The sequence below is a fragment of the Budorcas taxicolor genome, chromosome 1 (assembly GCF_023091745.1).
Source record: "Budorcas taxicolor isolate Tak-1 chromosome 1, Takin1.1, whole genome shotgun sequence".
NCBI classification, from domain to species: domain Eukaryota; kingdom Metazoa; phylum Chordata; class Mammalia; order Artiodactyla; family Bovidae; genus Budorcas; species Budorcas taxicolor.
Genome location: NC_068910.1, coordinates 17472988 through 17617166, shown reverse-complemented (window position 1 = coordinate 17617166; position 144179 = coordinate 17472988). Strand labels below are relative to the sequence as shown.

General features: G+C 44.4%; 5 protein-coding genes across 10 annotated transcripts in view; 1 reads left to right on the top strand and 4 right to left on the bottom strand.

Annotated features, from left to right (window-relative positions):
- The window catches only part of KCTD6 (potassium channel tetramerization domain containing 6), a 7601-nt gene extending 5807 nt beyond the window's left edge, over positions 1-1794 (bottom strand). Inside the window, exon 1 of the mRNA XM_052642097.1 lies at positions 1365-1794. The gene's annotated coding sequence lies outside the window, so the exon portion shown is untranslated. The remainder of the gene's footprint in view (positions 1-1364) is intronic.
- A 40557-nt stretch (positions 1795-42351) lies between these two features.
- On the top strand, positions 42352-47770 carry PDHB (pyruvate dehydrogenase E1 subunit beta). Its single transcript, XM_052637432.1, has 10 exons — positions 42352-42446; positions 42532-42585; positions 44172-44279; positions 44362-44424; positions 44528-44563; positions 44724-45009; positions 45419-45529; positions 45877-45968; positions 46821-46962; positions 47242-47770. The coding sequence occupies exons 1-10, from the start codon at positions 42405-42407 to the stop codon at positions 47385-47387; spliced, it is 1080 nt and encodes a 359-aa protein (XP_052493392.1). The 5' UTR covers positions 42352-42404; the 3' UTR covers positions 47388-47770.
- Positions 47771-48145: 375 nt separating this feature from the next.
- Positions 48146-131157, bottom strand: PXK (PX domain containing serine/threonine kinase like). Of its 5 annotated transcripts, none has more exons than XM_052642138.1 (18): positions 130996-131157; positions 103691-103741; positions 101667-101714; positions 94747-94933; positions 83803-83880; positions 83226-83299; positions 82587-82661; positions 79628-79732; positions 78531-78632; positions 77016-77177; positions 76510-76627; positions 74544-74622; positions 72095-72143; positions 67756-67833; positions 67132-67218; positions 66622-66691; positions 63462-63524; positions 48146-49411 (listed from the first exon to the last, which is right to left on the bottom strand). In XM_052642138.1, the coding sequence occupies exons 1-18, from the start codon at positions 131095-131097 to the stop codon at positions 49203-49205; spliced, it is 1737 nt and encodes a 578-aa protein (XP_052498098.1). In that variant the 5' UTR covers positions 131098-131157; the 3' UTR covers positions 48146-49202. The 5 variants fall into 5 exon arrangements, with proteins under 5 accessions (XP_052498098.1, XP_052498106.1, XP_052498113.1 ...); XM_052642146.1 differs by having other exon boundaries at positions 63462-63521; XM_052642166.1 differs by lacking the exon at positions 48146-49411 and adding an exon at positions 59455-59657 and having other exon boundaries at positions 63462-63521.
- Positions 131158-134891: 3734 nt separating this feature from the next.
- Positions 134892-137969, bottom strand: HTD2 (hydroxyacyl-thioester dehydratase type 2). Its single transcript, XM_052650265.1, has one exon. The coding sequence runs from the start codon at positions 137967-137969 to the stop codon at positions 137463-137465; it is 507 nt and encodes a 168-aa protein (XP_052506225.1). The 3' UTR covers positions 134892-137462.
- Positions 137969-143974, bottom strand: RPP14 (ribonuclease P/MRP subunit p14). 2 transcript variants are annotated; one of them, XM_052650362.1, is made up of 6 exons: positions 143599-143974; positions 141359-141476; positions 141137-141221; positions 139111-139187; positions 138590-138668; positions 137969-138145 (listed from the first exon to the last, which is right to left on the bottom strand). In XM_052650362.1, exons 2-6 carry the CDS (start codon positions 141433-141435, stop codon positions 138089-138091), a joined length of 375 nt encoding a protein of 124 aa, XP_052506322.1. In that variant the 5' UTR covers positions 141436-141476; positions 143599-143974; the 3' UTR covers positions 137969-138088. The 2 variants fall into 2 exon arrangements, with proteins under 2 accessions (XP_052506322.1, XP_052506330.1); XM_052650370.1 differs by lacking the exon at positions 143599-143974 and adding an exon at positions 143469-143577.
- Between the last annotated feature and the right edge of the window lie 205 nt (positions 143975-144179).

Sequence of the window (144179 nt, the reverse complement as noted above, 5' to 3'; positions counted from 1 at the left end):
AAGGACATTCCCGGTCAACCAGTAGCTGGATAATCAACCTCTGAACTGATGACTGTTAGGACCATCTTAGAGACAATGCAGATAAATGAAATAAAACACAGTGCAAAAGAATTTCCAGAATAGCTTCAGTCTCTTCTACTAAGTCATTTTCCAGAGCTGCTAACAATTAGAAATGATTCATTTGCTTTTCATCTTCTCTCCCTTCTGGCACTCAGCAGTGGAGGACTTAATGAGAAATTGAAGGACCACAAGACAGACAGCAGAAGGAAGCTCTTGAAATGGGCATCAAATGTGCCTGTCTTATTTGAGAAACACACACCTAATATTTCAGAAAAATGGACAGGAATGGACATCATGAAGGTACCAATGAAAAACATCTTTCCTTTATAGTGACTTGCCTTACTAAAAATTGTTTTAAACAACAATACTGCTGCTGCTAAGTCACTTCAGTCGTGTCCAACTCTGTGTGACCCCACAGACGTCAGCCCACCAGGCTCCCCCGTCCCTGGGATGCTCCAGGCAAAAACACTGGACTGGGTTGCCATTTCCTTCTCCAATGCATGAAAGTGAAAAGTGAAAGGGAAGTCGCTCAGTTGTGTCCGACTCTTCATGACCCCATGGGCTGCAGCCCACCAGGCTCCTCCATCCATGGGATTTTCCAGGCTAGAGTACTGGAGTGGGGTGCCATCGCCTTCTCTGAATGCCACCAAACCCAAAAATTCAAACAGACTTCTGACCCTATAAAATCAAGTTCACGTGAAAAGATCTGACCTTTGGTGCAAATAAAATACATGTGGTAACAACCAGCAGACTGTTCCCAAAGGAAGTAAAGCAGTTCTGAAAATTCACCCAGATGCAGCTTCAAAGGTTAATTATGACTAATATATAAATTCTGACAGTGTAATGTTAGCAGATAATTATGTTAAGGAAAACACAAACTCAAGAATTTATGAAAGCCTTAAAAAAAAACCTGTTTACAATTTTCTACATTAGCAAATGTGAAAAACACACAATTCAACAAGTGAATGACTTGAAGAATAACGTAAGAACCCCTGAAACTCATTTTCCTCACCACAGCAGAACTCAATTACAGGCTTCGTGGTTATGATGAACTAATTTAACACACATATTCTGGGCTTATCATTTCTGCTACAGACTAAGAATTCTCTGGAATAAAACTCCCGCTCCTATCCTACATAATAACTTATACATTGCAATACACACCTCCAAACTTGAATAAATAATAAACACATAACTATTTCCTTCCCTAAGTTTCCAGGTAGCCCTTTTAAAATGCCTTTCTACTGAAATCTTTGTAGCTGGCATTCAGAAGAGACAACTCAACAAATTCCATCTATACATACCTTCAAAATCACCTTTGTGCTGAATTTCTCTGTTCTTGAAATGTGGGAGTTTTTCAAAGTGAAATACTTTTTATAGTAACTAGTTCATCAACTAAAGGAGTCTTTGGGGTTAACATTCACATACAGGCTGGTTTAAGTAGCCAGGCACAGAAGGAGAATGTGATTATGGTGTTAGGTTACGCTTGACCATAACCAATACACAAATAGACCGTTTCATCCAAAACCTAATCCTTTTTTCTCTCTGCCCTCTCCATGTGGTCTACAAAAAAGGCGCTCTAGGTTGAAAAGTGACTTTTCCTACTGAAGAGCTACCACAAATAGTCACAAAACCATACCATCCCTCTTACCTTAATTTCTGTAAGATAAAACAGAATAATACCACATTCCCAAAAGGAACAGTACCACTTAAGCACAACACAGAGGCAACACCTGGCCTACAGGGTGACAGATGGGGGCCTGGGGTTTGAGGTCATAGACAGGTCAGAGCAGGAGAGAGAGAAAAGGCCACAGGTGAGGATCCTTAAGCCAGCTTGGCTTCATGACTAATTATAAGACCCAGAGTAAATCATTCTGTATTGGGAACACATGTAAGAATTAAAGATTTTAAAATTAAAAAAAAATAATAATAAAAAAAAAAATAAAACTTACTTGCAACTTTAAAAAAAAAAATAAATAAATAAATCATTCTGTATTGCCCACCTGCTTCTTGGAGAAAAAATAAGTGAGATTATGAATCGAAAATTTATGGGTAAACAGGCAAATGTGAAATACTACTGGCAGTAGCATCCTTAAAATTTCTGTGGCGAATTGAGAAACCTGAGTGTGGACACAAGTAATTCAGAGCGTGGGCATGGAGACCGGGCAAGTATGGAAGAGGAGGGCACTTAATTTGCTTCCAGTCTCCCTCATCCCGTCCTCCTTTTCCTGGAGCCCCACAAGGGAGAACCACAGGTAAAGCGGAGCATCTGGCTTTCAGAGAGACCACCAGATGTCTGACCTCTTCATCACAGAAGGAAGGAACTCTAAAGCATGACTCAGGATTATGTCCAAGGTAAAGCCAAATCCAAATAAGTATTTGGATTCCATTTTAAATAGACTCCAAATATCGCAATCCAAGACACGTTCAGTGATTCACAGATTCACTCTAAAATTTCTTCATGTAGTAATGCTTTAAACTGTGACAAATTAAAATTTAAATGACATGAACCTTAGAAACAGCATCTATGGTGGTCCTCACCACTCAATTCTTAATATTTATGATGTTATGCAAAATGAAGTACTAGTATGGTCTGACCAAAGAGCAAGTTGTCTCAACCTACCAACCATACAGGTTAAAAAAGAGATTTTCCTTTTCCTAGCTACACATCTGTCTTTTTCGAAAACATCTCAGTCCTGGGCTCAGTCCTGTGCTAAACGCTGTCCCCTCGCTTCTCTCCTCTCTTGGAATCGTTCATATACTCAGGCGTTTGTGACAGCAAAGAAAATGCACATACCACGGGGAAACGGTAAGACACGCTCAGGCTACCCCAAACGCTCTTGGCCAAACCAAGTTACCTCAGGTCTCGGGGCACTCAAACCTCTTCTATCACAAAGCCCTAAAACTGGAAGTAGCCAACTTGTTCTAGAACTGGTATAGTTGCAGAAACATGATAACTTCAGCACAATATCCAAAAAGGATCTCTGCTTCGTTTCTGGAGTCCCACCCCTCAGACAGCCTCCACCACTGACAGCCCAGGCCGGCAGGTGCTTCAGGGGCTCCTCACCACCACGGCCATTTATCACCTCTGACGTCCAGCATTAAGAATGCCCTGGGCACACACAAATCTGGGCGTTAAGAACTCAGCTGCGGTCAATCCCTCTTTGGGGCAGAAAAATCCCCTACGGCAGGGTTCAGCAGTCCTGCCGGGGGCTTTAAAATAAGGAAAACTGTAGCCAATAAGCACCACCCACAATCAATCATCTTCCAGCAAACCTTGAGGTGCTCCCGTCCCGGCTTCACTGCTGCCCACGGGCAGAGTCCCCCACCCCGACCCGGGCCCCGGGCGTGGGACGGGAGACACTTGGGGCCCGGGCATGGGGCGCGCACCCGAGCCCTACACCCGGGTCCGCCGAACCCGCAAGTCCCAGCGGGGCAGGCCCCGGATCCTCCGCCCAGGGCCGGCCTCTGGTCGCGGGCAGCCCGCGGCGGGCTCGTGCCAGCTCCGGAGCGCGCCGCCTGGACTCCCCGAGGTCCCCTGAGCGCGGCCCCGCCACCGCCCGGGTTCCCCTCAACCCCGCTGCCGGGCCGCTCCGCGCGGTCTTCGGCTAGAGCCCGGCCCTCCCGAGCCCCGGGCCTCCGCGTCGTGGGCCCGCCCCTACTCACTGCGCTGCGGCGGCGGTGGCTGCCGGGCCGGGAGACGCCGGCGGCCGGAGAGCGCGAGCGCGAGGACGAGCGAGCCCGCGCCCGGCGGCGGCGGCGGCGGCGGCGGCAGAAGGGACGACTGAGCCCGCGCCCGGAGTTGCGGCTCCTGCCGCCCGGCGCGGGCGGCGCCTTTCCAGCGGAGACGCGGCGCCACAGGCGCGGGCGCCCCCTAACGGCGTCGCGGGCTAGTGACCGAAGGGCCACGCGGCCGGAGAAACTCAAACCAGGCGTAGCCTGGGCGGCTCCTTCCGGCTGGCTCCGCGGCAGCCCTGAAGCCCCGCCCCGACGCCCGATCCCGCCCCCGAGGCTCGGGCCCCAGACCCACGCGCTCCGCCCAGAATTCGCCCGACGTCCCGCCTCCGCCCGCACTGGGGGATCTGCCCAGCCCCCGGCACTTTTCGCTAGGACTCAAACCTAGTTTCTCCGCTCATTTTACGAATACTTAAGGGATCCCAACCAAGTGCCAGGCCTGGCGAGTAAAGCGGTCACCAAGAAGGAGGGGCTTCCTAATGAAAGGAGAAACATTAAAGACCCAAGTAAACAGCCGACAAAAAAATGACAAAAAAAAAGTTATGATTATAAAATGTTGGGAGGTACATGAATTCGATGGAGAATAAGCGGAGGGGGCCTCTGCTGCAGATACGGTCACTATACAAGATCTGGACTCTGGGACTGTGGTCCCAGGACTCCTGGCCTTGCCCTCTGTGGGATTGATAAGGTCACCTCTCCAGTCTTGTGGGCGGAGTAAGGAAAGACAGCCAGCTGGAGAGAAGGGCAGCAGAGAAAACGACCAGTGCAAAGGCTCTGAGGACTGAAGGAGCCAGCCCTAGAGGAAGCTGGCACCAATACGGTCCTCATTTCACCACGAAGGAAGCCAAGGCTGCAAGAGTGGGGAATTACCTAAAGTCTGAGCTAATTGGTTTCCAAACATAGATTCCTTCCAAACAGAACTCACTTCCAGCTAACCAAATCCCCATCCCTTTCCAGGCGGGATCAGGTATAGGGATTTTGCCATTTCTCCTTCACAATAAGCAAGAGAGTTCCAGAGAAACATCTATTTCTGCTTTATTGACTATGCCAAAGTCTTTGTTTGACTGTGTAGATCACAATAAACTGTGGAAAATTCTGAAAGAGATGGGAATACCAGACCACCTGACCTGCCTCTTGAGAAATCTGTATGCAGGTCAGGAAGCAACAGTTAGAACTGGACATGGAACAAACTGGTTCCAAATAGGAAAAGGAGTACAGCAAGGCTGTATATTGTCAACCCTGCTTATTTAACTTCTATGCAGAGTACATCATCCCAGAGAAGGAAATGACAACCCACTCCAGTATTCTTGCCTGGAGAATCCCAGGGACAGAAGAGCCTGGTGAGCTGCCATCTGTGGGGTCGCACAGAGTCGGACACAACTGGAGCGACCTAGCAGCAGCTCCAGAGTACATCATGAGAAACGCTGGGCTGGATGAAGCACAAGCTGGACTCAAGATTGCTGGGAGAAATATCAATAACCTCATATATGCAGATGACACCACCCTTTGGCAGAAAGTGAGGAACTAAAGAGCCTCTTGATGAAAGTGAAAGAGGGGAGTGAAAAAGTTGGCTTAAAGCTCAACATTCAGAAAACTAAGATCCTGGCATCCCGTCCCATCACTTCATGGTAAATAGATAGGGAAACAGTGGAAACCATGACAGACTTTATTTTGCGGGGGGGGGGGGGGGGGGGGGCCTCCAAAATTACTGCAGATGGTGACTGCAGCCATGAAAAGACGCCTACTCCTTGGAAGAAAAGTTATTACCAAACTAGACAGCATATTAAAAAGCAGAGACATTACTTTGCCAACAAAGGTCCGTCTAGTCAAGACTATGGTTTTTCCAGTAGTCATGTATGGATGTGAGAGTTGGACTATGAAGAAAGCTGAGCACCAAAGAATTGATACTTTTGAACTGTAGTGTTGGAGAAAACTCTTGAGAGTCCCTTGGACTAAAAGGAGATCCAAAAAGTCCATCCTAAAGGAGGTCAGTCCTGAGCATCCATTGGAAGGACTGATGTTGAAGCTGAAACTCCAATACTTTGGCCACCTGATGTGAAGAACTCATTGGTAAAGACTCTGATGCTGGGAAAGATTGAAGGCAGAAGGATAAGGGGATGATGGGATGAAATGGTTGGATGGCATCACTGACTCAATGGACATGAGTTTGGGTAGACTCTGGGGAGTTGGTGATGGACAGGGAGGCCTGGTGTGCTGCAGTCCATGGGGTCATAAAGAGCTGGACATGACTAAGCACCTGAACCGAACTGTACTACACTTTACCAGTATAACCACTTGCCTTGGAAACTCACTTGCGCGTCACCATTTCGAGTATGTGACTGCCTCTGGTGTTTATCTGCATGATCATCACAGTTATATCTGATATTTGGTTTTCTCTGAAAAACTCAGTGGGCTTCCCAGGTGGCTCAGTGGTAAAGAATCTGACTGCCAAGCAGGAGATGCGGGTTCCGTCCCTGGGTCAGGAAGACCCCCTGGAGAAAGAAATGGCAACCCACTTCAGTATTCTTGCCTGGAGAATCCCACTGACAGGAGCCTGGCTGGCTAAATAGGTTCCATAAATGGCATATGCTTCATTAATATACCTGAGTGCACCATTATATTCAAAAAGACTAGGTGAGGATACAGGGAAATGTGTGTAAAAATAAGCAGTGCACACAATGGTATACATGGTATAATCCTGATTTTATTTTCAGAAATGTAAATATCCATAGACAAACATTTTGAAGGAAATACATCAAATCATTGATCATAGTTCTAGGCAGTAGGATGGGAATATTAGTGACATTACTTTCAAATGTTCTTCTGAATTTTCTATCTTTCCTAGAGTGCATGGATGCTGAATTTATAATTAGAAAAAAGTTTTTATTTTTTAAGAAAGATAATTCTGATATTACCCAACACTCAGACCTCCAGGATTTGGTGCCAATGAAAATCCAAAACTGCCCTTTGCTTACTGGTATCCCTGAAGGAGTCATTTCCCCTCTCAGGACTTCTATTTCCTCATCTAAAAACTGAGAGGAATTAATTTTTCGGTGGTTGTGTCAATACAATTCCTACATATCTAAAAGTTTTTATTGCTATTGTAACATATTATCAAATTTACATTTTATAACATTGATAGTTACTGAAATGTGGTTCATTTTCTATAATTTTATATTCAGCAACTCTTAGTTCTAATTGAGTTCTAATAAGTTTATATGTGCTCTTGAATTTTCTATGTAAGCAGTTATACAGTCTGCAAGTAATAACATTTAGAATCTTCTTGTCCAGTCTTTATTTCCTTTTCCTTATTTTACTGCACTAAAACCTCCAGCACGAATTTGAATAATGATGAAAGTGGCCATTTCTATCTTGTTCTTGACTGTTTCTAATATGGCACCATTAACTGTGGTGTTTGTTGCAGATTTTTGGTGGATTCCCTTTATCAGAGTACGGGAGTACTATTCTGCTTAATTATGAATGGGTGTTGTATCTTTCTGACCTAGGGATTGAACCTGGGTCTCCCGTATTGCAGGCAGATTCTTTTCCGTCTGAGCCACCAGGGAAGCCCTGTTGAATTTATCAAATGTGAGATTTCCCGCCCAATGTAGTTAATTACAATCATGGCTTTTACTGTGTTAAACCATCCCTGCATTCCTGGAATAAACACACCTTGATAATGTGCTTTTTTTTTTCTTCTTCATATAGTACTGGATTTCATTTGCTAATATTTTATTTGGAGTTTCTGTATCCAGAACGAGATATGCCTACGATTTTTCCTATCATATTTTCTCTTTATCTGTTTTCATTATCAAAGTGACATGAGCCTCATAAAAAAAATTAAGGAGTGGGTGTCTACTCATTAGAGCAGGCTCTGTAAGACAGAGATTTTTCTGTTGTTTGGGTTTTCCAGAGGATTCTCCTATAGGTCTTCTTGATTTGGGGCCTGGGGGTAGAGAGTTTACCCTTGTATCCTGACTCACAGCATTCAACCTGACCTCAGGGCTCACATCTCCACCTGCGGAGCTCTTGTGGGGCCACCAGGAATCTCCTTGTTGCCGAATCTGAAAGATACCCCTCAGATCTCCCTGAAGTGACATCACTGACCACACTCGCCTAGGGACAACCTCTTCCCCAGCCCTGTTCTAGTTTCTTCCTTCGTCTCAGACTCATGAAGATGCTCCTCCTCTTGGTTTACCCACTCCTATGCCCCGGTTTCTGGCCGAGGCTGTACCCTCTTCTCCATCTACCCTCCCTGTGGACTAACTCAGTCACCTCCATGGATGCCATTATTATCTCTAAGCCAAAGCATTCCCAAATCCATATCTCCAGCCCAGGCCTCTCTCCTGAACTCCAGACCTACAAATGCTGCATATGCAAAAGCCCCTGCTATGTGCCAAGCACTATGCTAAGTGCTTTTATCCTCTGTATCAGTTATCTACTTCTTGTTGTTCAGTTCCTCAGTGGTGTCTGACTCCTTGCGACCCCATGAACTGCAGCATGCTAGGCTTCCCTGTCCTTCACTATGTCCCGGAGTCTGCTCAAACTCATTGATTCAGCAATGCCATCCAACTATCTCGTTCTGTCGTCCCCTTCTCTTGCCTTCAATCTTTCCCAGCAAAGGTCCTTTCCAATGAGTCGGCTCTTCGCATCAGGTGGCCAAAGTATTGGAGCTTCAGCTTCAACATTAGTCCTTCCAGTGAATTTTCAGGGTGGCTGCATCATACATTTTCCCAAAATTTAATTTAGGGGCTTAAAACAACAAACTTTCCTTTTTTTTTTTTTCTTTGGTTATACCACTCAGCCTGTGGAATCTTAAGTTTCCAGACCAGGGTCTGAACCCAGGCCAGGGCAGTGAAAGTGCCATGTCCTAACCACTGGACTGCCAGGGAATTCCCAACAAATGTGTTTTTATCTCACAGTTTCTGAAGGTCAAGAATTTGAAAGCGGATTAGGTAGGTAGAAGATCTTGCAGTCTGGATGTCAGGAGGACTGCTGTTGGCTGGGGCACAGACATGTGCTTCTAGCTAACTCATGTAATTTTCATGTGGGATCTAGTTTCCCGACCAGGGTTGGAACCCCAGCTCCCTGCATTGGGAGCGCAGAGTCTTAGCCACCGGAGCACCAGGAAAGTCCTGCGTCTTTTATAGCCTAGCCTTGAAAGTGACACGCCCACCGTCTCTTGGTCTCACAGACCTAGCCTACTGCAGCGTGGGAGGGCACCACACAAGGACCCGAATACCGGGAGACAGCATCATGAGGGGCAATCCTGGAGGCCGCTGCACCGTCATAACCAGAAGGACAACCCACCTCATCCCATGAATGCAGATGAGAAAACGAAGGCCAGGAGAGGTGAAGTCGGAGATCAAGGCCACACGGCCAAGTCCGAGAAAAGAGGTTTGAGCGCCACTTTGCCTGGCTCCCCTTCCGCAGTCCACCACCGGCTCTCTCACCTTCGACATGTACAAACCTGAATGCTCTCGCCTCACCACCCCCAAGCCTCCCAAGTCCCCAGCTTAGCTGGGCAAGTGGCGCCACCGTCCTCCCATCTGTCCAAACCAGCAGCTTTGAGTCACGCCTGCTTCTCCCACCCCCTCACTTCCCAGCACCAGATCACCCAGCCCTGCCAAGTCTTCCTCCTCAGTGCAGCTGGGATCCATCTCGCCTTCCCTTTCTCTCCGTCTCCACTACCATCGCGCGGGGCCAAGCCACCCAACTGTCCGTCCTGGGCATCTGCCGTAGCCCCACCCAGGCCTCCCGTGCGCTCTCTGCCCCCACGCTATCCATCCATCCTCCTCTCCCCAGCGTGAGTCACCTTCAAGAACACAGAGCTGGCCGTGTCACCCTGCCTCCTTTCAGCTTCACTGTCCCTGGCTCCCAGTGCCTTGGGGATCGGGTCCCCATCTCCTCCCTTCCATGTGATCCAGCCCCACTGGTCCAGCCTCTCCCCTCAGCACCTCTTTCCTCTCTTCACCTTCCCGGCCCCTCTGGTATCGGGAATCCACAGCAAACGTTTTCACTTCAGGGCTGCCATCATGTTGTTCCCTTACCTAAAACACTCTTCCTCAGCCCCCAGGGCAAGCCCTTCTCCTCCTCCTTCAGCACGGTGTCATCTCCCCGAAGGTCACCTTTCCTGACCTCCCAGCCCAGCTGACGTCCCCCAGCAGTAACTCCCACAGCGTCAGTCCGTTCCTGTCCACCTCACTGCTTCTCAGCTGAACCGTGAGCTCCCTGAGAGCAGGAGCCGTTTTGTCCGTTTGGTTCACAACAGCACCCGAGGTCTTCGCCGTGTGCCTGGCTGAGCACCTCCTCGACAGCCATGTGACAGTTCAGTGCACTCCCTCCACGCCCTTCCTTCCCCGCAACCCAAACCCCACGCCTCGCCTCTCTGCCCCTGGACGGTGTTTAGCTCCTTAAGCGAAGCACAGTCACCACCTCCTCTTTGCACATGCTGTGCCCGCCACAGGGGTGCCCCTCCCTCCAGTCTCTCTGTTTACTCAGCTAACTCCTGTATATTCATCAGGAACTAGGGCTGCCAGGTTCATCAAAGGAAAACACAGGATGCTCAGTTAAATCTGAATTTCAGATAAACAACGAATAATTGTTTAAGTATGTCACAAATACTGCACTAAATAACAAGCCGTCCTGTATTTTATCTGGGAACTCTAGCAGGAATGAGCACCGGCTCCCCCTTCCTTGGGGAGACCTCCCTGGTCTCACCCCCCACCCCGGCCACCCGTTCCTGGGCTCCGAGATCATCCCCTCTGCTGCTGCCCCCACTGAGCATAAACACTCAGTCTGTTTACGACTGTCGGTTACCCAGTGGAATGTGACTTTGCTGACAGAGCAAGCCATGTCTCAGCCTTCATTCAGGGAGTCTGGCTTCACCTGGGACAGCCCCAGCCACAAGCCCGGGTGGTGAGGTTTACTGAGCGGAGCAATGAAAAAGCACCAAAGAGAAAAGCGCAAACAAGATGGGAAATGGAACCAGCAAATGAAACGTGGCCCCCAGAGCAGCATGAATTTCTTGGATGATAACCACAGCGGGGAGCCCCTGCCACCTTACCCCAACTGTGTCACCAGAGTCCCCCCAGCCTCCTGGGGCCCTAGGATGGGTGGGCCAGGCATATGCAAAAAGAAAAGTCCCCCGAACAGACTGCGGAGCGTTCAAATGGGAGGTCCTGTGGGAACCAGAGAGGGAGTGTATGTCTCAAAGATCCGAGAGAGGCTGAGAATATCCCCTGGGTTGGAAGGTGCCCCCCCAAAAGTTAGGGGATGCTGACCAACTGCTTGGAGAGTCCAAGCAGGTCATCTGGGGGCTAAACCTACATTTGGCCACTTGGGGTGATTCAATTACCCCCCCACAACCCCTCCCAGGATGGAGACAGTCTTTTAGGACCCCAGGAGGTAAGGGATCCTAAAGCAGCTGTGTGAATTATCTGGACCCAAGACTTGGCTGAGGGCTTCCCTGGTGGCTCAGATGGTAAAGAACCTGCCTGCAATGCGGGAGCCCCGGCTTCGATCCCTGGGTTGGGAAGATCCCCTGAAGAAGGGAATGGCAACCCACTCCAGTATTCTTGCCTAGAGAATTCCACGGATGGGAGGAGCATGGTGGGCTACAGTCCATGGGGTCTCAAGGAGTCACACAACTGAGCGATTAACACATTTATGCTTCACTTTTCAAGACTTGGCTAAACTCCTCCCAACCACCCCTCCTGAGGTTTGCTGAAGAGCCGAGCGGATGGCCTGTGGAGAAACCCGCTCCCCTCTGCCTTTCTCGGTCTTGTCTCGTGTGTGTGTGCGTCTCTCCCTTTCTCCCCCTCAGTCCTTGGGCCACTAGTTTCACTGTCTCAGCTTCTCCTGGGGCTGGTAAAGGCTTCCTTAGCCTTTTGCCCACTGGCTGCCTTGACTGGGAAATCCATTTCTAAACAGTCTCCCGGCTCCACCCTGGGGCCTGGCTCCAGTCCCTCCGCACACTTGCCCCAGCCTCTGGGCCACCCTCTTGCAGCCGGCAAGGTTTCCAGCACCTCCCCCACTTCCAGCCATGGAGACGTTTTGGTAAATTTGACAAGAGCGTTTCTCCTTTTTATAAGGTTTCTAATTACCTATTATGTCTAATCTTCTCTTTAATCGGCTTCCAAAACTCAGCTTGGAGCTACAGAACCAGGGGAAGGAATCTGGTTCTCACCAGTGTTGAGAGACAGGCCCTGTGGTCGTCCTTGGATGTCACCAGCCTCTTCACCATTCTGACTCTGTAATTAAAGGGATCAGGAGGTCAGCTTCTGTCTTTAGTCCCTGGAGTGTTTTAGTGGGCCACATGTGAGAAGTTCACGGGCCTTGAGAGTCCTTCTGTGCCAAAAGGGAAGAAAACTGTCTGGACCACGGCACAGCCAGCTGGCACGCAGGAGGCAAGACAACTCCCAATTCTGAGTTCTCACCCTCCCTGACAGCTCAGTGCTCTAAATGCTTGTCAGTAACACATTTCAGGCCTCTGCTGCCCTCCTGCCTGTTGCTAATCCAAACCATTTGCTCGGCATGGGTGTCCTAGTTTAGCAAGAGCCTTATTCACTTAGCAGAGCACACCGCTCTTGTCCCCTCTGTCCAGTCCCTCTCAGGCTGAGTCTCTTCTTCTTAACGCATCCAAGGCCTCTCTTTCCACATGCCCTCCTGCCTGGATGCTCTCCCCCTACCCCTGTGTACTACGGGAACACCCGTGTACCCCGCCCCCAACACCCAAATGCATCGCTTTTATCAAGGAGTCCTGTGGGACTCTGCCTGAACTACAGCTGTATTACCTTTAGAAAGCCCCTGTGTTTTATACAAGGGGCAAATAACAATATTTGTGAAGCTGCCACAGAAAAGGATCTGTTCATGCCCCAGGGGCTTCTGAAACATAAGGTCTATTTAAAAGGCAGGAACATTATTTTAAACCTACTGAGATGTCCTTGGGTTTCATGATGATGGTGGGGGTCCAAAACCTCACTGGCTAATAGTGGATTCATTGTTATCCTGGCAAAAAAAAAAAAAAAAGCACATCATGCAGAGAAGTAACTATAGTAACCGTGTAAAGAGCCATGTTTCAGGGTTCAGAATTCTACACGTGCCACTTATTTCCTGCGCCTGACGTCAGGTTCCGAGAGAGCAGAGCACGCGGGGTGGGACTTCAGCTGACTCACTTGGCCCTGCCACCAGCAGTATGGGTCTGGACCCTCAGCCACAGTTTCTTCCATCATAAAGTCGCATAAAGCAACTCTGGGGCAGGGTTGTTATGACAGTGAAGTGAGGCAATTAAAGTCTGAAAAACTCTGCTAATGCAGAGCCTGGCATAAAGTCGGCACACAATAAATTGGTAGCTCTTATTATAATAACTAATTGCTCTACTGCTGATCTGGAAAGATAAATATAGAATCGAAACTCTGGCAGGCAGCGGGAGAACTGGGCTAAGAGAGGGGGTTACTTTCTGAGACTTGGTCTCTTAAGACATCTATTTATTTTGGTTCCAAGTTGAATATTGTCCATGTTGATAACGGCAGTGGATAATTAAGAAACAATGGCTTCTGCTAACATCCTTATAGCATTTGTGTAACAAGCTAAATATTATCTTTTTATAGCCCTTTATGTATTAAGATAGACCAAATCTGATCCTGTAATGTCACGAGACTAAATTGGCAGGGTAATGTGATTATACAAAATAATAAATAGGAAAGTAATAAATTTTTATCATTTGGAGAGGCATTGTGTCCCCCTCCCCCACCTTGGTTTATTTTGTTTTTTTGTAAATTTTGTAACTGAGATATAACATTCATATATCAAACGTGCATAAAACATAAATGAATGGTTTGGTGAATTTTTCACAAAGTGAACACACCTTGTAACCAACACCCAGAACAAGAAACAGACTACCACCAGGACGCCAGAAACTCCGTCATACACCTTGCTGGTTGATCATTTTTCTTACTTTTCCTCCTTCCTCTTCTCTGAGATACAATTTACAAACCATTCCATGTATCCATTTACAATATACAGTTTGATGAATTCTTCTGAATACATACAGTGTGGGGGGGGGGGGGGGCGCTTCGCAGGTGGCGCTAGTTTAGGTAAAGAATCTGCCTGCCAACGCAGGAGACACAAGACATGTGGATTCGATCCCTGGGTCGGGAAGACCTTCTGGAGGAGGAAACAGCACCCCACTCCAGTGCTCTTGCCTGGAGAATCCCATGGACAGAGGAGCCTCGGGGGCTACAGCCCATGGCGCCACCGAGTTAGACGCGACCGAGCGTACAGAGTGTGCAACGTCACCACCACCCAGCGTTAGAACACTGCCGCCGCCCCCAGAAAGTCCTCTGGTGCCTGTTCAAGCTCAACCTCACTTCCATCTCTAGCCCCCGGCAACCACTGATGCTCTGTCTCTTGCCTCCAATAAAATGTTCATATAGAAGCATACAGAAGCCAACATTCAATGGTGTGTTTGTGTCTGACTGGCTCTTTATCATAAAAGATATAAATATGAATATTGCAAGATTACAGTTTCCCAACTGTGGCACACGGAAGAAGTTCAGGTGTCACCTAGACATTAGTTGATACCTGAATTGTGTTTTTTTCCTAAGATACCGGAAAATAACTAGGACATAAAGCCCTCTGTATCACAGATACTGTTGCTTTGAGCTAGAATAGGTTTTAAAATGTAGCAATTTAAAAAAACATGTTGGTAAGAACATACATAGTGCATGGATAATGTGAAAATTCTAAGGGTGTGTGCAGCAAACGTTGAAGCCAAATAGTGAGCTAGATTGAGAGAAATCATTTGTCTGAGCTCTGAAATTCTCTACAGATCAATCAATATGCAGGCTTTTAAAAATAATGTTTAGAATTTTAGGGCTATTCAGGTGTTTTATTGACCATTTCTCTACTTTTTTATTGAGTGCCTTCTGCATGCCAGATGCTAGATAAATGCTCACTTAGAGATTCTAGTCACACCACTTTTGTACCTACATCATAAATATTTTTTACAGGACTTTGATGGTAAATGGGCTTTCCTGGTGGCTCAGGCAGTATAGAATCTGTCTGCAATTCAGGAGACGTGGGTTTGATTCCTGGGTTTGGAAAATCCCCTGGAGAAGGGAATGGGCAACCCACTCCAGCATTCATGCCTGGAGAATTCCATGGACAGAGGAGCCTGGGAGGCTACAGTCCACGGGGTCACAAATAATCGGACACGGCTGAGCGACTAACACTTTCACTTTCACTCTGATGGTAAACGCAGTGACAACAGGAGTGTGTGGTTATGCACTCTCACAAAGCAGCTCCCCAGGCAGTTCTGGGCTGACACGAGAAAGAACCAGAATTCAGGGAAGGGAGAGAAAGTGTGTTTGAGTGATGAGGCAGTTGGCTCAAGGGAGGGGAAATTTGGACAAGTAGTTTAAAAGAAAGGAAGATGGTTATAGCAAAAGCAGAAGTACAGCAGAAAACAAACATACTCCAGGGTCAAAAGAGTTGACTCTACTGGCAAATGCAGAGTTGAGAAAGGTGAAGAGTTGGCAACAGGACCAGAAGGGCTGATCCGAATGTTGACTACTCTCAAACAGCTATGCACTGGACGCCATGGAAACTAACCAGAGACGCAGTCATAATGTCAGTCCGTTGTGGAAGATACAGAGGCCGGCAGGATGAACTCCGGGGGCCGGTGATGGACAGGGAGGCCTGGCGTGCGTGCCGCGATTCATGGGGTCGCAAAGAGTCGGACACGACTGAGCGACTGAACTGAACTGAACTGAGGATGGCTGGATGGACAGATGGATAATGGATGGCTGGATGGATGACAAAAGGCAGGAAAGGATGGTTGCTCAGATGGATGGTCAGCTGCCACATGTAATATATTCCACGTCCATACCTGTGTTGTTAAGTCCTAAAATTAAAGCTCAGTATTATGTGCTGCCTTGACATCTGATAAAACTGGGAGGCCCTTAAATGGTCTAACCACAAGTCTCCTTATCCATTTTTCTGCACCCATAAGGTCCCCTAGCCAAATAACCTTTCTTGTCGAGGGCATAGGGCACAGTTCCTGCTTAACCCTGAGAAGTGGGCTTCAGTTCCTGCCAGCCCATGGAATTATTCCAAAAAGCCAATCAGATCCTCCTGCAGCAACTAAGTGGCACCTCACCTCTTGTGATGATGCATTCTCGGTTCCCAAGTGTATTCTCACGTGGTCCTGCATGAGTGTGTGGCGTCCTCCTCCCCAAGGCTGAGAGTACCAGTGACTAACCGCCGCTGCCAGTCCCATCTGCCCAGCGGCAAGTGGCGTGTGTTTGGTCATCCCCACAACCACCAGACTAGGAATCCCTCCTCACTAATGGGGAGAATGGGAGGTGATCAAAACAATCCTCCCCCATTTTCCTTTGCTAATGGAACTTGCGTTTCATTCAAGGAGCCATCCTCCCTAACATGACTTATCCCTAGCTCAGAGATAAATCCTAACTGGTTTAATTCCACCTTAGGGGTCTCATTAGACCCTAGCATGTAATTTAGTTCTGCCTGCTGCAATGTAAGGTACATCTGATGGGATGATTGTGGGAAAGGTTTCCTGGTTTCTAAAAGTGAGTGAGTGAGTGAAAGTCATGTCCACTGTTTGCAACCCATGGACCATACAGTCCATGGAATTCTCCAGGCCAGAATATGGGAGTGGGGAGCCTTTCCCTTCTCCAGAGGATCTTCCCAACCCAGGGATCAAACGCAGGTCTCTCGCATTGCAGACGGATTCTTTACCAGCTGAGCCACAAGGGAAGCCCAAGAATACAGGAGTGGGTAGCCTATCCCTTCTCCAGCAGATCTTCCCAACCCAGGGATCCAACTGGGGTCTCCTGCATTGCAGGCAGATTCTTCACCAAATGAGCTATCAGGAAAGCCCTCCTAAGAAGAAGAAACTGGAATAAAAGCCCCCCTGCTCTACCTCTGGATATTGCTGTATCCAGGTAGGATGCCTTTACTTGCTGCTCCAGTTAACCTGTGACCACCAGTAGATACAGCCTACTCGAGAGTAGAATGAGAGAGAGCAGGGAAACCTGGGTCCTTACCAACACCAGTAAGCCACTGATTCAACAGCCACACCTTTGAATGATGTTTTTTCTTACTATTTATGCCAGTCTGGGTCGGCATTTTCTCTTCCTTGCGGCTGAAAACATCCTTTTGGCACATCACCTTTAAGCTATATTGGTTAATGTGAATTCCTTAATCTATCCATCCATGACATTCTTCTTTTTTCTCACTCATGGCATTTGTAAAGAGTTTTCAAAAGGACGTTAAGTTTAATGTCTAAATTGACAGGTTTAATTAATAAAGATAAGAACTAGGAATTCAGTAACTATTATACACACTCATAATATCCTTGACATAGTTTTTATTATTGCTCCTGTTTTATAGAAATTTTGTGGAGACTCAGACAGGTGTATGAGAGCCCAGATCACACAAACAGCAAGTGTCCGAGCGAGGATATAAAGGCCAGTTCTTACTGTCTTGCCAAAACCCTGCAGGGCATCCCATTCTGAGTGAGTCTGGCTGGGACTAGGAAATCCAAATGAAGGAAGAATTGAAGGAACCTCAACAGGCAAAAAAAAAAAAAAAAAAAATTAACAGATCTAGAAGGGTATTTCTTACTTTTTTAGGGAAGACAATGCTGGCAGCAACTTCTCACTGTTTTTGGCCACTTCTGAACCAGTCACAAAAGTATTTCAAGTGCAAAATTGCTTGTGAGATGCACAATCAATCGGGTAACAGGCATTTATGGAGCTCATAACATGGGCCTGGCAGCTAGAGTAACTGCTGGGTGCTGTTTTACAGCCCACTGAGAGGAAGGCTAAACTATACTACAAATTTCATAGAAGTTTTTAAACTCTATCCTAGGCTTACAGGTCTGGCATTACTGCTGAGCATTTTAAGATGCAGCTGAGCACTGCCTACAAATAAGGATTTGGATTTTAGAGTCAGGATGACTGAAATTCAAATCCCAACTCTCTCACTACTGTCTGTGTGACCTTTGGCAAGTTTCTTATCTTCCTGAACCTCAGTGTGCAGATCTGTAAAAAATGGGTATAACCACAGTTCTTAGTTCAAAAGGCAGGTGTGCTGATTAAATTGGATAATGCCAGGGTTCAGAATGTATTCAATGGATGTTAAAAGGAGATTACTTTTTAACATAATTACCCCTTTTTAAAAAGTAGATGCCTATAGTCTCCCATGTAGAAACACAGAGCTGGAGTAAAGGGTGAACTGACTACCAGCCTGGATTATGCCAGACACTGTTAATCCACACCGTCAGTTCTTCCTGTGTTTTCCTTTCTCCCTTCCTCTTACTTGAAAAGGGAACTGATTCTGGGAATGCTGCCTGGAGTCTGCAAGCCTATCAAAGGTGGTGCAACCAGCCCGAGGGACAACCTCAAATATTCCTGGGGCCCCACAATGTCAGGAAAGCAGCAGAGAACCCTGGAGCCAAAGGGGCCACACAGGTGAGAAATGGAATATTTCTTGTCATATCCATAAACAAGGATGTCACAGTCATCTGCGATTTAGGCCCTCCAAATGTGAATTTCCGAGCCCTAAGAGCAACCAGGAAGGAGAAGGATACCTGAGATCCAGCAGCCACCAGGCTGCAGCCACTCCCTATGGTGAACACTGAGGAAAACCGCACAATATTGGCCCCAGATAGCTGACATGCAGCTGAAAGGGATGATTTCAGTGAGCCCAGACACTTGCACCTTCCCACACACAGAGAAGCACCAAATTCCTTAATTTGAGATACCTGGTTTTCTTTAATTCACAAAAATATTTTTGATATTCAGACTACCTGCCCTTTGTTGCAGATTTCTATATAATCCGACATCCCCACCCCTCCCAGCCCCTCCCATGGGTTACTTAACATGCTGTCTCCCAGGCTTGAAGTCCTAAAAATTCCTACTGAATAAAACATAACTCTCAACTTTCAGATCGTGACTACTCATATTTTTAAGTCAACATGGGTGAGGCCAACAGGTCCTGTGACCAACCATGTGACTAATGACCCAGAGCCAGAGTTCTCCCTCTCCCCAACCTTGGTCTCGGTTAAACCCCCAGGACCAAGAGACACTCAGTATGTATGTACTGCCGAGGAGAGGGCGGATGTGCCCAGGACAGACTGCCGTTAGAGGCTTTACACCAGCTTAGCAGGACAGATACCTGCACTCAGAGTGGAGTTCTAGGAAAGCAAGCCTTATTTCTTGCCCACCTGAGTTGCGGGCTGAGATTCATACCAGCTACAGCAAGAATTCAAGAGTTGCTTGTTCTCAACAGACTGAGGTGAATACAAGGTCTACAGAGTCCAGCAAGGAAGCGAAATAAAGGCAAACGTAGCCACCACTACAGGCCTAGCGCCTGGAGAACAGCAGCCCTTTGGTCTGGGATTTTAGGCACAAACACAGAAGCAAATGAGTGAAGGAGGAACAAAGAAACACACCTGGCAGAAAACAGCCAGTACTCATAGCCTTTCACACCCAGCTCTTAATAAATCCAGAGATTTGGGTTTGCAGCTAGGGTTTAGCAATTAAAACCGTGTTGCAACACCTTTCTAGTTTGAAGTGGAGAAAGCACAAGGCCTGTGAATTTGAGGATTTGACACCACAGCATTCTGTGCAAACATCTGACTCACTCTGCCCCTCCAGGGAGGGAAGAAGCCAGCTCAGGTTTCACTGTTAGCCCCCAAATCCCACTGTGAATGTCAGTTCTTTCCCAGAAGCAAACTGAACTACCAAATCTGTTTAAATCAGTGCTGACAACCTAAACCCAAGTTTATGAAGCTGCAGGCCACAGAGGAGGCCCTCTGTTCCAGGACTGCACCATGAGGGGTGAGGAGCCCTAATTCAAATGAACCAGAGCTAGATTTCGCTGTTTTCCTCATTTTAACATTTACATTCTGAGAGCCTAGGGAAATGGATCTTAGAGACACAGAACATTAACCTTTGCTATAGCAAAGTCATGCCTGTCTTCAAACACCTCAAGAAAAAAAAAAAGGTACTCCTTATCTCCATTCTAGCCTCCAGCCTTCTGGAAAGGTCAGAGCATGGGAGGAGTCCTGACAGCAGTGAAATCTCAGTAAACCTTGGGCTTACAGGGATGGCAGCGACCATCTAAGTCCACTGACATTTTATGCATGAGTAAACTCAGGCTGAGGAGAGCTTAGAGTACTTTTGCAAAGTCACACTGCTGGATGGCTGACGAACAGTGACTGGAGTCAATGTTACCTTACTCTGTCTATTTATTTACCATTTCATTTCATTTCAGTCACTCAGTCGTGTCCAACTCTTTGCGACCCCATGAACTGCAGTATGCCAGGCCTCCCTGTCCATCACCAACTCCTGGAGTTCACTCAGACTCACGTCCATCCAGTCAGTGATGCCATTCAGCCATCTCATCCTCTGTCGTCCCCTTCTCCTCCTGCCCCCAATCCCTCCCAGCATCAGTCTTTTCCAATGAGTCAGCTCTTCACATGAGGTGGCCAAAGTACTGAAGTTTCAGCTTTAGCATCATTCCTTCCAAAGAAATCCCAGGGCTGATCTCCTTCAGAATGGATTGATTGGATCTCCCTGCAGTCCAAGGGACTCTCAAGAGTCTTCTCCAACACCACAGTTCAAAAGCATCCATTCTTCGGTGCTCTGCCTTCTTCACAGTGCAACTCTCACATCCATACATGACCACAGGAAAAACCACAGCCTTGACTAGACGGACCTTAGTCGGCAAAGTAATGTCTCTGCTTTTGAATATACTATCTAGGTTGGTCATAACTTTTCTTCCAAGGAGTAAGCATCTTTTAATTTCATGGCTGCAATCACCACCTGCAGTGATTTTGGAGCCCAAAAAATAAAGTCTGACACTGTTTCCACTGTTTCCCCATCTATTTCCCATGAAGTGATGGGACCGGATGCCATGATCTTCGTTTTCTGAATGTTGAGTTTTAAGCCAACTTTTTCACTCTCCTCTTTTACTTTCATCAAGAGGCTTTTTAGTTCCTCTTCACTTTCTGCCATAAGGGTGGTGTCATCTGCATATCTGAGGTTATTGATACATCTCCCGGCAATCTTGATTCCAGCTTGTGTTTCTTCCAGTCCAGCGTTTCTCATGATATTTATTTACCATAATGAACGTCTTTTGGTTACTATTTGGGGGCCTCTGTGGTTGTGTGGGTCACAGATGGGAACAAGGCCCCAGTTTACCATGTGGAAGTCAGAGAGGCCCCATACCCCTCTCTCTCCCCACTTCCTGGAAGCAAGGGTGTAGCCTAAGACTCATCCAAGAGGACACTTCCATTCAGCCCTACCGACAGCAGCCAACCTGCCCACGGCCATCGTGTTGGTTCTGACCTAGGAACAGAGTACTCTGGCCAGAGCTACATGTCCTAGTGACCAGCTTGCTCAGTAACCAGCCGCATAATGAACAGTTTGCCGAAATGTCAAATACTCTTGTCAGTATTCATTCAGCTGTCATCTGCTGCTTCTTTTTTTTTTCTTGCCAACTTTTGGACATCTTTACAAATTTGAAAAATTAATTTCCTCTAAGGGTTTTTTTCCCCTGCTAAATTTTGTATTTCTGATTAACTATTTATGAATGTGTTGCTTTTTACGAACAATGAAAATGTTCTTTATTGTTATGGGAGGCTTTTGATAATATATGAACCTTTGAACACACTGTTAGGGACTTTTTTGCAAGTGTGAATAACAACACTTTTTTCTAAGCTGTATGTTTACAGTAAGAGACTTTTACTGAACTTGACATAAGATATTAAATTCAGAATAATTCTAAGTGTTAAGCACAAAATGGAGTGACCTTGGTCAGCAATTGATCTGACTTTAGCAATGGGATGAAACCAGGATACCTCCTAACAATTAATGGAAATTAATGGCTGACTACAATGAACGAGTTTATACTAGGCCTGATGTGTATACACTGCGTTCATACTCCATTCAGATCCAAATGCAAGTATTGAGTTTAACTACAATAACGAAACAACTAACATTTCTCACCTACATGTCAAAGGCTGGGCTGAACACAGCAGTTTTGTTCTCTTTTAGTTCTGCTCCCTGAGGACAAGGCCTCATCTTTGTTCACCACTGTGTCCTCAGCCAGCCCAGGGGAGATGCCCTCTTACTACCTGCAGGACAACCAAATGGCCCTGTTAGTACTGTTATAATCTATCACCTCAGCTATACAGGGGAGCAAATTCAGGTTCAGTTGTTACTACTTGTCCAAGGACATCAGCAAGGGCAGCATGACCTGGAGCCTGCATTCTTGACACGAGGAAGTGTGTGACCTGACATCTGGACCCTAACAACTGAAGCCTGGAGGGCAGGGGTCAGGGTGGACAGACACATTCATGCTGTTTAGTACTGGGGACCTGGTGAGTAGGGTAAGCACAGAAGCCCCTGGGAGGAGGTGGTTCTGAAATGACTCTAAAAGGTGTCAAAATGACTATTCTCGGAGGTAGAAGATTCCACAATGAGACCAAGCTTCCTAGGGAGCCTTGGGACAGAATACAAGCAGGGGTCAGAGGTCCGGGGTACACCCCAGTGGCCGGTGCAATGTGTTGCGGCTTTCCAACCAAAGGTTAGCTTGATGGTGAGGGAAGAATCATTCTGAAAACCCAGGATGATAAACATGGGGCCTTGTGGACTAACAAAGAGATTAGTCCTGAGCTCTCTTTTCTTCTCCATCTAATGTATATTAATTTTCTCTAGAAATTAAAAATATCTCAGAGTCTCACGTGGCTTTGGCCTCGTGCCGTTGTGCTAACACTAGTCAATAGCATTTTGTATGAAAAGAAAACTGTGGATGGGAATGTGAAATGGTACAGCACTCTGGAAAATAATTTGGCAGCTTCTAAAAAGCTAGGCATACACTTATCCTACAATCCAGCGACTGCAATCCTGGGCATTTATCCCAACGAAACGAAAACTTATGTTCACACAAAAACCTGTGCAAGACTGTTCAGAGTCGCTTGCTCTGTAATAGTCCCAAACTGGAAACAACCAAAACATGTCCTACAATAGGTGAATGATTAAACAAACGGTGGTACATCCTGACCATGGAATTATATTCAACAATAAAAATGAACAAGCTAGTGATACAGGCAATAACTTGGATGGATTTCAAGGGCTTTATGCTAAGTGGGGAAAAAACACAAAATTTCATGCTGCAGGATTCCATTTATATAACATTCTCAAACTGACAAAACTCTTGGGACTTCCCTGGTGGTCCAGAGGCAAGACTCTGCGCTCCTAGTGCCGGGGGCCCAGGTTCAGTCCCTGGTTAGGGAACTCGACCCCACATGCCACAGGTAAGACGTTCCCACATGCCACAACTAAGATCCAGCACAGCCAAATAAATGAACATTTTTATAAATAAATAAAGATTTTAAGTTATGTACTCACTATTATACTACTGTTCATTTTGATACAGATTCAGAGATAATGTGATGAAATCTTTCTCCGTAAGTTACATAACAACCAGACATAGAATAAGGCTAGTATTATTAATTCACAGACACCGTCCAACCCCAGTGTTTTATAGTTCTTTCAGTTTAGTCGCTCAGTCATGTCTGACTCTTTGCAACCCCATGAATCGCAGCACGCCAGGCCTCCCTGTCCATCACCAACTCCCGCAGTTCACTCAAACTCACGTCCATCGAGTCGGTGATGCCATTCAGCCATCTCATCCTCTGTCGTCCCCTTTTCCTCCTGCCCGTGATCCCTCCCAGCATCAGTCTTCTCCAATGAGTCAACTCTTCACATGAGGTGGCCAAAGTACTGGAGTTTCAGCTTTAGCATCATTCCTTCCAAAGAAATCCCAGGGCTGATCTCCTTCAGAATGGACTGGTTGGATCTCCTTGCAGTCCAAGGGACTCTCAAGAGTCTTCTCCAACACCACAGTTCAAAAGCATCAATTCTTCGGCGCTCAGCCTTCTTCACAGTGCAACTCTCACATCCATACATGACTACTGGAAAAACCATAGCCTTGACTAGACGGACCTTAGTCGGCAAAGTAATGTCTCTGCTTTTGAATATACTATCTAGGTTGGTCATAACTTTTCTTCCAAAGAGTAAGCGTCTTTTAATTTCATGGCTGCAGTCACTATCTGCAGTGATTTTGGAGCCCCCAAAAATAAAGTTTGCCACTGTTTCCACTGTTTCCCCATCTATTTCCCATGAAGTGATGGGACCGGATGCCATGATCTTCGTTTTCTGAATGTTGAGCTTTAAGCCAACTTTTTCATTCTCCACTTTCACTTTCGTGTTTTATAAAGGAGGTCTAATGAAGATCCCCTGGAGAAGGGAAAGGCTACCCACTCCAGTATTCTGGCCTGGAGAATTCCACGGACTATACAGTCCACGTGGTCACAAAGAGTGGGACACGACTGAGCAACTTTCACTTCACTTCAATGTATTAAACACAATGGCTTTCCTTTGGTCAAAAGAGAATTTTTTAACTCTAGTCAAGTAATCGACATCAAAATGTCCAGGATGCTATGAAGTGTTTCTTGTGCCTGGAAACGGAGAGTTTTATTCATCCTGTGAAAGTTCATGGTACAGCATGTGGGTGAAGCTTTCTGAGCAACCTTTCCCTTCACTGCTGCAAAACCAAAATGTGGGCTCAGAGTCTGAGCTTTGCTTCCCACAAAAAACGTGGCTAAGGCCAGAGAACAGAAGTTTTTACACTTTTTAGAGGACCCCTTCTTCATGAGTCATGTGGCAGCAGCCCTGAGAAGTCCTTTCGGAACCTGCGGCAGCTTGCTGCTGCCAGTCAAGAGGAGAGGGTGCCCTCTACAGGTGAAACTGGGGAACAAAACAGCCTCCGATCCCCGGGAAAGGGTCTGTGGGAATTCACCTGCATGGCCTTTTCTAGGCAGCACCCTTACAAGCTTCCAAAACCTAATGTCTATCAGTGCAATACCAGACATAATCTAAGCGTGTGTGAACACAGTCATAAAATTCGCATTATCTCTGCAAGGAGAAGCAGGAAACTAGTCGCAGTGCTTGTCTCCTGCGAGGGAAATGTCATAAGAGAGATGGGGATGGGAGAAATTCGCTTTCCCTACCCCCAGATTTGGGATGAAAAAGTTTCAAACATACAGAAAAGTTGAAAGAATAGTATAATAGTACAACAACCATCCTGACCACTTAGATTCCACAACTGTTACCATTTACCGTATTTGTTTTATCTCCACTATTAATTTGCCAGAATTATTCAATTAGAGACTCATAGCAAAAATCTTTATGCCCTTTGAATTCTGTATAGAGTATATCATTGATAAAAATAAATATATTATTAATAACAACCACCTCTGAGAGAAGTTATAAGGGAACACTACATTAAATAAGATATATACAGTATGTAAATACCTGCCACGGTGCCGAGCACAGAGCACCCGCTCAATAAATAAACGCTAACTATAGCCATTCTTGGGCTTCCCTGGTTGCTCAGTGGTGAAGAATCTGCCTGCCAAGCAGGAGACGCGGGTTCAATCTCTGGGTCGGGAAGATCCCCTGGAGAAGGGAATGGCAACCCACTCCAGTATTTTCGCCTGGAAAATCCCAGAGGAGCCTGGCAGGCTACTGTTCGTGGGGTTGCAGAGAGTCAGACACGACTTAGCGAGTGAACAGCAGCAACAGCATAATCATCCTTGTATTTCCCTTCTCTTACTCTTAGATTCCACAGTCAACTCATCGCCTTTGCTCAGCCCAAGGCGAGCAGCACAGACAGGACACGGCTGTCATGGAGCAGGTGACAGGGCTCTAAAAAGCTCAGTGACTCCAACCTGTCCAGGCACCAAGGGCCCCCAGAAGGGCCTGGTGTCTGGGCCTTTTCCCAATGTAGCCTTTTCCCCACTTTTCCAAACTCTCAGCTCCTGAAAGGCTCCTGGAAGGTCCAGAGCAGAGGGTCATCGCACGTTGTAGGAAAGTGACAAAGCCTGGAGGCCACCCTGTTAGAGGCGGGCCGGAGAGCAGGGAGGAGGCAGAGGGCAGCCATGACACCAGACCCTCTGGGCTGCTCTGGGAAAATCCCTCCACGACTGCAGATACTCACCTCTTCCCATAGACCATCTCGTAATGAGTTTCCACTGTTCTCTGATCTCAAAAAAAGTACAATAAATATAAAATACAACTCAGTATGTAGTAAAAAAAAAAAATCTAGATTTCTAAATATGTCAAACAACAAGTAATTCATAATATGCACATATACAATATAATATACATATATTAACATGTTAACATGTATAATAATATACATGTTATCAGATAATATATAAATGAAAATGAAAGTCACTCAGTTGTGTCTGACTCTTTACGACCCCATGAACTGTAACCTGCTAGCCTCCCCATGCATGAAATTCTCCAGGGAAAATACAACTCAGTCTGTGGTAAAAATGAAGTAGAGATTCAATGCTAGCTAGGCCCCTCTTTTTCGCTACACACTTATATGCAATATATGACACATTATGTTCCTTTATTTACATTACATACTGATTGATCGATTTATAGACCTATTGAGCATCTCTGACTATGTGGGTTTTTACCACATACTGAACTATATTTGGCCAGACTAACCCTTTTCCCCACTAGGGGAAATAAGCTGTAGATAAAGCAGCTGAGACAGTACTTGCTCTGCTGACCCTGACCAATATCTCTCTGAGGTCTCAGGCCTACAGATATTCGTGGGCCTGCCAGCTGCCCACGAACCCAGAGACTTCCTCCAGTCCTTGTAGAGAAAGAACTGGGGAACTCGCCTGCCCCTCAGTCCTAAACGGTAGGCACTACTATGTCCACTGCAATAAACTGAATGTATTGCACTCCCCCCAACAAAATGCATACATTGAAATCTCATCCCCAATGTGACATATTTAGAGATGAAATCTTCGGGAGGTGATTCGGTCCCAAAGCAAAGCCCTCATAAATGGGATCAGTGCAATGGCACCCCACTCCAGTACTCCTGCCTGGAAAATCCCATGGACGGAGGAGCCTGGTAGGCTGCAGTCCATGGGGTCGCTGAGGGTCGGACACAACTGAGTGACTTCACTTTCCCTTTTCACTTTCATGCATTGGAGAAGGACATGGCAACCCACTCCTGTGTTCTTGCCTGGAGAATCCCAGGGATGGGGGAGCCTGGTGGGCTGCCGTCTATGGGGTCGCACAGAGTCGGACACTACTGAAGTGACTTAGCAGCAGCAGCAGCAGCCCTTATTTAAAAAAAAAAAGAAGACCCTGGAGAGCTGCCTCATGCCTTCTGCTTTCTGAAGACACTGATAAAATGGACAGCTATGAAGCCAGACACAGGCTCTCACCAGACACCACATCTGCTGACACCCTGATCGAGGACTTGCCAGTCTTCAGAAATTTGAAAAATAATTTCTGTTGTTTATAAGTTACCATGTCTACGTATTTTGTTATAGTGGCCCAAGCAGACTCAAGACACTCATTTGACAGATGAGAGATGATGTACAGACGCCACAAGCAATGAGCTCAAGGTGAATGGCAGCACTGGGATGCCTGCTCCCGCCTGTGGACCTTTAATTCAGATGTCAGTGTAGAAACGTGTACAAACGAGTATCAGCAAAACTGTAGGGGAAAAGCCACTTTCAGATACTCTTTATTGGAATTTACATCTGGAAATCAACACGACAATATTGAACACAATTTAAAATGCACAGATCCAGTAGCTAAGGCTCCTCGCTCGCAATGCAGGGAGCCTGGGTTCAACCCCTGGTCAGGGAACTGGATCCCATGTTCCGCAACTAAGATCTGGTGCAGCCAAGTAAGTAAATAAAATAAATAAATATATCTTCTTTTTTTAAAAAACAGTTAACATATATGCCAAAGTACATGGTAAGGATTCGAGGAAAGATAAAACACATTCTGCCCTAGCTATCATGCTAACTGCAACTACAGACCCTTCCAACATAGAGAGCAATGACCCAAGGATGGTGGAAAGCAAATGGTAGAAGGTGAATCAGAAAAAAGACCAGAATTCAGAAGTCCATAAAACTGGTGAGGAGTTCGGGTTTTCTCCCTTCAGCATTGCCTGGCCTAAATTCAAAGACACCTGCTCAAAACTCAGAAGTTTTCACCGGGTGCAGAAATGAGTTCTAAGAGAAGCCTCTTTCTGATCTTGGGGGGGGCGGGGGGGTGGGGGCATCAGGAGAATATTCCATGTCAATTTTGGTTTTCTTTTTCCTGTGTCCTGCCCTAGCCTGCATGCAATACCTTAGTGCTGGTGGCAGCAGTGGGTGGTCAGATGCTTAACACTCTAAGGGAGGGGAAATCTGTCTCTAAGCAGAGGAGCTGGGATTCCAAGAGCAGGGAGAGAATACCACTGCTGTTTCTCTCCCTGTCCTCCTTGGTCCAGATGCAGAAACAGCAGTAAGCAGCGCACAGCAGAGCAGATGAACTAAAGGCACACTGTTATTGGCGGACTTGTATCCCCATCAAGTTCCTATACTGAAGTCATAACCCTGAGTAGCACAGAATGTCACAGCAGTTGGAGATGGCCTTTAAAGAGGTAATGAAGGTACGATGAGGTCATTAGGGGAGGGCCTAATCCAACATGGTTCATGGCCTAATCCAACATGAACTATGGACGGAGGTTCATGACATTGTACAGGAGACAGGGATCAACACCATCCCCATGGAAAAGAAATGCAAAAAATCAAAATGGCTGTCTGGGGAGGCCTTACAAATAGCTGTGAAAAGAAGAGACGCGAAAAGCAAAGGAGAAAAGGAAAGATATAAGCATCTGAATGCAGAGTTCCAAAGAATAGCAAGAAGAGATAAGAAAGCCTTCCTCAGCAATCAGTGCAAAGAAATAGAGGAAAACAAGAGAATGGGAAAGACTAGGGACCCCTTCAAGAAAATTAGAGATACCAAGGGAACATTTCATGCAAAGATGGGCTCGATAAAGGACAGAGATGGTAGGGGCCTAACAGAAGCAGAAGATATTAAGAAGAGGTGGCAAGAATACACAGAAGAACCGTACAAAAGAGATCTTCATGACCCAGATAATCATGATGGTGTGATCACTCACCTAGAGCCAGACATCCTGGAATGTGAAGTCAAGTGGGCCTTAGAAAACATCACTAAGAACAAAGCTAGTGGAGGTGATGGAATTCCAGTGGAGCTATTTCAAATCCTGAAAGATGATGCTGTGAAAGTGCTGCACTCAATATGCCAGCAAATTTGGAAAACTCAGCAGTGGCCACAAGACTGGAAAAGGTCAGTTTTCATTCCAATCCCAAAGAAAGGCAATGCCAAAGAATGCTCAAACTACTGCACAACTGCACTCATCTCACACGCTAGTAAAGTAATGCTCAAAATTCTCCAAGCCAGGCTTCAGCAATACGCGAACCGTGAACTTCCAGATGTTCAAGCTTGTTTTAGAAAAGGCAGAGGAACCAGAGATCAAATTGCCAACATCCGCTGGATGGTGGAAAAAGCAAGAGAGTTCCAGGAAAACATCTATTTCTGCTTTATTGACTATGCCAAAACCTTTGACTGTGTGGATCACAATAAACTGTGGAAAATTCTGAAAGAGATGAAATACCAGACCACTTGACCTGCCTCTTGAGAAACCTATATGCAGGTTAGGAAGCAACAGTTAGAACTGGACATGGAACAACAGACTGGTTCCAAATAGGAAAAGGAGTCCGTCAAGGCTGTATATTGTCACCCTGCTTATTTAACTTCTATGCAGAGTACATCATGAGAAATACTGGGCTGGAAGAAGCACAAGCTGGAATCAAGATTGCCGCGAGAAATATCAATAACCTCAGATATGCAGATGACACCACCCTTATGGCAGAAAGTGAAGAGGAACTAAAAAGCCTCTTGATGAAAGTGAAAGAGGAGAGTGAAAAAGTTGCCTTAAAGCTCAACATTCAGAAAACAAAGATCATGGCATCCAGTCCCATCACTTCATGGCAAGTAGATGGGGAAAGAGTGGAAACAGTGTCAGACTTTTATTTTTTGGGCTCCAAAATCACTGCAGATGCTGACTGCAGCCATGAAATTAAAGACTCTTACTCCTTGGAAGAAAAGTTATGACCAACCTGAAAGTGAAGTGGCTCAGTCGTGTCCGACTCTTTGCAACCCCGTGGACTGCAGCCTACCAGGCTCTTCTGTCCATGGGATTTTCCAGGCAATAGTATTGGAGTGGATTGCCATTTCCCTCTCCAGGGGATCTTCCCAACCCAGGGATCGAACCCGGGTCTCCCGCATTGTAGACAGATGCTTTATCGTCTGAGCCACCAGGGAAGTCCTATCTAGACAGCATATTGAAAAGCAGAGACATTACTTTGCCAACAAAGGTCCATCTAGTCAAGGTTATGGTTTTTCCAGTGGTCATGTATGGATGTGAGAGTTGGACTGTAAACAAAGCTGAGTGCCGAAGAATGGATGCTTTTGAACTGTGGTGTTGGAGAAGACTCTTGAGAGTCCCTTGGACTGCAAGGAGATCCAACCAGTCCATTCTAAAGGAGATCAGTCCTGGGTGTTCATTGGAAGACTGATGCTGAAGCTGAAACTCCAATACTTTGGCCACCTCATGTGAAGAGTTGACTCATTGGAAAAGACCCTGATGCTGGGAGGGATTTGGGGCAGGAGGAGAAGGGGACGACAGAGGATGAGATGGCTGGATGGCATCACCGACTCGATGCACATGGTTTGGGTAAACTCCAGGAGTTGGTGATGGACAGGGAGGCCTGGCGTGCTGCGATTCATGGGGTCGCAAAGAGTCGGACACAACTGAGCGACTGAACTGAACTGAATCCAACATGACTGGTGTCGTTATAAGAAGAGCGGATTGGGACACAGATGTGGGCATGCACAGAGGAAAGGCTATGGGAGGACAGAACAAGAAGGCAAGGAAAAAGGCTTCAAAGGAAACCGTCCTCGCAGGAAACTTCATCGTGGAATTTCAGCCTCCAGAACTGTGAAAACATCCATTTCCCACATCTTAAGTCACCCAGCTTGTGGTAGTTTGTTATGGAAGCCTGGGGAAACTAGTATAGTTATCTTTCTGGCTGGGGGACTAGGAAGGGAGGGTCAAGGGCATCAGAAGGCCTTGAGCACATTATAGAGATGAGGGAGATCAAGAGAGACATCCTAGAAAGTTATGCATGAGCTCCTGGACTCCCCCTGGAGCTTACGTGTACAGGTTTGACCCTACACAGTATATCCCAAGCCTTGCCAACTGAGCTATGAGGTAACATACAACCAAAGATCCCCAAGTGACCCCTGGGTGGCACACTAATGGGACTGATCCAAATAGCACTGCAAATGCTTTAAAAACTCAGCTGGGGACTTTGCCGGTGGTGCAGTGATCAAGAATCCACCCGCCAGTGCAGAGGACATGGGTTCGATCCCTGGTCTGGGAAGATCCCATTTGCCGCAGGGTAACTAAGCCCTTGGGCCACAACCACTGAGCCTGCACTCACACTCTGCAGCAAGACAAGCCAACGTGACGAGAAGCCTGCGCGCAGCAACCAAAACCCAGTGTGGCCAAAGAAAAGGAAATGATAAACAGTTTTTTTACAAATTTGGAACTTTACAAACTGAGCTGACTTTGGAACCATAGCCCACAGCAGGCAGGTGGAAATCCAAATCATCTGGATTACCTGCAAAAATGTAGAAGATGAATATTCTCTAGCCAGACTGACAAACAAATAAGGAAGAAAGACACAGGTTCCCAATTTCAGGAATGAAAAGGGGGATATCACTACAAACCCTACAGGATATAAAAGTAAATTCTGTGAACAGATCAACACATATAAATTTGGCAACCATCATGAACTGGACTTAGTCCTTGAAAAATAACAGCATCTGACATTTACCCAAGAATAAATTGACAGCCTGAATAACTCCATATTCATTAGAGAAACAGATTTTGTAGTCAAAAGCTCCATGAGAAAAAAGTCTCTGGACGGTTTCAAATATAAATTCTACCAAACATTTAAGGAAGAAATAAAACCAATTCTATACAACCCCCTTCAGAAAACAGAAGAGGAGGGAACACTTCCCAACTCCGTTTGAGGCAGGCCACCATTACACTGATACCAAAATCAGACAATACAAGAAATCTTCCGTAAACATACACATAAAATTCCACAAAAAGCTAGCAAATCAAAACACAGCAATATATATGTGTGTGCATGTGTGTCTTTACATATATCTCACCATGACCCAGTACGGTGTATACCAGTATTGCAACATTGCTGAAATCAACATAATCCACAATGTTAACAAACTAATGAAGAAAAATCAAATGATTATATATTAGTAAATTGATGCAGAGAAAATATTTGACAAAAATGCAATGGCTATTCATGATTAAAGGACTCAGCAACTGAGAAACAGAGGGAACTTCCTTAGCCTGAATAAGCATCCATACAAAAATTTTAAACAAACATCACACTGGTCAAAGAGTGACTGCTTTTCTTCGAATATGGGGAACAAGGTGAAGATGTCCATTCTCACCACTCCTATTCAACATGGGTACTAGAATGGCAGCAAAAAAGGGAAGAAAAAGAAACCAAAGGGAAAATATTAGAAAGATAGAAAAAAAACTGTCTCTTTCACAAACATAATTGTCTAAGCAGACAATCCCATGGAACATACAAAACAAGCTTCTTCTGGAAACAACAAAAGAGTTTAGCAAAGTTGCAGAACATCATGTCCACACCTGAAAATCAACCGCATTTCTACATAGTAGGAGTAAACTACCAAAAACCTAAAAAAATGAAGTTTTTAAAAATCTGTTCATTTTTAGCTGTGCTGGGCCTTCATTGCTGCGTGCAGGATTTCTCTAGTTGTGGCAAGCAGGGGCTACTCTACTCTCGAACTGCAGCCTGGTGGCTTCTCTGGTTGCAGAGCATGGGCTCAACAGCTGTGGCACACGGCCTCAGTTACCCAGAAGCATGTGGCATTTTTCCAGATAGGGGACTGAACCCGCATCCCCTGCATTGGCAGGCAGATTCTCAACCACTGAGCCACCAGGCAAGTCCCTAGGAACGAAAATTATTAAGAATAACATTTACAGTAGCCTAAAAAGGACAGAAATAAAATATGTGTAAGATGTGCATGCTGAAAACTACAAAAGGCTGATTAAAAAAAAATCAAAGACTGAAATAAATAGGATACTAGCTCTTAAAAACGTTCTACAGATTCAACACTATTCCAATAAAAATTCTAAGAAGATTTTTTTTTTGGTAGCTTCAGATAAGCTGATTGGTAAAAAAAACAACTTTGAAAAAGAAATGTTGGAACACTCACATTACTTGATTTTAAAAATTATCTCACAGCAGGAGTAACTAAGTGTAAGACTGAAAGAGGGATAAACACAGAGACCAATGGGACAGGAGAGTCCAACTTCACCACTCAAAACAACGAACTGATATCTGCACAAAGGTGCAAAAGCAATTCAGTGGAGAAGAGATGGTCTTCTTAGCAAAAAATGTTAAACAAGCGGATATTCGTACGTAAGAAACTCTGGAGACTTTCCTGGTGGAACAGTGGATAAGAATCTGCCTGCCAGTGAGGGGCACACAGGTTCAATCCCTGGTCTAGGAAGATTCCACATGCCATGCAGCCACTAAGCCAGAGAGCCACAGCTACTGAAACCTGTGTACCAAGAGCCTGCGCTTATCAACAAGAAAATTCTACCACAAGAGAAGCGCACGCACCGCAACTAGAGAGCAGTCCCCACTCTTCCCAACTAGAAAAAGCCCACACAGCAATGAAGACCCAGTGCAATCAAATATTAAATGATTTAAAAAAAATCTTTAAAAACTCTGGACCTAAACTTCACTGTTGTTCTTGTTCAGCCTCTCAGTCATGTCCACCTCTTTGTGAGCCCATGGACTGCAGCACACCAGGCTTCCCTGTTCTTCACCGTCAAAAATTACCTCAAAATGAACCACAGATCTAAATGGAAAACTGTAAAACTTTAAAAGAAAGCATCAAAGAAGTTTTGCAACCTGGTGTTGGGCAAAGTTCTTAGAGATGACATCAAAACACGATCCATATGAGAAAACTCTGGTAAACTGAATTTCAACAAAATGTAAACCTTTTTTTTCTGAAAGACTGTTGAAAAATGATGAGATATGCCACAGACTAGGAGGATATATTGTTGGTCTTCAGTATCCAGATTCCATACCTGCAGATTCAATCAACAGAGCATTATGTCAGAGGCCCTACTGTTACCAGTCAGGGTCCTCGGACTCTTTAATCAACAGAAATAGATAAGAGGCCAGACAAGGAATTTGGGTAAAGCTTTTTGGGGACTCGGGCCACAACTCAAGGGACTGAGAACAAGTAACTGGTGCTGTTGCTTATCCCCCCTCCTCAAGGGAGAATTATGAGGTGGCTCCTTAAATGGCGTAAAGATAGAGGGGGGTGGTTAAGGGATTCTGCCCACACCCTTGGAGGTACTGTGTGCAGGCATCATGCATGGTACCCTGCTTTCATTCCCGGCACCACAGAAGTGGCAGCTGTCTTTAGTTGCCAAGTTGTATCTGACTCTTTAGCAATCCCATGCACGATAGCCCGCCAGGCCCCTCTGGCCATCGGATTTTCCAGTCAAGAATACAGAAACGGGTTGTGTTTGGGTCTTTTTGTATTTTACTGTTCATATTTTGCCTCAGTTGCACACACATGCAGTTATTTTTAGTTGGTTATAATTTCTGTTCATATTGTCCATGGGTCTCTAGGCAGGAATACTTGAGTGGGTTGCCATTTCCTCCTCCAGTGGAGCACCTTTCCTCAACTTTTCACTATGCCCCATCCATCTTAGGTGGCCCTGCACAGATAACTCATAGCTTCACTGAGTTACACAGTCCCATTCACTACAACAAGGCTGTGACCCATGAAAGGGAAAAGATATGACATTGGAAGATGAGCCCTCCCAGATCAGAAGGTGTCCAGTATGCAAATACTAACAGCTCTAGAAAGAATACAACAGCTCGACCAAAGTGGAAATGATGCTCAGTTGTAGGTGTGTCTGGCTTTCCTGGTGGCTAAGACAGTAAAGAATCTGCCTGCAATGCAGGAGACCCGGGTTCAATCTCTGGGTCAGGAAGAGCCTCTGGAGAAGGCAATCCACTCCAGTATTCTTGCCTGGAGAATACCAGGGACAGAGGAGTCTGGCAGGCTACAGTCCATAGAATCACAAACAGAAGGACACGACTGAACGACTAACACTTCTACTTTCTGGTGGTGAAAGTAAAGTCTGATGCTGTAAAGAACAATATTGCATAGGAACCTGGAATGTTAGGTCCATGAATCAAGGTAAATTGGATGTGGCCAAACAGGAGGTGGCAAGAGTGAACAGTGACATCTTGGGAATCAGTGAACTAATATGGACAAGAATGTTTAAATTTAATTCAGATGACCATTATATCTACTACTGTGGGTAAGGATCCCTTAGCAGAAATGGAGTAGCCCTCACAGTCAACAAGAGAGTCTGAAAGGCAGTATTTGGGTGCAGTTTCAAAAATGACAGAATGATCTCAGTTCATTTACAAGGCAAACCACTCAATGTCACAGTAAACAAACTCTATGCCCCAAACACTGATGTCAAAGAAGCTGAAGTCAAATGGTTCTATGAAGATCTACAAGGCCTAGAACTAACTAGAACTAACACCAAAAGAAAGATGTCCTTTTCATTATAGGGGATTGGAATGCAAAGTAAAAATTCAAGAGATACCTGGAGTAACAGGTAAGTTTGGCCTTGGAGTATAAAAAGAAGCATGGCAAAGGCTAACAGAGTTTTGTCAAGAGAACACACTGGTCATAGCAAACACCCTCTTCCAGCAAAATAAGAAATGACTCTACACGTGGACATCACCAGATGGTCAATACTAAAATCAGACTGATTATATTCTTTGGCCAAAGATGAAGAAGCTCTATAAGGTCAGTAAAAATAAGACCTAGAGCTGACTGTAGCTCAGATCATGAGTTCCTTATTGCAAAATATAGGCTTAAATTGAAGAAAGTAGGGAAAACCACTAGGCTATTCAGGTTTGACCTAAATCAAATCCTTTAACATTATATAGTGGGGAGGTGACAAATAGATTCAAGAGATTAGATCTGGGAGACAGAGTGCCTGAAGAACCATGGACAGAGGTTTGTAATATTGTACAGCAGGCAGTGGCCAAAACCATCCCAAATAAAAAGAAATGCAAGAAGACAAAGTGGTTGTCTGAGGAGACTTTACAAATAGCCGAAGAAAGAAGAGAAACAAAAGGTAAAGGAGAAAGGTAAAAATATATCCAACTGAATGCAGAGTTCCAGAGATTAGCAAGGAGAAATAAGAAAGCCTTCCTAAGTGAACAATACAAAGAAGTACAAGAAGATAATAGAATGGGTAAGACTAGATATCTCTTCAAGAAAACTGGAGATATCAAGGGAACATTCCATGCAAGGATGTGTAAGGTAAATGACAAAAACAGTAAGGATTTAACAGAAGCAGAAAAAGAGATTAAGAAAAGGTGGCAAGAATACACAGAAGAACTATACAAAAAAGTCTTAATAACCTAGAAAACGAAGATGGGGAAACAATGGAAATAGTGAGAGACTTTATTTTTGGGGGTTCCAAAATCACTGCAGATGGTAACTGCAGCCATAAAATTAAAAGATGCTTGCTCCTTGGAAGAAAAGCTATGACCAACCTAGACAGCATATTAAAAAGCAGAGACATTACTTTGCCAACAAAGGTCCATCTACTCAAAGCTGTGGTTTTTCCAGTAGTCATGTATGGATGTGAGAGTTGGACTATAAAGAAAGCTGAGCACCGAAGAATTGATGCTTTTGAACTGCGGTGTTGGAGAAGACTCTGGAGAGTCCCTTGGACTGCAAGGAGATCCAACCAGTCTATCCTAAAGGAAATCAGTCCTGAATATTCATTGGAAGGACTGATGCTGAAACTGAAACTCCAATACTTTGGCCACCTGATGCGAAGAACTGACTCACCAGAAAAGACCCTGATACTAGGAAAGATTGAAGGTGAGAGGAGAAGGGGATGACAGAGGATGAGAAGGCTGGATGGCATCACTGACTCAATGGACATGAGTTAGAGTCAGCTCCAGGAGTTGGTGATGGACAGGGAAGCCTGGCGTGCTGCAGTCCATGGGGTCGCAAAGAGTTCGGACATGACTGAGTGACTGAACTAAACTGAACTGATTGAACCACGATGGTGTTGTCACTCACCTAGACCCAGACATCCTGGAATGTGAAGTCAAGTGGACCTTAGGAAGCATTACTATGAACAAAGCTAGTGGAGATGATGGAATTCCAACTGAGCTATTTAAAATCCTAAAAGATGATGGAGTTAAAGTGCTGCACTCCATATGTCAGCAAATTTGGAAAACGTATCAGTGGCCACAGGACCAGAAAAGGTCGGTTTTCATTTCAATCCCAAAGAAAAACAATGCCAAAAAATGTTCAAACTAGCACACAATTGCACTCATTTCACATGGTAGCAAGGTAACACTCAAAATCCTCCAAGCTAGGCTTCAGTAGAACATCAACGAAGAACTTCCAGATATACAAGCTGGGTTTCAAAGAGGCAAAGGAAACAGAGATCAAATTGCCAACATTCACTGGATCATGGAAAAAGCGAGGGAGTTCCAAAAAAACATCTACTTCTGCTTCACTGACTACACTAAAGTCTTTGACTGTGGGAATAAAAACAAACTGAAAAATTCTTAGAGATGTGAGTACCAGACCACCTTTCCTGCCTCCTGAGAAACTTGTATGTGGGTCAAGAAGCAACAGTTTGAACTGAACATGGAACAATGGACTGGTTCAAAATTATGAAAGGAGTACGTCAAGGCTGTACATTGTCACCCTGCTTATTTAATTTATATGCAGGATACATCATGTGAGATGCTGGATTTTAAAAGGTGTTCAGTATTGTTAAATACAAGGGAAATGCAAATTAAAATCACAAGGGACACCTCTACACATTGATTAGAATGCCTAAATAAAAATTATTGATAATATCAGGTGCTGGGAAGGATCCCAGAGCAACTGTATTTCTCATACATTGCTGGAGGAAACCTAAAATGGTACAGCCACTCCGGAAAAAGTTTGGCAACTTCTTAAAAGTTAAACATACACTTAATAGGCAGTCATACTGCTCGATACCCAAAGAAATGAAAATTTAAGTTCGCATAAAAACCTGTAAACCAATGTTCACAGCAGCTATACTGGAAATAATTAAAAATGAACACAACTCAGAAGTCCTTCAATGGATGAATGGATAAACTGACAAAGCCATACAACTACTCAGCAATAAAAAGGAATGAAATGTTGATACACAGAATTACTTGAATGGGTCCCCAGGGCACTGGGGTGAGTAAGTACAGTCAGTCTCAAAGAATTACATATTGCATGATTCCGTGTAAAAAACATTCCTGAAATAATAAATTAAAGTGGTTAAGAAGAGAACAGTGGAGTTAGGGGTGGGAGAAGGTGTCTACGTGTGTCTACAGAGGGAGTTTCTCTATAGTGATGAAACGATTCTATACTTTGATTGTGCTGGCGGCTACATAAATTTGTACAGATGATAAAATTTTGTACTACTATTCACACACATGCAGACACGTAAGAATGCATATAAAACCTGGTGAAAGCAGATAGAGTGTCTACCTAGCTAGTATTGTACCAATGTTAGTTAGTGTCTAGCTAACTAGTATTGTACCAATGTTAATTCTGGGTTTCAACAACAAGCTATAGTACATAAAATATTTTTGTTGTTGTTCAGTTGCTAAGTCATGTCCAGCTTTTTTGTGACCCCCATGGAGTGTAGCCAGTCAGGCTCCTTTGTCCATGGGATTTCCCAGGCAAGACTGGAGTCGGTTGCCCGGTGGCTCAGCAGTGAAGAAACTGCCTGCAAAGCAGGAGATTCAGGTTCAATCCCTGGGTCAGGAAGATCCCCTGAAGAAGGAAATGCAACCCACTCCATTATTCTTGCCTGGAAAATCCCATGGACCCATGAGCCTGGTGGGACTACAGTCCATGGGGTCACAAAAAAGTCAGACCTGAGTTAGTGACAGAACAATGGCAACAAGCAATAGAAAATATTGCCACTGAGCAAAGCTGGAAGGAAGGCACAGGGAAACTCTTGCACACTCTTCGTATTTTTATACTTCTTGTGGGTCTCAAGATCTCTCAAAAGAAAAAGTTATGAGAATAAAAAGAAGAGTAAAGTATTAAGATTTAACATGAATGAATCAATTTCAGTAACATTTGCTAAGCTAAAGAAGCCAAACACAAGAGCACAAGGTATATAAGAAATATAATTATATATATAAATATAAACGAATATAACTCCATTTGTTTCAAGTTCTGAAACAGGCCAATGGAAATATGATGATGAAATCGGATCAGTGGTTGCCTACTGAATTGAATAGAGAATTACTTAGAAGGAGACATGAGAGAAATTTCTGAGGTGGTAGAAATGTACATTTTAATGTGTTTAAGTTATAGCTAAAAAGATGGAGTGAAAAATCTTTAATAAACCCTGACTGCAATGACCAAAATAATAATAATTGTGGAACCCTGTGGAGATTGCAACTTTGGATGAAGGACTTTCTGATAAGTGACAACCCAAAGATACTGGAGGACAAATGTTCCTGGAACTTTGGAAAGATTTAATTGCAAGACTGAAGTGGCTTACACTTTCCAATCCTTTTCTCTAAAATTCAGTGAGCCTATGAATGTAGATTGGCTTTAAAAAGATTATGGGTTTACACTTTAGCACTTCCAACTTTTGTGCTTTTTACTCCAAAACATAAAATTATGCCTGGCTTTCCCAAACTGGCCATTTACAGAGTTTGAAAGGAATGTATATATACAGATGAAGATATTCAATGTGTCTGAAATGTCTGCAGTCATTATTTTAAAGGAAATTCTCACCTGAGGCCAGCTGAGTCCTCTGGAGTTGCTATTGCCATTCTGACACAAGTGGCCAGGCTAGCTACACAGTCTCAGGATTCCTGGCTTTTTTGGGATTTCTGTGTAAATAATGTCTGTCTACATCACAGTCCGTACTTTTGGTTTCTCTTTAGGCCTTTCTTCCCTTACATTAATACCTCCTTTTGCTTTGTAATTTTAATTCTGAAACCTTTTAGTGCTGGATGGTGGGAGAGGTGAGAGAGGCAAGAGAATTGACTTACATTTTTGTTCTAAGCAGAACCCAGGAACCAGTGAGGGGTGATATCTCAAATTCGAGGCTATTCCCGAGGATGCTGTGTGGCTGCCAGAGAAGTACTGGTTTCCCGTCAAGGACTTGACAAGTAAAAACCGTTGCTTGCCATTGTGCTCTACAACAGTTGAGTTATTAGCCACTGCCACTGCTGACCATCAACATACCCTGAAAGGAATTCAGGACAAAGACTGAAAATGAGGCACTCCAAGCCCTGAGAAAACGAGGCACTCCGAGCTCAACTGGTGGCTCAGAGGTTAAAGCATCTGCCTGCAATGCGGGAGACCTGGGTTCGATCCCTGGGTCGGGAAGATCCCCTGGAGAAGGAAATGGCAACCCACTCCAGTATTCTTGCCTGGAGAACCCCATGAACAGAGAAGCCTGGTGGGCTACAGTCCACGGGGTTGCAAAGAGTTGGACAGGACTGAGCGACTTAACATTCACTTTCACTTAACGTTCACTTTCAAGCTCTGAGAAAACCTGGTAAAACAGGCCTTCAGATAATTTCAGGAGAAAAGCTTATGAACCCAATTTCTTGCATCTCACCATACTTGGAAAAGCACTACAAATCATTAACTAAAATACCTACTCATGACTAGCAGTAACCTTCTACCCAGATGTGTGCCAGACTGCATACCCTTCTCCAAATCACTATGCACTGAGAGCAGTCTCCTGGGGTATAGTCCTCATTAAGTCCCCAGATAAAACGAATCTCACAGCTCTCACGTTGTGTGTTTTATCTCAGTCCACAGATTGAAGGGACTAGGCAATGATGTCAGGAAGACAGAATGTCTTGACTTCACATCTTAGAGACAAATTTTCCATTTTAAAGATGATGAAGCAAAAGCCCAGAGACTAAAAGCCATGCCCAAGCAGCTGTGTCCAAATTTCTCTCTCTAGCACTACCCAGCCTCTAGCTCCAGGCTCCAAACATTCAACCTGAGTATGAGCCAGCTGTGTAAATATAGCTTATTCAGAATACATCCTTATCTCCTACACCTAGTCGCCTCTCTTCTCCTACCCATCCAACAAAAACAAAGAAAACCCAAATCTTCCTCAACTCTTCCCCTTCCCTCATGGCAACCCTATTGATTCCAGTCCCAAACAGATCTCAAACCTGCCACCTGCTCGTCATGCTGAAGCTGTCCTCTATTCCAGTTCTCTCTACCAAAGTCTCCCTGGGGTCTCCCTGCTTCTGCCCTCACCCCTCTCCTCTCACTCAGCAACCAGATTCCTGTGACCTCATCTCTCCCTGCTGCACTGGCTTCTCGGGGCCCTTACAGTAAACCCAGATTCTCAGGTTGCAGACCAGCAGCTCGCAACCCTCATAGAAATTTCTGAAATGTCCTGGATAAGAGTGAGGACTGGGGGAGTCCCCAAAGGTTCTACGTGACCCATTCCCCTCACCCTCAAGTCGAAATGAGACCAATGAGATAAAGCTTCCAGAGGCTTCCCTAGTCAGGTTATGTTCAGTCACTAGGCGTGTCCAACTCTTTGTGACCCCATGGACTGCAGCACGGCAAGCCTCCCTGTCCCTTACCATCTCCCAAAACTTTGCCTAAGTTCATGTCCATTGTATGGGTGATGCCATCCAGCCATCTTATTCTGTGACGCCCTCTTCTCAGGTGATAGGCCCTCTCTAAATGCAGGTTGTTGTAACTCCCTCCCAGGTTGGGACCCCAAATTCCGCTTTACGAAGCAGTGGGGAAAGACTACCTTTTACAGTCAGGAGTCGTAAAGTCAAATTCTGGCTCCTTTAACCAATCCCTACTTCATTCAGTCTACCCATCTGAGAAATAAAGCTAATAATATTAACACTAATTACCTGAGAGGGTTCCTATGAGAATTAAGTGAGCCCTAAAGCACGTAACATAATGCCTGGCACACATGAGAAAGCTAGCTCCAGTTCACATTCTAAGGAACCACAAGACAGTGTTTCCAGGGTAACTTGTCAGACTGTAAATACCCAGTCACCAGATTATGTATAAAGTGCTCCTTCGTACCAAAGCGTTTCTGTGCCTGCAGTTTTCACGGCCTCGAGCTACGCTCATCAGCGTCTGACTTTCGGTCGCCGCGTCCAAAATACCAACACGGAGAGACGCGTTCCGGGTGTGCACCCCGAGCGCCGGCAACCGCCTGCGCTCCCTAGTTGTTTCCCGGCCGCCGCAGACTGGGACCACCCACACGCCCCTCGGCCCGCCCCCTCGGCCCATGACGCACCGCGGGAGGCGGGGCACGCAGGCGTCGTGCCCTGCCATTGGCCCGCGCCGGCGGGGGAGCGGGGTCCGACTCGTCCGCGGCCCTGCTGTGCTGTCATTTGGCAGCGGCTAGAGGACACGGTCAAGATGGCGGTGGTTGCTGTGTTGGTGCGGAGACCCCTTGAGCAGGTAGGCAACGGCTCCCTTGCTATGACCCTGCGCGACCCCTGCCCACTCTGTTCCCCTCTGAGCGTCCTCTCTCTCTCCCTGCCAGGTCTCCGGGCTGCTGAGGAGGCGGTTCCACCGGACCGCGCCGGCTGCACTGCAGGTAACTGGCCCGGACGCTAGTCGGGCCGGGAGGGCCCCCTTGCCCCAGGGCAGAGGCTGGGGTCGCATGTCACCCACGCGAGGCTTAATGGAATCAAATGGCCGATCTGAGAGAACTAGACGTGACACTTCTTCCCTCACCTCCCCTTAAAATTTTTTATTGTGGTAAAATATACATAACAAAATTTACTGTTTTAAACTGGATATTCAGTGGCGCTAAGTGCATTTAGCACGTCTTCCATTCACCACCAGAACTTTATCATCGTCCCAAACAGAAACTGTACCTATTGAACAGTAGCTCTTCCTTAGCCCCTGGTGACCTCTAACCCCTCGGTACTTTTCTGTGGTGATGAATTCATGTATTCTAGGGATGGCCTATTGGAGAAGGAAATGGCCACCCACTCCAGGATTCTTGCCTGGAGAATCCCAGGGACAGAGGAGCCTGATGGGCTGCTGTCGGTGGGGTAGCACAGGGTCAGAAAGGATTGAAGCGACTTAGCAGCAGCAGCAGCAGCAGCAGGGATGGCCTATAAATGGAATCATTTAATATTTTTCCTTATAGGTCTGACTTCTTTCACTTACCAAGTTTTCAAGGTTCATCCATGTTGTAGCATGTGTCAGAATTTCATTCGTTTTTAAGGCTGAATAGTATTCCGTTGTAGGCATATACCACCTTTTCTTACCCACTCACCACTGATGGACACCTGAGTTGTTTCCACCTGTTGGATTTTGAATAATGGTGCTGTGAACATTGATGTGCAATTATCTGAGTCCCCGCTTTCAGTTCTTTGGGGTATAAAATCTAGAAGTTGGAATTGTTGGATTATATGGTAATTCTGTGTTCGAGTTTTTGAGGAATTTCTCTTTCTCATTTCTCTTACTGGAGGATTCTACCAACCTTTATAGTTGAGTAATTCCTAGATCCTGAAGGCAAAGTGTGTGGCAATGTCTGGCGCTTAGTTAGTGCTCATTATGTAGTGTTCCTTAGGCTTCCTTAACTGTTTTCTGCCCCACAGTATACCAAATTTGGAAATAAAATTATCCAGTATACTCTCTACTTAGGAAAGCACCTGTGAACTGGCCTGGCCAGCAAGCAGATTTCTCAAGATTAGGTAGTAATTAAGAAAAAAGGGACTTCCCTGCTTTTCCAGTGGTTAAGAATCCACCGTGCAATGCAGGGGACGTGGGTTCGATCCCTGTTCAGGGAACTAAGATCCCACATGGGAAACTGAGCCTGTGCGCCACTACTGCTGAGCTCTTGGATGGCAGCTGCTGAGCCAGTGAGCCACAATGAAAGATCCTGCGTGACACAATGGGAAGATCCCATATGTGCGACTAAAACCCAGTGCAGCCAATAAATATTAAAAAGGGAAGTGTTTAGTATACTTTTCATTCATGCATCTAGTCATAGACTGGCAATGAGCAATAGAAATGTTACTTTTTAAATTCTTTGAACTTTTAAAGAGAAGCCTGTTCTACTGATGGTTTTTGTCTAGTGTGCTGTGGGCATCCTAGGTCAAGAGAGACTCTCAGTAGTATCCTAAGTAATCTTGTAGTTTATTGACTGCTTTCCCATGCCTGTGACAGGTGACAGTTCGTGAGGCTATAAATCAAGGCATGGATGAGGAGCTGGAAAGAGATGAGAAGGTATTTCTCCTTGGGGAAGAAGTTGCCCAGTACGATGGGGCATATAAGGTAAGTAAAGAAAAAAAAACACGATACAGAATTGAGATGGTCATTTGCCCCCACTTAGAAGTAATGGGGTCATTGCTTATAGGTTAGTCGAGGCCTGTGGAAGAAATACGGAGATAAGAGGATCATAGATACTCCCATATCTGAGGTAAGCCTTCCATCAGGAAGCAGACCTTGGAGGGGCATGTCTGTTAAAGGATACTACTATAATTTTTGTGGATTTTTACTTATATTTGCATTTTACTTTCTAGATGGGTTTTGCTGGAATTGCTGTAGGTGCAGCTATGGTAGGTAGTCTTCTTTGTGAATCTCACCCAAAGAGTTTCTTTTAACAACACCTTTTAAAATCATTGCTTGAGTGTTGGGGGGGGCAAAGTAGTTATTTGCCACTCTAAACTGATGTTTTCCAGTCTTTTCAACATCTTTTCAACATTTTTGATTTGACAGGCTGGGTTACGGCCCATTTGTGAATTCATGACCTTCAATTTCTCTATGCAAGCCATCGACCAGGTCATAAACTCAGCTGCCAAGACGTACTACATGTCAGGGGGCCTTCAGTCTGTGCCCATAGTCTTCAGGGGGCCCAATGGCGCCTCAGCAGGTGTAGCTGCCCAGCACTCACAGTGTTTTGCTGCCTGGTATGGGCATTGCCCAGGCTTAAAGGTGGTCAGCCCCTGGAGTTCAGAGGATGCAAAAGGGCTTATTAAATCAGCCATTCGGGATAACAACCCAGGTCAGTAGAGGGGTGTGTCGTGCATCTCTTTTGAACATTAAAGTACTAAAATGAAATATCTGCATGGAAGGAACCATTAAAGACCTTTAAAGTTAGGTGTAGACATATGTTAGAGATCTACAGATATAGTAAGCATAGGAAAAAACTAGTGTTTTTCTTATCTATGACTATATGGGGGCCAATTAGGTACAAGAGAAATTTACTACACACCTATAACACTGATTTAACCCCAGAGGTAAAATCAGGATTGACCAGACTATAGATGTCTGTATCTAAACCATCCATAAGGCTCCTGGACACTGTGACGCTTCCTAATCAGCACAGTGAAACGTCTCACAGAATGAATGATTGTGTTTCTAGATATTCTTAGTCATGTGGTTACGTTGGTTTAAATATTTATATATTGTAGTGGTGGTGTTGGAGAATGAATTGATGTACGGAGTACCTTTTGAACTTCCTTCAGAAGCTCAGTCAAAAGATTTTCTGATCCCTATTGGAAAAGCCAAAATAGAAAGGCAAGGTAAGCGAAATCAGTATACATTTCAACATTATTAGCACTCTGCTCCTTCTGTTTATGTTGATCAGGCTCGATCTAGAAGTTACTGGCCTTTACTTTGACTAGGAAATTATAGGATAAGTTCAAGTTTAAAGTGTGTTATGCCCTGACTGCTCCATGTATTTGTGCTTTTGTAAATCTGAGCCTAGTGGATTTGTACTTCATTTCCAGGAAGGCTATCACGTTCTCATCTCACTTGAATGAACTTGAGTTTAAGATTTTACTAATGAACAAGAACCACAGCTGGCTACAGAGAAGGACAGTGTGTTTGGTTTCAACCTGACCTCTGATCTGTGACAACTTTGTTTCAGGAACACACGTAACTATAGTTGCTCATTCAAGACCTGTGGGCCACTGCTTAGAAGCTGCAACAGTGCTGTCCAAAGAGGGAATTGAATGTGAGGTAAATGGACATGCACATGTTCTTAAAGAATCAGAAAAATCCCTTTAAAAAGACCCAGAAAGATGAGTTTGAGTTCTGTAACAGGTTATTAGATATGAAATCTTGCTTTGTCACTTAGTTCTGTCTCAGCTTAACGGTGGGAACCTGCTTGGTTTTTAAACACCTAGCTTTTTAACACCTAGTGTCTGGATCTTTTTAGTATCTGGTTTATCAAGTTAAGATCCAGACTTAGAGCTGGAGGTTGGGAGAATGGAAAACTTAGAAGTCATTGAGTCTAACCCTTTGATATCCAGGAGATAACACTTGCTGGTTATGCTTGGGCAAGTTATATATGTGCTTTAATAAATCTCAGTGTCATCAGCCATAAAATGAGGATAATACATTTACTGTCCCATCAGGGTGGTTGTGGAATTATACTTACTGTAGTGTCGGGTACTTGGTAAGCAGTCATGTGTTAGTTACTATTTTGATGAGGAGGAAGTTAAAGCCAAGGGAGGACAAGTGAGTTTTGTAAGTGAACAGAGCTGCTTGTAGTAGAGATAAAGAATTTTAATTAGTTTCCCTTTTGACATAGTCAGATTTCCCTAGACTCAAAGATTGACAGGAAATGCAGGTTTCATCCCTGGATCAGGAAGATCCCCTGGAGTAGCAAATGGCAACCCACTCCAGTATTCTTGCCTGGGAAATCCCACAGACAGAGGAGCCTGGCAGGCTGCAGTCCATGGGGTTGTCAAGACTCAGACACAACTGTGCGACTGAGAATACACATATAAGGGAAGTGGCTTTATGGGGATAAAACCGTATTTGTGAGGCAGTGGCTCTATAAAGCTATTTACTGTATTATTTGTCTAGGTGATAAATTTGCGAACCATCAGGCCAATGGACATTGAGACAATAGAAGCCAGTGTCATGAAGACCAATCACCTTGTAACCGTGGAAGGAGGCTGGCCACAGTTCGGAGTAGGAGCTGAAATCTGTGCCAGGATCATGGAAGGTATTTCAGAGACACTGATTCCAGAAGAGTTAAGCTGTAATAAACACTGTTTATGATAGGACAAAATAAGCAAAAGCTAGGGATGATCAAATGACTTGAAATTTTCAACTTTCCAGCTTGGTATTTTTCCTTTGGGTAAAAGCAAAACCATAAACAATTCTTTGTAATTAGCATAGATTTCAGACTTCCCTTCTCTGGGCAGCCATACCTGCTGTGCTGAAGTGGTAGTGTTCAGCTGGTTTTCCTTGCCTCTCTGATTTGCACCTCCTTCCCTCTTAGGCCCTGCGTTCAATTTCCTGGATGCTCCTGCAGTTCGTGTCACTGGTGCCGATGTGCCTATGCCTTATGCAAAGATTCTAGAAGACAACTCTGTACCTCAGGTTAAAGACATCATATTTGCAATAAAGAAAACACTAAATATCTAGTTTGGACTTGAAGTTCAGGTCATTGGAATTTACTTAAAATACTTGCTGACTCTTCATCTGGATTGTTCCATAAGACCTTTTAATTCATAAAGTTATCTCTGAAGCAGCAACAGATTTTTTTACTGGGAAGAGGCTTAAATGTGTTTGTGGTAAAACTTGCCCCTCTCCTAAGTTCCGTATTTTTTTGGTCTGTTACAGTGCCATGTTCTTTGAATAAGATTCATGTGCAGTTTTACCCTCTCACTGGAAGAACATGGTGTAAATGTGGCAGAGTCCTGATGAAAGATACATCCAAAAAAGGATAACGTATATGTAAAAAATAAAAGCATTTAGTCTACATTTACTGTTAAGATTGTTTTGATAAGCAATAAAGGAATTCCTAACTATGACTAATGGTATTTTTATATTCTTGAGATAATAAATGTGGCATAGAAGTCCTAGAATTCTATTAAGAAATTAGTGCCATCAGGAACTAAACGCTAATCTCCTAAACTGCATCACTTACTTACAACAGGAACTTGCCCACCGACTCTTCAGATGCCTAATTCCAATAGGTTCTCTTCAAAGCTAAACCAAGATCCACGACAGGTATTTTTCCCACTGCCAAAAAACATAATATTCTGCCATACACTGCTCTCCTCAAAAGTTGAGATGGAAAAGATAGATGTAAGTTAGTTACGGAAGCACATAAGTGGTACAGAAACGTCCCATTAAAATATCTAGCCAAGCTAAAAACACATTTTCTTGACACAGTTTATTTTAATAAAAAATACAGCTGAACATTTATCACAGATTACATGAAACTATACACAATGACATTCTGTCTGCATAGTAACCAACACTGATGTGTATAACTTGATTTTTTTAGATGGATTACTTATAATCCTTTAAAGTGCAATTTATTTAAGGGTTTAAGCAAATCATAGGATAAAGGATCTTTCTAATAAATGAGTAATGTTAAAAACATGATATATTTGGATAAATCTTTCAAAAATCAGAACTGATTTCTATAGATGCCAAATTTACTTGTAATAATGACCACCCCCCCAAGCCCCAAACTTGACTTAAATGCTAAGGATTAAGAAGATCCTTGAATTGGCAAGAGCTTTTCCTGATGTTAACATTTTTGTCTGTTCAACACATACTAACTAAAAGGAACAAAGAGCCTAGAGTAGTTCCTGTAGCAGCCCTGAGTTCTGTAACCACAATGGAGTTCCTGATTGAACTTGAGAGAATGTTGTGAACTTTCACCTTCTACTTGAGGGGGAAATGAAGAACTCGGTTGCTTCTCTGACTCTCAGCGACATCACTATGCTTTGGGCTACAGTGTTAATGTCTAAGATGAAATTAAAAGTAGCAAAAAACAGTTTTATCTAACAAATAACCAGAAGATGCTTTAGAATAGAGAAATGAGAGGAACAGTTCTAGGAGCTGTTTTGCGGGATGGGAGGGATTGTAACACCAAGGCTATTCACCTCGGTGACTGAATATTGTCATCGTTTTTGTTTTTTGTCCATTTCCTTCAGTTGGTGGAAATAATTGATTCTGATACGCTGCTGCCCACCAAAAGAGGGTGAACCAGATTCCAATAGTAACCAAGGAACAAAATATTTCTTAAGGCAGCAATGCCAGCCTGACTTCATTCTACTTGAAGACTGTGTTTCCCTCTTGAAAATCCCCTTTTGTGAGCATCTGCAAAATCATATGTGGCTGTACTGGCTCAGCAATTATTCATCCAGAAGGAGGGTACTTCAGGGGGTGGGGGTGAAAGGAAAAAAAAAAAGAACTTTTCCCTCCGAGTATAAACACGAAGCTTTAGCCAATCTTAGGAGCGCTGTGATCACAGGTTTCGGCTTTCCTCAAAGTTCCTTTTTGGAAATTCTGGATGGAGCTGAGTAAAGCCCCTCGGCTCACGCCATTCACGGCCTGGGGTGGAAGCTGTGAGGGCGCCTCTGTGCTCGCAGGTGAGGGAGCTGCTGCTGGTGGAGGCGGAGGTGGAGGAGGTGGAGGTAACGCGGATATTCCTGTGGAGGAGAAGGGACAGTCAGTGATTCTGCACGCACCCTCCCTGCACACATCCAGTCCTGGGCAGAAAGGACTTGGGGAAGACTGCACACATTTTCCCTCAGAGGGGCCGAGATACTTTGTACTGTGTGATTTTTTTTTAAAGTTAGCATTTCTTCCAAGTTAACAAATACCACAGATTACATAAAACTACACAGAGTGACATTCTCTGCATAGATGAATTTCCAGATTTTAAAAATGATCCCAAAAGAAAGGTTCCCTTTCCTACTTTTTCCAGGTTCCAGGCAGCTCCACCTACTCCTGAGCTAGCAATGAAAGACATCTGTATGCACAGCTGGGCTACCTAAATATCGATTACTAGAAAGGGATGAACAGTTCTTTAGTGTTTGAAAGATGTGATTTAACATGAAATGACAAACCACTTAGGATTCTCAGCAAGGAACCACTGTCTGCTGGGTTATGGGCTCCTCAGGGTCTTTTTTTTTTTTTTCCTTTTCATCTGTCTTGAATATACTAGGTTGCCTGAAAGAAATACAAAATGCTAATAATTGCCAGCAATGCTCAGCAAGGGACAGAGGACTTTCTCCCACAACAGCACTCAAGGAGGCATCTTCCTCAAACACCCTTGTATCCACTGAGAGCCAACCCTACAAGATGGAAATGCACTAACCCTACATCGTTGCTGAAGTGCTGGGGGAGACTGGAATGGCAGGCTCTACCCTGGTGGGCAAGGAGAAGGAAACTGAACAGGTATCCGAAACTTCTCTTCGCTTCCTTCCAGGCACACAGACATTGTGCACTTGAATTGTATACTTTTGAATCAAATGAATTTCGTCCTCTTCGAACAAAACACTCGGTTCAGAAAAGGCCTTGCTTCAAAGAACTTGCCTGTGCTACAGTGAGTTGCCCCATTTCCTGTGAACCGGGCAGCTCCCTGTGACCCCACCTCTCTGTTCCTAGCCTCACCCTCTACCCTATCCTAGGGCTACCCCAGCAAGACAGTCTGTTGGATGGCTCCCCCACCACCTCCCTGAGCTGCGGTGACAACAGGAGAACATGCCCACCACAGCTTGACTTTACATGGATGGGTGTTCAGGACCATCAATAACATACTTCAGCAAGAGCAACCTTTTTTTACCAACTGTAATAGGCCATGGTTAAAGTATTTCATAGAAAACCACTTACCTTCCTTTACATCTTTTACCCAAACCTAAAGGCAGCTGAAATTAAAGAATCACACAGATACACACACTAATGCTCTGGAGTGCTTGAAATTCTCAAATAATATGGCAATACAAATAGTGAACACAGACAGATGAACGAAGCATCATTTTCACTGGTTCTATACAATGACAACAAATGAAGTTCCAGTATGTTGTATGCCAGGGTGGATTATGGGACGATGCTCCTGGCCTGGGGTTATAGGGTTACAGAGATAAAAAAGAACTTGCAACCTGACATGACTGTGGAGATGAGAAGAACAGGGAAAACCGGTGTGTCCTATAAGCATTCCTCTGAAGGGTGTTCTTGGAAAGTGACCATTGAAATACCAGGAGGGGAGATGGCCTCTGAAGCCTGTTGGAAAGCAACTGCAGAGCCCAGAGGACTGAGTGGATGCCAATACCCTCCCAGTGCCCCTCCCCAGCACTCTCAGCCAATGGCCAGAAAAGGGCAGCAGAACTGGACTTGACCTGGAGGGCCCAACATAGACTGGAATGAGCACCAGCATTTCTGCCTCCCAGCTCTGGGCTTTGACCCCGGCAGAAGAGTCAGAAGACAGGGCTGCAACAGCACTTTGTTCTACTAGAGGCATGGAACTGACTACGCAGAGACCAGCCACCCTTCTAGCCCAGGACTCTGGGAGGCTAGAGATGTGCCTCAGGAACTAGACTTGGTACAGGCTGCCATATTGGCACAGAACCAACCTGCTCGGCCCTCATGCGGAACCAATCCTGGTCTGTAGCCTCATTACTACCTGGCGCTCAAAATGAGAAGCGCACATTCACTACCACAGTTTGGAGACGGGGTGGTGCTCAGGAAACAGACCCTCATTGTCCAAGTAAAGGCTGCTGCTGCTGCTAAGTCACTTCAGTCGTGTCCGACTCTGTGCGACCCCAGAGATGGCAGCCCACCAGGCTCCAGCATCCCTGGGATTCTCTAAGCAATAACACTGGAGTGGGTTGCCATTTCCTTCTCCAGTGCATGAAAGTGAAAAGTGAAAGTGAAGTCACTCAGTCGTGTCCGACTCTTCGAGACCCCATGGACTGCAGCCCACCAGGCTCCTCCACCCATGGGATTTTCCAGGCAAGAGTACTGGAGTGGGGTGCCATTGCCTTCTCCAAAGTAAAGGCTAAGACTGTCTAAATGAATTGCTTTTAATATGTAGGTAGCATAAATAAATCAACTGTCCAAAGTGCCACAGGGTAACCTGTGCAGCTGGGGGCTGTGCAAGGAGAGTCTGCTCATCCAAAGGGAAAAAAATAGGGTCACCAGAGGCGCCCTCACAGAGGGCCAGACCAATCATAAAGGGCCCCATGTCCCATGAGGTCCGCCTCTCCTCGCTGGGCCTGCAACAACCAGGGCAAATCTCCATACATAGGATCAGGCCCAGGACCAGCTCAGAAACCTCAGGAAGGTGGATGGAAGGGAGGTCCAGGTCTGAAGGTCAAGGTCAACACTTGACCTTGGAGGAGGCAAAAATACCCCCAGGGACTCACAGTCCAATTACAGGTCCCACCGATTTTTTTTTGTCCTTTTTTAGTTTTTCTTTTTTTGCCTCTTCTGTGGTCCACAAAATTCCTTTAAAGGTTCACTGGGACTTAAGCTATAACACGTGGCTAATAATGTGGGAGCGGGGGGAATGTTACCAGCATCCAAATTCAGAGTTGACTCTGGGGCCTGTGACGAATCTGGGACAACTGCCTGATGCCTGAGCTCCCCTACTTCCCAGATGTGAGTGAGTGCCCCTCCAGAGGCCTCCTAAAGCTCCATCCCCAGGTCTCGGACACCACCAGATTCCAAAGTAGACTGACTGCCAACTGGATCTAGCTTTCAAAAATGTTGGCCTCCAACACCCTAGGTGGAGGAATGCTCAAAGACAGCTTATCTACAGTGATAACCAGGTCAGTCATGATCTGTCCAATCTCACCTTCTCTTAGACAAAAACCCAGAGAGTTAACTGTTCCACCCTCCCCAGTACCCCAAATGGGAGCCTGGCAGCCCAGCAGTGGCCCTGAAACAGGCCATAGACTGCTGCAGCAAGATCATAGGTTAGATCCAGGTAGAAACACCTTGCCAGAAACATCTTCCCCAGCCCTGTCAACAGGACCGTTCAGAGTCCCTTTCCCTGGGCCAACTTTGACAGTGGGAAGTCAACTACTGCCTGTGGGTCTGGGTTCCTTCGTGGTCCCCACACTCGGGAGGGGAGACCACCTGGCCTTCAGACCAACACCAGACCTACCAGCTACCCTCAGAGGGAATTGGAAGCCAGCGACCTCCGAAGCAGGCAGCCCCCAGCTGTTTGAAACTGCCTTTGCCTTTTACCTCAGAAAGATGGGGAGGCTGTATTCATGTCCTAATTATTATTAAGGATGCTTAAAAAAAGGAGTTTTCCGTAATATCAGTTATAAAGTCAGTAAGTGGCTTCCCTGTGACCAGGAATGCAATTGCCCAGCGTCTTTTCCCTTTCATCAGAGTAACAAGGAACCAGCGCGTTTGCAACAACAGGACTGTGAGAGGCTGGCTTCCAAAATTAAAATTCCGAAATGCCATGCAGTTGATGTGTAGGTTTTAGGGCTGTATTTCAAAACTAAGATCAGAGTGGAAAATGAAAATTTTGAAGGTCATGATGAAAATGAAATGAATGTAAATGAAGTCACTGGGGCGCCTTTTAAAGATGCTGTATTTCATTTAAATATCCAGACAAGGAAATCGTCTCCAATCAGCTTTCCCGTTTGTTCAGTGATCTAGACACAATGTCCCATTTCACAGAAAGAAACAGAGCATCTTTAAAGTTAGAAAAATCAGTATAGCTTACTTTACCGAAAATTCACGTTCAAAATGGTGCATGCTCTACTGAAAATAGCAAAGAGAGAGAGAGAGGGGGGACACAAGTCATTATTCAGTGTCATTATTTAGTGACATTATTTAGTGTCATTTAATCAAATAGAGACAATAAAAGATTAGTCTGAATCACATGCTGATTATTCTCATTGCAAACTAGGGTATATTTAAGTGAAACACAAGAAGCACGGTTTGTAAATACGACAGTGACCCTCTTAAGAACATGGCACACATATTAATACTAACAGAGTAACCGATGAGTCACTTTCCTCTTCATTCTTTTTACTTCTTTCTTCTGAACCAGTTAGGTGCTATTCAGAAGACCCATCGTGGTTTTATCTCCCCTGGAAAGTGGAATGGGTCTTGGGAGTGTACCTAGTTCTAGTACTAAATAAGGCCAGTTTATGAAGAGGGAAGAACAATGAGAACTGATCACTTTTCCACACAAGTCTTCTATAGTCTGAAATAGAGATGTGTCTTTTTAAAGCTGGAAAGAGCAGAAGCACTGGGAAGTCTAACCTGGGCAGGAACATGGGGCCCCTTCCCTGAAGGCGCTTAGATCCAGAGGCTAAACAGGGCAGTGAGCAGAAGTAGCTTACTTAACACTTGTTCATGGTTCAGTTACTAAGTTATGTCCAACTCTTTGTGACCCCATGGACTGCAGCACACCAGGCTTTCCTGTCCTTCACCATCCTCTTGGGTTTGCTCAAATTCATGTCCACTGAGTCAGTGACATTATCTAACCATCTTATCCTCAGCCACCCCCTTTCTCCTCTTGCCCTCAATCTTCCCCAGCATCAGGGTCTTTTCCAATAAGTCAGTTCTTTGCATCAGGTGGCCAAAGTTTTGGAGTTTTGGCTTTGGCATCAGCATCTACTTAAGACTGCTGCTGCTAAGTCGCTTCAGTCGTGTCCAACTGTGCAACCCCAGAGACAGCAGCCCACCAGGCTCTGGCGTCCCTGGGATTCTCCAGGCAAGAACACTGGAGTGGGTTGCCATTTCCTTCTCCAGTGCATGAAAGTGAAAAGTCAAAGTCAAGTAGCTCAGTCGTGTCCGACTCTTCGCAACCCCATGGACTGCAGCCAACCAGGCTCCTCCACCCATAGGATTTTCCAGGCAAGAGCACTGGAATGGGGTGCTCTTAAGACTAGAGAACTATTTTTAAAAAGGGCGGGGGGTAGAATTCCCTGACAGCCCGGGGATTAAGACTTGACACTTTCACTGCCAGGGGACCAAAGATCAAGCAAGCCTCAGGACACAACGAAAAAAAAAAAAAAAAACCAGGACACATTTTTTTCCCTGTCTCCTTTTAACTGACTAGATTCCAGGTTAAATGTAAAGATAACCTTTTCCCTGACAGTGAATCCCAGAGTTCTGAATGAACCAACCTGCTCCCCTGCCTAAAAGAGAATCCCTTCCTCTGAGAACCGGCCGGTCAGAGGCCCATGTGGGGTGCAGCAGGCTGACCACTGACCTGGGGTAGCTCAGGGAGGATGCTGGGGCCACTGCCTGCCCACTCCACTCCAGCAACTGAGGACCCAGGGAAGGAGCTCATACGCTGAGCTTGTGGGCAGGGAGGAGGGCTGCAGGCCGGCAGCAGAGCAGAACTAACACACTGTTTAGAGAAGCACCACAGGACAGACCTGCTCATCCCAAAGATGGAAACTGCTTTACGTGGTTTTGCGAAAAAGAGGCGATTTCTAGGGCCATAGATGTCTATTCTGAGCCTACAGTGGGTTTCAGACTTTGATGTGGCTAGATAAATCCTGGGAGCTCCAAAATTCTAAAAGAATTTCTCCCTTTTCTTGTATCTGATTTATTTGTTTTACAGAAGTACAGTTATGTACAATATTATATAAGTTACAGGTGTACAATATAGTGATTCAGAGTTCTTAAAGGCTATACTCCCCTGACAGTTACTATAAAATTTTGGCTATATGCCCTGTGTTGTACAGTATATCCTGGTAGCTTATTTTACACATCATAGTTTGTGTCTTATTTATCCTAAAGCTTCCTTCCTGTTACTCAAGTTCTCGGTCATTCTGTGCCCACAAGGCCCTGCTTTGCCTCCTCCTCCAGTCCTGCACAAACTTCCCTCTTTTCAGTCACTCTCACAGACTGGCCTTCTACGAACTGCCAGCTCTCTCTCTTCAAAATTATTGCTTAAAAATGATAAACTGCAAGCAAGAAGGGCTAGAATTCTCTTGCAAGGTATTCACATCTTACCTTCACAGTACTTTCCTGCTTATCAGGCCCTGTGTACATTATCTACCTCATAAAGACCAGGAATTCTCTTAAAAGACAGCTTCAAAGAATGGATATTACTTGGGCAAGGTCACCCAGCGAGTCGGGGAGCTGCGTCCCAAGCCCGGGGCTCCTAGCACTTCCTTCAGGGCTCGTATCATGCCAGCCAAGCACAGCTGTTAGCAGCACAGGCCCTGCAGTGCACCGAGAGAGCCGGTGCTCAGGAGAAATCAGGGAGCTGAGCAGGACAGAGACCAAGACTGGATCCTGGCTCCAGGACCTCCCACTTGCACGACCGCAGTCAAGGTCCACTAGAGCCTCAGTGTCTTTGTCTGTGAAATGGAGCTATAAGCATAATCCCTGCTCCTTGGATAGGAAGGTATTCATGAGGATTAAATAAAACAATAACTATAAATCTCCTAGAACAGTGCCTAGGACAAAATAAGCACTCAAAACATGTGAAATATGATTATTAACAACAATAATAATTGGGGTTTCCTGCTTACTTAAGATTTCCCCAAATACTCTTTATGCTCTATTACAAATCTTTGTTTTTTTTGCAAATCTTTTTAAACACACACACACAATCTTTTTAAAAACACACACACATACAATCTTTTTAAACACACACACAATCTTTTTAAAAACACACACACATACAATCTTTTTAAACACACACACAATCTTTTTAAACACACACACAATCTTTTTAAACACACACACAATCTTTTTAAACACACACACAATCTTTTTAAAAACACAGTATTTTTAAAAACACACAATCTTTTTAAAAACACACACACATACAATCTTTTTAAACACACACACAATCTTTTTAAACACACACACAATCTTTTTAAACACACACACAATCTTTTTAAACACACACACACAATCTTTTTAAACACACACACACAATCTTTTTAAACACACACACAATCTTTTTAAAACACACACACACAATCTTTTTAAACACACACACACACAATCTTTTTAAACACACACACACACAATCTTTTTAAACACACACACACAATCTTTTTAAACACACACACACAATCTTTCTAAACACACACACACAATCTTTTTAAACACACACACACACACAATCTTTTTAAACACACACACACAATCTTTTTAAACACACACACACAATCTTTTTAAACACACACACACAATCTTTCTAAACACACACAATCTTTTTAAACACACACACAATCTTTTTAAAAACACACATAATCCTTTTAAAAACACACACACACACAATCTTTTTAAACACACACACACAATCTTTTTAAACACACACACAATCTTTTTAAACACACACACACACAATCTTTTTAAACACACACACACACAATCTTTTTAAACACACACACACAATCTTTTTAAACACACACACACAATCTTTCTAAACACACACACACAATCTTTTTAAAAACACACACACACAATCTTTTTAAACACACACACACAATCTTTTTAAACACACACACACAATCTTTTTAAACACACACACACAATCTTTCTAAACACACACAATCTTTTTAAACACACACACAATCTTTTTAAAAACACACACAATCTTTTTAAAAACACACACACAATCTTTTTAAACACACACACACAATCTTTTTAAACACACACACACAATCTTTTTAAACACACACACACATGCACGCACGCGGGCGCGCAATACCAAGACAGCAGGCCTGTCTCCTCCCAAAGGGAGAGTAGGAGCAAATATCTGCATGTAAATCAGGACCTTCTAAACCACTCAGCTCCATGAATACAGAGTGTAAACACTGGCTGGTGACACTGACCCAGAAATCAGTCAGAATAAAGTATCTCAAAGTTCCTGAAAGAATGACCTGCTAGAGGCAGGAAACATACACTTTAGAAAAAAGAAAGTGCTAGGAATGTTCTCACTGGGAAAAAAACAAAAGGCTTTCGAGAATGCCACCCTACCCAACAGAACTGCCTACAAACTTAAGGAAATCTTTCTAGTCTTTCTCCCATCAATCTAGTAAGGATTTCAAGAAAAGGCCCTGGGCAGGGAGGTTCAGAGAGAAACAGGAGAGGCCCCAGTCCTTACACAAATGCTGGAAAGGACTCAGGAGAGTAAGACTCCTTTGCTTAGAAACACCTGTCTCTTCTGCCCTGTCCTGAAAGTAACTGAGCTTAAAACCACCCTTAGTTACCACAAATGCTTTTAAAACTGATGATTTCAGGAAGAAAGTCAATGCTGTCAAACTGATCTTGCCTCAATTGATCTATTGCTGAGCAAACTGCCAGGGGTGGGTCCACAGTGGGTTTATGTATGTAGGTGTGTGTGTGCTCAGCTGTGTCTTTATGACCCCACGGACTAGCCTGCCAGGCTCCTCTGTGCGTGGAATTCCCCAGGCAAGAATACTGGAGTGGGTTGCCATTTCCGTCTTCAGGGGATCTTCCTGACCCAGGGATCCAACCCATGTCTCCTGTATCTCCTGCATTACAGGAGGATTGTTTACCTGCTGAGCCACTGGTATAAATGATGTTATTTTCCAGCAAACAGTGGGTTTAGAGGATGCTTGATTAGAAAGAACTGAGATGGGCTCCTCTAACCCTCTCCCTTTTGCCTTTTTAACCCAAAAGAATACTCCTGTCAAGAAGGAGACTAGGGTTCGATCCCTCGGTCAGGAAGATCCCCTGGAGAAGGAAATGGCTACCCACTCCATTATTTTTGCCTGAGAAATCCCCGGCACAAAAAAGCCTGGCGGGCTGCAGTCTATGCGGTCAAGAAAGAGTCAGACGTGCCTTAGCAAATAAACAACAACCCAAACCCAGAAATCTACTTATTCAAGGTCTCCCAGTAACTCACAGTGCCCTGAGGACTGACTGTGTATCAGGTTCTGTTCTAACCTCTTAGGCCCGGGACTCTCTGGATCCTCATAGTAAATCCACTAGACAGGCACTGTTGCTATCTTTGTTTAAAAATGGAAAGCTGATGTGAAAGCTCTGCCTCTCTGTACACTAAATCAAACTAAATCAAACCTCTCTGGGTGAAAACAGAAAAGGACAGCTTTATTAGTTTGCCAGGCAGAGGTGTATCTCTACCCCCAGGGGATTTGGTGAGGGGGTTTTGTAACAAGAGTCTAAGGGTGGGGTCCCTGACAAGATTAAGGTGTGTGCAGGGCTTAATCTTGTCTCAGCAGGTTTCTGGATGCTCCTCCCTTGATTAGCAACTCTACCGTTTGAAACTCAGGGAAGGTCATGGAGGCTGGTGTCTGATTACAAGAAACAAGGGACAAAAGGGCTTCCATGCCCAGGAGCCCTATGGGGCCTCACTTGATTTTGAAGTCTGAAGCCCAGGGAGGTCAAGTGTCTTCTCCAAGGTTCTATCTAGAACTACAGAGTGGTGACCCTCAAGTTTAGGTTCTGCAGGGCAAGAGGTAGATCTCAAGGACTCCCAGATAGAGCTGTGTTTGAGATGCTACCTTCAGCAGGAATTCCTTTTCAATGCTAGCCCTTGAAAATGAAGACTTTTCCTTCATTTCCTGAGACAATCGCATATTATAAAGCCAGAAGATATTAACACTATGCTTGATTTAGTTTCCAGATACAGCATAAATGTGGCCTAGAAGTAAAGACATCAGTTCAGTTCAGTCACTCAGTCGTGTCCGACTCTTTGCGACCCCATGAATCGCAGCACGCCAGGCCTCCCTGTCCATCACCATCTCCCCGAGTTCACTCAGACTCACGTCCATCGAGTCGGTGATGCCATCCAGCCATCTCATCCTCTGTCATCCCCTTTTCCTCCTGCCCCCAATCACTCCCAGCATCAGTCTTTTCCAATGAATCAACATAAATTGGAGTAAATTGTGATTCCAGCAATAAGACAGGTAGCGTGCAGAGAGGCAGCAAGAGAGATGAGCCCAGTGAGAAGCCTGGCCGCCTGTCCTGAAAGGGAAAGGACCAGTCTAAATAAGGGCTGCCCAGGCGGTGAGTAGGCTGAAAGCCTTGCCCTCACCCAGTTCAGTTCAGTTCATTCGCTCAGTCATGTCCAACTCTCTTTGACCCCATGGACTGCAGCACACCAGGCTTCCCTGTCCTTCGCCAACTCCCAGAGCTTGCTCAAACGCATGTCCATTGGGTTGGTGATGCCATCCAACCATCTCATCGTCTGTTGTCCCCTTCTCCTCCCACCTTCAATCTTGCCCAGCATCAGGGTCTTTTCCAATGAGTCAGTTCTTCGTATCAGGTGGCCAAAGTATTGGAGTTTCAGCTGTAGCATCAGCCCTTCCAATGAATATTCAGGACTGATTTCCTTTAGGATGGACAGGTTAGATCTCCTTGCAGTCCAATGGACTCTCAAGAGTCTTCTCCAACACCACAGTTCAAAAGCATCAATTCTTCGACAATCAGCTTTTTTATGGTCCAACTCTCACATCCATACATGACCACTGGAAAAACCATAGCTTTGACTAGACAGAACTTTGTCAGCAAAGTAACAAAGTGCCTGCTTTTTAATAGCCTTTCTTCCAGGGAGCAAGCGTCTTTTAACTTCATGGCTGCAGTCACCATCTGCAGTGATTCTGGAGCCCAAGAAAATAAAGTCTGTTCACTGTTTCCACTGTTTCCCCATCTATTCGTCATGAAGTGATGGGACCAGAGACTATGATTTTAGTTTTTTAAATGTTGAGCTTAAAATAAATAAAAAATGTTGAGTTTTAACCCAGCTTTTCACTCTCCTCTTTCACTTTCATCAAGAGGCTCTTTAGTTCCTCTTTACTTTCTGCCATAAGGGTGGTATCTGTGTGTCTCAGGTTATTGATATTTCTCCCAGCAATCTTGATCCCAGTGTGCTTCATCCAGCCCAGCATTTCGCATGATGAACTCTGCATATAAGTTAAATAAGGGTGACAATATACAGCCCATCTTTGCATGAAATGTTCCCTTGGTATCTCTAATTTTCTTGAAGAGATCTCTAGTCTTTCCCATTCTATTGTTTTCCTCTATTTCTTTGCTCTGATCACTTAGGAAGGCTTTCTTATCTCTTCCTGCTATTCTTTGGAAGTCTGCATTCAGATGGATATATCTTTCCTTTTTCTCCTTTGCCTTTAGCTTCTCTTCTTTTCTCAGCTATTTGTAAGGCCTCCTCAGACAACCACTTTGCCTTTTTGCATTTCTTTTTGTTGGGGATGGTCTTGATCACTGCCACCTGTATAATGTCATGAACCTCCGTCCATAGTTTTTCAGGCACCCTGTCTATCAGATCTAATCCCTTGAATCTATTTCTCACTTCCACTGTAAAATTGTAAAGGACTTGATTTACTTCATACCTGAATGGTCTAGTGGTTTTCCCTACTTTCTCAATTTGTCTGAATTTTGCAATAAGGAGTTCATGATCTGAGCCACAGTCAGCTCCCAGTCTTGTTTTTGCATAGAGTTTCTCCATCTTCCCCAGGATTTGTGGAGCACTTCCCATGGGAATGGTAGCATGACGGTACCACCTGTGCGGCCTTGTACAGTACAGAAGTTCGAGATGCTGCTCTGTTGGTAGTTTTTTTCAGGAGGAGATTCTCTATTTAAGAAGAACTATTGGGGGAGCAAGTTACCATGGGCGGGACCTGAAGAAAGCATTTGCTTGATCAGTATCTATCATTCTGGAGCTCCTGAGAGGTGATGGCAATGCCAGGCCACTCAGTTGGGCCTTGTCTGCGTGCTCATCTTTGTGACCCAGGACTTATTAGCACAGTGCCAGGCATACTGCAGGCTCTGGATAAATGCATCTAAAGTAGCTGAATGAATAAACTCCCTGTGGGTGGCTTGCTTGTGTTAGGTTGATAGGCAAATGCCAGTTATTATTTTTATGAGTTGCATTAACGATAAATGCCCAGCAGAGGTCAGAGTACAGTCTCTGGGGCTGAGTCAATCATTTCATCAATAAAACATTAAAGGACACAGAGGAAAAGAGAAAGCCAAGACCTGCTGGGCACCTCTCATCTCTGCCAGGCATTGTGCTTGGGGCCTCACATGTGTTTCCCTCTGAATACTTGTGACTACCCTTCAGGACATGGAACTATATTCCCAACTGTTCCCTCTCACCTCAGATGAAGTTTTTTCCAACACTGATTCTAATTACAAAAGATTTCTCTTTTTCTTCTCATTCTAAAAGTTGCCTCATTTCATGCAAACCAGGTACTGCATCAGAACTGAGAACTCAACTGAGAGCTCAGATTAGAGGATTCATCGAAAATAATCCAAACAGACTGAATTCTCCAAGGTATTTAAAAACGAGAACTGGCAGGTAACTAACTGCCCACCTCGAATGCACACAGCAAGGTGGTCTGCACTTCTAAGCAGACACCTCACTTCTTAAAAGAGGCTTCACGGATTCTCACTATTAGTTCTCTCCTATTTCCTTAATGTCTAAGCAGTGTGAAATTAATATTCATCCTCTCATCTAGAAAATGGCTCAACATGATCGTGGGCAGTGGCTCTCCAAAAATTTCTGATCAGCCTATAGCACTCACCTCTACAAAAGACAGAGAAGAAGTCTACTTTCTGTATGGATCAATATGTGGGGGCCTTCTTGTAAAATCTGCTGACAAAGTCGGACAGGATATAGGATATTACGTCTCCATGAGACAGTCACTTTTATTAAAATAAACCCTGGCCCCAGAACACTCGACAGCAAACCACCAGTAACTACCCTCCCTGGTCAAGACACCCGACAGCCAGATTTAAGCCCTTCAAACCAGTCTCCTTACATTTGATGGTCATCTTTTTTTTTTTTCTTTTTGGAAGGTCTGTTAGAAGCATTTGAGAGGGGTTGGGTAATGCTCTTCGTAGCTGCTGGGTGCCACTTTAAGCCTTAATGAGTATGGTATTGTCAACTCATAAATCAACCCCAGCCCACTCTCCCTTCAAATGGTTGCAGAGACTGCTCCAAACACAGCCGGCAAGATCTGAGTGGTAGAACCAGTTCCTCTGACATCTAGAACATCTGGTTCAGTTAAGGAGTGAAAGGAGATCCTGGTATCCCAAAGCATTTTTATGGGGCTTGCAAAGTGGTTAGGAGAGAGATATTAGTTCCAAAAAGAAAGAAAAAAGATAGCGTTATGAGGCCACCGCACACATTTAGAGGTTATTCCCTGGGAAAAAAAAAAGAAACTCTTTACATTTTTTCAAAAGACTCCAAGAAACCTGATTTAAGTCAGAAAAGTGAAACAATCGTTGGCTAGCCACAGAAAAGTAGTCAGATGATGAAATGCAGAGCAGAACAGAGCACAGACGACTATCAGGAAATCAGAAGCTCCATGGGTCTCTCACTCCTAGGCGTGCATTTCACCAGTTGCGCTATGACAAAGCCAGCAGTGTGGCTGGGCTCCCTGAGTGAGTCCTGGCAGGACAGAGCCTCTGGGCAGCAGCGCAGTTGCTTTGTTCAGCCTGAGCCTATACCAAGACAGGGTCTGATCTAAGGAGCCTGCATGAGGCTTTACAGCGAAGAGAGCGAGCTGGAGGTAGGGGGTGGGTGAGCGGCCCTAAAACCAACTATTCCATTCCCTTTGAAATCTGAGTTTGGAAATCGAGACCCTCATTTCTCCCAAGTGACACTGCTGATCTGCACCCCCACTGGTTTCTCTGGAGAAGGATGGTCCCTTCTAATGTCTGAGCCAAGGCAAGAAAAGCAAGAGCCTCACACTTCTCCCCACTGGTGCAGAAGGGGAGGCAGGCAGGTCACTCCGCCTTGTCACTGACCTGCTGTGGAGGGCGGAGTCGGCGAGGACGGGGATGTGAGAGGTGAGCTGGCCCCAGATCCTGCTAAGAGAGAAAACAGAGAAAACCCTCATGGGGACCAAAGAAAGACATCTGGAATGTGGCCTGAGCTGGGACCCACCACTGTCTGAGCCTCTGCACTTGGCTGCACGTGTGGACCTGGCGGGAAAAGGCAGGCGGGACAGAGTTCAGGGACTGGACCCATGACTGCAGGCGTCCACCCCACTGCAGGGCGCGTCTCCTTCCCCAGGCCTCGCTGCCTCCCACTGCTCCCCACAGCCTGCCTGGTTTGAAATCAACCTTGTGCCATCCAACAGCTTATGCAGTTGGCTACAGTCTCTCTTGTGGACCCAACCCCTATCCCTGGGTAATGAATGACAAATGACAGAACCAAGAACAGGTGATGGAGGGGCGCAGGGCAGTCTGGTGGAGGCCTCTCCAAAGGAAGCGAGGGTTCTCCAGCACATCCACCCAGCAAATGCTCCCTGTGGAAGTGCCATTTTACCAGCAGGCACACTGAACTGGATAGGATCAGCCTCTTCAGTGTGTGGATTTCCCAGGCTTTTTCTTACCTGAAGTTCAGCAAATACCTTTATTTACATTAAAATAAGGTGCATATTCCCATAGGTTGTATGCTTTTCCTGGACCTAGTAACACTGTTATATTTAAAATATTCCCAAATTCCCCAGCATCACTTCCACTGCTCAGAAATCCCCAGAATACACCCTCCTGACTTAACCTGGAAGTAGCCCAGTGAACAGATAGAATAGCCCACACAAGCCCCTTCCCTCACATGGAGGTCCTAGCGAAGGACCACCAGAGCTCCCAGCAGGTAACTGAGAGGCCACCACCTGTTCTGCGGGCGCCTCCTACCATGATCTCTCCCGTCATCCACATCACACAGACACTGAGCACAAGGAGAAATGTCCTAATTAAACCATCCCTCCCGCCGGTTGAATCCCTTTCCACTATGTGCCATATTCTCTCACTTCCTATAAAACATGGGAGGCGTTTTACTGAAAAAGATGGCAAAATCCAGCCCACTGTGATATGACACTGCTTGTAGTGCTAACGTGGGTTTTAAAGGGGAGAAGGTTTGCATTTGTGACTCAGTGGGGTCTGGAGATGATCTATACATTTCTATCAACAGCTTCCTGACTTTCCTAAACTCCTTGAGGTGGTGTCTTGGAGTCCTTAGCCTCCCACCTGGCTGCATCTGGCATAAGTGAAGTGAAGTGAAAGTCACTCAGTCGTGTCCGACTCTGCGACTCCAAGGACTATACAGCCCATGGAATTCTCCAGGCCAGAATACTGGACTGGATAGCCTTTCCCTTCTCTAGGGGATCTTCCCAATCCAGGGATCGAACCCAGGTCTCCCACATTGCAGGCAGATTCTTTACCAGCTGAGCCACAAGGGAAGCCCAAGAATACTGGAGTGGGTAGCCTAGCCCTTCTCCAGCGGATCTTCCCGACCCAGGAATTGAACCGGGGTCTCCCGCATTGCAGGTGGATTCTTTACCAGCTGAGCTGCCCCTATGCATCTGGCATTGAGCCCTGCAAGCAGGCAGATGGAGACACTGAGCCAGGCTTTCTCCATTTTATAAGAAGCAGACATCGGACAGAGTGTCTGCCAGTGTGACAGGCTGACTGAAGACTCGAGTCTCAGGCTAATGATGAAAATGACTGGCCCATGTCAATTTCATCAACCATGAGAAAACAGACCTCCAACTCTGAAATTATGCATGAGCCACAACAGCCTCCAGTCCCTTCCTCCTCTCCCAGCCTCCATCCCCAGGCAGCCAGCCCTGGTCCTCACACGGACCTCCAGGGCCTCCTTCTCTTCCCCGCTAGCTCCCCCTGAGCCCTTCTCTGGCTTGACTCTCCAAGCAGTGGTGCTGGCATAGTTTCCACCCTCCCGGAGTCTAGAATCTTCTCCCACCCCAACTCTTCCAGCTCCAGCTCTACCTACACAGCCCGCATCCTCTGGCGGCGGCCAGCCCAGCCTTTAGGTCTTGCACACCCCTCACTTCTTCTCTTGCCCCTGGCAGATGTCTTCCTCACTGACTTCCCTGAAAAGATCTGAACACCCTCAATTTCTTCCCTCCCTTCCATTTTAAATGCCTCTGCCTCTTCACCTACTCCACTTGCTCCTGACACCAGGAAAGGATGCATGGGTTTGCTCCAAAGCTGAGACTGACAGCTGGGCTCTTGATCCTAACTCCGTGGCCTTCCAGCACTCTCTCACCTTGCCTCCCTCAACAATCACTCTCTCTTTTGCATCTTCAGGTTCTCTCTCTCTACTGGGTCCTTATCCTGACTGGAAGTATGTGCAACTATCCCTCAACCTAAAAAAACAAAAAACCAGGGCTGAGCCAAAGCTGCACCTTATGAGGATGAAACCTTCCCTTCTCCATGTGGAGCTTCACTTCACAGACTCAAAAGGCAGAAGAACTGCAAGGTCCCAGGGGGTCCCTTGATCTGATCTCCAGAGATGGGGACATGAAGGCCCAAAGCCAGCCGGGGAGGGGGTGGGCAGGGACAGTGCTCTCTGTGCCTTGCTCACCCTTCTGGAATGGAGGAGGGCGCGCCCTTCTGCCACGTGGGGACAGAGCAGAGGGCAGGATTTAGGGCCATTTCAGTTAGTGCAGCCTCTCCTGATAAGCAGAAGGCTTTGCACTGCATTACTGGGTGGGGTTTTATTCCAGGGCTGATGCTCATCTTTGACAGATCGAGTCCCGCGATCGGTGAAGAGGCTCACTGCCCGTTAAGCTCTGAGGTCCCTTCTAGTACATGAGTTCTGTGAGACTTGCAATGCTATGGAAACTCTTCCCTGGGGACAGAGTTCTTTTGTTTTCTGCATTTGTCACCACACTGCCTAGTAGAACGCAGGGACTCTTTTTTTTTGCTTTTTATTTTATATTGGGGTATAGCCAAATTAACAGTGTTATAACAGTTTCAGGTGGACAGCAAAGGGACTCAGCCATACATACACCATTCTCCCCCAATCTCCCCTCCCATCCAGCCTGCCACAAAGCACTCAGCACAGTCCCCTGTGCTATATACAGTAAGAGGAACCCAAGAACCTAGACTCCTGGCCCTAATCTTTGGGACCCAGGCCCCACTATAACCTATAATCAGTTACCTGAATTATTGGAGTTGCTGTATTTTGCTGAATGCTCTTCATTATTTTCAACAGCAGATCGTTTTGACTTCTTTAAAAAAAAAAAGAAAGGGGGGAGGAAGCAAAGAATGAACATACCAGAATATAAACATTTCTAGGCAGAGTTATAAACTAGCTACACACAAGGTCATACTGGGCCTCATAACAGTGAAGAAGCCACAAGCCAAAACTAAAGGGAGAAATAAAAACCAAGAATGCTGAGTTTACAATCTCAGGCCAACCCTTCCCCACAAGTACAGTAAGGCCATCATCAGCCCAGCAAGCCAGGAAATTCTATGGTCCATTTCTCTGCTGACACTATTATTTGGTTTTTGTTGAGAAACAGCTAACCAGCCATCTGTAAAGTTTTAGCCTTCAGAAAGATACAGCACAGAGATCCGTCATGAACTAAACGCACATCATTGACCTAGAACTTTCCTCTCGTGGAGTCAAGCATTCACAAGAAAGAATTCACAGAGACACTGGGCTTACCTTTCGAGCTAAAATCTTCCTCTTTTTCCTTTCTTCTTCAGATCCATGGTGAGACTGAGCTCTCGTCAGTCTTCGATGCTGGTGGATCTTTAAGAGACCACAGTGCACCACAAATGTAAGCATATCCTACGCTAATGAAAATTTCTACCATGTTTCGCCAAATCAAATTATCTGGATGAAAACGCTTTCCGTGCTCAGCCTGTCTGCCTCCACACTGGGTCTGGATGTCGGGGAGAAGAGTATGCCAGCAGATGAAGACCGTTCCCTCTTCACCCTCAGGTCCTTACATGCCTTTTCCTCTCTTAGAGAAAATGAGTGTGGCCCCCAGAACCATCAGAGTATGAAACATGTATGACCCCCCAACCACCCAGTCTGCCCTGATCTTAAACAGTGACCATCCTTTGTGAGCACATTTGTTTCTACCACAGGCTGAGCTCTCTGGGGGTAGGACTGTGAAGTATTCAGTTGTCTCACAGCAATGAACATGGAGCCTGGTCCAGAGCAAGTATGCAAGACACGTTTGAGGAATGAACGATCAGTTAAAAGTAAATCACTGTGATCACCACAGCAGAGGGTGGGGATGCTAAAACAACAAAAGGCACAGAGGAACTATTAGCGGTTTACCTGTTTCTGTTCTTCAATCAGTCTCTTTTCTATACATTCTTTGGCAATTCTCAATGCCTCTTTTAACTTTGTGGGGATCTGAAAAAAGAGAAGTACATAATCTACAGAGGAAACTGGCCGGAGGTTCTCTCGAGTCACAGTTTGAACGAAGAAATGGCTGCTCATCAAGGAGGATTCCTGGAAGGAAATCACTTACAAGCTGTCCACTTCACTCCTATCCTGCCCACTTTTGCTATCCCCAACCCACTCACCTCATTAGCATTTTTCAGCAAGAAGTATATTACTAAATGAACACATAAACACGATGGATATTTCAAGTATGTCAATTCTCAAGGGATCCCAAATTACCAAAACGATCTTGAAGGTTGGAACCTAACGCCTCACAGTCCCTGATTTCAAAAATCTATTGCAAATAAATAAATTTGCATCAAAAATCTATTGCAAAGCTACAGAAAAGAGTGTGATACTGGCATAAAGACACATAGATCTATGGAACAAAGAGACAGCCTAGAAGATGATGCTGTTAAAGTGCTGCACTCGATATGCAAGCAAATTTGGAAAACTCAGCATTGGCTACAGGACTGGAAAAGGTCAGTTTTCATTCCAATCCCAAAGGAGGGCAATGCCCAAGAATGTTCAAAGTACTGCACAATCGTGCTCATTTCACATGCCAGTAAGGTTATTCTCAAAATCCTTCAAGCTAGGTGTTAGCAGTACATGAACTGAGAACTTCCAGATGTATAAGCTGGGTTTAGAAAAGGCAAGAGAACCAGAGATCAAATTGCCAACATTCGTTGGATTATAGAAAAAGCAAGGGAATGCCAGAAAAACATCTGCTTCTGCTTCATTGACTACACTAAAGCCTTTGACTATGTGGATCATAACAAAATGTGGAAAATTCTTAAAGAGATGAGAATACCAGCCCATCTTATCTGAATCCTGAGAAACCTATATGGGGGTCAACAAGCAAGAGTTAGAACCAGACACAAAACAATGGACTGGTTCAAAATTGGGAAAGGAGTACGACAAAGCTGCACAGTGTTACCCTGCTTATTTTAACTTACATGCAGAGTACATCATGTGAAATGCCAGGCTGGATGAAACACAAGCTGGAATCAAGATTGCCAAAAGAAATATCAACAATCTCAGATATGTAGATGATACCACTCTAATGGCAAAAATGAAGAGAAACTAAAAAGCCTCTTGATGAGTGAAAAAGGAGAAAGAAAAAGCTGGCTTAAAATTCAACATTCAAAAAACTAAGATCATGGCCTCCTGCCCCATCACTTTATGGTAAATACAAGAGGAAAATGTTAAAGCAGTGATAGATTTTTTTTCCTGGGCTCCAGAATCACTGTGGATGGTGACTGCAGCCAGGAAATTAAAAGACACCTGCTCTTTGGAAGGAAAGCTATGACAAACCTAGACAGTATATTAAAAAGCAGAGACATCACTTTGCCAGAAAAGGTCTATATAGTCAAAGCCACGGTTTTTCCAGTAGTCATGTACAGATATGAGAGTTGGACCATAAAGATGGCTGAGTGCCGGAGAACTGATGCTTTCAAATTGCAGTGCTGAAGACCTTGAGAGTCGTTTGGACTGCAAGATCAAACCAGTCAATCCTAAAAGAAATCAACCTTCACTGGAAGGACTGATGGTGAAGCTGAAGCTCCCAATACTTTGGCCACCTGATGAAAAGAGGTGACTTTCTGGAAAAGACCCTGACGCTGGGAAAGATTGAGGTCAGGAGGAAAAGCAGGCAACAGAGGATAAGATGGTTGGTTGGCACCACCAACTCAATGGACATGAATTTGAGCAAACTCCAGGAGAAAGTGAAGGACAGAGGAACCTGGCATGCTGCAGTCCATGGGGTTGCAAAAGAGTCAGACATGACTTAGCTACTGAACCAGAACAACAAATTCTTCTAAAAATCTAACTTTAAAGACGCTTTGAGTAGGTAATATGCAGTGATATGGTTCAAAACTCATTAGGCATAAAAAGGGTATATCCGCAGAAAAAAAGCATCCCACCTAGTTCCCCTCCATGGAGACAACCAACATCACCAGTCTCGTGTATATTTCCAGAAAGAAAACAGACACACAAGAGGTTAACACGGATTTTAAGATCACAGTATCTTTGCCACAGACTCTCTGGCTTGGGGGAAGAACAAGGGCTAATGATCACCCCTGGGCTGGACTACCAGACTTGAGGAGAGTATATTTACAAGGCTGAATGCATTTCCTGAAGAGCTTCAGTAAAAAATACATGAATTCCAAAGGTTTTCTTTTGCTCCAACTTCAGATCCAAAGAAGCTATTCTTTCTGCTGTGTGCTGTTCTTAGTCGCTCAGTCCTATCTGACTATTTGCGATCCCATAGACTGTAGCCCACCAGGCTCCTCTGTCCATGGGGATTCTTCAGGCAAGAATACTAGAGCCATGCCCTCCTCCAGGGGATCTTCCCAACTCGGGGATCAAATCCAGGTCTCCTGCACTGTAGGTGGATTCTTTGCCATCTGAGCCACCGGGGAAGCCCCCTCTAACTGGCAAAACAGGACAGCAGAAATCCTCTCCCTTGCCTATAAAATCTTCAGACACCACCTTGTTTGGTGTTTTCTTTTTCCCCAGTAAATTTAATTTCATTGTAAGATTATGGGTTTGGGGGGACTGTAGAAAGGAGAAAGAGAATTATCCTTCATTCTACCACCCAAAGGTCTTCCTTTGGCTCAGTGGTAAAGAATCTGCCTGCAATGCAGGAGACGCAGCCTCAATCCCTGGGTCAGGAAGATCCCCTGGAGAAGGAAGTGGCAACCCACTCCAGTATTCTAGCCTTGGAAATCCCATGGACAGAGGGGTCTAGAAAGCTCCAATCCAAATGGTTGCAAAGAGTCAGACATGACTGAGCATACTCGCAACACACTACTACCCAAAACAATGCTAAAAGTGAGCACTGAGCGGGGCCCAGCCCTGTACTACGTGTTCTGGATCATCTCAGTTGTCCACTGACAGCAGTCAGGTTTTACTCACCAACTCTACATGAGTAAACATAGACCCACAGAACAGGTCTTTGCCCATACATCAGCGGCTTTCAAATGGGGGTGATCTTGCCCTCCTCCCCTCTCTAGGGGACAGCTGGCAACGTCTGGAGGCAGTTTTGATTGCCACACAATGTGGAGGTGGACAGGGAGTACCACTCCCCTCTAGTGGGGTCACAGGCCAGGGTGCTGCTTAATGCACAGTGCAGCCCCAGCAGTAAAAACCGACCTGGTCCAAAGAGTCAAATGTCGTGGAACCTTTGGGAGGTGATTAGAGGCTATCACCAAAGCAAAGTAAGGCAACAACTTGGTTTTGGGGAGCTCTAAATCTCCTACTGTTTCCATAACACTGCATAGCCTGGCTACTTCCCAGGATACTTGCTTCCAGTCCTTATTCTAGACAGAAGTATTTTTTCACACTTTTTTTTTTTTTTTTTTTTGGCCATACCACGCAGGACGTGGGATCTTAATTTCCCAGCCAGGGATCGAACCTGTGCCCGTGCATTGGAAGCGCAGACCCGTAACCGATGGACTGCCAGGGAAGTTCCTATACACTGTATTTTATATTCTGCTTTCCTCCCTTAGCCCAAATAATAATCACCTTCCATGCTACTAGAATGTCTTTGTAAATTTCACTTTCATTAGATACAACACAATCCACGTACTGTAAATTATTAAACTACTTCAAGATTGTAAAACATTTAGATTATTTTCAATTTTTCTTTATGTGAAACGAAGGATGTTGCTGGCCATTCCTCTTCCTCGAGGATTAAGCTGCAACCCACTGCAACTGCCCACCCCTGGGGGTTGGGGGTGTAAGAACTCAGGGCGGAGAAAAACAGGAAAGCAGATCCTAGAGAGTTCAGGTGCGCACCACACCGAAGGAGAATTTCAACAGCCCCAGATTCCCGCATCTTTCACACAAAAAAGCAATTAAAATCATTAACTGGAGATGTCTGTCTCACACCAAGGAGAATTCCAATGGCCCCAGATTTCCGCATCTTTCATACAAAAAAAAGCGATTAAAATCATTAACTGGAGATGTCTGTCTTTTGTGATTAGCAGCAATCTTTTTATGCTTGACTACAAGGGGTTTTTCCAGCAAAAAGTTCATATATATCCTGGCTGCTCCCCTGCCTCTTCACAGTCGTTCCTTAGAGCTGTGAGAGAGGCTGTCCCCCAGCTACTGTCCTCACTGAGGTCCCCCCAAAATTGATAAAAACACTCTTAAGTATGTGTTTTCCCACTCCACATTATTATAAATATTGTATCTTCTCTTTATTGAATAAAAAACTAATTTGTTTTACCTTAAACTGTGGCTTTTCAGAAGTCGTGAGCAGAACATCACTGAATAATCTGTAAAGAAAAGAAACAGAAATATCTTTCTTAAACAAGGTGTACTTTCAGAACAGAACCAGAGCAGAATGAGACATTTTTAGCCCATCAAGTCCCCCCCAACCCCCACGTCACCCCCCAGCCCCGGTCTAACCTACCACCTCAGGTTTATCAATAAACTCAAAGGAGTTTCCAGGCCACCCACAGTGACCTCCAGAAACCCCAACTCCCCATTATTTCCGAGCTCAGCAGGAGGGCTGGGTCAGCTTTGTAGTGACCGTGTCTTCCCCACTGAGGGCCAGCAGTCTTCTCATGTAAATTAATTTGCATTTTGAAAAGAAATTTGCAAGTTACTTATTATGGTTATGAAAAGTCAAAGTGTTAGTCACTCAGACTTGTCCCAACTCTGTGGCCTCATGGACTGTAGCCCACCAGGCTCCTCTGTCCACGGGATTTCCCAGGCAAAAATACTGGACTGGTTGCCATTTCCTTCCATACCTGGGGCCCCAGGACTGCAGGCAGATTCTTTACACCTGAGCCACCACGGAAGCCCATTATTTATATTATACTGCAATTAATAATATGCAGCAGATATTTCTAAACAGAATGATTGATTTTCCTTTTTTTTTTTTGGTCCCAGAGGAGGATAAAATTTATTCTAAAGCTCAATATAATAAAAATGCGTGAGTAAGTAAAAAGGAATTGTTTTGATTGGAATCCAACGAGAGAAAATAATCTTCTTTTAAGGAAAAGTAGTGCTTCTCATGCTCTCTTAAGAAGAAATAGCAGCTTTTGGAGAATATCAATTCTCTCCTTCAAAGTATGCCATTAAAAAGAATAGTGTGAGGAATTCTGAACTGTTCTGACTAAATGGTTGTTTGGGCACTGCTCAAATGGTTTGGCGTAAGTCTTTCCTTGAACTGCTCCCCTTTTTGAAAAAGGGTAACTACATCTCAAGTAGAAGAGACAGGGTTAACTTTTCCCCACAGCGCTCCCAGGGCGGCCTAGAGGTGGAGACAAAACTCTCCCCTTCAAGGCCAAGGGGTCCACTTACTTCCTAGACAACACATTTCTAACTGAGCAGAATTCACACCTCACTAAATGCTATCCCAGGCTGAAGCCCGCAGGATAGAAGGACTTCAGTGAAGAGAAAAAAAAAAATGGATTCGCTTTAAAACTGGAAGGCTGGGAGGAAAATGTAAGTGCTTCGAAGCAGGGGGTGCAAATGCAAACCCAAGTAAACTGACATGGACAAGGGCATGTGTTCTACAAGTGAATGGTGGAAACAACTACAATAATTGTCCCACGCTGGCACTGCTGCTGATTGTGCCTGGTTCACAGAGGGATGCCCCAGTGTCAGTGAAACACTGAAAAGTCACATCCATGGGGCAGGGGCTTGGGCTGCTCTGTACAGCGCATCCTCCCCAGGGCCTCGGACTGGAACAGACCCACTGGAACACAAGGAATCTGAAGTTATCACCGCCTCCCCCGACCTCGGGTTTTATGTACTTCAAGTTGTCCTGCCTCATTTCCTATGTAATTGTTTCCCGAATACATCGGCTCACAGGGCACTGGGTACATCTCAGAGCACAAAATAGAAGCCGCGTAACATCATTTAATAAGCACTTCTTAAGTAACTGGGCCTGTATGAGGAATCATCTCAATAAATCCTCCCACCAGCACTCTGAGGTGGAGACTATTATCATCCCCATTTATAGATGAGGAAACCCAGCTTCCTGAGGTTAGGAAACCTGCCCAAGGTCACCTGGGGAAAGTGCTAAAGCTGTGCCCACACCCAGGTCTGTCTAAACTCAGACACATGCTTCTGAACCATCCTGCTGTCTTTCCGTGAAGGAGCAGAACATGCACCTTAAAAAAAGACCCCAGAGCACTATGCGACCCGCCTCAACCGACCATTCATCTCTAAGCCCCAGCATAGGGCCTGGGACATGTCAGACATCAGACATATGCTACCCAGGGAGCAAATGAATAAACAGGTGCAGGGGAGGCCGAAGCCAGGCAGTCCTGTGCCTGGAGGCCAGACCCTGCCTGACTAGCGCCTAGTGAAGCAGCCACTGCTGTGGGCCATGCAATGAACGGAAACAGGGTTGCCCCCTTCAGTACTTCCCAAACGGGGGGCTGCCGTGTGTCCACGCACACAATGCCTGCGTGGACAGGGAGAGAGACACATGAAGACACACGTGAAGACGGCATGGGTGTGAAGACAGAGCAGTCAGACTACGGTGCGCAGAGGCCACGAGGAAAGGTCAGGGTGTCACGTGGCAAGTGGCCACTGGCAAGCAGGCCACACAGACTCTGCGGGGACCGCAGATGAGTCTCTACTGGGACTGGACGCTTGGGCCAGTGGTCCGGGGCTCGACACGGTTAGGAAGTTACAGCCAAGGCGTGGGATTGACTTACGGCATCTGCAAGAGCCGGGAGACGGTGGGCATGCCATTTTTACAGGCTTCACAAGACAGCGTGGACTCCAACACGGCCACTTGAAATGAACAGATACACGTTTTAGTTCCACAGAACATGCTGGCAAACCCTCTTGGTGATGAAAAGTTTGACACCACGTCTCAACAACTGTCTGCGGGCTCATCAGGACAATGTCAAAACTCTTCACGCACAGACAGATGGCATACGTGGTGGCAGGGGGTGGAGGGCGAAGGGGGGCTGCTGGCAATGCTGACAACTCCCGATGACTCAAAAGAAATAAAAATGGTTCAGGAACCACATGCTGACAGAAAGCTAAGTATACTGCACAGATAATTGGAGGAAGGACTCAAGATATCATTCATAAATGTGTTTGCTCTCTTAAAAGAGAAGTAAACACCACACATGAGTAAAATTCTGAACTTGAAAGACACGTCTCTGCTTGCCTGCTTTTTAGTCAAAACCAACATACGAAGTGCCAACTGTTGGTATCTCACCATCCAACACCTTGGAAGGTGTAAACAAAAGCAGCCAGATTTTTTTTTTTCCATTCATAATTTGACCACTCAGAAATAACTATTATTAACATTATGCTTTTTACCCACACAAATATACACATTTAACTCTTCACATATCCAAATGAATTCTTACTTTATGTAAAGAGATACATCCAAGGAAACTGAGGCAAACTTCTAAACTTAATATAGTACTTGGTTATACCAGGAAAAAATAATTATCACAAGTGAAAAAGACATTTCATATGGAGCAAGTTTGCAAAATTATCGTTTATTACATTCAGTCTTCCCTCAGTCTCCCTGGGACACTGGTTCAGAAATCTCTCCATCCCTAAGTGAGTGAAAGTGAAAGTGAAGTCGCTCAGTCGTGTCCGACTCTTTGCCACCCCGTGGACTGTAGTTCTCCAGGCTCCTCCGTCCACGGGATTCTCCAGGCAAGAATTCTGGAGTGGGGTGCCATTTCCTTCTCCAGGGGATCTTCCCGACCCAAGGACTGAACCCAGTTCTCCTGCATTGGAGGCAGACGCTTTGGCCTCTGATCCACCAGGGAAGCCCTAAAGATACCCAAAATCTGCAGACGCTCAAGTCTCTTATACAAATTGGTATATAATATTTGCACACAGACTATGTACATCCTCCCATATACTTTATTTACAAAAACAGCCAGATTTCCTTCCTTTTTTTTTTTTTTTTACTTGCAGGTCACTGTTCCATTTCAGCTGTTCAAATTCAACCCAAAGTAGTCTTGGGGCCTGTTCTCTGGAACCATCTCATGACACAAAACAGACGCTGGTGGAGGTTGACCTGAATGCATGGAAGGCGCGATGTTCCAAAAGCTGCCCTGCCCCCTCCCCAACCCCAGGGGGTTGTGAGCTGGCTGTCGAGGGGAGGAAAGGGTCCCTGGGTGACTCTGCATCAGCCCTGACATCCCTCCTTCCTACAGAAGCCCCTCAGTGATGCTGGGAGAACTCCTGGATCCAGGGTTTCCTGCCCGCCTTTCCTAATCTGGACCTGGCGGGCTGTCCTCTGCCGGGTGTCCAGCCTGTGGTTGTCCTTGCAGGTCCCCCTCCAGCCTTGGGATACCTCCCGACTCTGCCTGAGTCCACAAGACTGAGCGCACGTTGTCTGCTCCTAGCTTCTGCTTAGACCTATCACTAGCCATACTTTTCTTCACATCCTCTTGCTTCCCAAATTCTGACGCATGTTACAGAAGGACTCCTGAGATTTCAGACAGCCTGACAAACAGATGAGCAATCTGAGTTTTCAGTGAAATACTTTTAAGAAAGTTACTCCCGCAACTTCTACTTCCTGGTAAGATTTCCTGGCTATGGAGCACAGTAACTTCCTCTGGACCTTCCCTGGACTCTGGAAAAGGGGGTGAGAAGCTCCGAGCATGACCAGGGCCCAGAGACCCTTACAAACCCCATACTGACCCACAGCCATGGACGGCGCAGGAGGGAAGGAGTCTACAGGCACTGAGTCAGGCGGTCGTCCGTAAGTCATTTCATATAGTAAGTGGCCAAAGCAGTGGACGTCCACACTCTCCAACGTCTGCAGAAGAAAAGACAGCAGAGGGCTTTGTGAATCCCTAGCCCTGGGCTTCCACTAAGAAACATGGCCCAGGGGCAACCCCACCCACAACTGGTAGTGACCACTCGAGGCCTTTTGTAAAAGCTCACAAGAATCGTTTTGACCAAAAGTCTTGGTCCTACCCTTCACGATGGTGCAGTCAGAGGTTCTACCCTTCCTTGGCCCTGCCCAACCAGCCTCTCAGATACAGCAGTGCCGTGGGAGAGACAGGACCAACAGGCGTGCCTGCCCCAACCATACCCATCCCTGCTTAGCACACATTTCTAACAGGGACAGATCATGCATCCTGCCACGGGGATAACTTACACCTAAAACTAAGCCTGCTGTTTCATCACTTTCATCAACTTACATTGATCTTCCTGAACTGTGAGAAATACGATCGGTAGAAGGAAGGAAGGCCCAACAAGGAATTCTCCAGGTCCAGCAGCCGGCAGGTATCCCCATCCAGCATCACGTTGGAAGCGTGAAGATGCCCATAAGGGAATCCCTTGTCATGTAGAAACTTTAGGACCTATGGAAAAGTATGTAGTGGTTACACTCCCCTCCAACTCATTCGATACAAGACAAGCTTAAACTTTGCTTTTTCCGTCAATATATTTTGAAACAAGACCAAACTGGTCACTGGGGAGATTCCTAAAGAAAGAATACATGTCTGTGCATTTCTTTGGAAAAGAGACGGATGCTGAGTGCTTTCCAGCTGTGGACACGCCAAGCCAAGCTCCCTCATTTCCAAAGAACAGAGAAGTGGCCTGTATCTGCTCAGGTTAACAGCTCTGATGCCAAAAGCCTCTACTGTAAGCACTTTCTCTCCCTAAGCACCACATCCCAGCTCTCTTCAGGGCAAAGGTCCTACCGCACAGATGAATAAATTGCCAGGGCTTCTGCCAATTATTCAGGAAGAGGGGTTGAGCTGAAAACATCTCTAGTCCTGTCTCACCTCAGAATATATTTGGCTGTTTATTAATAGAAACACATGACAGCCTCCCACAAAAAGAAGCAAACTTTTCAGTTGCCATTTCATAAACAGTGGTTCAGCCAGTGACAGAGCCACCTGGATACAGCCCTGCAAAAGACCTGGTGAACCACAGCAGTGCCCTGCTGAAGCAGGTGCCCAGGACGATCCGTTGAGAACCAGAAGAAAGTATTACAGCTTCTCTGGTTTTTGTTCTTCATTTATTTATTTTTTAACTTTTTGGCCATGCCATGTGGTATGTGGGATCTTAGTTCCCAGACCAGGGATCGAACCCGCCACCCCTTGAGGTGGAAATACAGTCTTAACCCTGAACCACCACAGAAGTCTCCTGTCTGTTTTGATTTTAATCTCATTCTTTCTTAACTTATACTGGACAAAATACATTACTAATAGTATATATATATAAATTAAACATATATAACATGGGAGTGTTTATGCTTAAATTGTTTTCACTGATACAATTGCATAATCCAAGAAGTTTGGTAAATGCTGCTCTAGAGAGTGATGTGGGACAGGCTTTTTCACGTTAGTTTCACTTCTGTAAAGGGGCGATATGGTTATGTATAGGATATAACAAAAGCAAGAATCTTGGCACAAAGATAAATCAACCAGAAATAACACAAAACTTGGTATTCACACAATAAAGTTCTTAAAAATCACACACTAATTTAGGAATTTCCAATAGCTAAGCTTTTGGAACTGTGTTGGTCTAGATTACTGCTTTAGTCTCAAATATTTGCTTTTGGGGGTAAAATATGACAATGCCACCAGTTTGTATGTGACCAGATAATTTCAACTATTTTAGATATTGCCTGAAAACTTTCCCAAAAGAATACTGTGATGCTGGGTGAAATTCCAATGCAACTGAAACAAAAGTCAGATACCTCTTACCTCTAATACTTGCCGCCCATATGTTTTTATCTGCTGGAGTTCAAGGCCTTGAACCTTCTTAGGGTTGCAGTACTTCTTCAGGAATGGGTCTTTTGGTTTCGCCTTTGGAAAGGAACAAAGAGCACAAAAGGAGGCAGTAGAGGGGTTGGACTCTACACACACATGGCCTCCTTGAACAGACGGACACACTGAGAGGCTGGGGGCATCAGATGAGTCCCGCTGGCAGGACATGGGCTGTTAAACACAGCAGTCTGCACAGTTAATAGAAAGAGGCTGACCAGGGTTCCAGCCTTTTTCTAGTCCAGTGAAGATGTTCCTGGTCTTCACTTTAGCAGACCCCAAAGTCTTGTATACTGTTAGAATTCATCAGTATTGCTTTTTTTAAAAAAAAAAAAAAAAAAAAAAAAAACCAACAACACATAGCAGTGTTAATTATGGGTTTCCCAGGTGGAACTAGTGGTAAAGAACCCGCTCGCCATTGCAGGAGACATAAGAAACATGGGTTCGATCCCTGGGTTGGGAAGATCCCCTGGAGGAAGGCACGGCAACCCACTCCAGTATTCCTGCCTAGAGAATCCCATGAACAAAAGAGCCTGGTGGGCTACAGTCCACAAGGCAGCACAGAAACAGACCCAGCTGAGGTGACTTAGCAAGCATGCAGTGTTAATGGTATTTATTATGGTGTGTTTTACACCTCTAGTATTTATCCATCTTACCCTTTTAACTGTCTTCATCTAATTTCCCTTAAATATCCTCTCCTACCTCTGTTAACCACAAATCGGATCTCTTTTTCTATGAGTGTTTGTAAAGCTTCTCGGTATCCCTTTACAAAAAAAGTTACTTTAAAACTGACCTAAGAGCAGCCTACAATCTAATGGACATAATCATGAAATGCTCAACATTTCCTCATGTGGGTAAAGGAATGCTCTTTAGCCAAATTGGGTAGTTTCTATTGCTAAAATAAATACAAATTCCAAATAAAATTAAAATTAAATCCTCGGGGCCTAGCTTCTAGAAGCTTAGGGATCAAGTGTCAATAACAGGTTCTTAAGGGACTTGAGAACTTCTTGATGACCAGGAACTTGCACCACCAGTACCTTGTAGATCAGGTCCTTCAAGGTTCCTTTTTCATTAAACATTCTAATTAGCAATGCTGAGGATTCATTAGCTGTGGCAAAGGTAACACGATAGATGTAAGGGTGCTGCCAAAACAAAAAAAAGAAATTCACATTTGATCTGCATCAGCATCTAGGTTCCTTTTAGATCCAGGATCTGGTTATACAGAATCAAGTGCCAGCTTGATAGTTTAATTGCACATAAATGCAGAACATTCCCTGAACACATGGTATTTTCAAGTTATCAGATAATCAATTACTAACTCATTTTTTAGATGAGAGAACCAAGGTAAACTACAGTGATTAAGCGAAGTGGCTACAAGTTAAGCTCTCCAAGGGAAGGTATCTGCTTTAACGTGGTCTCACAGTTCAGGCGAAAGTGTGGTGCAAGAGAGGGAAAGTCTGAGTTTTGGGAAAGGTGGTTTTAATATTCTGCCTCTGTAAATTGGTAAAAAAAAAAAAAAAAAAAGCCAAATTCTAGAGCAGCCAAGTGGGAACCAGGACAAATGTGTCTCCCCTCACAGGGCTGCCTAACACTCCACACTGCTGTCTAGTGATAAGCCAGGGAGCATGACAGCCAGAAAACAAGCAATGGCAGCATCTTTCAGCATCTGGCCCTTTTCCAGAGCAGTGAGCATGCGTCTTCCTGTCCCTCTGCTGGAGTGTGCAATATAATGAGTGACACTGCCCTCCTGAGAGGCGGACATGGATGTCAACAAAGCAGGGTGGGGAGTAAGACAAATTATTTAATGACTGAAAGAAAAGTCCTCATGTGACCTGGAATTGTGGATACACGGACTAAATGACTTCAAGTATTACAATGGCCTTGAGCTCAAAGGAGTATCAGGAAGATTTAAACCCTTGGGAGCTGGACTGTGTGAGGATTGGATGGGCAGGGGGACGGAAGGGGGTGCCCAGGGAAATACAGAAAACTGATCATGAAGTTCCTCCTGATCATCACAACAAAGCAACTGTTGGGGATATTTTCACGGCTTTACTGAAATGCAATTCACATCCCAATATAACTCACCTGTTGAAAGTATACAACTCAATGGTTTTCCATATATTCAGAGCTGTGTGACTATCACACAGCCTAATTTTAGAATATTTTCATCACCTCAAAAAGAAACCCAATGAATAAAATAAAAATCCTTGGAATTCATACTGATATAAATAGATAAAAAAGAGAGAACATGAAGCTCTTCCTTATAGTAGAATGCCAACCAGTAAATAAAAGAGAAATGATGGAGTTAGAAAATCTCTAGTGGGTTTGATAAAGACTATGCTACTTGCTGCTGCTAAGTCGCTTTAGGTGTTTCCGACTCTTAGCGACCCCATAGACAGCAGCCCACCAGGCTCTCCCGTCCCTGGGATTCTCCAGGCAAGAATACTGGAGTGGGTTGCCATTTCCTTCTCCAATGCATGAAAGTGAAAAGTGAAAGTGAAGTTGCTCAGCTGTGTCCGACTCTTAGCGACCCCATGGACTGCAGCCTACCAGGCTCCTCCGTCCATGGGATTTTCCAGGCAAGAGTACTGGAGTGGGGCACCATTGCCTTCTCTGATGCTACTTATATAGTCTCAAAGAAAAAACTTCCCTATAACTGCTTATTAATTAGTTTTAGTTATCTTATAAAAATAACTAAGAATGGGTACAAATGTTCAGCTAAAATTGTTCACCATGGCATTTTTTAAAAAAATAAGAGCAAAAAACTAGAAGTGATCCACATGTCTAGTGGATTAGCTGAGTGAACTGAGGTATGGCCGATGATAATTTTATGCAGTCAGTAATAATGATGTATTATACTATATTTATTAACAACAAAAGATGTTCATGGATATACCACTAACAACAACAAAAATCAAGCTTTAGAACAGTATCTATATGATTTTTTTCAAAAATAATCATGTAAGAGAGTTCCCTGGTGGGCCTAGTGGTTAGGATTCTGGGCTTTCACTACTGTGGCCTTGATTCAATTCCTGTTTGGGGAACTAAGAGCCCGCAAGACACAAGGCGCAGCCAAAAATAAAATAAAATTCCAGAGAAGTAACAATTGAACATGACACTTTGGCCCATACTTCAGGTTACTTGCAATTATGGGCAAATTTTATTTTATTTTTGCCTATCTGTGCTTTCCGACTTTCTGCAATTAATATGCACCACTAGCTTGCATTATCTTCTTTTTTAAAAGAGCGTATCCAAGAAAAAAAATTTAGGATTGCACGCTCACAGCCTGCGTGACACAACCTATCAGACTCAAAGACCACAGTATTTTTCTCCGCCAGGTATCACACCACATTAAACACTTGGTCTTGCTAGCTTGACAAGACATTCTCTTCAAAAAACGAATATCAACACTAACTCAATTTTCTCTGGCCAGGTTAGTCTTTTCCTTAAGAATATCTGCATATCTTTTGAAAGACATTCATGAGGTTTTTACCACTGAAAGCCTTGGATTAGAATTCCTTTTCCGGTTAATCTAAATTTGCATCAGTTCTGCTTTCTCAGGCTGGAAACAGATCTCTCAACTCATTAATAATAAACATCCTCACCAGGAACAAGAGGCTCAGAGAAGTGGGTGCTTTCCTACTCTGACATTTGCTTGAAACACAAAAACAATATTTCAGGGTTCCCTGATAATCCAGTGGTCACGACTCTGTGTTTCCACTGCAAGCAGTGCGGATGAGATCCCTGGTAGGGATCCTGCATACCACGCAGCGTGGCCAAATGAATAGAAAAAATTGAATAAATTACCACATTTTGTGGGTGGTCTGGAAGTCGTGAATGTCATTTAAATGGCCAGTGGGAGTAGCCCTGAGCACTTCCAGTCGGAAGAGAAATCCGCTCTACCTCTCTGGGGAGTGCTTTCAGCGCCACCCACCCACAAGAAAACACTGTGAATCCGCCATCGGCGTCAAGAATGACAGAAGGACTTGTACTCACCAAACAGGAAGGCAGAAGTTTGATTAGACACTGAAAATCTTTATCTGACAGATACTTGTCAGGACCAAGGTCAGCCTGCAAACAAGCGAGGAAATATCAGGGTGCTGTTTTGGTCATCAAAAGAAAAATTCCTTACAAGCCTTTCCTTTTTAAAAAAAATCTGTCCAAATACATGACTACTAAACCAAAGATGAAAACCACAGCAATTTGTGTTGCCTCATGGCCTTTCTGGAGTATATAAACATACAAATACTAGCACCTAACTGTAATGTTACCTAATTTTATTAACCAAGTGTATCACTAGAGCTCTCAAAGTGATAGATAAAATAAAAATAATGCTCAAGCATTTAAAAAAAAAAAACTGCCAAAGTGTCAGTCCTAAAGAGGTCCAAGAAAACTATTTTAAGCTGTTCGTATTTCTTTCCAAACATTTACTAGCTGATGAAATGTAGTCACACTGATATTACCACATGCATAAACAAAGTGACTGAAAATGACTCTTTGATGTATGACTAAGGGGCCCTTTACATCTCTTGGCAGCACAGTACAATTTTGTCTTGTTAGTTCTCTTGCTTTTTCATAAACCCACCTGAAGTCCCTGAAATTAGTCTAAAGCAAAACAAAACAAAATTAGCTTACCCAGCTTAACACTAGCCGTTCCTTTGGCTGATTTTTAATCTTCATCAAGAAATATTTCTTCCTTATCCTCCAACCTGTCATAAAAGGAGATGTGTTTATAGCTACATGATCTAACACCAACTGATTCTGTTTTACTGACCAAATAATTAATAAAAATTAAGTTCAGAAACATTATTCATAGGTATATAGGAACCTGCACGCAACCATTTGGTAATACTGAAATGGTAAAAGCTCCACTAAAATAAACTGAAAAATAAAAGAAACTACTCATGGAAAAAGGAAAACAGCACTTCAGTTTAGATTTAATGGAAAAGATAAGAGAGGAATGAATGATAGTTCTGAAACTTAGTTACCACCATCCAAATCCCCAGATGCGTCTGTAACCAAGATTCATTCACTAATAAAAGTTAAGGACTGAATCCTCAAATAGTATGGAAACAGACAAAAAAAGACATCACCTGCATTCCTTATGCATTTCACCTGCATAAAAGCTTTTCTGGGATACTTATAAGAAAGCACGACAAAGAACCCAGTTCTGTGATCCTTTTTTAACACAATGGGCACACCAGTTTCTCACCTATGTCTTTCAATGGTTCTACCACCTCCCACTTTGGCTCTGACCGGAAGAACATGGAAACATGTTGTAAGGCAATCTCTGCAAAGATATTGTGGAAACGTATTTATTAGACAAACATATCAGGAAAGTGCCATACACTTAAGACGTTATTCTTGCAAGTGAAATTCTGATGGTCTTTAAAAACTTAATTATAAAAAAATGAACACAGAGTAAATAAAACATGGGACTCTAGATTGGATCCTGGAACAGAATAACAACAGTAATGAAACATCCAATGAAATCTGAATAAAACTATAATTAATAGTAATGTGTGAATGCTCATTTCTTAGTTTTGATATAAATGTATCATGCTTATATAAAATGTTAACATTAGGGGAAATTGGATGAGGGCATATACGGAAATTCTATACTATCACTGCCATTATTTTTTCTGTAAATCTAAAATTATTCTAAAATCAAAAGTTTATTAAAGACAGTAATTAGTAACAGAATAATTAAACTGGAAGATCTAAAATATGCAAACTAGTTGTCTTAAGCCAAGAATTCAATATATGTACCAGACAACAACTGGAGCACAAAACTCAAAATGTGTCCTAAGGTCACCCTGGAATAGCATTAAACATTGCTTCAAGTGGTATTTATCCCATCTTCATTCCTCATGAAATTATAGCTTTCACCAACAAAGAAGCGATTAGCCTTAAATATATATATTGGAAATAAAAGGCAGTGTTTTAGAAAAACATCCATGCACAGCAACAACATGGCTCTGTTGTGGGAAACCACTGTACATCTGCTTACTGGGAAAAAAAAATCCATCCTTCTCTTTGTGTTTATCATGAGAATGTTTCCCCCTTCTATGAAGACAATGAAAAGAGGAAGTTCTTTAAAGTTCACCATATAAAAAAATCATCAGAATAACTGTGCTTTTTACATTTCCTGCAAAAAGCAACATCTGTAATTTGCTGTTTCCCCCCTCAATGTAGTGAGTGAATGAAAGCCACGTTGGATCCCTGAAAGCAAACAGCAATCCTGCAAATCCATTGTGAAACTGCACTTCTGCCAAGCATCAGTTACATCCCAGGCACCAGGGATTCAGCAGAAACTCTTTCCATGTGTTGAAATGACCTAGTCTGGAACTACTATGCCTAGAGCTTGGCAGACAATATTATTTTGATATATTTTAGAGTACATTATCAATTAAGAGATTTGGGGAAGAAAACAATCTTACTGACTCAATATGTAAAGCGTCAGTGCTGTCTGCACCTAAAAGAATATGAGATGACAGATACAGAACAGACTCCATTTACATTCGCTTTAACTACTCCAATGTGACAACCATTTGGAGAGGTTGGGTGTGGCGGCAGCAGACGAATTTTCATAACCAACACTGGAAGCTCTGAACTTTTTCTGTAAGTAATGCTGATATAAAAGGCTTTCAGCATTTCCAAAATAACTTGAATGTAAGCTACTTCAAAAGATATTCTTTTACATGAAAATCACAACATTGAGAAGGATTATGAAAAATAATCTTCTAAATGCGATACACTGTCATTCTCAGAGACTTTAAAGGACAGTTGGTTTAGAACTAACAGTGACTCATAATCCCTGACAATCTCATTATTTCACCATGTTTACTGTGCATTGTACATTGTTTTTGGAGTGGGGGAAGTAGCTGTGAGTAAATGTAACATGTTTAGATTTGTTACTGACAAATTAAGGATTAGAAAATAGCTTTTTTTTTCCCTTCTTTTTTATCTTTGGGATCAGGAAATTATAGAAAGGACACTGTCTTTCCTCTGAGCTATGATTTATTCTCAAGTAAGCCACACGACCACCATGCTCCCAATATTAATCCCTTCCCTCCTCAGATTCAGGTAACACATTTCAATCCTAAACGTCTTCTGCTTAGAAGTCTTTGCTGGCGCCCCATGTCCTTACCAATTAGGACCAAGCTTCTAAACCTCACACCTTTGGTCTTTAGCCCCCCTACCCCCACCGCCCAATAATGTGTGAGCCTCACACTCTTGTCACTGAGAGTGTACCTGCCATGGCCCCTGAAGACTGGCCTACCCTAATCCTCAGCATTCTCTACTCCTGCCCATCCAACCTTTGAGGCTCAACCCAAACTTGCTGCTCCCCTAGCCAGGGCTTGCTCCCTTCTTCCCTCCTCTGTACTCTCCAGTGCTCCACACGGCCCTCTCCTACGGCATTCTGTCCTACTAGTCTTCCACAAGACTGTGATCATTGGCTTTAGAAAGAAATATCTTAAACACGGCAGAGCCCACAGCCACACAGAAATATTTACTTCTTTCTCTCCTGGAGTACGGGCCCTTGCCTCTTGGCCTAGCTAACTTCTACTCACCTCAGGTCTCCATGCAGGTGTCACCTCTTCTGGGAAGCCTTCCTCCACCTTCAGAGCTGGGTCATCTCTACCTGGACCCCCACCCTCGAGGTGCTATCATGTCTTTAACCTGGCACAGTCTTTACCAGTCAATCTCCCTACAGAAGTACTCCTACCCCAGTACTCCTCCCTGGGGCAGGAGTTGGGTTAGGAGACTATTTCCTGCTTGGTGCTGCAGTCACAGTACCTGTCACATAGCAGGTGCTCAGTAAATATCTGATGAAGTAAGAACTAACCAAGGGTTCAATGGGCTTCCTAAATAGCTCAGTAGTAAACAATCTGCCTGCCAACCAGGAGACGTGGGTTCGATCCTGGGTTGAGAAGATTCCCCTGGAAAAGGAAATGGCAACCCACTCCAGTATTCTTGCCTGGGAAATCTCATACTTAGAGGAGCCCGGCAGGCTACAGTCCATGGGGTCGCAAAGAATCGGACACGACTAAGCGACTACCCCACAGTAGCAAGGGTTGAATCCATGCGCAATGGGTGTGCACACTCATTCATGAGCACACGAAATCCATGAAAAGGAAGGCATGTGCCCTCCCTTTCATTAGCACTGACTGACCCATGGGGGAAACTGCACGCTTTCTTCTGCTGCTGCTAAGTCGCTGCAGTTGTGTCCGACTCTGTGCGACCCCATGGACGGCAGCCCACCAGGCTCCCCCGTCCCTGGGATTCTCCAGGCAAGAACACTGGAGTTGGTTGCCATTTTCTTCTCCAATGCATGAAAGTGAAAAGTGAAAGTGAAGACGCTCAGTCGTGTCTGACTCTCATGCTCTCTAGACGCTGACAAACAAGCCCCAGACAGGAAACACAGAGCGACACCTTCAAGTCCACCTTACGCTCCCCACAGAGCTCAGACTTCTCAGCTCAGAAAGTATCAGCTGCCCTCACTGTGTGCAGCCTTTGACCACCTAGATCTTAGCCCCATGAAGTGACTGCAGGGAATACAGACCAGCTGGTATGTTACAGCAAACTGCAGCCTTTCTGAAGCACCCTGCTCTTGTTCTGAATATAATCTCACCTTCACTCCCACCCTCCTCTCCTGCCCAAACCCTCCCTCTCTCTTCCACTCCACCCTGGAGCCCACCACTATCTGACCTGTTCACAGGACTCTTGGGATTTTAGAGCTAGAAGAGAGCTTTGGATACTATCTGGTCCACTCTCCCCACCTCCATCTCTTATGTTATCAGTCAGGACCCCGAGGCCTACAGAGTGGAGAGGGTGCTGCTAATAAGAAAGCTGGGGCCAGGATGCAGGCCTCTTGATTTCTGGTCTCAGTGACGTCTGCATGGACATTAAAAAGCTTATTTACGGAGTGGTTTAAGGTGGGAAGATGGTTACTGTGCAGTGATGGCTATACCTTGCTAACAAGATGAATAACGTGATGTGTGTGTATGTGTACATGTTTCTCAACATAAACCCCGCATGACTGGCCAGGAGACAATTGATTTCCCTGTACAACAGCTGGCCCTCAATTAGACTTTTTAATTCAAATGAACAACCCCAAACCAACCCTCAACAAAGCACCAAGGACCCATATTTCCTTTCAGTGAATTTGGTAGTAAAAAGAGATTGGAATACCAGACCATCTTATCTGCCTCCTCAGAAACCTGTATGCAGGTCAAGAAGCAACAGTAAGAACCAGACATGGAATAACAGACTGGTTCAAAATTGGGAAAGGGGTACATCAAGGCTATAGATTGTCACCCTGTTGATTGAACTTCTGTGCAGAGTACATCATGTGAAATGCCAGGCTGGATGAATCACAAGCTGGAATCAAGACTGCTGGGAGAAATATCAACCTCCGATATGCAGATGATACCACCCTAACGGCAGAAAGTATGGTGAAAGACGAGAATGAAAAAGCTGGCTGAAAACTCAACTTTCAAAAAATGAAGATCATGACATCCAGACCCATCACTTCATGACAAATACATGGGGAAAACTTGGAAACAGTGACAGATTTTATTTTCTTGGGCTCCAAAATCACTGCAGATGGTGACTGCAGCCATGAAGTTAAAAGATGATTGTGCCTTGGAAGGAAAGCTATGAAAAACCCAAACAGCATATTAAAAAGCACAGATATCACTTTGCCCACAAACGTTCATACAGTCAAAGCTATGGTTTTTCCAGTAGTCACATACAGATGTGAGAGCTGGACCATAAAGAAGGCTGACAGCCAAAGAACTGATGCTTTCAAAATGTAGTGCTGGAGAAGACTCTTGAGAGTGCCTTGGACAGCGAGGAGATCAATCCAGTCAATCCTAAATTAAATCAGTCCTGAATATTCATTAGAAGGACTGATGCTGAACCTTGAACTCCAATACTTCGGCCACCTGATGCGAAGAGTTGACTCACTGGAAAAGACCCTGATGCTGGGAAAGACTGAGGGCAGGAGGAGAAGGGGATGACAGAAGATGAGATGGTTGGATGGCATCATGGATTCAACAGACATGAGTCTGAGCAAACTCCAGGAGATAGTGAAGGACAGGGAAGCCTGGTGTACTGCAGTTCATGGGATCACAAAGAGTGGGACCCAACTGAGCAACTGAACAACAAAAAAGCAGAAGGAAAGGAAGAAAAGGACCAGCAATCCCTGGCTGGGGTCCCAGAGAGGAAAGCAGGGAGCTGCTGATGTCCTGAGAGCTGCTGGCCACCCATCCCCTGGGGAATGGGTGGCGTCAACATGTCTCCTCTGACAAAACACCTGCAGGCTCAGTCAGAGCAACAGGCAGGAAATGTGGCCTTGGTGGTTTCAGCCACACCTGAACACAAAACTCAGATCCTGCTGAAGGGAAGCTGGACAGTGGCCACAGAAACTAAGGAGAGGTACAGACAGTATCCATATTACAGGGGAAATGCCGGAAGCTGGAGGTGCACGGGGTGCCCTTGGGGGCCATGGGCCACACTGTAAGTTTTGGGAAACCTGGACAAGACTGCCCTGCTCTTTGGGGAACAGCTCAGTTAAGCTGATGTGGAGGAGGTGGCCTGGGTTTCCCTTTCCTGAGGCACTTGGTGAGTCAGCGCAGAGGAAAGACAAAGTTCTGACATTTCATGCAAAGGGGGAAATTAATCAGCACTTCTCTGAAAACAGCACCCAACCCTTATTGTTTCATCAGGACTGTGCCCTCTAAATAGCGGCAGCTACTTAAGTGTTTGGGTTCTGGCAGGAGTCTCTGACAGTTTTCTCACACTCCTGTGCTCATCTCCTTTGGATTCCTGATTGTCTGGCATCCTGGGAGAGAGGGGAAAAATCAGGACAAGAGCAGCATGTAGAGAGGGACATGAGGAGGAGATATAGGGATCAGACAATGTTCCAGGGGCTGAGCAGCATTTTAATTGAGAAACATTCAAACACTAGACACTTGTGCAATCATACAAATGTGCAACCCTAGGTAAGGCCCTTCTTGGGAGACTGCTCATGTATAAAATGAGAGGGTTCTCCTGGAACTCAATGAGTTTGGCACAGTTGCAGGATACAAAATTAATATGCAGAAACTGGTTGCATTTCTGTATACTAACGAGAAACTATCACAAAGAAATGAAAGTAAGAAAACAATTCCATTTACAATCATATCAAGAAGAATAAATCCAACTAAACAGGTAAAAGATCTGTACTCTAAAAACTCTAAGACACTAACGAAAGAAAGTGAAGAGGACACAAACAGATGAAAAGATATACTGTGTTCATGGACTGGAAGAATGAATATAGCTAAAATGACTGTACAGGCTAAGGCAATCTACAGATTCAGTGCAATCCCTATAAAATATCACTAGCTTTTTTCACAGAGCTAGAGCAAATAATTCTAAATTTTTATGGAAACAGAAGAGATCTTGAATAGTCAAAACAATCTTGAAAAAGAAACGCTGGAAGTATCATGCTTCTGATTTCAAAGCACACTACAAAGGTACAATAGTCAAAACGGTATGGTACTGGGATGTGCACAAGCACACAGAGCATGAAGAAACAGAACAGAGCGCCCAGAAATGAACCCGCACTTCTATCAGCAATTAATCTATTAATACAACAAAGGAGGCAAGAATATACAATGGAGAAAAGACAACCTCTTCAATAAATTCGGGAAAATTAGACAGCTGAATGCAACAGAACCAAACTGGACTACTCTCTCACATCATATACAAAAATAAACTAAAAATGGATTAAAGACATAAATGGAAGACCTAAAAACATAAAATTCCTAGGAGAAAACACAGGTGACAAACTCTTTGACACTGGTCTTAGCAATGTTTTTTTGGATATGCCCCCTTGGGAAACACAAGAAGCAAAAACCAACCAATGGAACCTAATCAAACTTAAAAGCTTTTGCACAGCAAAGAAAACCATTAACAAAACAAAAAGACCAGCTGCTGAATCGGAGAACAGATTTGCAAACAATGTATCTGACAAATGGTTAATGTTCAAAATATACAAAGAACTCATACAACTAAATATCAAAACACAAAAAACACTATTAAAAAATGGGCAGAATACTTGAACAGACATTTTTCCCAAGAAGACAGACAGATCGCCAACAGGTACATGAAAAGATGCTCAACATCAGTACTCATCAGGGAAATGCAAATCAAAACCACAGTGAAGTATCACCTCACACCCATCAGGATGGCTATCATCAAAAAGACCACGAATAAATAACAAGTTTTGGTGAAGATGCAGAGAAAAAGAACCCTTGTGGATTACTGATGAGAAGGTAACTTGAAATAGCCACTACAGCAAAGAATACGGAGAGCCCTCAAAAACTTTAGACACAGAACTACCATATGGTTGTTCAATTTCACTCCTTGGTATTTACCAGAAGAAAATGAAAACACTAACTAGAAAAAAATATACACACCCACCATGTTCACTGTGGCATTATTCACAGTGGCTGAGATGTGGACGCAACCTAGGTATCACAGGGCATATTAATCAGCCACAAAAAAGAATGACATCTTGCCATTTGCAACAACATGGAGGGATACAGTTGATAACTACATAATATCTTTTTATGGTGACATATGTAAGTAGACTTATCATGATGATTATTTTGACAGGTATAGAAACATCAAATCATAATGTTGTGTAACAGGAACTAACACAGTAGTGCAGGTCAATTATTCGTCAAAAACGCACAGAAAAAGAGATCAGATTTGTGGTTACCAGAGGTGGGGGCTGGAGGTAGGAGGATGGGGAATTGAATGAAGGTGGCCAAAAGGTACAAACTTCAGCTATAAGATAAATAAGTACTAGGAATGCAATACCCAGCATGATAAATATAACTAACTTTGTTGTACATTATGCATGAAAGTTACTAAGAGAGTAAACTCTAAGAGTTCTTATCACACAGAAGCAATTTTCCTCTCCTACTTTAATCCTGCATCTCTATGAGATGACAGATGGTCACTAAACTTACTGTGATCCTCATGTCACAATGTATGTAAGTCAAATCACTATGCTATATACCTAAACATATTCAGTGCTGTATGTCAATCATATCTCAATAAAACTAGAAGGAAAACAACAACAAACTTACATTAAAAAATAAATAAAACAAGAGGGTTAGTCTAGATGCATCTGCTACAAGGTCCCTGCTAGCTCTGATCCCCTGGCAACTCAAGGTATTTCTAGTACAAGCTCCCTGAGAACAAGGAGCACATTTTCCTCGCACCTGTACCCCAACACCCAGCCCCACACCCAGGACATGGCATGGCAGAGCAGAGAGTCAAGCGTCCGGAATGGATAGCATCATCACATGTACACTACACCGTGACATTTGACCTAAGGAGGACACTAGCAGACACTGTCGGGAAACGACGCGGACGAACAAACCAGTGAACAGGGCTGAGCTGCAAGGGACTCGATAAAAGTCAGCCCAGAGTCCATGGTGTGACAATCCTGGAACAAGTGAGGTGAAGTAGGTGAAATGAAAGCCAAGGGAGACCTGCTCTGAGAGAACACGAGTTGTCCTGGGAGCCCCAGGCTGGTGATGCCTTTTCTCCAATGAGCTCCAAGAAACAAGTGGGGTAAAAATGCAAGCCTTGTAACAACTCAAAGTTCTGTTTCATAACTTACAGCAAATATGAGTTTGAAATAAACTTCCCTTCAGTGGGTTGCTTTCTACAAAGGCATTCTTCTTACCCCTGCAGGCACTTTCACTAGAAGACGACAGGCATGTCCTCGGGCAAGGCTTCTCAAACTTTAATATGCATGCAAATGACCTGGGGACCTTGTTAAAAACCACATCCTGATTCTAGGTTTGGGCTGGGGCCTGAATGCTACATCCCTAACAAGCTCCTGATGATGCCAGTGCTGCTGGTCAGAGGACCCGTGATGTGAGTAGCAATTTCCAACTGTGGTTTTCAAACTCAGCTGCGTATCAGAATCTCTGGGGAGGGCAAGCTTACAAACTATGAACTCCATCCACAGAGATTCTGATTTGACTGGCATGAATGCAGTCTGGGCATTGGAATTTTTTTTAAAGCTCCCCAGGTGATTCCATTATGCAGAAAAGTTTCAGGCTACCCTGGTAGACTGCAGTAGACATCAGTTCGATCCCTGATCCAGGAAGATTCCACATGCCTCAGAGCAACAAAGTCCATGTGCCGTAACTACTGAGCCTGTGCTCTGGAGCCTGGGAGCTGCAATTACTGAGTCCATGTGCTGCAGCTACTGAAGCCCTCACGCCCTAGAGCCCGTGCCCAGAAACAAGAGATGTTACCACAATGAGAAGCCCGCACATCACAGCTAGAAAAACGAAGACCCAGCATGGCCAAAACTTAATCAGTTAATTAATTAAAAATAAGATCAAGAAAAGTTTCGTGCCTGATAAGCAGTCCTCTGTTTCCCTCTATCTGACACAAGAATAAAAGCATCTCCTTCTAATTACTTCAAAAGGAGTGTTCTAAGGACGCAAAATGTAGCCTCTAAACAGTCTATTCTCTTAGCAAGGAAATCAGCTTATTAATGATACCCAGTGTTCCACTTAGACTCTCAGCATGGTTTAGCTTTAACAAATTGGCTGAATTCTAGTCACTGGTTTGGTTTTACAACAGCTTCTATTGGCCTGTTCAAGACCATGCCAGAGTGTATTAAACATTTAATCACTCATTCTGCTGACAATAGGCTTACAGAACTGCTGCTGGCCGTGTGTGTGACTGGCACCCTTTCCCACTCAGGCCCCTGGCTGCTGCTCTGTCCAGGGAAGGTTTGGAAAGGGACCACCTGCTCCCCAGGCTTTGCACACAGCAGGTTTCAGCAAGCAACTGGGAAGACACAGAAAGGCCCCTTCTGAATCACTATTGTGTTTAAAGTAATTCCCAAAAGAGCCAGGCATAATATATATTGTAAACACAAAAACAGGCAAATATAAATCAAACTGACATTACTGTACAGATCACTGTGGACTATTTACTCTCAGTTTTGTCAGGGAAGATAATAGTGATAAGACTTTGTACACAGACAAGTTCTCTTCCGTATTTTTCTAAACAAGCATTAAAAATATTTTAGAACTAATTTTTGTCTTATAGAGACATGGATGGACCTAGAGTGTGTCACACCAAGGGAAGTAAGTCAGAAAGACAAAAATAAATATCTGTTAACACATATAAGTGTGTCTAGAAAAATGGTACAGATGAACCTGTTTCCAAGGCAGGAACAGAGATGCAGACATAGAGAAGGCATATGTGGACAGTGGGGGGAGGAGAGGGTGGGATGAATCGGGAGATTAGGACTGATACATATGCACTACCACACGTGACACAGATAGGTAGTGGGAAACCGCAGTAAAATACAGCAGGCTCAGCTCAGTGCTCCATGGCGGCTTAGAGGGTGGGCTGGGGGTGGCGGTCAGCAGCTGAGGAGGGAGGGGATATACGTGTACATACAGCTAATTCACTTTATGGTACAGCAGAAATTAACACAACATTATAAAGCAATTATCTTCCAGTTTAAAAATATGTTCTTCTTAGATATCTACAGTAAATTACAATCAGGTAAGTATTAGCAGATGAATAATGCCCTAGAGTTGGACCGTGAAGAAAGCTGAGCGCCAAAGAATTAATGCTTTTGAACTGTGGTTTTGGAGAAGACTCTTGAGAGTCCCTTGGACTGCAAGGAGATCCAACCAGTCCATTCTAAAGGAGATGGGTCCTGGGTGTTCTTTGGAAGGACTGATGCTGAAGCTGAAACTCCAGTACTTTGGCCACCTCATGCGAAGAGTTGACTCATTGGAAAAGAAATGCTGGCAGGGATTAGGGGCAGGAGGAGAAGGGGATGACAGAGGGATGGCGGGATGGCATCACCGACTTGATGGACATGAGTTTGAGTGAACTCCGGGAGTTGGTGATGGACAGGGAGGCCTGGCATGCTGCAGTTCATGGGGTCACAAAGAGTCAGACACGACTGAGCAACTGAACTGAACTGAACTGAATGCCCTAGAACACATCTCCCCATCTGGAAGGAGAGTTTGTCCCACATATATTATCTCTGGCAAAGAAAAGTGCCTCTTTTGTCCCAGGAATGTAGCTGATAGATCCCTCTACTTACCAGTGTAGTTTGCAGAATAGTTGTTTGGATCTAGAAACTTCTTAACCAGCTCACAGTTAGACAAGATATGATTTGTGGTGATAACGTTGAGATAGTTCTGAAGACCTTTCTGCCTCTCAGCTATAAATTCACGATCCATGTTACCAATCAATTTTTTGGGAGGAAGAGGTAGACTTAGGCCTGCAATCTTTAATTAAAAAGAAAAAAGAAAAGTATTATACTCATGTCATCCCCAAATAAGACAGAATAGCAGAATCCCTGAGCCAAGGTTTCGTTAGGTCTAAAACATTTCAGGATACATCCTAATCAGTCGTATTGTAAAACTGTGAAAACCTGTACATCTTAGAACTGATAAAATACTTTACTAAGTGTAGCACTTTAAGACTTAATTTTTTAAATGAAATTTACACATAAACATATTTTCCAAGAGTCAAATACTTTTGTTTATTACCGCTGGCAGTCCCATGATGCTCGCTCCCCACCACCCCAGCCGAAAGGTGACATATCCATTCCCCACTCCCCAAAGGGGGCCACATTCAACTCTTTCAGCTGATCTTTTGGAAGAAGTGATGGTTTACATTGTTATGCCTTGATTTTTCACTTTTAGGCATTATCTGCAAGTTTCTCCGTTACTGGAGATGAGGGTTAAGTTCTCTTTCACGACCTGATCCCATCCACACACATTCTAAACCTAATTCTTCCAACATCATGATACTATCACTTAAATAAGTGCAGCATGCATGCTTACATTAGGTAAATTATACTCACAACTGAGTCAAAGAGCATGCTTACTACTACTTTCTGTCAACTAACATTTTTTTTTCTAGTTTTCTCTTCAACTACAAACTCTCCATCTAAGCCTTTCTTCAACACACTGAGATACAAAGATGAAACAATGTCATCTTGAAGAGCACTTTCCAGAACCCAGCAACCTGTTCCAAGCAGGACAGGTGGTCCCTAGTCCTGCCACAAGACTTGCGTCCCAGGACCTCCCTTCACCACCATGTTAGAGAAGCCTCTGCCCTTTCTCCTGCTAAACCCCATTTCTATATCCATGCCTGCCTTTATCTTAGATAATCCCCTCACTTTTGGTGGAGATACCCTCTGTCAGCTTCCTAGAAAAGGAGAACTGTTTGAAACCTTGCACGTTAATAAAAAATGTCTTTATTTGGACAGGTCTCCTCTTTACTATGTAAATATCTCCAACTGTGCCTGCATTCTCCAGTCCAAAGAATGTTCAACTCTCTCCAGAGGCAAAAAACCCAGTTTCTCCACTGGAGAAGAGCAGGCATAAGTTGCTCAGATGGGGAGCTGTGGGGATCCAACTACTTAAACATACTTTCAACTCCTGATTTTAGCTTGACCTCACCCCACGCTGGAGGTAGCACTTGGTGCTGTCAATCTTTTGGAGGTTCTGTGGTGAACACTGGGACCCAATGGGTTTATCCACTCTTACTGCCGTCTCGTAATTCCGCCTTCCCATATCTGCTTAATTAGTTAGCTCTCATCCACTGGGTTTTTAGTTTTTAATGTTTTTGTTATAATTTTCTCCTCTCCTATTTGTCCTTGAAGGGGTGTGTGTGTGTGTGTGTGTGTGTACATATACAAGATCAAATTTACTGCTGTTTTAGAGTGGCTTGGGGAGAAAGGAAAAGTAAATGCAGGTGTGCAATCTACATCATTTTCCAGATCATTTAAAACTTTGATTCTATTTTTTAAACTTAAAAAACAAAGTATCAGATTGGTATCATAATTTAATGAGCAAAACACTGCTTTCAATGAGCAGTACTAGTCTACCCTTGTGCTTAGAGTGGTCCAAGTGGCATGTGTACTCATCTAGGGAAAGGTCTAAAACAGAAAGGCATCTTGAATTCAGAGAAGCGTGTCATCTAAATCATCCATGTGAGCAAACCTAACTGAGCCTGCTTCCCCCCATTTTTTCAAACAATGAAGATCTTGAACTTGGCAATTAGGCAAGTTTGAACCTTGAACTTGAATTAGGCCTTGAACTTGAATTAGGCAAGATGAAAAGGTAGGCTGATAATTCTGAACTGCCTGTTTCTACAACATACTTATGAAAATATGTTAGAACACAAAGTGAATTTTCTACCATGGCCAAATTCACTGCCAGATAAGACACTCAACTTCAGGCTGTTTTCCTCTCTCATACAATTACGCTTTATGGAATAGCAGTTTCTTTATTAACTAAATAGAAAAGCAAAGTTATGAAGAAAGCACATCACTCATCTGGTACACATCCAAGTCAATTGTTTTATTACTATTTTTGTTCAGGAGCACTGGAATCAATGGTAATGTGTTACTGAAAATATAATTGATTTATTTCTTTTAAAAACTCTTTTAATAAGTTGCAGGATATAATCTCATTTGCGTGTCTGTGTGCACCTACGTGTAAGCCCAGGCATACAGTTACATATAAATGAAAAATGTCTAAAAGGACTTACTCTACCTGCTTTAGAGTAGCTACTTCTGGGAGTGGGTTGGTCAATTAATTTTTAATTCTATACTATGAAATGTTAAAATATCTTATTTATTATTTTTCAATTAAAAAAAGAAAAACACTTTTGCTCATCAGAGTTATCATATATACAATAAGGATTAAAATATATATACATACCATCAGCCAATATCAGCACATCTGCCAGCACTACTCACTCAAGAGCAGACTCAGCTGAAGCCCAGGTCACTCAGAATGGAAAGTCACATCTGACAAGATCAGATTTAAACCCCAGTAGGGCTATTTTTCACTCACAGTGGGGATGTCAGAATGAATTAGATAAGCTATCTGTTTCAAACTTGGTGACCTCCAAGCTTTAAAAAAAAAATTATTATTATTTTTTAAGTCAAGCATCATTTCTCTTTAGGTAAACTAGACAGCATATTAAAAAGCAGAGACATTACTCTGCCAACAAAGGTCCGTCTAGTCAAAGCTATGGTTTTTCCAGTAGCCATGTATGAGCCAGACTATAAAGAAAGCTGAGCACCAAATAATTGATGCTTTTGAACTGAGGTGTTGGAGTCTTGAGAGTCCCTTCGACTGCAAGAAGATCCAACCAGTCCATCCCAAAGGAAATCTGTCCTCAATATTCACTGGAAGGACTGATGCTGAAGCTAAAGCTCCAATACTCTGGCCACCTGATGTGAAGAACTGACTCACAGGAAAAGACCCTGATGCTGGGAAAGATTGAAAGCAGGAGAAGAAGGGGACGACAGAGGATGAGATAGTTGGATGGCATCACCGACTCGATGGACATGAGTTTGAGCAAGCTCTAGGAGCTGGTGATGGACAGGGAAGCCTGGCGTGCTGCAGTCCATGGGGTCACAAAGAGTCAGACACAACTGAGTGACTGAACTGAACTGAATTGAACTGAAATGGACTGCTCTGCCCAGATACCTCATCAGCTCTTCCAAATCATCAGGTGACACAAAGAATTCTTTGCCAACAGCTGAGAGTAGAGTGTCTCTGCCATGTCAGTCTGCTAGGCACATGGCAGGTGTTTTTCTGCCCCGGTTTGGGTTCTCATGAGAAATTTTTCTTCAGGTGTTGAAACTTTGCAGTGTGTGTGTGATTTTAAAATCTTGCCTTTGACAGGAGGCTAGCATTCAAGAGAAGTTAACTTTCTCTTTCAGCTTCTCCCAGAACTTCTCAAATGCTTACCCATCACAGAATATAAAGTTTAGAACTCCTGTGACTTGTTAGAAAGGAGGGCAAGAGAATACTAGCACACATATGATGAAAGCCCTCAGCCCCTGACTTCCTAGACACCTCCACAGGGACGACTTCAAGCAAAGGCACCTCATCATGACATTTTTTTAAAAAATTGTTCCCTTTTTAAAGTGCCCTTTGGATTCCATTCTTGAGTTCCCTGTATAAAGGAAAGAGAACAGTAAAGCCAGCAGAGAAGTCCCCAGAGTTCCTCTACCTGTAACACCTGCAGAGTGACAAAGCAAAGTGGGATTGACAGCCAAAGTGGGGTCTCAAGCCCGTAACCTGACCCATGCTAGCCTAGCAAAAACTTCTAAACTCCATGGCAAACTCTATCAGTTTCCAGAAAACTAGGTTTTTTTGTCTGGAGGAAAAAATCTTCTACCTCTCAATCAGCTGATGTCCCACTTCCATTAATAATCTGCAAATTGCCTTGAACTCCATTCCAGCAAGTATTCCAAGGAGCACTAAGTGCTCATCAGACCCTAATTTGTCCCCATTTCCCCTCAGTGTTCAGTAGAGTCTCTCCCATGTGAAAAATGGGCAGTGAAACCAAATCACAAAACATTCGTGCTATAAGAGATCTGCAAAGTCATCTGGTTCAGCCTCTTAGTTTCATATGGAGACAGTGAGGACAGAGAGGAAGTACCAGAGCCCAGACAGAGGCTGGGTCCCCGTCTCAAGCCTGAGGGCCCCCTACAGTTCTCATCACTGTAGCTCCTGCTGCTGTCTTTTCCCGTGTCTCATTCTATCTCCCTGTATGGTCATTGATTTGATGGTGCCTTTAAAATAAGGTAGTGGTTTCTCTTCACTGTTATCACAAGATATATTCGCTACAAAAAATTGGGAAAATACAGCTCTTCTTCTGTTTTTCCACTTATATAACTTGCACGTGCTTATTTGTACTGAACTTGGAAAGTACAGAATGGTACAAAGAACCAGGGGGAAAAAAAACAACAGAACCCATAATCCTGCCACCTGGAGGTCCCCATTGTTAACATTCTGGCAAACTTCCTCCCAATCATTTTTCCTAAACATTTCATGTAATTATTATATTGCATGGATACTTTTACACACTGCTTTATTTCACTTAGATATTTTTTCTATTGGATTCAAACAACCCTGCATATGTGTATTATATTTCTCTTCCTTCAGCAGGAACTCATTTATCTGTCAGAAGGGTAATCAGAAACTGAAATTCATAGTCACAGTTTTATTTTGTGGTTTTGGAGTCTTTTGGGTCTGTTTTATGGAGGTTGTTTTGAAATTATTTTACTGCCAAAAAGTTGTATGTACTTTCTTCTGTCTGTTTACTTGGATCCAGGAAAACCTCCCACTGAAGTGCTGTCTGGCCATATCCTGCCCAACACAAGCCAACATCAATACACGTGGATATTTGCATTTGAAATAAGATGCACATTGAAAGTGCCCATTTTAAAAGGGAAAATTACACTGATGTAAAAATAAATTTCTATTATATTAAATAAGGCCATAACTGAATAGTCATGGAGATTCAACTTTATATCCCCAAAGCAAGAACAAACAGGAGATAAGACTTTCCTTCCCACCCCGTATTCTTGGGGTCTAGGCCCAGGCAGTTTCCATTTCAGAAGTATCTCTCTCATGATTCTTACTCAGCCCTGGCTGAATAGCACTGTACAAAATCACGACCCTTTCTTTTAAAATCAGGCAAGGGTTCACTTGTGCATAAAGGTGAAAGCACACAGTAGGCCCAACATTAGCTCCCAGATGTTCATGCCACTTTGAGCACATGGAAATGTCTGGAGAGCCTTGTGGGGAAGATCCACTGCTGGAATAAACAGCATGTCAGTCAGTGGCTCACCTACAATAGTCATCAGACACCCAGTTTTTGTCTGAGTGGAAAGACTATGCTCTTAAAATCCACAAGTGAAACCAATTAAAGCCATCTCTGAGAATCTGATCTCTGTTGATATTCTATCTGGATATTTAAACTGGTCACACTACAATTAAAATGGAGACAGACACCATGTGTGAAGCAAGACCATATGTCAATGACATAAAGGTCTGCAGATACTCAGGCCAGTTCTGCTGGATGGAGACCATGGCATTCAGCAGTGTTGCAAATAATGTGGAAGTCTGGACTCTACAAATGCTCTTTTTCCAAAGGCTGCTCAGTAAAAAATGGCCTTCTGATGGACGGGCAGCATGACATTCCCTCCCAGCCCTCCATCCTCCTGCCCTCTGTGGATAGGATCGGAGATCACTCAGAATCAGTGATGAGACAGTGCACCTCCCAGGTGAGCTGGTCGTGAGCTAAGCACGCTGGTTCAAGGATTTATGCCACCATTCAAAGTTGAGATACAATAAAGGCCCAATGAAAGTGACAGAGAACTGTTAGTCCCTCAGTTGTGTCTGACTCTTTGCGACCCCATGGACTGTAGCCCACCAGGCTCCTCTGTTGATGGAATTCTCCAGGCAAGAATACTGGAGTGAGTCGCCACTTCCTTCCCAGGGGAACTTCCCAACCCAGGCATGGAACCCAGGTCTCCTGCATTACAGGCAGATTCTTTCCTGAATCATGGCCTTAGCCACCAGGGATGCCCCAGTGGAATAATCCTGGCGCTTGAAGGCCGGTCTGCCAGGTGGGGCGTGGCAGTGCTGCCAACCCGTAGGGGGCCACGCTTCCCTAGGACCCTGCGGCACTAGCAGAGCCAGCTGTGTTTCCAGCTCACCCCTCTTTCCATTATGGCCACCAAGTTACAAACATTTAACCAAAGGGATTTGGAAATACATATTTAAGAGAAAAAAGGTAATGCTGAAAAAGGCTGCGTCTCTAGTTACTGCTGAGTGCTGCTCTGCACTGCTAACTATGTGGCCTAGTTTAAGAGAGTCTGAGAGTCCCCGCTCTCAGTGAACAATTCTATTAATCCATCTAGGCATTTCTAACCTGTGAAAAGGAGATAACACACAGCATCCCATGACTGTGGTTAAGGACACTGTCTGGCACAAAGGTAGCTGGCTGTACGGTGACTGTTATAAATGGCATTTATTCCCCAAGTCTATTTTTAGAGTCACACATCATCTGTTTGAAGTATGAGCTTATCTCCTTTGCTAGGGAAATCTGATAACTTCTTGTTCCTGATGTTGCCATTTCCAACTCATTTCTAAGATACCCGAAGCAATAAATGTGTCATTGGTGTTTTAGAATAATTACCTGCAAGCTGTTGTTCAGCAAATCAAAGTCACTGTATCTCCTAACAATCTGTAAGAAAGAAAACAGTGGTGTTTTGATTCAGCACAAACCATCGATTTTCATTTCCTTATTTAATACTTATTGGCGTTCTAGAGTCAAGGCACTTGCATCAAGGGTAGCAGGGCTTATACCTGGAGCCTAACTTGTTTCACTTGGCAGCCCCAGAAAACAGACCGAGCAGTGTCCCAGAGTTGGCTAGGCTATGGGAAACTGGTTAATGCCAGCCAAATTCGCAAGATGCCAAGAGGTAAGAGAGAAGGGTGATGTTTTGAGGGTGAATAGCCCTTTAATTTTTTTTTTTTCAATTACCTAGGCACCTAGTTAACTAGAAAGATGAGTTAATAATTTACCAAAAAAAAAAAGTTTAACTGAACATGAAAACAAAGTAAATGGATGTAGACAGTTTTGAAGCTCTTCCATCTTTGCCCTGAATAACGCTGCCCCTCTCTGAGATCACAGCAGTTGAGAGGCTGGATGCACCTGCCAGCACCACCCTTCACCAACTCCCCTCCTGGCAACAGTCCACACCCACTGTCCACGCCTTTTCTCTTAGTTATGCTGGTGCCACTGACTATGCCACAGCAAATTACACTAGCTCTTCAGTCAGAGGGGAAGGAAGCTCTCTGGCTTTCAAATAGTTTTTCTAATGTTTATTGATGATTCTCAAATATTAGTGTGCAGAACTACTTGGAGATCATCGAGGACCCTACCCACCCAAAGGGAAACAAATTCAGGAGGTTAAGTATCTACATTTTTATTAAGTATTCCCCAGGCCTCTAAAGCACTGGATTTACAAGACTACATATAAGGTTGATTTTTCTGGTAGGACACTGTCCTTGAGCCTGCTTGGCATACATATATATCAAAAAGTTAAACATGGGGCCATACCTAATAATTGCAAGGGAGCAAAAGGTGGCATAGAGAATACTTGAATTCTAACCTTGTTCCGTCATGGACTTCAGTGTGATCTTGGACTAGCTACTTGACTTTTGAATGTAAAATGGGGCTAATGTGATGGCACAGAACTGGCTTTAATGGGCTAACTGAATTAACGTGCTTGAGCCAGTGCCTAACAATAAACGTTCAGTTCAGTTCAGTCGCTCAGTCACGTCTGACTCTTTGCGACCCCATGGACTGCAGCACACCAGGTTTCCCTGTCCATCACCAACTCCAGGAGCTTGTTCAAACTCATGTCCATCAAGTCTGTGATGTTATAATTATTCCAACTAAAAGTAGTTAGAATTTTCAGGCAAATACAAGACTAAGTACAGGCCTTTGAGGTCAAAGACTGCTTAAGGTGAGAGGTAAGGTTCAAGCCGGGCTGTGAAGGACAAGGTAAGATTTTTGGAAGATGGAACACAGAAGTCATTATAATTACTACAACAGGAAAGAAATGGCTCCTGTATAGAATTCAGCTACTCTCTGCAAGTCAACTGGGATGGAAAGGACCTCTAGATCTATATAGTAAGTTCTCTTTCTCTGAGGCCAACCATCAGGAAAGCAGGCCTTGGAGCTGTAAACAGACATCGCCGTGGTCAGTGCGGGACCTAGCCCTAGAAACTGCCCATGACTAGATTTAAGAGTCCATGAAATGCAGCATCCGAACTGCATGATGTCTAGGGCACGATCTCATCTTTCAAACTGGTGGACTGACGACTAACCTGCCCTACCCACACCATGGCTTCACGGGAGGAGGCTTGAATTATTCAACAGGAGGAACAAAACAAGTCAGTTGCCTACTCTGCTTACTCTGTGTCCAACTGGGGAACACATTCCTAATCTCTGCGGTAACATCATACATGAATTAAACCAAACAACTGAGAACAGAAAAGCCTTTTGTAAGAGATGTCCTAGATCTAAAGTTTTATAAAAGAAATACAATGTATATTTATGTGTTTTAGTTTTTGCAGATTTTTAGATGATTCCCGGCCAGAATTTTGTTTAAATATTTTTCCTGTGACAAAAAAAAAAAAAAAAAAGCTTACCTGCCAGCTATTTTCTGCGGAAATTCCTCTTTGTACCCGAATGATATATTCCTAAAAAAGGAGGACAAAAAAGTCTCTATTATAAAACCGAAATCAGAGGATCAAAAATATGATGTGAAAGCATCAGATAGAGTAAACTTCAGAAAAGATTACTAGAGACAGAGAGGGGCATAAAGATAAAAGGGTAATCTCATAGCAGGACACAGCAGTCTTGTGGCGTGTAGGATCCCAGTTTCCCAGCCAGGGATGAACCCGCGCCCCCTGCATTAAAAGCATGGAGTCTTAACCACTGGACCACCAGGGAAGTCCCCAAGACACAGCAATCTTGAATGTGTATCACATTCAAACACCAGAGCTGTAAAACATGTGAAACAAAAACTGACAAGGACTGGAAGAAGAAATAGACAAATACATCATCAGAGTCAGAGATTTCAACACCTCTCCTGCAGCAACTGATAGAACAACAGAAACCCATAAGGACAGAGAAGAATTCAACAAAACCACTACTGATGAAAAATTAATCAACAGTTGATCTCAGCAAACAATGAAAATTTTTATTGAAGACCTGGGGACTATTACCCAGGAGACATTCTTTCAAAAAGCTCTTGAGGACTGTTGGGCCTGTTAGAGGTCAAGGCACAGTTCCACAAGTTTTGCAGACAAACAGTTATTCATCAAATGACATATCAACTGTTTACACAACCCAGATCTGCAGGTAAGAAACAAGTCATACAAAGCAAGTCGTGATCATGGTGACTTCTTACTAGAATAAGAAAGAATGTTGTTTCTTAAACAGGTCTAGTTAATGCAGAAGCAGAATACATACTATAGGGGAGGGCTCTGGGAGGCCCAAATGGGCTGAAAAAAATTTTACATCTCATTTTTTTTTCTTGTCCTGCCATAAAATACGAACTTCATTTCATCATCATCAACCAACAAATGTAATCAGCATTTATAGAACAATCCATTCGACAATAGCAGAATACACATTCCTTTCAAGAGGATATACGGATGGCAAATAAGCACAGAAAAAGATATTCAACATTACCAGTCATCAATCAAATGCAAAGTAAGACTACAGTGAGATATCACTGTATTTCTATCAGAATAGCTCAAACAAAAAAATAATGATAACACCAAATGTTGGCTAGGGAAATAGCCAAATAGGGAAACTGGATCACATAAATCAACGGTGGGAATTTTAAATGGCACTGAAACTCTATAATATGGTTTGGCAACTTTCTTTTTTAATTAAAACATGCAGCTATCATTATGACCCAACTGCACTCCTGGACATTCATTCCAGAGAAACAAAAACTTATATCTATACAGTAACTTATACATGAATGTTCACAGCTATTTTATTGGTAATAGCCCCAAAGTAGAAAAGCCAGATGTCTTTAAACAGGTGTATGTTTAAACTTCGCCACTTCCATACCAGGGAATACTACTTGGCAACAAAAATGAACGAGCCATTGATACGTGCAACAAACTAGATGAATCTCTGGAGGATCCTGTGTGTGAGTGCTTAGTCACTCAGTCACATCAGACTCTTCGACCCCATGGACTGTAGCCCGCCAGACTCCTCTGTCCATGGGTATTATACAGCCAAGCATACTGGAGTAGGTCACCATGCCCTCCTCCAGGGGATCTTCCCAACCCAGGGATCAAACTCAGGTCTCCCCCACTGCAGGCAGATTCTTTACCAGCTGAGCCACCAGGGAAGCCCGTCCGGAGGATTACATGGAGTGAAAAGACAATCCCCAAAGATTATAAACTACATGTCTTCACTTAGACAATATTTATGAAGTGACAGAATCACAGATATGGAGAACAGCCTATTGGTTGTCAACAGTTATGGCTGGGGTAGCAGGCTGTGTGTGGAAGGGAATCAGATCTGTCTACAGAAGGGCAAGGTGATGTGCTATGGTTTGAATGTCTCGGTCCCCACAAGGTTCACATATTGAAATACTAACTCCCTAAAATGATGGTATTAAAAAGTGGGGGGATCTTTGGGAGTTACTTAGGTCATGAGAGCAAACCCCTCAAGAATGGGATTAGCACCCTTACAAGAGAGGCTCCAGAGGGGTCCCTCACCCCTTCCGGCACATGGGATCGTTTGAGAAGGTGCTAGCTCTGAACCAGGAAGAGGACCATCAGAAGGCAGCCATGCTCGCACCTTAGTCTTGGACTCTCAGCCTCCTGAACCACGAGAAACGAATCCGTTGTGGACAGGCCACTCAGTTCATGGCATTTTGTTCGAGCAGCCCGAATGGACTAAGACATGAGTGTGTCTGGGCCGATGGAAAGGTGCTGTATCTCCACTGGTCAATGTTAATATTTTGGTTGTGATATCAAGTTTAGCCAGACATTACCAATGACAAACTCGGTAACAGATATATGGGATCTCTGCAATGTTTCTTACAATTGTACGTGAATGTGCAATTATCTCAAATTTAAAAAATTAACCTTAGGCATTCAAAATTAGTTTAGTAGAATCAGAGGACTAAGATTAATGATTTTTCCTGCTCAAAGTTTGCATATAAGCTTTTCCGTTAGAAAAGGCTATGGTTAAGAAAACAGGTAAAAAGGTAGTATAGGTATGCAGTGATAGCATTTTCCAAAGAAACCAAATTCAGTGACACCTCCCCCTCCTCCCAAGCTGCCTGATCATTGGAAGCTGCCTGATCCTGGGGAGCAAGGAGAAGCGAGAGAGTTAAAAATACCATTCCCAAGACTTGCTAAATCAGAATCTACAAGATAGAAATTAGGAATCAGAAGTTTTCATAGCTTCCCCAGGTAATCAAATAAGCAGGAAACAAGAGACCTCGCTCAGCCTTCTGCTTACACACACAGGGACTTATGATGAAGCACAGAAAAAAAACAGAGACTTTTTTTTCCTCAAATACTCAGAATTGTTTTAACATTTTGGGATGCTATGATTCAGGTATTACTCACAGTAACTACTCAACAAATGCTTAATCAACACAGGACTCAACAAATCCTTTCTACTGAATTAATTCTGAATTTAAAAGTTTATGTAGAAAATAAAGCCAAATAAGCCTTGTTAACTTGGCAGCTGAATTTAAAAATAGATCTTATTACACTATCATTCATTTCCACTCTGTTTAGTTTGCAAAGGTTGATAAAGTTCACATAAGCCGACATTTCCGCCTACTCTGGACTATGTTAAGAATGGTACATTCAACAATATCCACTCAATTACGAGTGAATCAACTACATGGCTGGCATCCTGCTGAGCTGGTTTCATGTCAGGTTATCATATAAATATTTCAAAACTGGCTTGTGTAGTATGGCAAATCTCTTAAGCAAAATGTCAATGCAATTATTTCTGAATACATAAAGATAAAATGCTAAAAATACCTGGCTTTCTTGTATTTGGAGATCAGTCTGTTAGCTCTGACATTTTCTTCTTTTCTCCGGGTTCTCTTACTGGAGATTGTCTGGGCTTTTACATTCTTATAGTAAAGCTAAAATCAGCACATATAATTGAGTACTTCCAAACAACCACACGCAAACAAGTTTTGATGTTCAAATTGGGGGAAACTGTTATTTCTCGAAAATCACTTCAAGCATCCATTGCTTCACTATCATCTGTCAGAGGAATAACACTAACTTTCAAGGGCTTCCCTGGTGGCTCAGTGGTAAAAAGTTCGCCTGCCAATGCAGGAGGCACAGGTTCCATCCCTGATCGGGGATGATTCCACATGCTACAGAGCAACTAAGCCCGTGCACCACAAGTACTCAGCCTGCGTGCTGGAGCCCCAGAGCCGCAACTGCTGAGCCCACGTGCAACGACTACTGGCTCCCGCAAGCCTAGAGCCCATGCTCTGCCACAAGAGAAGCCACTGCAATGAGAAGCCCGTGCATCGTGCCCGCAGAGCAGCCCACTCTCCACAACTAGAGCAAAGCCCGTTCAGCAGGGAAGGCCCAGCACAGTCAAAAATAAACAAACAAAGTGCAGTTCAATGCTGAGCCCTTGGTAGATGCGAAATAAACACTGCTGTCCTGCTTGATACACTTTGAGTTTAAACTTTAGACCTGTGTTTTACAAAGATGTTGCTGCAGATGATAAACATCAATTAAGCAGTTATCATGTCCCAATCCCTGTGCTTTTGTTCATGCTAGGGGTATAACTCCCACAGTTTGACTCCAATCTTCCCTTTGTAGATACACAGTTTAGGGGTTTTGTTTTGTAATTTGGCTATAAAATGGCATGCAATAATGTTGAGGGAAAGCATTTGGCAAAAGGAAAGCAATAACTCCAAGATGGGGCTGGGATCCTGAGGTCAGAGGGGTCTCCCTGGTAGCTCAGTTGGTAAAAAAAAGTCCACCTGTAATGCAGGAGACCCCAGTTCGATTTCTGGATCAGGAAAATCCCCTGGAGAAGAGATAGGCTACCCACTCCAGTATTCTTGGGCTTCCCTGGTGGCTCAGCTGGTAAAGAATCTGCCTGCAATGCAAGAGACCTGGGTTCGATCCCTGGGTTGGGAAGACCCCCTAGAGAGGGGAATGGCTACTCACTCCAGTATTCTGGCCTGGAGAAATCCATGGACTGTATAGTCCATGGGGTCACAAATAGTCAGACTGGGATGTCCTCAAATGACATCCTAATTAATGTTTCTGCCAAGACACTCTTTATGTTGACATCAGTGTTTTTTCCCAAAGAAGGCAGATCTGTCCCAGAGATCTGGCAATGCCTAGAGACATCTCTGGGTGTCACAGGATGAAGAAATGCTATGGGAAGCTGAAAGCTAGAGGCCAGAGATGCTGCTAAACATGCATGAGGCACACGGGACAGCCTCACAACAAGAGACACCCTGGCCCTACATGTCGACAGTGCTGATCGAGAACCCCAGGTCCAGATTCATCAAGTGAAACAGGTCACTCCAGTCCATGGAGGCTGGGGATGCAGCGGGTGGAAGAGTTAGTTCTGTCATCGCCTGTCCTCTCCTGCAGCCGGCTGCACAGCAACACCATGGGTGACACGCGCACACCCGCCAGAGGGCTTGCTTAATCACCGGTAGCCTCAGAAACCTCGCTGTGCTTCCCCTGTAAACACACATAAAGACACCTAAAGGCTCCAGTGTTGCCCTCAGGCCCCGTCTGCTGTGTGGTTACAGACAGAAGAAGACAGTGGGATATTGGTAAGCGTGATTTTGCTCAGAAGTATGTTCATTCCACTTGAAAGGAGCAAGTTCATCCCTAAATATTAAAAAAAAAAAAAAAAAATTTTTTTGCAGAGTGCCTGAATGTCACCACCAAGCCCTACTAAAAGGAAATACCTTCACCTCAAATCCCTGATTCGTAAAGCAAACATAGCACAGCTGTTCTACTGCTGCTATCAGGCTGAAGCTCTGATGAAAACCGAGAGAAGAGAGCCCTGGAGACCAGCAGGAACCCAACATTTGAAGGCAGGCTTCCACCTCCAGAGCTGCAGTCAGCAGCCCAGAATGTCTCAGTGCATCACCTCCCTCTCTGCCACCCTCTCTGATGTGGAACAGAACCTGCAGGCTCTGGAAGCGATGACAGACACTGGCACAGAAGGGAGAGCTCAGAGCCCTGCGGGGCGGCTCTGCATCACACAGACCCATGCCGGCTGCCCGGGCTGCCATCTGCAGCCACTTCCCCAAAGGGCCTCCTTCCTGCTCCTCTTCAGGACACCACATCCCTTTATCTTGGCCGGGGGTGGCGGGGGTGGTGGTGGCTGCCCTGCAGAGAGCCCAAGCATGTGAGCATCGCAGCAAGTCAGTGGGGGGGCTGAAGTTTTTCAATCTGGAAAGACACTGGGACCACATGACTTCTGACTTAAGCTCGGGGACAGAAGATAGAATTGCCGTAGATAAGCACTGATCTTGTGGCAGGAGCTCTGCTAAAACGGGATCAGCAAAATTAAGTGAGCTGTCCAAGGCTGCACAGCTGGGAAGCTGCTGGTTGGGAGCTGGAACCCACATCATTGATTCCTTGGACTTTCCAACCTGCCAGACATGGCTGGCAACCCCCAGGGACCTGGGGATGCCCTGAGCCTGGCTCTTTCTGCAGTCCTGAATGATGGGGGTCCTCACCAGTCTGGGGAACTCAGATGGACTCATTCTGAGGGTGCAGGGGCAGGAGCTGTCATCTCCACAAGAGTTGATCAATGCCCCCAATGTAAGCATTTCCCCAATAAGCATCCTCACTGACATTCTGTAAATTTCAGGAATAACTAGGGAGGAAAACTTACTTTGGCCCCAAATTACTTTAGTGAGGCTACAAACACCGACCACTTTGAAAGAAGTGTGTAAAAGAAGCTAAAGTCAAAACTTAAAGCCAAACGTCAAATCCACTGAATCAACAGCATTTTTCTCTTCCCGTTAGGCACAACAATCAGATTCACTGAGACTCAGAGCACAGAGAGAACAGGAAGCTGTTTGGAGGTATTTCACTTGTCAGTGTTTCTACTTCTCTACCTCTATGCAGAGGGTCCCAACCCTGCTACATTCTAGAATCACCCAGAGAACTTAAAAAAAAAAGATACCCATGCTTTGACACTACCTCCCAGAGATTCTGATTTAACGTGTTTGGGCTGAGGCACAGGCATGCAGTTCAGCTGCTCAGTCATGTCCGACTCTTTGCGACCCCATGAACGGCAGCACGCCAAGCCTCTCTGTCCATCACCAACTCTTGGAATCCACCCAAACCCATGTCCATCGAGTCAGTGATGATATCCAACCATCTCATCCTCTGTTGTCCCCTTCTCCTCCTGCCCTCAATCTTTACAGCCTCAGGATCTTTTCAAATGAGTCACCGCTTTGCATCAGGTGGCCAAAGTACTGGAGTTTCAGCTTCAGCATCAGTCCTTCCAATGAACACTCAGGACTGATCTCCTTTAGGATGGACTGGTTGGATCTCCTTGCAGTCCAAGGGACTCTCAAGAGTCTACTCCAACATTACAGTTCAAAAGCATCAGTTCTTTGGCACTCAGCTTCCTTTATAGTCCAACTCTCACATCCATACATGACCACTGGAAAAACCACAGCCTTGACTAGACGGACCTTTGTTGGCAAAGTAATGTCTCTGCTTTTTAATATGCTGTTTAGGTTGGTCATAACTTGCCTTTCAAGGAGTAAGCATCTTTTAATTTCATGGTTGCAATCACCATCTGCAGCGATTTGGAGCCCAGAAAAATAAAGTCAGGCACTGTTTCCACTGTTTCCCCACCTATTTCCCATGAAGTGATGGGACTGGATGCCATGATCTTAGTTTTCTGAATGTTGAGCTTTAAGCCTACTTTTTCACTCTCCTCTTTTACTTTCATCAAGAGGCTCTTTAGTTCCTCTTCACTTTCTGCCATAACGGTGGTGTCATCTGCATATCTGAGGTTATTGATATTTCTCCCGGCAATCTTGATTCCAGCTTGTGCTTCTTCCAGCCCAGTGTTTCTCATGACGTACTCTACATAGAAGTTAAATAAGCAGGATGACAATATACAGCCTTGATGTACTCCTTTGCCTATTTGGAACCAGTCTGTTGTTCCATGTCCAGTTCTAACTGTTGCTTCCTGACCTGCATACAGGTTTCTCAAGAGGCAGGTCAGGTGGTCTGGTATTCCCATCTCTCTCAAATTTTCCACAATTTACTGTGATCCACACAGTCAAAGGCTTTGGCATAGTCAATAAAGCAGAAATAGATGTTTTTCTGGAACTCTCTTGCTTTTTCCACGATCCAGCAGATGTTGGCAATTTGATCTCTGATTCCTCTGCCTTTTCTAAAACAAGCTTGAACATCTGGAAGTTCACGGTTCACGTACTGTTGAAGTCTGGCTTGGAGAATTTTAAGCATCACTTTACTAGCGTGTGAGATGAGTGCAATTGTGCAGTAGTTTGAGCATTCTTTGGCATTGCCTTTCTTTGGGATGGGAATGAAAACTGACCTTTTCCAGTCCTGTGGCCACTCCTGAGTTTTCCAAATTTGCTGGCATATTGAGCACAGCACTTTCACAGCATCATTTTTCAGGATTTGAAATAGCTCTACTGGAATTCCATCACCTTCACTAGCTTTGTTCGTAGTGATGCTTTCTAAGGCCCACTTGACTTCACATTCCAGGATGTCTGGCTCTAGGTGAGTGATCACACCATCATGATTATCTGGGTCGTGAAGATCTTTTTTGTACAGTTCTTCTGTGTATTCTTGCCACCTCTTCTTAATATCTTCTGCTTCTGTTAGGTCCCTACCATTTCTGTCCTTTATTGAGCACATCTTTGCATGAAATGTTCCCTTTGTATCTCTAATTTTCTTGAAAAGATCTCTAGTCTTTCCCATTCTCTTGTTTTCCTCTATTTCTTTGCATTGATCGCTGAGGAAGGCTTTTTTCTCTCTCCTTGCTATTCTTTGGAACTCTGCATTCCAATGAGTGTATCTTTCCTTTTCTCCTTTGCTTTTCACTTCCCTTCTTTTCACAGCTATTTGTAAGGCCTCCCCAGACAGCCATTTTGCTTTTTGGCATTTCTTTTTCTTGGGGATGGTCTTGATTCCTGTCTCCTGTACAATGTCACAAACCTCCATCCATAGTTCATCAGGCACTCTGTCAGATCTAGTCCCTTAAATCTATTTCTCACTTTCACTGTATAATCATAAGGGACTTGATTTAGGTCATACCTAAATGGTCTAGTGGTTTTCTCCACTTTCTTCAATTTCAGTCTGTATTTGGCAATAAGGAGTTCATGATCCGAGCCACAGTCAGCTCCCGGTCTTGTTTTTGCTGACTGTATAAAGCTTCTCCATCTTTGGCTGCAAAGAATATAATCAATCTGATTTCGGTGTCGACAATCTGGTGATGTTCGTGTGCAGAGTCTTCTCTTGTGTTGTTGGAAGATGGCGTTTGCTATGACCAGTGTGTTCTCTTGGCAGAACTCTATTAGCCTTTGCTCTGCTTCATTCTATACTCCATGGCCAAATTTGCCTGTTACTCCAGGTGTTCCCTGACTTCCTTGCTGGGCAGCCGCGACGGCGCAGGAGCGCAGCGGCTGCGGCTGAGAGGAGCTACCCTGCGCAGGAGGTCAGGGGCAGCGGCCTAGAGGAGCTACCCTGCATCCCGAGGTAAGGAGCCGTGGCTGCACTTTGCTGGAGCAGCTGTGAAGAGAGACCCCTACCTTCAAGGTAAGAGAAACCCAAGTAAGATGGTAGGCACTGAGACAGGGGATCAGAGGGCAGACAGACTGAAACTACAATCACAGACAACTAGCCAATCTGATCACATGGACCACAGCCTTGTCTAACTCAATGAAACTAAGCCATGCCATGTGGGGCCACCCAAGATGGATGGGTCATGGTGGAGAGTTCTGACAGAATGTGGTCCACTGGAGAAGGGAATGGCAAACCACTTCAGTATTCTTGCCTTGACAACCCCGTGAACAGTATGAAAAGCCAAAATGATAGGATACTGAAAGAGGAACTCCCCAGGTCGGTAGATGCCCAATATGCTACTGGAGATCAGTGGAGAAATAACTCCAGAAAGAATGAAGGGATGGAGCCAAAGCAAAAACAACACCCAGTTGTGGATGGGACTGGTGATGGAAGCAGGGTTCGATGCTGTAAAGACCAATATTGCATAGGAACCTGGAATGTCAGGTCCATGAATCAAGGCAAATTGGAAGTGGTCAAACAGGAGGTGACAAGAGTGAACATCAACATTCTAGGAATCAGCGAACTAAAATGGACTGGAATGGGTGAAGTTAACTCAGATGACCATTATATCTACTACTTCAGGCAGGAATCCCTCAGAAGAAACGGAGTAGCCATCATGGTCAGCAAGAGAGTCCGAAATGCAGTACTTGGATGCAATCTCAAAAACGACAGAATGATCTCTGTTCGTTTCCAAAGCAAACCATTCAATATCACGGTAATCCAAGTCTATGCCCCAACCAGTTAACGCTGAAGAAGCTGAAGCTGAACAGTTCTATGAAGACCTACGAGACCTTCTAGAACTAACACCCAAAAAAGATGTCTTTTCATTATAGAGGCACAGGCATTAGTAGGTCTTAAAAGTTCCCCAGTGATTCCAATGTGCTGCCAGAGGCAAGAATCACTGTTCTAAAACCTTGTAGATAGGAAGCAGCTTCACGCTACAAAAAAAAAAAAAAAAAAAAAAAACCCCTCTCCTGAGAGGAAGGGAACCAGTGAACCAAGCACCCACCACAATTCACAGTGCCCTCTGCTCCCACTCCCAGCCCTCCCCACCTCTTCGCAGGGACTCTCCTTTCTTCTTGGGTATGGGAGGTGCCTAACCTGAGTCCTCCAGCACTCCCCGCACAGTCCTGTGGTGGTGGCCCCACTCACGGGATTCACCAATGTCCCTTCAGGAAAGCAAGGAAGAAACAGGAAGCTTCATTTACAGCCAGGGGCAGAGTCTCTGAAACGATCAATACCTTGACTAGAAAACAGATTTGGGGTAGAAGGCCAGATCTGGGTCTCCAGTGACCAGGCACCACAGCACTCCCAGTTCACTGCCAGACCCCCCAGGGAATGCTGAGCACAAGTGACCCTGCTGGACACCCAACACTGTGCTACTTCCCTGGGCAGGAGCCTGCAGGGGCTCCCACTGGCCACAGGATAAAACCCAAACTCCGCAGCCCGGCGTCCATGCTCTTCTATCACCTGCCCGAGCTGTCCTAATCCTTTCTTTGTATTGATTCCTCCTCTACGTAATCAGACCCTGCAGAGCCTGAACACCCATTATTTACTTCTCTCCCTTTGCTCTTCTGCCTAGTCAAAACTTGGGACGTTCAGCATTTTAACCATATCAGGGTTATCTTTGTCCCATGTCTGTCTACATTTGGGGAGGGAGTGCCTCTCCGACCGGACTGAGTTCTTCAAAGGCTAAAATCACACATTTCTCTGCATTCCAAACAGCACTCGGCACAAGGTCAGGCCGAGGGGCAGAAGCCCAGCGAAAGCTCGGTGGCGGGTGTCTGTTAACTGATCGCGTGCCCCTTCGGGGAACAGGTGGCATACTTCCACCCTCATGTGCACCCGCATCCAGCTAAAGTCTAAAAGCACTCTCCAGAGAATCCCCACAATCTCCTAGGACCTCAGACTTTATGAAAATCAATACACAGACCTGTGCTATCACAGTGATAGCAGGGCAGTGGGCGGCAGGGCCCCGCAGGACAGCAAGCTTCCTGAAGAAACTCTCACGGTTGCAGGACTTCCGCCCGGCATGCAGGGCACCTGCCAGGCTGCTTACAATCCTTAATATTTCACTGAGAACAAATGATTACTCCTTGCTCTCTAGATAGTCATTACCATTGTTTCATCTGCAGATTTTCAGAGCTAGAATGTGCCTGTGCTTTAACTGCTGTGCAAGCCAATAATGTACAAAACCTGCCCCCAAACAAATTAAAGCATTACGGTTTTAATAAGGCATCTGTTGTCTATGACTGCATCCCGACGGCTGCCCTGCAGATCGGTTCATCAGTACCATCTCCCTACATTCCATATACACGCATTAATATATGATATTTGTTTTTCTCTTCCTGACTTACTTCACTCTGTATAACAGGCTCTAGGTTCATCCACCTCATTAGGACTGAGTGTGTGTTCTTCTTTATGACTATATTCCATGGTATTTGCGTACAGCTTCTTTGTCCGTTCATCTGTCAACGAGCATGTAGGACACTTCCATGTCCTAGCTGTTGTCAACAGTGCATATGTATGGAACCTAGAAAGACAGTACTGATGAACCTATCTGCAGGGCAGCAGCGGAGATGCAGACACAGAGAACAGACTCGTGCACACAGTGTGGGAAGGAGAGGCCGGGACGAACTGAGAGAGCAGCATGGAAACATACAGATTACCATATGTAAAACAGATAGCCAGTAGGAATATGCTGTATAAGGCAGGGAGCTCAACCCAGCGCTCCAGACAACCTAGAGGGGTGAGATGGGGTGGGAGGTGGGAGGCTCAAAACGGAGGGGACACATGTATACCCGTGGCTGATTCACGCTGATATGGCAGAAACGAACCCAATATTGTAAAGCAATTATTCTCCAATTAAAGAAACAAATATAGTAAAATAAATAAAGGCAAAAAAAAAAAAAGGCATCTGAAGAATCACTGCTATGTTCACCTAAGTTTTGGCAACTGAGTGAAGTCAAGTGTATCTCCTTTTCAACCACATGAAATAAATTTCATTTAAAACCTAACTGGAAAAAAAACAAAACCTAACTGACTGAATCACAGAACCTTGTGCTTTAACTTTATGCAAAACGAAGTCTCCAGTTTCCACTCTGCGTTCACAGAAGGGACAAGGACCACGTCACAAACATGCTTTGATCCCGGAAATGAGAGTCACAGACCTTAAAAGAACGACTGCGCATGCGTCCTTCTCTTAGGCCTTTTGAAGCCCATGCTCTCCCCTTCCGGATGGTCGGATGGTCTGCCGGGGAAGCTGGTCTCTACGCTGACTTCACAGACAGTCCACGTTCCAGCCAGGAGAGATACTGCAAAGCAGCGTTCAAAACTGCTTTTGACCTCAGACATGACTACAGGATGGATATGGTGTTTTAATCAGCAGTTCCTGTAGCTGCTCTCTAGTACAGAGGCCCCTAAATGACACCAAAACCATTACATAATTTGCTAGGATGGAAACTCATGAATTCCATCTTACATCAAAGCAAAGAAAATAAACCCTAGAAAATCTGGAGACTCAATTAAATAGTAATTAAAAATGAAATATGACCTTTGCTTGTTCAATAGCCCTCACATGTCTTAGGCCAATGCCCTAAAAGGGTAGAAACAGATGCAGAGAACATGAAGTCAGAATCACACACAATATATTTAACTAGCTAGAAAACACAAACACACACATTCTGATCTGGCTGGCGATCGTGACTTTTATGTGGGTTCTGGTGTCTCAGATGGCCAACTTCTCACCCCTCACACTCTCAGCTGCTACCAACCTAGGGACCAGGGCAGAAGCACTCATCTTCCTCAGGCTGCTTCTTGCTCTATCCTCGCTTGCCACTGCCTGGAAGCCAGGCCACCCCAAATCCTTCTAGCCACTGTGCGGAGATCAGCCACGACCAGGGGCCTGGGGGGAAGGCACAGCGGCTCTCTGCCACTTACCAGTTTTGGGAGCCAACTCCTCTGAGCCTCGGTTTCCTCATCTGCAAGATCATATCTTTCCAACAGGGCTGTGGCGAATATTCAGTGACATCGTGTACTTAGAGCAGCCAGCACAAAGGCTGGCTTTCTAACTGTTTTCTTTCCTGCTAAAAACATCGTGAAGGACTTCCCTGGGTGGCTCAGTGGCTGAGGCTCCTGATGCAGGGGGCACCAGTTCAATCCCTAGTGAGGCAGCTAGATCCCACATGACACAACCAAGACCCGGTGTGCGTGCAGGCTCAGTCCCTCAGTCGTGTCCAACTCCTGGTGACCCCATGGACTGTAGCTGGCCAGGATCCTCTGCCCATGGGATTCTCCAGGCAAGAACACTGGAATGGGTTACCATTTCCTACTCCAGGGGATCTTCCTGACCCAGGGATCGAACCTGAGTCTCCTGCTTGGTAGGCAGATTGTTTAGCACTGAGCCACCTGGGAAGCTCCCCAAAATAAATATTAAAAGAAAAAATAGCAAAGCCAAGGTGTTCAAGGGGAAATCTGTCATGGCCTTAACCTGTAAGTACAGGAGTCAGCAGCAGCACCAAGAGCACAGAGGGAAGAAGGAACAGCCATTCCCTAGGAACATGGAAAACAATTTTTATCAGTCTCCGACTGCTAACAAGGAATACCATTCCTCCAGCCTCGTCCCAGCTTCTACACCCAGTTTTAAAGCAGGCTAATTAAAAAGCCTCCTCCCTAAGATAACCTGAAAGTGAAAGTCGCTCAGTCCTGTCTGACTCTTTGCAACTTCGTGGACCATACAGTCCATGGAGTTCTCCAGGCCAGAATACTGGAGTGGGGAGCCTTTCCCTTCTCCAGGGGATCTTCCCAACCCAGGGATTGAACCCAGGTCTCCGGCATTGCAGGCGGATTCTTTACCAGCTGAGCCACAAGGGCAGCCCAAGAGGACCTGGATACCAGCAATAAGAGGATAGGCAAGTTATTTATGGTTTAAGTACATAGTGGAAGAATATGCAAGCCTTTAAAAGGATGTACTGAAATGATTTTCATTACTTGGGAAAAGGTATGTGCTGTGATGTTAATTATTAAAAAAGGATAAAAAATTCTGGGATGACATAGATCAAAAGGAACTACACCAAATGTTAATATCTGTTGTCTCCAGAGGTGAAATTATCTGTGATTTAAATTCTCATAGCTATTTTGTCTTTTGTATTTTTCACTTTATCCTCAATGAGCACATATTACATTTCATATCAGGAAAAACCTTTTTTTTTTTTAAGTTCCTTGGTTTGTCACACATATCATTTAAAACATGGTACTTTAAAGAATCTCCAGTAGTAAGATAAGGATCAGAATTATCCAAGCTTGGATAAGAGTATAGTATGTTATCAATGATAAGTGCAAACTAGCATCTTTTTTCCTTTGGCAAGGGAACTTTTGGTCAATTTACAAATCATCAGCCCTTATACTATGCTGGGAAGACTGGAAAAACAGAAGATGAAAGTCAAACAAATGAACTCTTCTCCTTGTATCAGGGGTGGTAAAACATTTGGTGGGAGGGAAAAAAAATAAAAGCTTGAAAGTAGAAGTCAAGCTAGGGGAGTCCCTACTGCTTTCAATAATTTATAGTAGAACTGCTCACCATCACTAAGGATGACAGAGAGCTGACTACACAGAAACTCACGCTGCCTGGCCTAAAAATGTCACTGTGTTCTCCTGAGACACTGCTCCCAATTCATAACCAACCACATATGTGACTACGCACACCATGCTGCCACCTCTGTCTTCAGAGCTGAAGGTAATAACTGCCGTTTACGGAGCACTTACTCTACGCCTTCTGTTCCTCAGCTTAGTCCATCTCCCAGCAATGCGTGGAGGTAGATGTCCCTCTTTTACAACAATCCCGGGGCTCAAAGAGGGTAGATGCCCTAAACAAGGGCGCTCAGCTAGTAAGTGCTGAGAACGGCCTCTTCCCCAGGCCTGTCTGACCCATGGGCACAGGAGTTCCCCGGTTCTATGGCCCTGGGCAGAATGCTTTCCTACCATCTTCCCCTCATTCTGAGGTTGGCTGAACGAGCAGAACCAGTCCGTCAAGTTGGGAAGAGAGGAGGCTGGGACAGAGTGAGGGCCAAGCGAGGAGGGTAACTGGGGCCTGGGGGATCTGAGCTCTCACAGCACCCCCAGACGTTAATACCCTGCACTTTGCAACCCACTTCCTGCTACATGTACACAAACTGTTGTCTATGCGCTTCCAGGATGGATGTTATCTGGGCACTGCATAGAAAGTGTGTATAAATAAGAAAACGATTTTAAACAAGCCCCACCATGAATACTAGGCATGTTCTGAAGCAGAAAGGAGCATTTTTACATGAACGTGTCTGAAGTGGATGCTTTGAATACTCGGCAATCTGAATGGCAGCTGTACCAAAACAGCACAGGGTCTTTGATTAGACTGCCGTGTCTCCACACGCTGCCCCCATTAAACACTAACAGCGGTTGCAGGATAAGTGAACCTCTTTCTTGTGTTTCACTGTTAAAGCCCGTGGAGGCTCTGGATCTCAAAGGTCACCAAGCCCTGCTGGATGCAGGGCTGGCAGATACTACTGTCTCACTCAGTCCTTCTCAGTCGGGTTGGCAGACTGCAGAGAGTAGTGACCCAAGGATGCGAGGTTGAATGTGGCGGCCACGAGGCACAAGTGACCTGTGTTTGACTTCAGGACAGAATTTTAACTTTTATTTAACTTTATTAAATTTAAGTAGTCCAGGGCTTCCCTGGTGGCTCAGTGGTAAAGAATCCACCTCCTGATGCAGGAGGCACGTGTTTGAGCCCTGATCCGAGAAGATCCCGCATGCAACTATGCCCGCGCACCACAACTACTGAGCCTGTGCTCTGGAGCCTGGGGGCCACAGCGACTGCAGCTCCTGCGCCTGGAGCCTGTGTCCCACAGCAAGAGAAGCCACCGCACTGAGAGGCCCGTGCATCGACCTAGAGACCAGCTTCCACGTGCCACAACTAGAGGGAACCCCGAGCAACAATGAAGACGGAGCACAGCCAAATACAAAGAAACATTATCTTTTTAACAATTAAGTAGTCCAGTGGCTACAGTACTGGCCAATATGGTTACAGATGACATATTTGCAGATACAACATGTAATTATAAAAATATAAGCATACCAAACATAGTGTTACGACTTGCTTTTTTTCACTTAATATAACATGAATTTTTTTCCATTTCAGTAACTGTACCTCTGGATATTACTTTTAATACCTATATTTGTGCTGTCCCATACAGTAGCCACAAAAAATGTGTGGCTGTTGAGCACCTGGAATGAGGCTAGTCCTAACTGAGATACGTTGTAACTGGGGAATACACACCAGATTTCAAAAGCTTCCTATGACAAATGTGAAATACACTGAGAATCTTCACAGTGATTGCATATAACCGATGACAGTATTTCAGAGAGAGTGGGTTAAGCAGAATATGCTATTTAATTTCACCTGTTTCTTTATCCTTCCACTCCTAGCAGCTCAAATAGAGGAACTGAGAAAGTGGTCACTCAAGTTAGTGTCTGGTTCTGTAGATTGCAGAAGGCCCACTGGTTTGTCCTGGGCTAGGCCTAGGCGTGGGGGAGCCACCAAACAGGTGTGGCCCTAACAACAGATCAGGCTGGAAATGGCTCCCAACATCGCCCAAAGGCATCAGAAAAACCTTCATTCTGCCGCCCCCCACCCTTATGCCCTGGAGCAAGATACGTACTTTACTTTCCTCCAACTTTCCTGCACTTGACTTTTTTCCAACTGAAAAAATGGTGATGATAATAGACACAATTCAGAGGGGTTATGAGGATCAGATGAGAATCTAGAAAAGTCTGGCAATTTTTTATAAAGTTAAATATTCACTTAGCAGGTGACTAAGCAATTCCATCCCTAAGTACTTACCCAGGAGAAATGAAAACACATCTACACAAAGACTTGTATGTTCATAGCATCTCTATTCATGATTAGCCCCAACCTGGAAACAACCCAAAAGTCTACTAACTGGTCAACCGCTAACAAGTTGTGGAACCTTCAAACAGTGGAACATTACTCAGTAATAAAAAACACGCAACAACAACAACAAAACACGCAACAGAAGAACCACACTCTATCTGTGGAGTATCTTTCCTAATAAACCTGCTTTCCCTTAAAAACGACGACAAACATGCAACAGTATGGAGGAAGCTCAAAGCTCTAAACTAAGTGAAAGGAGCCAGACACCAATTACATCCTACAAAATTCCATTTATAGACGACATTCCAGAAAAGGTGAAACAACAGTAACGGAAAGCAGATCAGTAGTTGCCAGGTACTGACTGCAAAGAGGACCAAGAAAATATTTCAAGTAATGAAAATGTTACACAGTGGTTACATTTACATGGGTTCGGTTCAGTTCAGTTCAGTTCAGTCGCTCAGTCATGTCTGACTCTTTGCGACCCCATGAATTGCATGGGTTAAAACTTACCAAATCAGCACAGGGCATATAAAAAGTGCTGTAACAATGCTAACTGTTCTCATGACAAGTATTGTCTAAAACCAGACTCAGATTCACCATCCTTCTGGGAAGACCAGCTACCCACTGCTTACCTCATACTCTTTTTGTAATCATTTCTAGTGTCCCTGTTTCCCTCCTGCCACCGACTTGAGATGTGGCTTTTCTAACTTGACCGCTTCATGATCACTCTGGAGTCTTCTCCTCTTCCTTCCACCTTTCTTACTGAACCTTGCACACTGCCAACAAATGAAGTTCCTAAAATACCACCTTCCGCTACGTGTGTGCTTTGAGCCCCTCCCTGCTATTCAGACCCTTTAGTGTGGCATCCAAGGACCCCACAATTGGCTCTAGTCTCCTTTCCCATCTTTTCATCTACACCAGAATCCTCTACAATAAATCTCTGTGTGATGAATGAACCAATGAAGGCAGGGATTGAGTCTGCCTTGCTTAGACCTGCATCCCAAGTGCCTAGGATGGTGCCAGGAACACAGGGGTATACTCAGCAGCATCTGATGAATGAACTAAAGACCTTCTGCATCCTGAAAGTACATCCTGACCTCAGAGAACACAACTGCTCATTCTCTCATTCTCTTTTTTTAACTGAGATCCTTTTGGTGGGTTAGTAATAGTTTGGAACAAGATAAACAACTAGGGGTTCTGGAAAGTGTTTCAAAATTTATGTGTTGAAGCTTTTACGACTTCTATTTCTACTTTTAAAACAAATCTGTCAATAAATATTGAAGTATTTTTTTCCCTTTAACTCAAAACAAAGGGTCTCCAAGTGCTCATAGTTCCAGTTGGTTTAAGATGGTTTTGACCATTATGTAGCTTTTAAAATTATTTTCTTTTTAGTCATATAGGGTTTCATTTACACCCATAATGGACTGTGACTAAAGGCAGATTTAAGGAAAAGCCAATGGCAAAATATGAGTTAGTAAGAAAGACAAGAAATGGGAATCATTGTAAAAATGGTTATTCTGAAAGCCTGAAGCAGCAGGTGTATTTACCTTATCACAGTTCTTACTGTAAGATTTCAGAAGCCAGTGTAATTCAGATCCCCAAGATAAAATATTATAATTTTTAAAAACATGCTAATCTGAATAAAAATTTTTTTAATTTAAAAATCACTTCCAGAGGTGGTTTTTACAGTTCAGTATTATTATGAAAAGAGTATGCAAGGGGAAAAAAAGACCTGTGGAATGTGGATTTACAACAAGCTCTCTGGAAGGCTCTGTTAAGCCTTTCCTAGTTCCCCCAGGAGAACTGGGTGCGGCCACACCCACCTGCCCTCTCTGCTCCCAGGTAGACTGGTACTTTCAGTACCTACTTCTCCTTTGGTTTATGGGTCTACCACCTCTACCAGGGTTGTAAGCTCGCTATTTCATTCATCTTTTTAGCTGAATACACAACACAGTGGTTGGCACATAGGAAACTAAGTGCTTGATAATGTTCCCAACATCTTTGAGGCTTTCTGGCATGGCAGAAACCCTGTGCTTCACAGAGCAGGCTGCGTCCAAGCCTGGGACACAAGCCCACAGCCTGACTGTGCCCGTCTTAGGGAAAAGGAAGGCAGTCGGGCCACAGAATATGCGTGCGTTTCTCAGGAGGCAGTGTTCAGAAGATGTCAGCTCCCTGCTCCCCCTCCGCCCCTGCGAATGGCGATGAGCATGGTCACTTGTCAGAGGAAGTGGCAGGGAAAAGAACAAAGCAGAGGGCTTTCTATTTTATTTTTTCACCCTGCTACCAGAGGTCAAGTGTGTGTGAACTGATGTTGGGATTCCTTTGATGATGAACAAAAGCTGGGATGTGAGGAGCTGAAGTGGGCATTGGCCAGGGACCTCCTCCCTTCGGGCCTGGCCTCCGGGAAGTCCTCTGCTGGTCCAGTGGCTGAGCCCGTGGTCTGCCCACCTGCCTCTTCCACCTCCCCTGCCGTCACTGAACACCAACAGCCAGCTCTGCTGCCAGGCAGGCCTGGTTAAGGAGGCCCTGTGCTCTACTCTGTCTCCGGGCCTGGCTGCCAGAGTGCGTCCCTCCAGGGTAAAAGGGAAAAACAAGGAGTCGGGGAAGGGGGTTGGGAGTCTTTGAAATGTCACTGGTCTTTTTTGCTATTTTCTAGCAGTCACAGGTGACAGTGAGACGAACTTTTAAAGAAATAATTTTCCTTTTTCCATTCAGTGCCTAAAAAAGTACAAGTGCCTAAAAAGTTACTAGGCGAACCCAGGGATCGAACCCGGACAGACGCTTTACCGTCTAAGCCACTAGGGAAGCCCAGCAAATACAGAGGGTAAACTACAACCAAAACAGTGACATCTACGTGCTGAGTTCTGTTTAGAATGACCCATGTGTCTGAGTTCAGTTACTCGTCAGAGCTCGAGCATCTTCGTACTAACCCCACTTTACAGATGAAGAAACTGGAGCTGGGACTTTCCTGGTGATCCAGTGGTTAAGAATCCACCCTGTGTGCTGGGGACATGGATTCAATCCCTGGCTGGGGAACTAAGATCCCACATGCTAAAGGGTAACTCAGCCCTTGCGGCCCTACTACTGAGCCCACAAGCACGACTAGAGAATCCCTGTACCATGCTGCAACTAAGACCCAGTGCAGCCAAATAAATTTAAGAGAAGAAACTGAGGCTGGAGAGATTAAGCAAATTCACTAAGGCACCGCCCCACTCCTCCAGCTATTTATAGTTTCACCTGTGTTGGAGAGAGAGGCCATGAACAGAGAACAGGGAATAAGAACTAATCTGTGTGTAAAACGCTTGCGACTTTCGCACAAATAAAACTGAGGAGGATGACAGAGGAAGGAAATCACATGCAGCCTGGCAGGTAAGACAGTAGGCAGCAGTCTACAGGCAGGGCTTCCCGAGCTGCGCCCTGAATAAATGCATCCGTTCAACCAACTCACGGGTTCAGCAATACTTACCTGAATGCTTCCTGTCTGTGGAAGAGACTGTGCTAGCTTGAATCAAAACAGCAATACATAGACAGACATGAAAGGCTGAATTTCAAGCTAAAAAAAAAAAAAGAAAGAAAAGCACCCACAGTGGCTGGACAGTGGCCCATGTGGCCCTCTCCACTTAGGGAGTGGGAAGGGGAAGAGGTGAGCTGTCTAAGCACAGCCCCACTTCTCCCCGCCCCCCTGAAAAAGCCTCAGCTGAAAAACGAGGAGAAATGGCCTGTTTCTGATAAGCCATGTCAAAGAAATGTGGGCAGCCTTGTTTGAATATCATAAACAGAGGTGCTGTGGTAAGAGGCAGGTCTGAGGCCAGGGCTTTTTGGCCCAGAGCCCTTTGCCCTTCCCCTGTGCACTCTTACCACTAAGTCACCTGGCACTCACACCTACATGCACCAGGCAGGCTTCGACCCAGAGCAGTTCTTCACACTCACAGGACATAATTCATCTACTGTTTTCAACACAGCCGTCTGTTGAACAGCATGGGTTTGAACTGTGTGGGTCCCCTTACACGAGGATTTTTTTTTTCCCCAATAAATATGTACTGCGGTACTACACCACGTGTGATTGGTTGAGTCCACCAGTACAAAGGGCAGGTTATAAGGTCATATGCAGATTTCCCAGTGTAAGGAGGGCCAGTGCCCAAACCCCTGTGTTGTTCAAGTCATTTTTAGAGGATTTTCTTTAAGTGGTAATATATGTGACAGTGCAGCGCATTTTTTAAAATGCATATCCCTCACCAATTTAAATAGGTAACTCTTCAAGTTTACGGTTTTCAAAATTCTTCCAGTGATTCCAGCCTGAAGATCCAGAGCCCATGAGCAGGTTTCAGGTCAGTGAGGTTCTGAGAGGTCATATAAACACGTTTACACATTTACACATGTTTACAGAGAATCTGTCCCTCTGATGAATCAGATACCTGGAAGGAGCTGGACCCAAAGAGATAAAAGACTCAGAATATATCCTGGGGTTAGCATCCGGCAATGTCACAAAATTTTCCGAGGTGAGGGCTAAGGGGTCAGGGGCTTATTTTCAAGATAATAAAAAGTGTTCTAAAATTAAGTATGGCAACAGACATATGATTCCATGAATATACCCAAAAGCCGCCGAGCTATATACCATAAACGGGTAAATTGTACAGTATGTGAATTACATAAAGCTGTGACACAAGCAAACAGCTTCCAGGGAAGACTCCTGTTACTCGGCACTGAGTTTCCCAAGCTAACATTATGTTAATGAATACCCTGTCAGCCACTAAAAAATAACTACTGGATTATTTGAAGACAATAATGACAATGGAATTCCTTTTAGCTTTCAACTGTCCTCTTTTGGGGGAAATGCATGATGTTGTGATCCTGAGCTAGAAATGGCCAGATTTACTTCAAATTTGGTGGTCAGAAAGTCAGCCGGAGATTAAGTGGCCAACCTGCAGGGATTCTTCCCTCCGCTGAGGTCCAAGTACTTATTCAAGGCCAAGTAACTGTTTCTTAGCCCTTCGTCAAAATTTCAAGCTGAAAACACAGGGCCCCGCTCATCACCTCTGAAGAGGAGCTATGTCTTAATTTCCCCAAACCATGGGCACATTATCCATGAAAGAAGTCACTGACAAGGACAAATACCAGTTTAGGGGAAAAACAATAGGAAAAGCCTACTGCTCTCCCTGCCACAACATCCCCCCTACACTTAATCACTTAGGAGTTCTGAAACAATGCCTGTGTCTAGCTTGCCCATTTTCAGGATGGAACACAAAGGAGCTTCATTTCATATGAAGCTGCCTGGAAACCCCTCACACCACCTGCTTGCCATGGAGAACAGAGGGTTTGTTTTACTTGCCCCAGATGCACCCATTGAGGCACTCAATCAACAACCTGTATTTTGAACAATCTCAAGATCACAATACACATGGAAGCTATGTACACGTATGTGGGTGGCTGTTTTCATTATTTCCCCAGGGGAGCAAAGTAAGTAAGTATCTTTTCACTTAAAATAAACCTTAACCCCAGAATCCTTGTTTCCTCCCAGCACCTCCAGCCAGGTTATTATCTGTATTCCTACAACAAGAAAGCTTTCTAGTGGGATAATCCTCAAAAGAGGTGATGTATGAGAATTATGAGTCCTCAGCCTCTACATCAAGGTACAAAACAATTGATTCTTTAGTAGAAAGAGACTGAATCTATAAATTAACTAATTACAAGTCTCTAAGCATCCAGCTCAGTTTTCTGACTGCATCCATCAGGGGTTTCAAGGACAAGCACAGAAAAATATATAACCAAGTAGAAGATGAGTGATTAAGTTCCCGGAAAATCACTATTATTATCTTATTATAATGTGTGCAAGTGCTGCAAGGCAACAATCATTCTGCTTCCACTTGTCTACGCAAACACCCTAAAAAAAAATTTTTTTTTAATATTCAATATAACTTGGTAATCAAAATAAGTTTCCAAATAACATCTCCAAAGGAAGCCCAGATGGATTCTGATATTGAGCACTGGACTACTTAAACTGCCAGGGCCTTCAAGCAACCACATCTCCTGTTTTTGCATCACATTTGAACAGGTAATCTGGTGATATGGGACTAGAGTTTAAAAGACTATTTAAAAAACAAAAGGTGAGAAGAGGTTGAAGCTCAATAAACCAAGCCACAAAAGCAACTTCAAAACTCTTTGTTATGACAGTAAAGATTCAGGTCGATTTGCATACACCCTGGAAAACAGAAGACCTCAGAATCTGACAGAACAAAGTTCCATGTGAGCAGGAGCTGTGAAGTTCACCTCCAGCAGGTGTCTGGCACATGCTAGGCGCTCAGCACATCTCTGTTAAGGGAATGTGTATTGTTGAATAAACAAGCTGTGCAGGAATGCACTTTCCAAAATCAAAGTTCAAGGTAAGATCCGTTTTCAGTAAAGATTTTAACATGAAATATTATCTTTTCCACCAACTTGTAAAATACTCTGTTATGCCTCAAATACCACTAAACTGTCTTTTGTTTCTCAAGAACAAAATGCACCAAATGCAGAGTCAATGGACCCTAAATCTGATGAACCTCAAGGAAGAACAGTTAAAAAGGGACGAAATGGAGATTAAGACCTATCAAACTACAGCATGCTACTAAGTCACTTCAGTCGTGTCTGACTCTGTGGGACCCCACAGATGGCAGCCCACCAGGCTCCCCCGTCCCTGGGATTCTCCAGGCAAGAACACTGGAGTGGGTTGTTATTTCCTTCTCCAGTGCATGAAAGTGAAAAGTCAAAGTGAAGTCGCTCAGTCGTGTCTGACCCTCAGTGACCCCATGGACTGCAGTCCACCAGGCTCTTCCGTCCATGGGATTTTCCAAGCAAGAGCACTGGAGTGGGGTGCCATTGCCTTCTCCAAACTGCAGCATAGTGACCAGCAAAAATTGGATACAGACATTTGAAAACAACCTTCTCCAAAAATGGAGGTTCTCTGGTTTCTACTTCAGCTAGGTACGCATTTTTCTTCAGTCTATTGACTTCCAAAGCTTTCCCTTTCATGTAGTCAAGAACTTACATACTCATTCATAATGCTCCCAAAGTTTCCCACAATCTACTTGGGGGGCTTCTTTTACCAGAATCTCTTTTGTCTGGAAAATTCTTCTCTTTCCACTCCCCTATTCCCCTTGCTGAAAGCATTTCTAAATACTGTCCTTTCTGATTTTATGGAAGTTTCATTTCCTTGCAGCAGAAGCCTGCTCTATTTCCTGAAGCTAAATTCATCATGCTCCATAAATGTGAAAATAAAATCATTCAAACCACATTCAGGCACAGAACCACCTACCAACCTGCACCTTCTGTGGGTTTTTCATCCCAACACGCCTTTCTGGTGGTGACCTTGTGTTCCTTTCATCCTTCTGGCATCTCTATTTTCCAATCCACACAATTTCCCCCTCCCAAGTCCATAAATTCTAAATCATATGGAACAAAACATTTTCTGCTATAAATCCTGTTTCCCAAGGCTCAACAACCTTGATTAAAAGAAAGAAACCATGGACAGAAATTAGCTTACTTGCAATCAAAACATGTTAATGTATTTAGCCCTTTGCATATATATGGCCATACAATGAATAGATGGAAGGAGGAAGGAATGTACTTTACAAATACTTCGTAAAGACTTTTTCATCTGATTTTCTTAACAACCTTGGGAAGCAGGCAGGGCAGGTATTTTATTACCCTATTTACAGGTGACAAAACTAAACATCAAAAAACTTAGGTGGAAAAAAAAAAAAGCTTAAGTGACTTGCCCAACCAATGTCGTCACATGACATGTCACCCCAAACCCATATTAGGGCCCTGCCTCGTCCAACCCAAAGGATGTCTACCATGTACCCTCTCCAGAGCTTTCTGTCCTATATACAGTCAAGGGGCAACTTCACGGAGATTTGGCATGTGAAAGGGAGGATGATCCTCTGACTTTGTGGATACCATCTCCCTTCAGCTAACAAGCCAGAAAACCATCTTCCAACTTCCCAACAGAAAACAATGGCTTTTTCTTCTGTATACCACTTTTAACAACTACTGCTTTTCAAAACAATTTCCAACAGTTCCTGTTTTAAAGGGACTTACCCTTAAGAGTCTACTAGTCCCAAAAGTTTCCATCGGCATAGGATTTTCTCAGTAAAGTTCAGGGCTGATGCAATATTTTTCAGCCTCATATTTTACAGCTAAAATGACAAGAACACTGAAGAGTCAAAAATTATGCAAGACAATGCTGCACTGTTTTTTTTTTTTTTACTCTGCCACATCTGCCTCTATGTGTCTCCTGTGAGTCACTGTCTTTGGTGTTCAGTCATCATTATAGGAACTCCCGTTCTCTACCCTAAATTATTTTATTTCTTAAAGAAAACCTCTGCAATAAAAACAGAATCCTACGACATCTTACACCACTTTGCTGAAGCACTGACCCCTTAATGTAGAGCCTCAGATGTCATGCTGTTCCAATTTTTTATCACTACTGTTTAACACAAACGGAAAAGAAGACGAAGGACTGTTACAATTCATTCATTTAGTCATTCAACAGACACATGAAATCCTATCCGATGCCTGGAACTGGGGGGCCCAAAATGAATAATAATCGTCCCTCCTCTCACAGCCTGGTAGAGTGGAAAACTAAAGGAGTAAATACAGAATAAACGGATCAAGGTTAAGGTGGAGGTGAACACAGGGCGTGGGGCAGTGGCCATCCATCATGAAATGCTTTCTGGAAGAAGTAGTCTGTGAGCATTTATAATCAACTCTCTCTGGACTCTCAGTACAAAATAAGCCTAAGACCCAACCCCACTCCCTGAAAGGTTATAAGATGTACTGGTCAACAGTTAAGTTAAAATAATAATCTAATTAAAATAGCAGAATTTATTCTTGATACCCAGCCCTAAATTTCAACTCCTAACCCCTATTCCCTTAGCACAAATTACAGAGGGGTTAACAAATTCTGTCCCATACAGTGCCTTCTCACAAGTCTGTAGAACAGAATTAAAGACATGCACAGTGAAATAAAATGCACTTTAAAAAAATACATGATCATTTTCCTAAACTGGAAGTGAACACTTTGAACGATCCAAGCCCTACAAAGCATGACTGTCGGAAGAGGAAACTGAGGTTCAAAAAAAGTCCCACTTTAATACAACAGAATAAAAGATGTCTTTGAAGTCGCCAGAACAGCTTGAGCAAGAAGAGAAACAGAAGGCTATTGTGGGGCTTTAGGCTCCAGATGATGAACCCCAAACACCCTGCAATGGTAAACAAACAAGCCTCTGAGCAGGAATCTGATTTGGTGACCCAACAAAACATTACAATCTAAGGAATCTCTCTCTCCCCATTCATTATTTCCCAAACAAAGTCCCACTGGCTAGCAGCTCCTGGTTTTGGGGTTTTTTTTTTTACTGGTTTATTGCTGATAAATTATGATGCACAGTACGCTTTTCAAGAAAAAAAAAAAAAGGTACAGGCACATGAAAACCACCACGGTTTTAAAGACCCATAAGAGACGCTATGTAACAGAAATGAACTCTGTCTGTGTTTACTATGAGGACCTATTACTCCTTTATGCTACTCCAGTGGGTTTTAAACTCAATTGAATGCTACCACTGCCTGCTAAAGAGCAAGTTAGAGGAGGGAAGGAGCAATTTCAAACACCTGCCTCGGCAGGAGCCCAAACTGCCTCCCTCACCATCTCCCCGTGCCCCAGGCAAGCAGCTGACCTGGAAAGAGGGCTTCAGACACCGGCCACTCTGCCATCCCAACAAGTAGGCTCCATGAAGTCATCCTTCCATTTGGCCCGGCACACCCTCATCCCCACCACTCGGATGCCCAGCTGAAAGGAGGGAAACTCAGCCGCCCCAAAGAGGAGAAATGGAGAGGGTCCTGAGTGGTCCCTTTCCTCAGCCGGCCCGGGGGTCCCTCACCTCCCCCGACTCGGAGTCCCTTCCCAGGGCACCGCCGAGCCCCTCCCACTCCCTTGGCCCAAGGGGCTGCGGCTACCACCCTCGTCCCCTGAGGACTTCGGCTGCCGCCTGGGCCCCGGGGACCCTGGCCCAGAAGCGACGCCACGCCCGAGCCCTCTCGGCCCGGACCGCCGGCCCCTGCCCCGGGCCCCTCCCGGGCGACCGTGCCCGGCCGCCCGCAGCCCTCTCAAGGCCCGGGGCCGCCCCGCGCCGCCCGCGCCGCCCGGCGGGCCGCGCACCGTGTGAGACTGCAGGCTCTGGCTCGCCTCGATGGCCGCTGTCAGCGGCACCGTGTCGTCCAGCAGCACCTTGCCGGCCGGCGGCTTCTCCATGAAGGCCATCCCGGGACGCCGGTCCGCCACCGCCTCCGGACCAGGGGCAGGAACCCGGGGCGCCGACTCCTGCCGCCCGCCGGGCTCTGCCGCCGCCGCCGCTGTCAACACGCGCCGCCCCACGCGCCGCCGCCGCCGCCCGCCGAGCCCGCGGGGTCCTAGCGCCGACCTGCCCCCGCCGCCTTGGCTGTCGGCACAGGCAACCCTTTCGCGCTGCCACCTCCCGCGGGGTCCTCGGGCCAAACCGTCGCAGTCACAGCTGTCCTGGATCTGCGCCTCCAAGCTCCACGTAGCCGCACGGCGAGCTCGGTACTCTCAGCACTGGCCTCAGACCTCAGACAGTTCACCCTAAGCAATCACCCCCAGAGGTCCTCAGAGCCGAAGACAGGGCGTCCTGGGCTCTAGGCTCCCGGAACGCTCAGGCCCAAACATTTCCTTGATGGGTTTCTCATGTTAGGCCCTCAAAACTGTATACCCTGACTTACAACTGACCCTTCCCCATCAGGCCTCCCAGGCCAAAGAACCCTAAGACCCAGAAAAAAGGGCCTTCAGGATGGGACTCTCATGCTGTGCCTTGCAGACCAACAAACTTTCTACAAGCCCCTCAGATTCAGATTTTGTGGGGAACTCTTGAACTTGGCTCTTCAGACTCAAAAACCTGAGCTGGGCCCTAAGACTCCAGCACACTCAGACCCAAAGCTCTCTGAACTGGAGCCCCTAAAACCTGGGCATTGGCCCAGAACTCGCGATCTCTACCCTCTGGCCCAGTTCTAAGCTCAACACACAAGGCCCTCAAACTTTCAACCTCAGACTTGGGGTGCTCCATCCCGCTGTACTGGCTCCAAGAACCTCAAAACCCAGAGCCAGAGAACTTCAATCAACTCAGACCCAAATCTACCCCGATGTGCCTGAACCCAAGGCCATAATTCTGACCCACCCACAGTGCTGTCTCCCAAGGCAGCATCCCAGGACAAGAGAGCAAGCTGGAATTACCAGTTGTGTGACCTTGAATTAGTTACCCAACCCCTCTGAGCCCCGGCTCCCCATCTGTAACGCGGAGATAATAAAGCAGCAGTCTATTAAACCTATGTATCACTTAGGGAGGGTTCACTTTTTACTTCTGTTTCTTAAGGCAAATATGTTATTTCATTACCAGATTCACAGAAACCAAAATTCGGCTTTAATCATTACTCATATTATGTGGGCTGACCAGAGACAAGGCTCTTCTTGCATACTGCCAGGGCATTATAAATTGGGGCACTTATGCACTCAACAATTATTTACTGAGTACTTAACCATGTAAGAGTTCTGGCACTAGCAGCTGGGATTTGACAACACACATCGAAATGTCCTTACCCAGTAATCCCACCTGTAGGAGATTATCCTAAGGAAATACTCAGAGATCAATGCAAATACATAGCACTCAAAGGTATATATCTAATAGAAGACCAGACAAATCGTGATACAATCATAAATATTTTACCAAAAAAAGTAGGAAAAAAACCCCCAATATACGCATTTTATGATTTCAAGATTTTAAAATGTTCATAGGAAAAACATCAGAAGGAAGCCCACCAAAATATTAGCTGAGGGTCTTTAGCAAACAGAATCATGATGCTATTTTGTTTTTCTGCACTTTTCAGAATGTCTTTAAAAATATTTTACTTGTATGTTTAGGAAAAAACATAACATTATACAACTGAGTTGCAAAGGTCATCAAATGACAGCCTGTCCTCTTCCTTACTAAGGAAATGAAACTGAAAGTGAGAAATCAGGTATTTGGTGGAATGAAGCCACGCACTCACTCTCAATCTAGGCTTTCCTGTTCTCGAGGAATTCTTGCCTGAAGCCTCTGAGAATAAAATACTATAGACAGCCTTATAATCTCACCTACCCAAATCAGTGCCTTAAACAGCCTAGACTTAACTGGATCCCTGGATCCTTTGGAGACTAGGCTATGATAGTCTGAAAAGCCATTTGGCTTTTGAAGTGGCTCACGGTGAATGTGGAGAAACTCCCTCGTCCAGAGCTGATCTGAATCCAATCTACTTTGCTTCCAGTCTCATACTGGGTAAAGCAAATGAGATATGCAGTTCTTCTGTTGCCATATACGTAACTACTCAGGGCTGCAAGGGAAAATAAAGAAAGATTTATATTCTTGTATGCTGCCAAATGTTTAGATAGTCCACAGGTTGTTTAACAGCTTGACATGTGGCCAGACTGACTGAAAATAATGAGTTTTAGTGAGGACGCTTCCAGACCTGGCAACTGTTCTACAAATCAACTCATAGAACCTAGTGAAAAACTTAGTGCTTCCCAAGCAGCATCACCTCCCCACTCAGAATTATTTTCTTTCTTTAAATATTCATGATCTGGATAAAAAAAAAAAAAATTCAAGTCACTTGAGATCATTCTTACTTCCCTTACATACTGGAATTTTTCATCACATCACAGAGGAATTTTGCTCATGGTTTATAAGGTCATGTGAACTGTGGCCTCACTAAGGGCCACCCAAGAAATTGACTGTGGCCTAGAAATCGACTGTTTGTGGAGCCTTCTATTAAATCTGTTCTATTTAGGTAGTGTCCACATTCGTCTTGGGTTTTTTTATGATTTTTCTGCAAACCAAAATTTCTCTGAAGATGTTGAGAATTCTGGTCTCTGTGTGTAATCCATAGGAAGAAAAGCCAAGGACAAAAGGAGTGAAACATCCGGGACCCTGGAGATACTCAAATGCAGCCCCAGAGTAATTTCACGGCACTTGCATAGAGTCAGTTAATAAATTATGCCAGCACATGACGCATTCAGAGTGGCACAGCTGCTCAGTGACTGTCAACCTTTGGTAGAGTATGTTTTAATATAAAAACTTAATAGATGTAATTTAGTAGCAATTTTCTTTGGGAGTAAATTGGTCTCTTAATCATGCTCTAAGAACATAAAAAGAAAAATGTCTAATAATTCAGCACAAAATGAAAACCTGTGGTTACCTAAGAGGTACCAATGGGCCTTTAGCTGTTCTTTCTTTTTCTAGCTGAATATGCAAGATGAATGGTGGCTGTGGGAAGGCTTTCTCCCTGTTGCTACTTAAGATTCACTGCTCAGAAAAAGAAATGAGTGGCATTTCACCAGTATGGAAATGTTTCTAATCAAATACAAAAATCTGTTAAGCAATTTTCCAGTACATTAGGCTGAAATTGCTTACGATGGGTATATATTTCTGTGGCGATCAAACATCCTATAAACTGCAGTCTTATAATGCCCCTACATGGAAAGCACTAGGACAATCTGCCCTGCTCTTTCAGTCAGTACTTTTGTACTCACTTCTCTTTGTGACTCTGGACAGTCAAGGCCACTTCTCAATTACTTGGAAGAGGATTTCCTATATAAGAGTCACTCGTGCTTTCATCAGAAGAGTCACTCTTTCTGGCAACTTGTAGAGAGCTCAAAATGAAAAAGCCAGCCAGCTAGTTTGTGTTACAGTCAGCTTTAACAAAGCATAAGTGGTCTGAGAATCTTGGCTCAGCGTAAAAATAATAAGTCATCATTTACAGAATTTCCCTAAATCCTTGCCTACTTCTCTGTTCCATCTTTTTCCAGTTTATAAAGATCAAAGACCATGACATCTATAGATAATTAAAAAAAAAAAAAAAGGCAACATTCCTACTGAGAAGCTACTTTAAGTTACACACTATTAATCAGCTATCCATCAGATCTCATATACACAAGGCCCCACCACGCCTGACTTGCACAGTTTCATCTTTAGAATAACTCTTTCAGTAATTCTGCTCTGAAGACACTCACTGAATATCAACTTAGAAAAAGTACAGGCAATAGGTTTTGGTAGAAGCCATCAAGTAACAGCGAGGAAAACATTAAAACTGTAACAGGGAATAGGATCTAGAATATTCTAAATAGAAAAAAAATTATGTACGATGGTAGTTCCAAATACAAATGCAACATAAGATACTATTATAGAAACTGATAGCATTCCAACATGGGAACATTTTAAGACCCACAGGGTAATGGAAAAAAGAAATGTTCTGGAGCCAGGCAGGCCCATGTGGATCCCAGCTCCACTGCATACTAGCTGACAACCCTGGGCAAGTCATAGAGCCCATAAAACGGAACAGTAACTTCATAAAACTGTTTAAAGGATTAGAATTACTGTAGAAACCTGGCTTATCATTGAAAGAATGGTAACTTACAGTATCAATGATCACACCACACTCCACTTGCAGACCCATCCTTCAGGATTGCCATTCAATCCCAGAGAATGAGTTCTGCAGGAATAGATGGTCTCAGCATCAAGTGTTTATTTTGTGACTCAAATTCTCCGTTTTGTTTTCCAGTGTCACATCCAATTATCTGCATGTACCGTGTTTCACGTATACATACACCTTCTTCAGGTGAACCTGAACCCGTATAAGCTTCCCCTTCTGAAACTCATAATAATGGCATCCTTGCTCTGCACCCTGATTTTGGTATTTTCCACACTACCAACACAAACTGGAGTATGGTACAATATTGAACTACTCATTTATACACAACACTGCCCTCTAGTGATGAGAACAATTCTTTCTGGTAGTCTGTTTTAAGGATCCCCTTGATGTAAACACAGAGAAGGCAATGGCACCCCACTCCAGGACTCCTGCCTGGAAAATCCCATGGATGGAGGAGCCTGGTGGGCTGCAGTCCGTGGGGCCGCTGAGTCAGACACGACTGAGCGACTTCACTTTCTTTTCACTTTCATGCACTGGAGAAGGAAATGGCAACCCACTCCAGTGTTCTTGCCTGGAGAATCCCAGGGACGGGGAGCCTGGTGGGCTGCTGTCTATGGGGTCGCACAGAGTCGGACACGACTGAAGCGACTTAATAGTAGTAGTAGTTGACGTAAACAACAACAAAAATCTAGTTACTGACCCAGCAGCAGGAAAATTTTTTCCAGGAAATGTGGGTGGATGCAGCCAATTAGTTTGATCTTATCTTCCTGATCAAAGCAACCAGCTGTGGTCTGAGCCACCATCTAAAGCCACAGAGCACAGATGGACTACCTGTATGTTCTACCATAGATTCTTGTCTTAATAGTGCTGGCTGTGTACAGGATGACCAATAATAACAAATTAGGCACGTTTCCTCTCTAACACCCCTCAATGCTCAAGAACTTGGCCACCAGTGTCCCCTCAATCTTTTTATAATTATTTTAATAAAAGCATGTATTATTTATATAATGGGTGGGGACTCCCCAAAATATTTTCAAGGGAGAGAGAAAATCACCTGGATTGCTAAAATAGAAACTCTGCACTCAAGATCTATTCCAGGTTTAGAAAACCAATGGAGACTGGCTGACATCCTGAAAGATTCATCTGTTCTTTAATTTTTGGCCAGATAGCTCCAAGCTCAGGAAACCTGTAACCTTGCTCCCAGATGAGAATGGCAACAGCAGCTGCTACTTGTTTAGAGGCTGGGCCTTGTGCTTACCTGTTTGTATCTGTCATCTCCAGCACTCCTGTATGGAGTCGTTATCACTGCTTTATAGATGAAACCAAGAGAGCTTACAGAACTGAGTCCAAAGATGCACATAAGCCCTCCCCCAGTGACAGGAAAACCATCTGAAGGGCAAGTGACACTGAAGGAAGGATCAATAAATCACCATGTTGGTGTAAACAGTAACAAATTATAATAAACTCTGATTCAGAAACTGCTGAAGAACAGGATCTAACAATATTTACTGTTAAAAGATGTGTTCAAAGATGACCTATCTTCCATCGTTGCCTTTAATAATTAAATGCTTGCTACTTATAAACTCAGTGACTTTAGTAAATTCTTATCTGCACAGATATAGGTAGGTTTGTGTTATCTGAATGCAAATCTAATTAGGTTTGGAATCCTAAAAGTAGAACATTAAGCTAAATGATAACTTTCCTAACACTTTTTTCAGTTTTTTTTTTCTTTTTTAATGGCACCTTATGGGAGCCTGGTTAACAATGTGCAACCTTAGAATCACCTCTGATCTCCCCTGTTCACTTGTGTGTGTGTGTTTGTGCACGCATGTGCATGCTGTGCCACACGGCTTGTGGGATCCTACTTTCCTGACAAGGGATTGGATCCATGCCCCTGGCAGTGAAAGCCTAGAGTCCTACCACTGGACCACCAGGGAATTGCCTATGTTTTTCAGTGTTGAAAACCTAGATAGATGATAAATATACTTAAGCCGGAGTGAAGCCTAAGTGGACACTGGAACATCTCTCTATCTGCTCCCTTCCCCTAGTACAGGTTTATGAGCCTGTCCTTGCTGAAGAAGAGCCATCCCTGTTTTCCTCAGAGGCTTTCAATAACAACACTGATGCCTGAACTTGTACCTCTAAAGACATATTTCAGGATTTGGGAGCTTCTGGGACCATAACTTTAACCCACCCTTCCATAACAGTCTTTTTACTTTCTAGTACGGAACATGATACTGCAATAATGGCAATGAACCGCTTCAGCTTTTTCACTTCTGCAGAAGCTAAAACAACTTCCCCAACATATAAAGGGGCTGGAAAGTTAATTTCCTGGGAAAGAAACACACAGCCTGGCCCTGGCATTTTAGTACCGAGGAGAGCTGAAATAAGTCCATTGATCAAAACTCCATGGACAATTGTCTTTCCAAATCTGGTGTGTTTTACAAAATCTTCATCTAAGTGCAAAGGATTGATGTCCCCTGTTAATTCTGAGAAGGTGGCCACGTCCCTCTGTGTGAAGGCCCTCCTGAGTTCAGCCCGGTCTCCAACTCTGAGGTGCATGTGCTCTAAGGGTTGCCTGTTCAGCACTGCTTGGCTCAGGCAGATTCTCCTGTGAAGCCTACCCCACCAAAGGCGATGGCTGGACATTACTGGGAACATCTTCAGCACTCTCAAATTCCATCGACAGGAGCTTTTGGGCTGCTTCGGTCTCCAAACATTGTGCTGGCAACAAAAAGTACTTTTGAGGGTGAGGAATATTTTCTCAAATTGAAGACTACTCAATTCAATACTAGTTCTCTACTATTGCCAGATAATGCAAGGAGAAATGGAGAAACCTGTAAGAGAGGGAAACAAATTTTAAGGCAGTATCGGGAAAAAATTGCCTGGAAATCCAGGACAGTGTAGAAATATGCCCTGTTTTATAGGATAAGCCAAATCGAGGCAGTAGCATTTTAAAGAGCATCTTGAGAGCTAGCCTGAGATAAAAAAATGGGCATGACAAGCTCAGAGAGAACATTTCAATACATTAGGCATGAGGCATTAAGCAATAAAAGACTTTTCCACAGGTGTTCCAAGTTTTATCCCCAAACCTCTCCTATACACCTAAAACCTAAGCATTTTGTCTCATGTCTTCATAACTACCGACGCCCTGGGTTTCCCCCTCCCAGCTGGATGGCATTAACCACACTAGATTTATGCAAGCAAAAATGGGACACATATTAATAAAGCAATTTGGTCTACTATTCAGCTTCAACTGGAGTATGTGAAGGTGTTTTTACCTGAATCACTCTGAAAGCACAGTTCTTGCCTTTATAGGATCCTAACAGGGTCAGAGAGCTCCACAATTTGACAAGACCACTACAGAAAGATCAAGAAAGCATCAGTAAAGATTCATCCCTGCAGCATCTCACTCATACTTTTTTCTGTGATGGGCCAGAAAGTAGTTTCTACCAGAAACCTGATTTAAATAAGAAAACTTTACAAACAAAAGCATACCATGTCAAGGCAGAGGACAGAATGAACCTCAATCAGGCATGTTTGTAAAATTCCCACTTCTGAGTCTGCAACCATGACTATCAACTGGGAAACACTACAACGGTAAGTAAATCCCAAGTCTGGCTCTCTGGACTGCAAGTTCCTGGTGGGTAAGTGTTCACATTTTCCCCCATTTAAACTTCCAAAAGCTGCTTGGAGTTCACAAGGACAAAACTCTCCTCATTCTCAGAAGGGAGCACTTCTGCTGCTTTTTACCATCAGTCTCTGCTCTGTTACACTAGAAGGGTTCCGCCGTCAGTCATACCTGCTGCATATCCTTAGGATGGCTGACAGGGTCTTCTCTTCATAGGTTAGAACGTCCAGAGGTAAGGCAGCATCGACCTAAGTAGAGAATGATGCCGTTAGCAGATGAGTATCATCCTTACTCTTGAACTCTAATTGCTTTTCCCCTCCAAAAAATCTGTATTTTATTTAATGGTGTTGGACTACGAGGCCCGCTTTTTTACAGCTCCTTCTGCCTGGATCATTCTTGCTATACCTTTCCATGCTGCTAAGACCTCTTCACTTTCTCAAGTCTTTGTTTAAACTGTCCCTTCCCTGATGCCCAAGATTAAGTTCAGTAGCTTGCTAGGCTCTTTCACACACAGGACCCACCACTCCTTTCGTAATACTCTCCATTCTTGCCATTAATTGTTCAACATGGTTTCCTACTAACATAACCAACACCGATAGCCCGTGAGGCAGAAGCTATGCCTGTTTGTTTACAGCTACATCCCCAGCAATCAGGTTTCATACTTGACATATAGAAGGTGCATGGATTTTTTTTCCCTCACACCTTTTACTTTGAAAAACTAAAGTCATATTACATTGCAAAGAAAGGTACAGGAAGGTTCCATGCACCCTTCACTCAGCCTCCCACACTGTCAGCATCTTGCGTAACTATAGTATAACATCAACACCAGAAAACCAAAATTAATAAATCTGAGCTTATTCTGACTTTGCCAGTGATACATGCACTCATATCTGTTTACACGTGCATATGTGTAGTTCTATGCAACAACGTCATATAGATTGCTTAAGGTAACCAGTACCGTAATCAAGATAAAGAGCTATACCATCACAAGGCTCTCTTTCAACTCGTCCTCGGCCCTCAACCCATGCAAACGCTCATCTGTCTCCAGACTATATCGTTATGTATGATAATTACAGTATTTCGGGAGCATTATATAAATGGAATCACTCAACATATCACTTTTGGGGATTGGCTTTTGTATTCTGGCTGCACCAAGCCACGTGGCATGTGGGATGGTTCCCCAGAGAGTGAATCCTGGCCTCTGCAGTGAAAGTGTCAATCCTAACCACTAGGCCTCCAGGAAATGCTCACTTCTGCCAATTTTCTAATCAGACTGCTTTTTTACTATTGAGTTTTAAGAGATCTTTATATATTCCAGATATCAGTCCTTATGTGGTTTGCAAATATATTCCCCCCAGTCTGTAATTTGTTTTTTCAGCCTCTGAACCAAGTCTGTTGCAGAATAAAAGTTTTTAATTTTGATGAGTGTGTGACGGATTTTAATCTAATAAAACATATGTACCAGGAAATAATTTCCTGAGAATCATCTGTCTTTGTTTTCTCTTCAAAACTCTATTTGTTTTCAAGTGAATACTACAACAGTACTACTCACAAATGCTGGTCCGTGAGAAGGAGCCGCACCAGAGTGGAAATTGACAATATCAGTGGACACAGTGTTTAGCTCAGGTCAGATTTTCTCACTGAAGACTCTCAGAAAAGGAAATGGTGTGCTGACTGACATTCTGGTACAAGCCACTAATCCTCACAGTGGGCAAGAAAAAGAAAAAATAACAGTTTGCAGGTTGCCAGTCCGCACCAGTTTTGAGTAGCACTACACTAAACCGTTTGCTTCACAAGTTTCTTGTCAACTAAAAGCCATATTAGAAAAAACCTACTCAAAACTCATCACTTCTAAAACTCTGCTTCTGCAGTTTCAAATGTGGTTTTAAAATAATTTTTGGAAAAATGTCCTTTCAGTATGTCTTACAAAATCTTCATGCTAAATCGTTCCAGCCGTGTCCGATTCTGTGCGACCCTATGGACTGCAGCCCGCCAGGCTCCTCTGTCCATGGGATTCTCCAGGCAAGAAGACTGGAGTGAGTTGCCATGCCCTGCCCCAGGAGATCTTCCCGACCCAGGGATCAAACCTGCATCTCTTACGTCTCCTGCATTGGCAGGTGGGTTCTTTACCACTAGCGTCACCTGGGAAGCCCCTACAAAATCTTAGTAGTGTTCAAACTACCAAGTGACTCCATACCTCACCAAACAGCTCCTTCAGGGCTGAAATAAGCAGCTGTTTGAATTGTGCAGCATTCAGTCCAACACCACCATCTTGAAATTCTCTGTAAGAACAAAAATTTTAATGTACTGTGTTAAATTTCATACTACTCAGATTCATAAAAAAGTAATCAAAATAAAACTTGAGTAAATCAACTAAACTTCAATTAAAAAAACAAGAAACTTCAGAGACAGAACTTACAGGCGGACTTTCATGTAGTGGTACTCAGAGGGATTTTTGTAAACAATTCTTTCATATGTGGTAGCTGGGGCTGGCATCTTTTTCCAGTGCTGATCACATCTACCTTGAGTCACGAAGGCTAAAAATTACAAAGATGTAAGCTACTTTTCACTTTTTTTTCTAAAGAGAATTTGAGCTATCTGATTTTTTAAAAGAACTCCTAGTACAATAACTCATCTAATTCTGGTCAAGCTGATGTTACCCATACAGACACAAAGGAAGTTTCTATATTTTACATATGCCAGACCACTGTATTCTTATTTAAATCCCAGCAAACATTTTCCCTTACTAAGTACCCAGCTCTGTGCTAAATACTTCACATACTTTAGGTCACATCTTCAAAATGATCCCAGCAGGTAAATGCTATTAGTATCCCCATTTTTGAGATGAGAACATTGAGCGCTGGCAAAGATGGCTACTACCTGCCCAAAGGCACAAAGAGATTCTAACTGCTGCTGAGTCCCTTCAAGACCACCCAGGCATGATGCCTGTTAATGCAAATAATAAAGATAAAGGCATCCAGGAGTACAATCTGGGACCTCTTCTTCTTTACTCTCAGTCAACAAAGAACACGAAGAGGAGAATGAGGGGTGGCACCTCTGCTGGACTCCCTCAGCACTGGTATGGAGTCTTTTAATATTGTCTATTGATTTAATATCTGCTCCCCTCACTAAAGGGACCAGGAAACTGAGCCCCAACCACGGAAAGGGACTTTTTCAAAGTCACATAACTATAAACCAGCATTTACAAACACATCTCTGGGCCCAGTTCCAACCACTTCCAGATGACCGCAAGAGAAAAGAAGTCGGGGTCAAGCAGCTACACCCAACCATCCATTCAACAATCATGAATATTAACTGAGTCTGGCACAGAATATTCAACCAACACTTACTAAAATACACAACTGATCAATTAGTAGTAGTGTGAGCCCTATATATTCAAGAGTATCTCTGATTTCAGACTGTACCTACTACTTCTTTCCCCACCACCAGAGTCTCCCCTAACTAAAAGGGCCAGGAGAACAGGACTCTCAATCATTCCACTTATTGCCCAGCACACAACAGCTATTTTTGAAGTGTTACTGAGTACTTTAGAAGAGTTGGCTGCCTGAGGCAGATGAGTGAGATGGGGGCTGGGGCTTAGGATGCCAACAACAAAGACTCACACAGCATTCTGGAAATGGATAATGGTGCTAGCTGTACAACAATATAAATGTACTTAACACCAACAAACTGTACACTTTAATTTTATGTTGTTTATTTTACAAAAAAAAAAACAAACCCACAAAACACTTAAGGAGCAGGTGTTTATTGAGCAGTCACTTCTGACTGGCCTCTGACAGGCCTGAGCCACCAGCGTCATTGACAGCACTGCCCTCTGCAGGTTGTCCTGAGAGTAAAGGAGACGACGGCTGGGAAGCTCTCCTGCAGCCTGGCTCATACACCAGGCTCACCCGGAAAACGTGAGCACTTCCACGGTGGCTGTCATCACCATCTCTCAAGTCAGCTTTTTTGGTAGCTCCAGGGATACTCATAACCTGACTTCTTAGTAACAAGTGTCCCTGCTTCCCTCCCCCAGTCTCGTCTCTACAGCAGCCTGGGTGACTCTATTAAAAACTAATCAGGCCACATCATTCCTCTGCTCGAAGCTTGCAAAGGCTCCCCTTTGAGTAAGGCCAAAGTCTTTACAGCCCTGAAGGTCCAACCCGATTGATACCCGCTACTTCCAACGCCTTGACCGCGTGTCTTACCACTCTCCCCTGCTCAGTTCCTTCCACCACGCGGCCTCCCCAGCTCCAGCTTTTTCCCTCCGGTCTCTGGACGTCTTTCCTAGCTTTTCCACATAATAGAAATAATCTTCCTCCAGATAGCCACGTGGCTCACTCCCTGGTCTCTTTCATGACTTTGCTCAATTTCAGCCCCCGATCAGTTCCAGTGGCATTTTCTCTTATGTCACCGCCCCGTGCCCCTGCTCTATTTTTTTCTCAAGGCATTCACCACCCTCCAACATTAACTGTCAAGTTCATTTGTTCTTTATTTCAATTTCCCTCCCCAGCCCTACTAGAACATACGCTCCAAAAGAAACGGGGTTTTCTGTCGTGTTCTGTTGTTTCCCAAAAACCTAAAGCAATAAGTCGCATTCAATATATGATTTTGAGACGAAATCAATGATTAAAAAAAAAAAAGCTCTCGATTCCCTACTGTTGGGCAGGTGAAGTCGCTTGACTTTTTCTGACTGCCGCCACTGATTTCGCTCCCGCCAGAGCCCAGGCGCATGCGCTCTGCACACGGGATCGCGCTCAGTCCTCTCAGCTGTCCCGTGCGTCTGAGACCGCGTTGCAGCGAAGCCCGGGATGGTCCGCGGTCCAGCCTCGCCTTAGCCCGTGGCGTCCGCGGCCGGAGCGGGAGATACCCCAGGCCGCTCCTCGCTGCCCGCCGTCCCTCCACCTTACGCACGCTCCCCTGGCGCGCACGTCCATACGTCACCAGGGCGGCCAACTGAGCCCACTCCCGGGAAACAGTCGCCCCGCTGTGGGCTTCCGCCTGCCCGCTCTCCGTCGGACTAGTCCGACGCCTCCCGGACTCTTATTCACTGCAAGAATCCACCAAGACGTGGAGCTACCGCGCAGCCCGCGGCCTGGGGAAACTCCGGGGAGTTTATGTTTGGCTCCTCTGCCCCGCCCCCGGATGCGTGACATAGAGAGCGGAAGTGACGCCACCGCGCGGAGTTCACCTAAGGACCCAGGAGTAACTCTGAATCTGAGACTCGCCATGCTTAGTGC

Bases quoted from the DNA above. Each gene is read 5' to 3' on its own strand.
- PDHB (XM_052637432.1), top strand. From the start codon at position 42,405: ATGGCGGTGGTTGCTGTGTTGGTGCGGAGACCCCTTGAGCAG. The intron at 42,447-42,531 runs GTAGGCAACGGC...TCTCCCTGCCAG, and splicing joins TGCGGAGACCCCTTGAGCAG to GTCTCCGGGCTGCTGAGGAG. The intron at 42,586-44,171 runs GTAACTGGCCCG...TGCCTGTGACAG, and splicing joins CCGCGCCGGCTGCACTGCAG to GTGACAGTTCGTGAGGCTAT.
- PXK (XM_052642138.1), bottom strand. From the start codon at position 131,097: ATGGCCTTCATGGAGAAGCCGCCGGCCGGCAAGGTGCTGCTGGACGAC. The intron at 67,219-67,755 runs GTAAACCGCTAA...GGTCTCTTAAAG, and splicing joins TGATTGAAGAACAGAAACAG to ATCCACCAGCATCGAAGACT. The intron at 49,412-63,461 runs GTCAGTGACAAG...TCTCCTCCACAG, and splicing joins GACTCCGCCCTCCACAGCAG to GAATATCCGCGTTACCTCCA.
- HTD2 (XM_052650265.1), bottom strand. From the start codon at position 137,969: ATGTTCCCAGTAATGTCCAGCCATCGCCTTTGGTGGGGTAGGCTTCAC.
- RPP14 (XM_052650362.1), bottom strand. From the start codon at position 141,435: ATGCCAGCCCCAGCTACCACATATGAAAGAATTGTTTACAAAAATCCC. The intron at 141,222-141,358 runs GTAAGTTCTGTC...TTGTTCTTACAG, and splicing joins CACTACATGAAAGTCCGCCT to AGAATTTCAAGATGGTGGTG. The intron at 138,146-138,589 runs GTAAAAACACCT...CCTCTCTTACAG, and splicing joins GTGCTTTCAGAGTGATTCAG to GTTTCTCCATTTCTCCTTGC.